The following is a 144,179-nucleotide window of genomic DNA, read 5'->3' on the forward strand; positions in this document are numbered from 1 at the left end:
ACTTTACTATAGCCATATAAGGAAAAATACCGTGCACCTTGGAAGCCATGTTTTTCAAGCAAACATAATTATTTTCGAAATCATCCAAGATATCATTGAGACCAATTTTCTGACCAAATTTCATGAAGATTGGACAATAAATGTGGCCTCTAGAGTGTTAACAAGGTTTTACTATAGCCATATATAGCCATAAAAGGAAAAATGCCCCGCCCTTGGTGGCCATGCTTTTAAAGCAACCAAAACCATTTTCGAACTCATCCAAGATATCATTGGGACAAATCTTCTGACCAAGTTTCCAGATGATCGTAAAATAAATGTGACCTCTAGAGTGTTAACAAGGTTTTACTATAGCCATATAAGGAAAAATGCCCCGCCCCCATGGTTGCCATGTTTTTCAACCAACCGGCATCATTTTTTAAATCATACAAGATATTATTGGGATGAATCTTCTGACCAAGTTTCATGAAGATCAGACTATAAATGTGGCCTCTAGAGTGTTAACAAGATTTTACTATAGCCATATATAGCCATATAAGGAAAAATGCCCCGCCCCTTGGCAGCCATGTTTTTCAAGCAAACGAAACCATTTTCAAACTCATCCAAGATATTATTGAGACCAATCTTCAGACCAAATTTCATGAAGATTGGATAATAAATGTGGCCTCTAGAGAGTTAACAAGGCAAATGTTGACGCCGCACAACGCACAAAAGGCGATCACAAAAACAACAATGGAATACCCTTACGCAAGAAAATGTATGAACGAAATGGAAGACCATGAAGCACGTAAATGTATGAAAGAAATGGAATACCATAAAGCAAGTCAATGTATGACTGAAAAAGAAACTCAAACTAAAACGCTATATTAAGACCAAAGAGAAATAAAAAATTGTGCGTACTTTATGTTCACAAGCAATACATGTAGCTGTAGCAATATCATGAATACAACCCCACTTCCTAAAGGCCATCTTTTTAAAAACTGAGACCATTTTGGACCGTGGAGACAAGAACTCATTAGAACACATCGCCCCATTGGTGCAAACAGATACCACGTACCTTCCAATGTAAATGTCACATGGTACTTTTTTACACCCAGGGGGGGGGGGGGGGGGGGGGGGGGGGCGGGGGGGCGAAATGTTCTCAGCAAGATTTACTAGGATTGGACCAATCATGTACCTTGTACAGTGTTCACGAGGTTTCACCAAAGCAATTTAACCCTTTGAACGCTGGGAAATTTGTCTTCTGCTAAAATGTTGTCTGCTGAATTTCTAAAATTAGCATTTTCTTCGATTTTTTTTCAAAGAATATTATCAGAATAGCGAACAGTTTGGATCCTGATGAGACGCCACGTTCTGTGGCGTCTCATCTGGATCCAAACTGTTTGCAAAGGCCTTCAAAATTCGGTTCCCGCACTGAAAGGGTTAAGGAAAACTGCCACGCATACTGGCAGCTATGTTTTCAATTACACCATATTTAAGATCAGCCTAGATATCATACAACAAATGTTGTGTGCATGTTTCATTTGAATTGAAGAATTTGTGGTGTTTCAAGCTCTTTCTTTTGACCTTATATTGATCCTGTTGAATTAAGAACCAGGCCAAAATATACTTAAGGGCAGTACATGTGGCCTATAGTGATCAAAAGGTAAACTTTTACGAAAGAACAACTACCGAAAGGCAAACACAAAAGCTCATCATATGCATTTTGTAGTAATTCAAGCTAAAATTATGGCTTTAAATTGTTACTTTCAACAAAACCAAACAAGGTAAATCACAAAACTATGGCATCTGATCATTTAGAATTATGAACAGCAAGCCAGAGAGCAAATAAATAAAGTGTTCACGCACTAAACCATTTAAGAAGTTTGTTCAGCAGACATAATTTAATCTGCACACCACCAAAATGTAAACATATATCACTTTGCTGTAGAAAACTATACATATTATAATACATAATTTAAGTTCTATTCTCAAATATATATTTTTAATTCATACATATTTTCACTCATTTATTTGTAAAAAAAATATCAAAACATGACCTGTAAAATCAAATTTATTGAGCAAAAAGCATGCCATACACTTACTAAATAATTAAATAAATAGCAATCCCACACATTAAATGTTTAGTAAGCCCAAACATCAAATGTTTAGCAATCCCACACATTAAATGTTAAGTAATCCCATACATTAAATGTTTAGTAATCCCACACATTAAATGTATATCAATCCCACATATTAAATGTTTAGCAAGCCAACACATTAAATATTTAGCAAGCCCACACATTAAATGTTAAGCAATCTCACACATTAAATGTTCAGCAATGCCACACATTAAATGTTTATCAAGCCCACATATTAAATGTTTATCAAGCCCACATATTAAATGTTTAGCAAGCCCACACATTAAATGCTAAGCAAGCCCGCATATTTGTTTATAGCAATATTTTGATACACACCCCTTATATGTACATTATGATATTTGGGCTCGCTCTGGGAAAATTGAGCATATTGTATGTACTTAACCCTTTGCATGCTGGGAAATTTGTCGTCTGCTAAAATGTAATCTGCTGAATTTCTAAAATTAGCATTTTCTTAGATTTTTTTCGAAGAATACTATCAGAATAGCAAACAGTTTGGATCCTGATGAGACGCCACGTTCTGTGTCGTCTCATCTGGATCCAAACTGTTTGCAAAGGCCTTCAAAATTCGGTTCCCGCACTTAAAGGGTTAAAGTGTATTCCAGATCAGCCTGTGCAGTTTAAAAGGCTGGTCTGGGACGACACTTTCTGCTGTAACAGACTTTTTGCTTCTTTTAAATGATAAATACAATAGACGGTGTCATTCCTGATATACCAATGCAGATTACACAGGCTAATCTGGGACAACACTTTACCGACATGCATTCAGACCCTTTTTCAAGAGCAAGGCTCATTTACATTATTTAATGTGTCGTGTTCTGAGAAAACTGGTCATAATGCGTGTGCGTAAAGTGTCGTCCCAGATTAGCCTGTGCAGTCTGCAGAGGCTTATCAGGGACAACACTTTCCGCTTAAACTAGATTTTCGGTAAAAAGGGACTTCTTTTAAATGGAAAATACCATTTAAGCGGAAAGTGTCGTCCCTGATTAGCCTGTGCGGACTGCACAGGCTAATCTGGGACGACACTTTACGCACATGCATCATGACCAGCTTTCACACACAAGACACATATTTTAATAACACTTGTATTAAGACTTGCGTCTTGGACAGAAATCAGTTTTGTTTTGATTGACAAGATAATGTGTTTTTTTTCTTCTTAATCCCTCAAATACCTTTTGAAGGAGTACCCATGTAATATCATTTATAAATGGCTAACAATATTGTCGCAGCTTACACAAAAGTTAACATTTATAATTACACCATTATCCACATATATCCTATAATTCCATTTGGCAAATGAAAGAAAAGTGGTTTTATTAAGCTCTTTGAATAAAAGAGAACATATTTGAAAGTAAAAAATCGTCCAGAAAGTAGTAAAACAAAAAACCGTCGGAGACGGGTGATGCTCCCCAAAGTGTTTTTTTGTCACAATATTGCACTATATATTCAGATAAAAGGAAACGTCTAGTAGTTGGGGGGACAAGAATTGCACTTTATGTACAGTTAATGGAAAATTTTAAAGGGCCATAACTCGGTGAAAAATCATCAGACCATAACCTGCTGATAATATGCACATCTCCTATTGGTAGTGAAGCTTCCCGTAAAGTTTCATTGAATTCCAGTCATTAGCTGCTGAGAAATAGCCCGGACAAATTGTGCACAGAAGGACAGACACGGACTCACGCATGGACAGACAAAGCGGTGGACTATATACTCCCTTCAAATCTTTTTAGTGGAGCATAATAAAGTAACCAGTTTAAGATAATGATTATTCACCTGCAACTTAATTACATTTTGACTATGTAAATTACACTTATTTTGTGCTCTTTTATTTTAAAAATTTACAGCTTATACGAGAAGCATGGTACAAGAATGTTTTTTAAATAAAACATTCTTAATAATAACTTGCTTACATAATAATAGAATCAGCTGAAAAATGAAATCTGCCTTCTGTTAATATTGATGCAACCTTGCTTTCCCGTTAATAAGACATATCCCTCTATAAAACACACGCATTGTGATAATAAAATATATAATGCTGAGCACTAATAGATATGATATGATAAAAAATTCACTCCTAACAACTAATAGCCATTTTCTTAAAACTTAATAACAAGAGGGCCAAGATGGCCCTAGTTCACTCAACTGAGAGGAGTCGTTCATTCAATCTTTACCAAATGTCAAACTTGACCTAGATATTGTCCAGACAAACATCCTGGTCAAGTTTCATCATTATTTCATCTGAGAGTCATGATCAACATACCTATGAAGTTTCATGATCTTAGGCGTAAGCATTCTTGAGTTATCATCCAGAAACCATTTTTCTAAGTTGAGTCCCCGTGACCTTGACAGCCATTGTGTGAATACGTTATTTGGCACTGTGACCTTGGCATTTGACCTAGTGACCTGATAATCAATAGGGGTCATCTGCGAGTCATGATCAATATACCTATGAAGTTTCATGAACCTAGGCATAAGCGTTCTTGAGTTATCATCCAGAAACCATTTTACTATTTCAGGTCATCATGACCTTGACCTTTGACCTCGTGACCTGAAAATCAATAGGGGTCATCTGCGAGTCATGATAATTGTACCTATGAAGTTTTATGATCCTAGGCATAAGCGTTCTTGAGTTATCATCCAGAAACCATTTTACTATTTCAGGTCACCCCAACCTTGACCTTTGACCTAGTGACCTAAAAATCGATAGGGGTCATCTTCCAGTCATGATCAATGTACCTATGAAGTTTCATGATCCTAGGCATAAGCGCTCTTGAGTTATCATCTGGAAACCATTTTACTATTTCAGGTCACCGTGACCTTGACCTTTGACCTAAAAATCAATAGGGGTCATCTACGAGTCATGATCAATGTACCTATGAAATTTCATGATCTTAGGCCTAAGCGTTCTTCAGTTATCATCTGGAAACCATTTTACTATTTTGGGTCATCGTGACCTTGACCTTTGACCTAGTGACCTGAAAATCAATAGGGGTAATCTACGAGTTATGATCAATGTACCTATGAAGTTTCATGATCCTAGGCCTAAGCGTTCTTGAGTTATCATCCGGAAACCATTTTACTGTTTTCATCGTGACCTTGACCTTTGACCTAGAAACCTGAAAATCAATGGGGGTTATCTGCGAGTCATGATCAATGTAGCTATGAAGTTTCATGATCCTAGGCATAAGCCTTCTTGAGTTATCATCCGGAAACCATTTTACTGCTTTGGGTCACCGTTACCTTGACCTTTGACCTAGTGATCTAAAAATTAATTGGGGTCATCTGCGAGTCATGATCAATGTATCTATGAAGTTTCATGATCCTAGGCATAAGTGTTCTTGAGTTATCATCCGGAAACCATTTTACTATTTCGGGTCATCATGACCTTGACCTTGAACTTTGACCTAGTGACCTAAAAATCAATAGGAGTCATCTGCGAGTCATTATCAATGTACCTATGAAGTTTCATGATCCTTGGCATAAACGCTCTTGAGTTATCATCCGAAAACCATCTGGTGGACGGACGGACCAACATGAGCAAAACAATATACGCCCTCTTCTACGAATGGGGGGGGACATAATGAGAAAACTGCCCCCCTCCCAGCAGCCATGTTATTCAACTGACCGGAACCATATTTGAACTCAACTCTCGTATCAAGGAAACAAATGTTCTGAGCAAATTTCATGAAAATTGGGCCAAAAATGTGACTTCTACTGTGTTCACATGTTTTCACTATATACATATAGAGAAAAATGCCCCGCCCACTGGCAGCCTGTTTTTCACCAATCCCGACCATTTTCAAACTTGTCCAAGATATCAATAAAACCAATGTTTTGACCAACTTTCATGATGATTGGGCAAAAATTGTGACTTCTAGAGTGTTTACAAGGTTTCTCTATAGCCAAATTAGGAAAACTGCCCCGCCCACTGGCGGCCATGTTTTTCAACACACAGGAACCACTTTTGAACTCAATCAAGATATCATTAAGACAAACATTTTGACAAAGTTACATGAAGATTGAACATAAAATGTGACTTCTACAGTGTTTACAATGTTTTTCTTTTTATTTACCTAGTGACCTAGTTTTTGACCCGGCACAACCCAGTTTCGAACTCGGCCGAGATTTGATTGGGGCAAAGCTTTTGACCAAGTTTCATGAAGATGGGACAAGAAATGTGGCTTCTAGAGTGTTTAGGAAGAAATGTTTACAGACGGACAGACATACAACGGACAAAGACCGGTCAGAAAAGCTCACCTGAGCAATCAGGTGAGCTAACAATGTATCATTCTTAATCAACAAAATTAACAATAAATTAAAGTTTTGATAAAAACACCATCATGCATTAATAGACCTGTATTAACCCTTTCCCACTCAGAAGCAAAGTGAAAATGGCTATGTGCAAACAGCAGAAAAACAGAACAGCCTGCGAGTAACTCGCAGTCTGTTTAGGTTTTATGCTGTTTGCTGCTCTTCAGTATCAAAGGATTGGAAATGAAGCCTTAAAAACTTGAATCTTGTAAAACAGGTCTTTCATTAAATTTAACTTTCTAAGAGACAACAAATGCATCAAAATACAAATTTAATTGGTAAATGGTTAAAGGGGCCTTTTCACAAATTTTGGCATGTTTTGAAGGTCATTAAATGCTTCTTGAAAACAAATAAAATAATAACATTAAAGAGGTTGAAATAATATTCCTGCTTGAAACATGAAAATAAATTATTTTCAACACCTTAACCATTGCATAAACAAAATTATCGCATAACCATATAAAAAATGAGCGTTTGTAAAACATAATGCTGCCTACTGCGCTTTGAAGCCATATATTGACCTTTGACCTTGAAGGATGACCTTGACCTTTCACCACTCAAAATGTGCAGCTCCATGGGATACACATCATGCCAAATATCAAGTTGCTATCTTCAATATTGCAAAAGTTATGAGCAAGGTTAAACTTTTGGGACAGACACATACATACATTGACAGACAGACAGACAGACAGGCCAAAAACAATATACCCCCGATCATTTGATCCGGGGGCATAATAAAAAGGTTAAGCATGCATTTGTTGAAGCCTCAAGGCGAGAACGTCACATCACTTTCCAATGACGAATTCGAATGATGCCTGACTTTCCTATGCACCTTAACCGCACCTTTCACATGTTTATCTCCGTCCTGCAAAGCCAGTACGCATGTTTGTGTCTCTTTATTTGCATATGGATAGTCCTCCTTACACTTAACACAGAAATAAGTCCGTAGCTGTCGCTGCCTCATTTCTGGGGGTGCAAGCACCTTTGCTATGAGGCTCACAGGAACCATCAAAGGATCCTGCTCATGGTCCTTAGGGGCTGGATTAGGGACCGAGTAAACCATGGCAGTGGGCGGGAAAGTCTGCATAGGAATGTGGATAAGCTTTGGCGTTTCAGGTTTAGCATTTCGTAGGTTCATGAGTTGCTCACTTGTCATTTGAGTCTTTATGCGCTCTTGGAGATCTATAGGCAACTGCAACATTGATATTTACATGTAAACTAGAGTTACTGCAACATTGATATTTAAATGTAAACTAGAGTCTGCAACATTGATGTGAAAATGTAAACTAAAGTTACTGCAACATTGATGTGAACATGTAAAGCAGAGTAATATTGATGTAACATATAAACTAGAGTTTGCGGAATTGCTATGTGAACTAGAGTCTCCAACATGTATATTATCATGTAAACTAGAGTCTCCAACATTGATGTGAACATGCAAACCAGAGTTACTGCAACACTGATGTAAACATGTAAACCAGAGTAATGTTGATGAAACATTTAAACAAGAGTTTGCAAATTGATATTTAAGCGTATAAACAAACAAGAGCAATATTGATGAAATATGTAAACTAGAGTTACTGCAACATTGATGTTAAAATGTAAACTATAGTCTGCAACATTAATGTTAGCATGGAAACTAGAGCAACATTGATGTTATCATGAAAACTAGATTTACTTCAACAGCAATGTTAACATGTAAACTAGAGTCTCCAACAATGAGGTGAACCAGGGTCTGCAACTCTGATATTATCATGAAAATTTAAGTATGCAATATTGATGTTTACATGTAAACTAGTCCACTGCAGCATTGATGTCAACATGTAAACTAGAATACTGTAACATTGATGTAAGAATTTAAGCTAGCTTCTGCAACGTTAATGTTAGCATGTAAAATTGAGCAACATTCAAGAGAGCAACATTGATGTTTAGATGTAAACAAAATTTACAGAAACATTAATGTTAAGATGTAAACAAGAGTCTGCAACATTGATGTTTACATGTTAACCAGAGTCTGCAACTCTGATGTTGACATATAAACCAAAGCCTTCCAGATTGGTGTTAACATGCTAACAAGAGTCTGTGTATGTGTAAACAAGAGTCAGAAACATTAATGTTAATGTTAATATGTATACTAGAGACTGCAACATTGATGTAATCATATAAACTAGATTTAAGGCAAAATTGGTGTTAACAACTGTAACATTGATGTTTACATTTAAAATATAGTTACCAGTACTTCAACATTGATGATGACATAAAAAAAGACTGAAAAAATGTTGTTAACATGTAAACTAGAGTCTGAAACATTTATGTACATATGAACAACTAGAATCTGCATTCTGCAACATTGATATTACCATGTAACCTAGATTAACTGCAACATTGATTTTAAGAATTAAACTAGTCTACAACATTTATGTCAACAACGTCAACATTGATGTTAACAACTGCAAAATTGATGTTAACCACTCAAACATTGATGTTAACCACTGGAACATTGATGGCAACAACTGCAACATTTATATCAACAAGTGCATCACTTATGTTAACATGTAAACTAGAGTTTGTCAAAGAAGTGCTAAATATACCCATGAAGCAAATATTTTATAATCATAAAATCAAAATCCATGAAATTGAAATTCTTTGTTGAAAAGTGTCATAACTTAATATTTTTTTATTACATAGGATAATTTAACAAATTGCAAATGTCCATCATCATATAGTAAAGAACAATGCATGAAAGTTTAAAAGTCTGATGTTTACTGTTTGGAAGTGTAAAAGTATTTTCTGGAAAACGTTGGTTTACACGGACAAACACACGTCCATAGGTGATTCTTGCATACCTCAATGGTACTTTGTAGCTGGGGTATAATAACCTACTTTATTTTTACCATACCATTAAATTAATTATGTAATGCACTATAACAAACACCACAATAATGCAGTACCAAATGTTATTAGCCAGATATGGGCCTAGCCCAAGAGAAACACATTTAAAAAAAAGTCAATTCATTAATTTAGCCTCACTCTGGGAAAACAGGGTTTAATGAATGTGCGAAGAATGTCGTCCCAGATTAATGAATGTGCGTAAGGTGTTGTCCCAGATTAATGAATGTGCGTAAGGTGTCGTCCCAGATTAATGAATGTGCGTAAAGTGTCGTCCCAGATTAATGAATGTGCATAAAGTGTCGTCCCAGATTAATGAATGTGCGTAAGGTGTCGTCCCAGATTAATGAATGTGCATAAAGTGTCGTCCCAGGTTAATGAATGTGCATAAAGTGTCGTCCCAGATAAATGAATGTGCGTAAAGTGTCGTCCCAGATTAAACAGTGCAGTCAACATAGGCTGGGAAAACAGGGTTTAATGAATGTGCGTAAAGTGTCGTCCCAGATTAAACAGTGCAGTTAACATAGGCTGGGAAAACAGGGTTTAATGAATGTGCGTAAAGTGTCGTCCCAGATTAAACAGTGCAGTCAACATAGGCTGGGAAAACGGGGTTTATTGAATGTGCGTAAAGTGTCGTCCCAGATTAAACAGTGCAGTCAACATAGGCTGGGAAAACAGGGTTTAATGAATGTGCGTAAAGTGTCGTCCCAGATTAAACAGTGCAGTCAACATAGGCTGGAAAAACAGGGTTTAATGAATGTGCGTAAAGTGTCGTCCCAGATTAAACAGTGCAGTCAACATAGGCTGGGAAAACGGGGTTAAATGAATGTGTGTAAAGTGTCGTCCCAGATTAAACAGTGCAGTCAAAATAGGCTGGGAAAACGGGGTTTAATAAATGTGCGTAAAGTGTCGTCCCAGATTAAACAGTGCAGTCAACATAGGCTGGGAAAACTGGGTTTAATGAATGTGCGTAAAGTGTCGTCTCAGATTAAACAGTGCAGTCAACATAGGCTAATCAGAAGCTGCACTTTGTGCTTTTATCAAATTTTTCATTTAATGGAAGAACCTCACCCTGTGTACACAAAAATTCCAGTTTAGGGGAAAAGTATTATATTATGATTAGCCTGTGCAATCTGGAACACACTTTACCCACATGCATTGAGCTCAGTTCACTTTACCCACATGCATTGAGCTCAGTTTTCCCTGAAGGAGACTCAGTTTTAAGGTTGAGTCCGACAATCCTTAAACTATAAAGAGGGCTTTCAAAATTAAGCGAAAAAGAAGTCAAATCAATGTGTAATGCTTACAGAAGGCAATCTCTGCCCTACAAAGTTGCTGGGTTTGCACTGGAGCAGATGTACGGCTAAACTGCAGTCCGATCTGAACCTCTCCTGGAAATGAATATTGAAAACAACATATTTAGCAGTACTTTTGGAAAACGGGGCTTAATGCATGTTTGTAATTTGTTGTTCAAAATAAGCCTGTGGAGTCCACATTATAGCAGAACTGTCAATAACTCTCAAAAGTAAATTAAAGTAATGACACTTAAGCCACATGAGTTTCCCACAGCAAAAGTTCAATTGTGTTCAGTTTGCGGTTTGATAGATCTGGTATATGTCATTCATTCAGCAGGCCTTTAATCCTTACAGTGCGGGAACCGAGTTGTGAAGGCCTTTGCAAACAGTTTGGATCCAGATGAGACGCCACAGAACGTGGCGTCTCATCTGGATCCAAACTGTTTGCTATTCTGATAGTATTCTTTGAAAAAAAATCGAAGAAAATGCTAATTTTAGAAATTAAGCAGACGACATTTTAGCAGACGACAAATTACCCAGCATGCAAAGGGTTAATCTTAACAGAGGAAAATTTGGAAGCATCTTAGATTTAATGGAAAAATTTGTACTCATGAAATTGTGCAGGAAGTTTCTTTACCAAGAAGATGATGCAAACTGCTTGAATGTTCGATGACTTAAGAGATAGCCGGGAGAAGAAATTAATTGTGCAATACACATTAATCGAAATATTACTAAAAGTCATAAAACTCCAAGACACAGTTTTGAAGCAGGACATCCTTGTCGTATACACACCTCCTTTACCTATTGAGATTATGATTCATCACAATAGTCATGCTTTTAACCCTTTGCATGCTGGGAAATTTGTCGTCTGCTAAAATGTCGTCTGCTGAATTTCTAAAATTATCATTTTCTTCGAATTTTTTTTTACAGAAAACTATCAGAATATCAAACAGTTTGGATCCTGATGAGACGCCACGTTCTGTGGCGTCTCATCTGGATCCAAACTGTTTGCAAAGGCCTTCAAAATTCGGTTCCAGCACTGAAAGAGTTAATTGCAGTACAATAATCTGAAAATTAAGTGTCTCAGAAGGACAGACACCTACTATACATGTATATGTCTAATACTGAAAAAGCTATTCAGTGAGCATAATAAAGTAAAAAACTTGTTACAAGCACTGTCATGGTTTATAAGCATAGCATAATGGAAGACAGTTTTTTGATGTTCAATTTGATTAAATATTTAAATAATAAAATGTTGTATCTCTCTATGTACACACAATCACAGTTTTACAAACATATTTTATCTCTTTCAGTGCGGGAACCGAATATTGAAGGCCTTTGCAAACAGTTTGGATCCAGATGAGACGCCACAGAACGTGGCGTCTCATCTGGATCCAAACTGTTTGCTTTTCTGATAGTATTCTTCGAAAAAAAATCGAAGAAAATGCTAATTTTAGAAATTCAGCAGACAACATTTTAGCAGACGACAAATTTCCCAGCATGCAAAGGGTTATATAAGATTTTGATTTGTGTTACATTCTCCTCCTCCAGTTCGCAGATCAATGTTTTTGCTTCCACAAGTTTGGACGTCATTTTGGCTACCTCGTTCTGGAGAGATGTCTTATCAGACTCTGAGCTGTTCACCTGACCAACAGGAATAAATACATAAATGCAAAAACTGAAGCAATAATCAGCTGTGTAATGCAAAAATGGGTCTTAATTCATGTGAGGCAAGCGTAGCTCCTCACCAACCGACTGAGCATGGTCAGGAGCTACTGTGTCTGCTAATAAGGCCAAGAAACCTTGCGTGACTGAGTGGACAGCATAGCTCCTGACCCGATTGTGTGCTTGCCCAGGTTGGTATTGAGCTAGGCTGACAGAATATGGCATAAGACCCATTTTCGCATGATGTGCATAAAATGTCTACATGTATAAATATAATTGATACAAGTTTATCAGTTTTTAGTAACATTGGGAAGTACTGTACAGAATGATTTAACACATTACTCATACTGGTCAATAATGTATTAAATATAGTCAATTATTCTTTCTATATCTCAACTTGATTAGATTAGAAGAAATGTGTCGAACGGACACAGATGCCCAGCTATATTTCACTGGGCACAATAACCAATGCTGTTTGCCACACATAATGTGAAAGTTACCTCAGCGTGTATGTACAATGTATGTACCAATCATTTGTAACTTTGTTGCTACACATAAAGCCTTCTTCACCAATGTGACATTGACCTTTAAGCAAGCGCCCTAGTTGGTTAGTACAACATGTCTTCTTAAAATGACGAAACAAACAAGGACGATGCACAAACTTCACATTTTTACTGCGACCTTGACCTTGAATCAACCAACATGGTGATTTTATGTGACACATCTGACATATATAAGGTTTATTTGAGCTGATCAGTTTTGAAATCCTATGCTGCCTATTATTGGCAACATAAGTATTATGCACATACTTTTAGTAAATACTGATTTTTTTCAAGTTCACTTACAATAAATCTATTTACTTTTTATACAAATCATAATTGATTCTATACACTCACCGTATTCAAAATTTTATTTTCCAAATTATTGTTAATTTTCTGCATTCTTTTGTGACTTTCCATCAACCTATAACAGAATGTTTATAACATGAAATACAGACATGTTCAACCATTTAAAAGAAACTTTTTTTTTCAAACAAGAGGACCCACAGGGCCACAGGACGGTTACCTGATTCAACGATTTGTACAAAAATGACATTTTATTTCGCAGTTAACAAGAGAACAATGTTCTGATAAAATGTCCTCAAAACAAAGGAGGAATGTGACTTCTAGACAGTTCACAAGCTTTACCTTTACTTTGACCTCTAACTCTTGAAAGTCATTATGCATATAGCTATATATTTAATTTGTTGACTTACTTATAATGATCAATTCATTGTTTTCTATTAGCCAATAAACATATATAATTGATGCATGAAAGTCAACCATGACTTCAGTAGAAATGACTTCCGGGGCTAATAAGGAGTGAAAACACCATAAAATATTTTGATTCTAACATGAAGATTTTTTTTTATTGAAAATAAACTACACATGTATACTTCACCATGCTGCATTCACTTTTAAGCCCTTTTTATAAAGTAAACACATCTATATTTATAACCAAAACTTCCGATTCTTAGGCAGGGCTTACTATACCATCAGCCAAATTAGCCAATGCATACACATTTTCCAAATTATGCAAAGAAACATTTTATATTGTTACACATTTTTCTTCATAAAACGCGTATAAAATGCCAAAATTATAACAATTTTGCTATACTAGGCCAATTTTGGCTAAAAGCAATATTGATCCAAGGGAAGTCATGTCAGGAAGTTCAAACTACAAAATTTGTTTATAAATTTACACCTTGCCTTTCATATCTGTCTCTCAGTTTCACGAACTCTTCCCGTAGCTTGAGCAGTTCGTAGTTAGCCTTTTGCAGGCGGTCATCATACTCGGTCTGCATGTTGGCCATGTTAACTTGACTCTGTCGCAGTCGACTCATCAGCTCCTCGATCTGGTGCTGTAGGTCAAGGCTGTGACTGGCAACAGAGACGAGAATTATTTATTGAACCATGTTCTTGGAAAACATAAAGTCCCAGATTAGTCTGTGCATGTCACACAAGCTAATACGGGATAACACTATCCACTTTTATCGAATTTAGTCTCTTTTCTTAACAAAAATCCAAAATTGAACCAAAAATAACAAACAATGCAAGATTCTAGTTTCCAAGCCTTAATTATAAATGTAGGCTTTATTCTAGGATCTACTGATGGAGATGGAGATTTTTTGGGTCACAGCCTACCTTGCATCTCCCACGATTTTCCCATCACAGGAGCATCCACAATTCTGGAAAAACACCAACAAAGTGTTATAACTTACCAGACATGTATGCCTACATTCGCATTAATATATTTGACAATACAATTCCATTATGCATCATTTGTTATCATGAACCCCTGGTCCCATCTTTTTGCCTGAAATTAGCATCAGTGTAATAGGGTCGATGAGAAAGATTACTTTAATTCCATTCAAAACATCACACAGTCAATATGGCAGTGATTCAGTGGTGACCATCTCACACAAAAATACAGCAGGGCAAACCCAGCAAAATGCTGAGATTGAACAATCATCATGGTTTGCTGGTCCTTTTTTAACTTGATTGAGGTGAAGTCTGAGGGGAGAAAAATTCTGTAGACTGATTTTGACTATGCGAATCACGTGCACAACGCATGGATAAACCTTAAAACTCACATACAAATAAATACCATCTTAAACGTATTAACAATATTTATTTTTGAAAACCTTTTTAAATTCACATTCAACATATTATTCAAAGTCCCCAGTATTAATTGTGATCAAAATAAATGGGTGTTCCAATCCTTGTGAACGATGACGGCAATCTTTTCTAGGAGCTCAATGTCTTTAAATTCGAAATAAGGTCAACAATGTTAAAGAGTTCAACTAACGACAATTTACCATGGGATCCGTTGTTCAGAATTTTTTCACATGGACTATGACTTTAGCCTAACCAAGACAGTCGATGTTCTGTACCCATTCCAAAAGTGGTATCGCTTTCTGATTTACAAATGTATACCCGCTATGTTTCTTCCCTTTCCCATTTAAATTTGTTTTTCAATTATTTTTCAATCTCCGAGATTTTGTGAGATTCCTTCTTTCATTCAATAATCTTTATTTTCGCTTCACAAAGGTGCCATTTGCAAACGAATCAGCAAAGACATATGAAACACATTTTAAAAGACTGATTTTAATTGGAAGATTGGGATAAACAGTCAATGACATCGCTCGTTAAAAAAATGCTTACCGTAAGAAGAATCTACCAGTGTAATATGGTCCGCTGATGAAATACGCCTAAGGAATGGGTCGTACCCCCCTCCCCAATTGTTTTACGAATTTACGCAAATTGCGTAAATGACCCCCTGACAACCTGATCCTCGAAAATCCGCAGAAATATCACACCCCTGAATTGCACATAAACAAACATTGACGATGATGTCTTTAAACTGCTCTATACAAGTAAAGTAGTCATTAGCCATATCATCAGAGTGTACATGTCACTGGACATTCAATAGTCTGCTGGCTTCAAACAGAAATGGGATTTTCCCAGGGATTAAGTAAGGAATGAGCTAAAAAAATATTTCTGAAGGTAGCAGATGCCTCACTATTCCACTATTGTTTTAATATTCTGCTTACAGAAAAACTAAAATGGACCAAACAAGGTGTTCAAGAGGATCTGCTGTCAAACATAATTGTTATGTTTCCTAACTCTAGCAGCAATATTTTTCCAGTTAGGAACATAAACAAATCTGACATACAGACAGACAAAAGAAAATCTACATTTTCCACCTTTAAAACAGACAAGAGCTTTGAATATGTTGTATTTAAGGAAAGTTACTTACAGCACAAACTGCCATGGTTCTGGGTCTTGATCCAATATTGTCTGAATACTGTCTTTTGTGCATCGTATTGATACAAGGTCAGCAAGTCAAAATACACCTGGATTACACTTGTTTCTGAAATACAAAGAAAATTGAAGTAAAAGGGGTCTTCAGGAAACAAGAATTTTTGCCAAAGAACAATAATAACCAATGTTAGTTTTACAGATCACCAAAATCGCATTTGGCGATTACAATTCCTTGTTGGCAATCAAATTCAGATTTTCATTAATTTCGCGATTAAAAAAAAATGGCCCCTCTGATTTTCAAATGCACTCTCTAAATTTCTGTTTTCAGGCCGTATAAATTGCAAGAAACTTCGACCTGAATACACAGATAACAAAATTACAACTGCCTTGTTAAGGTAGATAATCCACATGGCTAGTCCCTTAATTGGTCCCGCTTTACACTGTGAACAGACTTTTTATGTGATTTGCATGACAGTGATTTTTTTGCATTTATTTGTTACAGCCTGTGCCATTTGAATTGGAAAAATTAGCGCGATAAACCGTGAAATTGGGAACAATAGCGCCATAAACCATAAAATTTGAAAAAATTAAGCATTATATATATGATTATATGTAACAGAATTAATATTGTTTTTAAGTGCATGTACAGGGGGTTTTCTAGCCATTTTGGGACAAGATGTCTGGTCAAATTGGTCAAATTTGGTGGAGAGCATGGAACTACCCGATTGAAGTGGGATGCAGAGGGTTTCCTGCACCATCGCTGGGAAAGATGTTCCAGGATATGGGAATAGAGGGACAGGCGAGAAAGCTGGCCATTAAGAAGGTATCACAGGCAGCAGAAAGAAGCTCCAGCTGGCTGTGGCTTAGGAGGAACGCCAGTAGCTGAAAGCCATCCACTAATGGGTAGTGTCTGATCAACACTGCCGCCCGCCACTTAGAGCTTGTCCTAGGTTTAAAAGGGCGAAACAAGCAATGACAAGTGGTACCTAGCTGATGACATTAGTGGAAAGCAGTTTATCTGTATTTTACAACATGACTTCTGAGGAATCAGTGACTTCCAGGAAAGACTGGATGACAACCAGGAATAGATTGGTGACAACTGGAGAGACAGTGGACATCCAGGAGAGACTGGAATTGGGCATCAAGGGCTGGCACCCCAAGATGATGACTCCGTAAGGAGTAACCCACAGAACAGCTACAACAAGACATACAAAAAGATACCCCCAGGGTCTTCCGAGAGGGGGGGTGGAAGAGAGATCCAATAGGACGGACACAACGGAATCGACACGGCTAGTTCAACGGACATTGACAGGTGAGGCCTATACAGAGACAGCTCAGTGTGTTTGCGGGAAAATCTGTAAGAATGCCAGGGGTCTCAAGATACACCGGTCTAGGAAGGGTTGTCAGCCTGATCCGGAGCAGAGACAGTGCACAGACTTGTCTGGTGAGACACAGGAGGACCACAGCCAGGAAGAACACCACAGTGCTGAGGATCTCCACGAATCTGAGGTGGAACAGGTGGATAAGCCTACAAGACCAGAACATGATCTTGGTAGCCAGGGCAGTCGTACAGATGACAGACTAGAGCGCATCAAATGGCCAGCTATGAACGAGAAACAGTGTTAGGAGTTTGATGAGGATGTAGATGGCATCGTGGAACAGGTGTTACTTGGAACAGTAGAAAGGAAACTGCGGAGTATGTGTAGACTGATATATGCAGTCGGGAAGGAAAGATTTGGGGTGACACCATCGGAAAGGAAGCAGACTACAGTCGCCAAGAACAGACGGCAGATAGAAATAGAGAAGTTGAGGAAGGACCTTCGCAACTTGGGGAACCAGTACAGACAGGCATCAGAGCTAGAGAAAATTGGTCTACAGGAACTACGAGACCACACCAGACGCAGACTTCAAGACCTGAGGAAAGCGGAAAGGATACGAAAAGCCAGAAGGGAGAAGGCCAGACAAAGATCACGATTTCTTTCCAATCCCTATGGTTTTAGCAAGGAAATCCTTGAAGAGAAGAAAGCGGGACAGCTGAATTGTTCTAAAGAGGAGGTTGAAGAGCATCTGAAGAACACGCACTCTGATCAGGCGAGACATATGCGGATGGAGGGACATGAACGCATAGCCCCAGTACCCATGCCCATTGTTGCATTTACTGAGGGAGAACCAACCCTCAAGGAGGTCCAAGATATAATCAAGAAGGCTAGATCCAAGTCAGCACCAGGCCCAAATGGAATACCTTACAAGGTGTACAAGTCATGCCCAAAACTGCTGAGACGGTTGTGGAAACTATTGAAGGTGGTCTGGCGTAAAGGAGATGTACCTGTGGAGTGGCAGCGAGCAGAAGGCATCTTCGTCCCAAAGGAGGAGGTTTCCAAGGATATTGGACAGTTCCGGACAATATCATTGTTGAATGTGGAGGGCAAGATCTTCATGTCAGTGGTTGCCAGGCGTCTTACAACATTCATGACCAGTAATGGGTACATTGACACATCAGCACAGAAGGGAGGTGTTCCAGGATTCTCTGGCTGCATTGAACACACATGCGCTATTAGCCAGTTAATCAGGGAAGCTAAGATCAACAAGACAGATCTCACAGTTGTATGGCTGGATCTAGCAAATGCGTATGGCACGGTACCCCACCAGGTAATAGAGTTTGCTCTGAAACACCACCATGTACCAGAACATATTCAGAGCATTGTCAGAAGCTACTACAGAAACATCAACATGCGCTTCACAACAAAGAACTTTACAACATCCTGGATACAGCTTCAGAAGGGGATTGTAACCGGCTGCACAGTGTCAGTAGTACTGTTCATCGCCGCTATGAATCTCATCATCAAAGCCGGAGACAGGGAGTCAAGGGGACCGAAGACCCAGACAGATATCAGACTTCCACCACAGAGGGGATTTATGGATGATCTGACTATCACAACAGAGTCCCACATACAAGCTCGATGGATCCTATCAGCCCTTGAAGATGTTGTGTCATGAGCTAGAATGGCCTTCAAACCAAGGAAGTCAAGATTTCTTATCTTGAGAAGAGGTAAAGTCTGGCAGAAGACAACACTCAGGGTACAGGGCGAGGATATCCCATCACTTATTGACAACCCCGTCAAGTGCTTGGGTAAATGGTTTGACACCACACTGGGTGATAGCAGAAATAACACAGAGCGCATCAGGCAGCAACTGAGGAATGGGCTTGCAAAGATAGAGGGAACAGGCCTACCAGGGAAGTTCAAGGCATGGCTTTTCCAGCATGGCCTCCTGCCCCGTCTCCTGTGGCCACTAATGTTGTATGAGATCCCAACATCGACGGTTGATAGCTTGGAAAGCATGATAAACAAGAGCCTGAGACGATGGTTCGGACTTCCATCATGTATGACAAGTATTGGACTCTACAACAGAACCGGAATGTTGCAGCTCCCTCTTTCATCAATTGTAGAGGAGTACAAAGTTAGTAAGGCAAGGCTCGTGTTGACCCTACGAGACTCTAGTGACATGAGCATTAGAAATGCAGGGATAGAGGTCAGAACTGGAAGAAGATGGTCATCATCGAATGCAGTTGAGCAGGCAGAGAGTCGACTGAGACATCAAGACATAGTGGGAACAAGTTGTCAAGGTAGACAGGGACTCGGCTTGAACACTAGACAACCGTGGAGTTCAGCCACAACAGTCCAAAGAAGAGAACTTGTTCAGAGCGAAATCCGAAAGGAAGAAGAAGAGATAAGAAAGGTGAAAGCAGTCCAGATGGGGAGCCAGGGAAGCTGGACAAAGTGGCAGACAACAGGGAGGAAACTGTCATGGACAGATATCTGGAAGTACCAGTTTTTTCAACTGCAGTTCCTGATCCGGGCAGTTTATGATGTCTTGCCAACACCGGCGAATCTCCAGAGATGGGGGCTGATAGAAACAGCAGAATGCACCCTATGTGGAGGAAGAGCTACCCTGGATCACATCTTGTCCTCGTGTAAGGAAGCACTTGCCCAGGGGAGATACCGCTGGAGACATGACCAGGTACTCCGAGAGGTAGCGGATACACTTGAGAGACACAAGAAGAAGGCACGAGTACATGCAGGGGCAAAGCACAGCAACTTTGTACCAGCAGGGACAGTAATGAAGGGTACAAAGGGAGGACATCCGAGTATCCTAGACGGCACAAATGACTGGGAACTACGGGCAGATCTTATGAAACAGCTGCAGTTTCCAGACATTGTCCACACTACCCTACGCCCAGACATTGTGATGGTCTCCGGAAAGACAAAGAAGATCATCCTGGTAGAGCTGACTGTCCCGTGGGAAGAAAGATGTACTCAGGCACATGAGAGAAAGAAGGCCAAGTACGAAGATCTCGTCCAGGAATGTAGAGAGGCCGGGTGGAGAGCATGGAACTACCCGATTGAAGTGGGATGCAGAGGGTTTCCTGCACCATCGCTGGGAAAGATGTTCCAGGATATGGGAATAGAGGGACAGGCGAGAAAGCTGGCCATTAAGAAGGTATCACAGGCAGCAGAAAGAAGCTCCAGCTGGCTGTGGCTTAGGAGGAACGCCAGTAGCTGGAAGCCATCCACTAATGGGTAGTGTCTGATCAACACTGCCGCCCGCCACTTAGAGCTTGTCCTAGGTTTAAAAGGGCGAAACAAGCAATGACAAGTGGTACCTAGCTGATGACATTAGTGGAAAGCAGTTTATCTGTATTTTACAACGGATTTTTTTAATGAATAAAAGTGGCAAATTAAGGAATTATTTATTGTCAAAAAGGACTAAATTAAAGTTATATATTTTGTAGGATGTTTAAAAAATAAAGTTGAGATCTAGAGTAAAGAAATCATAATTTAGTGATAAGAGACTTCAATTTTAGAAAAAAATAAAAAAAAATTTTTTTTTTTTGAAATTGGGCTTTTTGGGGAAATTTTGGTCAGATTTTGGGGAAAAAATGTGGAATTTTGCGATTGGGAAAAAGCCGAAAATCGGCTGTAATTTTGAGCACAAAAAATCACTGCATGATTATTTATTACAATGCTTATGGATATCAATACATTTATGATAATAATAATGTTGTTACAGGTACACTCATACATAGAACTAACAAGAGATGTGTTTGTCTGAAACACAATGCCCCTTACTGCGCCGCTTTGATTTAAATAATTTTGTTCTTGATTATATCCCTTTAAAAATATTACTTCCCTTGTAAAAATGATCTGAACCTGCCAAATGATAAATATAAATTATTTCCCTTTAAAGCTTGTTACTTCCCTTGGATTTGTTTTTTTCAACCTTGACCTTGAAGGATGACCTTGACCTTGACTTTTCACCACTCAAAATGTGCAGCTCCATAAGATACACATGCATGCCAAATATGAAGTTGCTATCTTTAATATTGCAAAAGTTATGGCCAAAGTTAAAGTTTTCGGACGGACGGACAGACTGACTGACAGTTCAACTGCTATATGCCACCCTACCGGGGTCATAAAAAGCTTATCATGTGGTCGTCATTGGCTGCAACGCTGAAATTTGGCTACTACTTTTTTTTCTCAGCACCAACATAGGTAACACTTAACACCCAAAAGCAATATCAAAGTACAAGAGATGTGTTTGTCAGAAACACAATGCCCCCTATTGCGCCGCTTTGAAATAAAATTTCAATATATCATTTGTTAGGTTTAGAAATTATCTCCCTTTTAAAACTTATTACTTCCCTTGGATTTTATTTTTTGACTTTTGACCTTGAAGGATGACCTTGACTTTTCAACACTCAAAATGTGAAGCTTCATGAGAAACACATTCATGCCAAATATAAAGTTGCTATCTTCAATATTGCAAAAGTTATGGCCAATGTTAAGGTTTTCTGACGGACGGACAGACTGATTGACTGACGGACAGTTCAACTGCAATATGCCACCCTACCGGGGGCATAAAAATAAGTTGTCAGGGTAATCTCATATAATGGAACTGATAAGGGAGACAATTTGACCGACTGATAATCGCACATATAATGGTCTGTACAACAATAAAATCAGCATAACATATCAAATCAATCAAATTAAGTTTATAACTTATAAGAGACAAAAATGATGCCAGTTTCTCAAAGTTTAATACAATCCATGTTAATGTTGAGACATTGTATCAGTAATAATCATGCAAACAAACAGACATTTACACATGTTAGTGAATCAGAAGAGGCAAAAAATACAATTCAAGTCAATGCAAAATAAAGAGTGGCCTGTAGTATGTAGAGTACCTGGTTGCATGACCATCACTCAATAATTACAGCAGGAAAAGTCTTTCTCTGAATTGAACTTTGTCTTAGGCAGGCTATAATTCTATATCATCACAACTAAAGGCTTCACTTTAAATGATAGTTAAGATTGATTTGTACAAACAGTGTATTTTGCCTCAATCCATTTCCCATCTATATGTACCAGCAGTTTCATATAGGAGGTTTTGTGTGACGTCACAAGAGGGGTTTTCCGTTACTAAAAATAGATTGGCCGTCAACTTCTTGATCGCGGCCAATTACATTGTATCAGAGTAAAGGTCGTCGGAAGACCTAATACTTACAATTTCACAAAACAAAAACTATAAATACCCGTATTCTTTTTTAAAATAAGAATTTAATTAATGATATTTCAAAAATAATAAAACATATAATGATTTGAATATTATTATAAGTGCTGTGGATGCGATAGTGTTATTTTTCATCCGGGATTGAAATTTAGTGTAAGGGGTGCATTGAATCAGTTATAAAAAAAAGTCCTAAAATAGCTCAATACATTTCAATCTTGAAATGTATTTTAATTTTCTTTTACATTGACTGAATTTTCATTTCGTTAACATTGAATGAAAATATTAATAAATTTAAGTATTCAAATTGAAAAAAACACCTGCATATTTTGCAAATTGAACTGTCTTTGCATGTACACGTATATTGAAAACTCGTCTGTAGTGATAATGAGCGATACAAATCTAGCATTTTATGATACCATTAATCTACACATTTAATTTATTTAACGCAAGTATTTTATTTCCCTATAATGACCAAATGCGATTGCTTGTTTTCATGATGATGTTTCGAACACTGCAGTAACGCACGATCTTTACACATTATAGCAGAATTTACATTTGCAGGTATCCGTTAAATACGTTAATTGTGTAGCAGTTAATGTGTACAATATTTTAAATGTATAGTTATTAAACACTTTATTATTATGTTAAAACTGGCTTATATATATACTTAATAGTTCCTAGCTGTTAATCCATTTCGGACAAATGTCTATTTTTAAATATGTTCAAATAGCAAAGCAACTGTTAATTTTTTTACTTAATATGTCGAGAGATGACATGGAGGTATCATAAATTGTGTTTAATGACCAGACACATGTGGTTTATGCAGAGACCCCATACAGAGTCATACAAGTATAGGTCCCTGGGTTTATGACGCACTGTTTTCTTAGTAATAGTCTGGACAGTATCTGATCATATCGAGATAATTGGTTTGTGATAAAGAAAGGGGCAAATAAACACTGGGTTAAAATGATGAAACAAAAGTGTCAAAGTTGGTGTGAACAATTAAATAAAAAAAAACAACATTTATCAAGAGGATTTAGTTAATCTGTAACAAGGTAAGTTTTACAGACAAATAGGTTCAAATCAGTTTCTATATGTTGATTAAATAAAATCAATCAATTTGTTGTTTGTTTTCGTCCTTATTTGTGTTCGTTCATTGGATTCAATTTAATCTGAAAGACTTTCAATTTCTGATTATTTTTTGTTCTTCAAAAGGGTCGCGAATATGTTTGTAACCTTATCACGATGTGCTTCATCAATGCAAACACTAGCAGAATGGTCGCAGTTTTGACGGCCAAAATTTGAGCATGCGCAAACGTGACGTCATTATCGGAATCCCCAAAACCTCCTATGGAGTCTCCAACTAAGAGTCCGTAACATATTAAGATTGTGTTTGTTTATTCTAAATAAACATATTTACATGTAAACTAATTTTAAATTACTAAAGAAATTTTCTTTTCCATCACAATATAATTGAAATAATTTTTAATTGATTTAAATTGTTAATTAAGAAATAACATATTGACATATGCAGTGTCCGGATTACTATACCTATTCAAGACAAACACTATTGTAATACAAATACGTATGTTTAGATATTAGTCTTAATTTAGTCAATAATTAATATAAACTTACATTTATCCACATTTTGTCAGACACAAACTACTTACTTTCTTAAGCTTTACTCACAAAAAGCGTCTGGCATCTATGTTATGTTTACGTGTTGTTATTTTGCCTGCATTGGGTTAGATACCATTAAAACTCTTAGATCAGGCTGCACTACAGTAAGCACAGTGCATTTTACGGGCATCTTCAAAATCGAGTATCACTGACAAACATCAAACCTCAAAGAGATCACCAGAAGATAAATTATCTTCATCATTCAACCTTAAGCTACTGTGGAATAATAATTATAATGTTATCCCTTCGAAAAAAATCTGTGTTGGTGTACATTAAACATGTGTTGAATTCAAAATCTATCATAATCTTGATTTGCTAGACAGAACAATACATAGATAGGCATACTGAAGCTCCAGGAACTTTATCAGTAGAGCAATTATCGTCATCATCCGCTTGCCCTTGAAGGCAAGTCGCGAATTTACAACATCTTACATGACAGCACATACAAATCGCATTAAACACAACAAGATTTAAGCCTCAGAGGCGCTGTTAGTTTAATTTAGAGACGCTTCGTCCGATCCAATCTGTGGTTTAAGATAAAAAGAAGTATGCATATTAACTGTAGAGATGGCCCAAATTAACTCTGGATTGGATATATGTTTGATTGAAGCATTGTAACCCCCCAAAGCCGGCCCTTTGCTGACAACAGTCTTTTTACAGACGGATGAAGACAGAATATGATACAACAACACTTTAGCCTGATCTGGACGTCTTACAGAAATGGGAACAATACTAGCAGGTGTCATTTAATCCGTCAAAGTGTGAAGTCTTTCACATCTCCAAAAAGCGCAACCCAAAGGGTATGTGATTTATGGACATAGGATTGCAGCTGTAAAGGTAGGAAAGTACATTTGAGTGATAATCTCGGACAAACTGCTAAGGTCCGAATCATAAACACTCTGATTATATCTTATCCCTACCTCCGCCGTGCAATATCATCCACATGAGGCATCAGTATCAGGTACATCATTCCGTACTGCATGACATATACCTCAGAAATCCTTCTTCATGTCGACAACAAGACTGTGGAATCAACCGCCAAACCACCTTGTGACGGTCTAAGCATTGAATCATTTAAGAAAGGGATGGCACCCCAACAATATACATGTACCAATGACGTTGTACATAGCTTTAAAACTTCTTTTACTCGCGCCACACAACGACTCCTAAATTGTTTCTTGTTGTACAGTGTCCTTAAGATAGATCGTGTTCTACACACGAAGAAGAAGAAGAAGAAGAAGATCAAGATGATGATTGAATGGATTACAATATGTAATTTGATGTCAATTAAAATCGAAATTTAGTGCATCGGCAAACATATGCCATGAATATGGATAATATCTATATAGCCTCATAGTGTCACACCGGTCTTACTGACAATACCGTAGTGACGTCACAATCTATGTATAGAATGACATAGCCTGCCTCTTGTATTTAGCAGCCGGGAAACAGACTAATGGCTAATGAACAAGGAGCGTTGTAATATTTACTACTTTCTGACCTAAAATGGCTAGCTTTGTTATATTTCTTGTGTTTATTTTTTGTCTACCAATTGTTTACTTGGATAATGTTGATGATTATTTAAAAGCTGTTTTGCATTCAGTTGACAAGATAGTAAACTTCTATCAGAGCGATTACAAAAACCTTAATGTGGACGGGTTATTTGGTGTTCGCGTCTTGGAAGGTTTGTGACATTCGATTTCGCGATTGTCAACTGCTTCCATGTAGTGCGTTCAGTTGTAGCGAACGTTCACCAATTACAGTTCGTTTTGTACTAAGCCCAATTAATGTCGTTTAAGAGCCATCATGGCCCTCTTTTTTACAACTGACGTTTATTTATGTCCATGACCGTGTTAATATAATTATGCATTAAACCCCATTTTCCCAGAATGTGGCCTATATAAAATGAGAGTGAAATTATTCAAATTGACACGTATTTAGACCTAGGACTTGGCTTTAAAGGTATTACATTCACGTTTTGATGGTATCCTTTTATGGAAATATTGATTAATAAGACGAAACAATCCACAAATTCAAGTAAAATGTTATCCCATGTGTCACATAATCGCTTGAGTTTGTTTCTCTTCATTTAACAGTGTCTAACCCTATCCAGTCATTACACCCCCAGACGTTACACCCCTAGTCATTACACCCTCTACGCCAGGACATTACACCTCTCAAGGTGTAGTCATTACACCACCCAATATATTGATTAGATTAGTAAGGTGTGATCACATCTTCCAATAGATAACTTATGAACCACTGATTGGATTTGTCGTGTAAGATGACACTGATGAGATTAATGGTTGCTCAAATTATTAATTGAGCAGTCATCATCTAAAAGTGTGCCATTTACATTCAAGCCCAACCAGTGAATATAAGGTATTTATTTGCATGTGTGATCATACCCACTAACTTAAGGTCGCCGTGGTGTAATGGATATGGTGTCCGCCTAGCAACCGGGAGGTCACGGGTTCGATCCCCACCGTGGGAGCGTTCTTTAGATCTCCCCCAAAGACACCAAGTACTGGTTCTAGGCCCAGGAAACGGACTCGAGAGCATTTATATAAGCCTTAGGCTTTCGATGCAATCGAGCTAAAATAAATAGGTTTAAACTACCCACTAACTTATTAGTAGTACTATCTTTGCTGCATGTTATAGATAAAATTAATTTAAGTTAAATGTTATGGTAAATAATACTTTATTAATTGATCCAAATAAAATATTCCATTAACAGAGAACTTTAAAAAAAATTCAGTCATGCTAAGATATTAAATCAATGATAATAGCTTAGTTTGATAGAAATAGAAGTTTTTAAAAGTTATCCTTTAATGGAGAATTTATTTCAATCTAATAAATAAAATTACTGTAAAACTCTTAATTTATAATAAGCTATAACATTTAAATTATCAATAAATGAGCATGCAGCAAAGACAGTCATTCCTATAATGAAACTGATCCAATATTTGGTGGGCCATTTTATAGCCTTTTACAGGAAGTGTCAAATACTTGTGAAATTCTTTGAGACTGGAATGCAGCAAGAATGTAACAGACCATCTTTGTTTATCCAAGAACTTCCAATATGTCTGTGACACATACCAGAAATATTTAGAATAAACAAAACACAATCTTAATTTATATACATTTATTTTTATTTCACCATAATGCATAAAAATCAGAACAATAAATAATGCACAAGGAACCCATATCTTTAAAAGAATTATAATTGGATAAATAATTGAAATCACACAGTTTTGTAACCAATCAATCTGTTTTACTTTAGTTATTTACGAACAAAGAGTATGTAAAGAGTATATTGCTTAATCATTAGTTAATGAATGATATTTAACAGATCAATACACCATTTTTTTGTTTTTTAGGCATTTTGACAGAGTAACAATGTATACATAAAGTATGATATTTTCTAAATAAATAAATCAATTATGTTTATATCTTGGGAGGTGTGATGACTACATCTTGAGAGGTGTAATGTCCAGGCTTAGAGGGTGTAATGACTAAGGGTGTAATGTCTGGGGGGTGTAATGACTACTCTTTCTATTACACGTCATGCGCATATTGCCATAATAACTTGATTCGCATTAACTACATTTTGCTACATTGCGAATAGGGCAAGTCCATCCATTTCCATTAATGTCAATTTATCCGTCTAACAATGTGGAATGAAATACTCAACAACAACGTCATATATGAATTCCAGTCCAATTTAATATCTGATAAAATTCATATTTTCAAATATATAAGTACAGTCTGACAACTACATGATTGGATCTTTCTCGATCTGTTCACCTCAAATTCTAAGCGCAGAGTGCCCTTTCTACATAAAACATCTCGTTTTATACTGAAATACACATCAACATAACATTATACTACTCCTTATAAAATATTTGATTGGTCAAAGCGTTTTACTGACTACTCGTTGATTTCTAATTGGCTTGGTCAAAGAGTTCCCTTACTATTTGTTACTTGCCGACTGGCTGACCGCTAAAGTACTGTTCCAAAATGACATTCCCCGAGAATGGAGTAACCAATTTATTCATGTGTTTACCCACTTATCGAATAATCCTTTCAGACATCTGATTTGACTACCTGTGGTGATAAAAAGGTATTATTGTAATTGTCTTCATCGTATAGTTCAATGGATGTGAGAGATAATTTAATAAGATTAGAATTCCGGCTGCAGTACTTTGTATGTCTGGTGATAATTATTAATATTAATAATATTGTCTGTAACTAATTTTCTATCATATTGTTATATTATATAACCTAATATTTATGTTATATATGAATAAACAATATGTTATATTGATAAATAAATAATTTATTTATTTATCTCTACGGGGCTGTTACGTTACACATGTCAAGACATTTACTTTCTTATGCTTTCTTATTGAATATTTGATGAATTCAATAGCACAATGAAACCTCTTATGGCAATATGTGATAACCGGATAGTGTCAAACATCTGTTGCCATCTAAAGCTGATTTGAAAGGATTACAGATATTTGTGTATAACAATAAACAATGGCCAACCCATTACTAACCTTTAACAGTCAGCATGCTGTATATTGTACATTAAAACAGTGATAATGTAACATTGCATGTAACAAAGATTGATTTTTTTTCTAAATTGTACTTAAATTGTAACATTTGTAAGACCTCATGAAAATCTGTTTGAACATTTAAGTACCAGCAATGAATCAATGCTCTAGACTAAGTGTATTACATGATAGCTCTGTTCCAATAATCATTAACCCATTTATGCCTAGTGGACTCTCCGATGCTTCTAAATTGGATCAATTTATTACCAAAATTAGGGATGTCTGGTATATTTATTTCTATATTTAGAATATTTCTTACAGAAATTCCTTTAAGCACACAGCGCAGACTACGCTGTATGCCAAGGCCTTTTTTCTAGACGCTAGGCACAAATGGGTTAAGTTGTTTACATGTAGGCATTTCCAAACTGCTTGTTAGTTAAGATATACAATTAGAATCAGGGCCCTTGTTTGGCCGTTTTTCGGCCCCATTCCCCCCTTAAAATAGTATACTTTTTCCACCTATTTCAGCTAAAAATTCCCTCCTCAAAAAAAAAATTTTTTTTTTTACTTTTATACCTATGTTGCAAGCTTTTATTGTGCTATTAACCTTTGATTAAATGTATATTTTTGTAAATTACATTAAAATATAGCAATTTTAAGTGTTGAATGGTTGGTGAAAAGATCTTCTAAAATTCCCCTTTTCGCCCAAAACGACGCAAAATTCCGCCCTCTAAGGGCCCCGGCCCCAATCCCCAAAGTTTAGCAAGGGCCCTGAATAGGAAACCTATTTTAATTATTTTATGTAGTTAGCCTGCAACATGGTAGTCTCGCGGTACATAAGGAATATTCACTTGTGTCAAAGAAACATCTTTATATATCAGATAAAGGATTTAAAGGACAATCATATTCAACTTAACTTATTGGATTAGTCCTTTTTATGATGAAATTCTTTCAATATTAACTGCAGTAGAAACAAAAACAACACCACTCTTCCCCTTTGTTGTTTATTTTTTTCGCTCGGTAGGTTTGCGGTAAATAAGATTAACAGCACTCAAATTAAACATGATTAAACAAAAATCTGACATACCATTCAAAGTAGCAGTCAATAACATACATACAAATTTAAGACATCAAGTAAAATACATATGACAGTTATTTTCAAGCAGTCTGATTTTTTCGTCAAGACAATTAATGAAACTATAAAAATTCAAATTTTGTTATAGTGTGAGTTTTACAACATTTAATTTCCAAAAATCGATTCATACTGGCAGTGTGAAATGTTTTCGGTCTGATTTGACAAGTAGGTCACGCAGGTTTGTTTTAAAAAAAACATAGGGCGCTTATGAACTACAGTGAGTTTACCCGACCCACAAGTTACTTTGGTTTGAATATACTATGCAATGTTATGAAAATGTCAATTTTAAGTATGCATGCAAAGGCAGGCTTGCCATGGTTACAAAATATCAATTTTAATAAATGATACTATCATTCAAAACATTTAATAAAACATGGTTTTATATGCATAGTCAGTTTATGCTTCATTTAAATTTTGAGTTTTATCTTTCTTAAAAAAGTTGTCTGACTTTGAATTGTGTGAATTTCTGAAAATTCCACATTTTATTTGCTTTGTAGATTATTTGACTGATTCATTGTCGTAATTATTTTTCTGTATGTGAGCTGTTTTTGTTCCTAAATAACTGAAACTTGGGAATGAATGACTAATTATTTACCGACTAATGCAACAATTATGTTCATAACCTCTAACCTTTTGCATCAACACACTGTTTAAGGGACTTAGTTGATATGATTCTCGCTCTGGGACAACCGTACTTAATGCATGTGCTTAAAGTGGGATCCCAGAATGAGATTATCCTGTGCAGTCCATCTGCACATGCTCATCAGGGACAACACTTTCCACCTAAACTGGACTTTTTGTAAGAACATACTTCCTTTAAATGAACAATACAATTAAAGAGGAAAGTGTTTAATCACACAGGTTCATCTGGGACGATACTTTACTTACACGCATTAAGCCCTATTTTCCCAGAGCTATAAAACCTGTTGATTGCAGGACACCTGGCAGCTATAATCAAAGACTATGAGTCTGGCAAGTTACAACACCTGAATCAGTCACAGGTGGACCAGATGCGAAGACTGAAGAAAACTGCCACCACAATTTGTGACCAGGCCTTGGAACATGTCAGAAAGGATGGCGAGAAATACTTCAGGTAAGTACAACAAACACTTCAGGTACATATAGATACAAAAAAAAACTTAGGCATCATATATCAGCATTAGGCAATATCATCAGATACTGTTAGAATACAAAGGATGGCGCAATTACCTTCTAAAGATTATGGGTACAACAATATAGCATAACATGTATCGAAATATATTGCGATACAGTTAACCAGTATTAAATACAATGAATACAAAGTAGTTGCGAAAAAAGCTGGAACGCTGTTTGTTTTCATCTTAAATATGTATGAGTTGTTTGCCTTATCAAATGCATAAAATAGTGAAGAGTTACTTGTGTATAAATGCAAAATGTTTATTTAAATGTCATTCTCATACATTACAGCAATCACTGTTTCCAAAAAGAAGATTCATGATAAAATATAATATGTCATAATAATATCAGTTCTCATATTTTCTAATGGACTTTAAACATGTATTATATCTTTAAACATTGAAATAATAATATTTCATATTCATACTACATGTGAGTTGATAGCACTTTTATAATAAGATGTACAGTGTAGTAGATATTCGTTGGTTAATCTGATGTTTAACAAAGTGACATCCCCAATGTTATACTGGTCTTTGATATTACAGCCTGAAGGAGATGATGTTAGGTACACCATGGGAGAGACACATTCTGGGGAAACTGAGCGTAATGCATTTGCGTAAAGTGTCATTCCAGATAAGCCTGTGTAGTCTGCACAGGCTAATCTGGGACAATACTTTCTGCTCTTATTGACCTTTTTGTTTGAAGTCTCTTGTAAATTAAAATCCAGTTAAGCCGTATAGTGTTGTCCCTGATTAGCCTGTGTAGACTGCACAGGCTAATTTGGGATGACACTTTACACACATACATTAAGCCCTGCATGATTTCCAAGGAAATCTATTATTGTTTTATATTACAGCCTGATGGGGATGGTATTACGGACGCCATGGGACAACTTTGACACCTCCTTCAAAAAGGTCAACTTGACATTAGAGTGGACACAAGCGGAGTATGACAGGGCTAAACGGGAAGGTACTCTTCTTGTATGCCTGGTTCATGTACAGCCATTATTTTTCTCTATCGGGAAATTTACTGGTACTGTACCCATTGGGAAAAATATCACGAATAACACTGAAATTAAAAAAAATTGCACAATGAAATCTTCAGATTTGGAATTATGGGTGTTTTTATGCTCCCGGTAGGGTGGCATATAGCAGTTGAACTGTCCGTCAGTCCATCTGTCAGTCTGTCAGTTTGTCAGTCTGTGTGTCCGTTTGAAAACTTTAACATTGGCCATAACTTTTGCAATATTGAAGATAGCAACTTGATATTTGGCATGCATGTGTATCTCATGAAGCTGCACATTTTGAGTGGTGAAAGGTCAAGGTCATCCTTCAAGGTCAAAAGTCAAAAAATACAATCCAAGGGAGGTAATTAGCTTTAAAAGGGAGATAATTTCTAAACATGCCAAATGATATATTGAAATTTTATTTCAAAGCTGCGCAATAGACCGTTCCATAATTTAGTAATTACCCAATCATCTCCCCTGAATACTCTCTTCGTCCGCCATTACACTACTGCTTAACAACCGGTAAAATATATAAGAGAGCGCCGATTATTCAACAGGTGAATTTCTTTCTTTTTGTAAAACTTTTTTGTTTGTCATGCAAATTGTATGAAATAAAGTTTTTCTGCTAGAGATGTTAAGCTATTGTTATAACAGAAAAATGTTTGAAAAACGTGCATTTTTTTAGGTATTTGTCTAGTAAAATAAACACGTTGACACATTAAAAAAAACCATTTAATTAAATTAAATGCAATATTTATCATTTGATTATATGCATCAATCTTAAAATCGCGTAATCCTTTGCATTTCAGTGTTGAATTGCCCCTTTGTTCTGCATAATCCGATTATCTCGTTTTGATCAGATATTATCCAGACTTAACTAACAACATGGTGTCATCCCGGGGTGTCATAAACCACACTGGGTGGCAGATGACAGTCTGGTCATTAAACACAATTGATGATGCCACCATGTCTTCTCTTTCTGGTAGTATTAAGCAGTCATTTGGTTTAATATTTTACCTACGACATACTTAACAGTTGCGTACATTAGATATGTTACATATTGTACAAATTAAAAGTTATGTCCAATATAGAATATCAGAAATTGTACACCGTAAAGATACTAGCCCGTTTAATCCCTGGTTTAATTTATGAAAAAAAAGTATTTGATAATTATAAAATTTACCTAAAAACAGAACATTTAACGTATTTAGCGGGTATCGGTTAATTAAAACTACGTCATTTCGTATGAAGATTTAATGTTACGGCAATGCACGAACGACATCATAAAAACAAGAAATTACATTTGACACCAACGGGGGTAAATAATGTTTAAAAAAAATATGTATATAGATATATGTGTTTTCAAATGTTAGATATTTGCCACTCATACTCACTAGTAACGAGTTTTCAATATACATGAATACACAGTTCAATTTGCATCATGTAAAGTTGTGTATTTCAGTTGTAAGTTAATATTCCTCAATAGCGTCATTCTCTGTAAAAAAAAACATCAAATTAAAATTACATGTAAATACTGTTATGCACTTCGCTTTTAATAGGGCTTTGTAGTACGTTTATTTTCAATGCACCCCTTACACTTTCTATCACTCACGTGTTTATCACACTAACGTACTCATGCCATTCATAATTATATTTTTATAACTAGATGTCTTACTATTGTAATTTATTGAAGCTTTTCTGCAGAAAATAATACGGCTTATGCATGAGCCCTTTGTTGTGTCAAATTGTCGGCCTTTCAGTCTTCAGATAATCTTTACTTTGATGCTAATGACGCGTTTTTTAAGATGCGAATAAATGTATTAATAAATTCTTTTGGCACTAAATAATATATTTTTGAAATATTATTTAGTTTTTTTTTTCGTTTCGATTAATTGACTAATTAAGCGTTGTTATCCATATGTTTTGCGTTACTGCAAAAACCTTTAAAATACACTTTTAAAGATTTTTAGCTTTATAGCTGTTAAATATTCCAAAGATGAAAATCTACTCAACTAGATATATTCACTTTCTCTTCATCTTCCATATAATCTCCTAAAAGATCGTCAAGATCAATATCACTCTCCCAAAAGTTCGGGGTTTTGTACGAGACATAATTCCAGCTCACAAAATTAAATTTAAATCCAAACAACATTTTGTTTATATCTGATTTCAGTTAGAACAAGAAAATAATATACAAAATTAAATTTAAATCCAAACAATATTTTGTTTATATCTGATTTCAGTTAGAACAAGAAAAATAATGGAAGGCGTATCAAAAATACCATACTTAATACAATATGTTATGATTTTAGAGTATAGAGTTTTACCCATTTCAAACAATTAGCGTTAATTAATTGCGCGAGAATCTTTAATAAGTATAATCTGCTTGATGTTGCGGCTATTAAAATCAACACAGCAATACATGCGTGAATTGTTTGTAACAAGTAATAAGTAAAATGTCTAATCAAAATAATATGAGCGTCTGAACCGGCAAATTTTCGCCGATGATTACCACTTGTTTACACACACACACAAAACAAACACACAAGAGCATTTTAATTTTTTTTATTTGTAACAATCAATCTCAACTTCAAACAATCAATTTAACAACAAAAATGTGATAATCGTCTGAAAATAATTCATTAAGTAATTTATTTATCCGACATCGGCGAAGCGGGTATTCGCTACGTCTTTGGCTTTTGGAATCGCTGTCTAGCAGAAGTTGGCAGTAGTGTAATGGCGGACAGTCACGTGACTGACAATATGGCCGCGGTCAATTTATCGATTCTGGAACGGTCTATAGGGGGCATTGTGTTTCTGACAAACACATCTCTTGTTAATTGCTATGTATACATTGCACAAACTAATTTAAATATTCATTCACATGCTTTTTGGCTTGAATTTATCTTCTCTCATTGATCGGCTGAGAAGTATTTATAAAGTTTTTTTATTATGAAGATTGTTTATGTCAAAATAAAATAACTGTCTGTTCTACATAACAGTGAAAACACTATATGTCTGACTGTCATTTTAGGTAAATTTTGCGTCAGACTAGTATTTATTTACTTTACCCTGATACTGGTTGAGCAATTTCATTTAAACTGTAAGAATCAGAGATTCATCTAGAAATTTTCTTCAATGAGTCACAGGATCTCGCAAATTTGAAGACACTGAGTCCCAGTTAATATCTATGAGCTTCAAACTTAACCCTTTCAATGCTGGAACTGAATTTTGAAGGCCTTTGCAAACAGTTTGGATCCAGATGAGACACGACAGAACGTGGCGTCTCATCAGGATCCAAACTGTTTGCTATTCTGATAGTATTCTTTGAAAAAAAATGGAAGAAAATGATAATTTTTGAAATTCATCATACAACATTTTAGCAGACGACAAATTTCCCAGCATGCAAAGGGTTAATGGATGAGTCCTGAAGTGTTTTCTCCTGGCACTGAAGAAAATAGCACTAAGAAAAAGTGTATATGGGCATATTGTTTCCAATGCAGTTAGAAAAAGTCTAAATTTAAATCAAATGTTTTTTTCCCTGAAATGCACTAGAAATAACAAAACTTAAAGAATAAAAAAATACTTAAAAAAATAAACAAAACTATTTAAGTAAACTATGAGGTCCATGATTTTCGTTCATGTACGTTCACTTACACTCATCACATATCAAATAGTACATACAATAAGCATGATCATCTGTTTTGTCCACAAACCTAAGCCACAAGTAGAAAGAAAGCCGTGAAGTCAAAAACTGGCGTTTTTTTGCTGACTGGGTTCCGGCTGACTCTCCCTCTGTTTCAGGCTAATTAACCAGGTTTTCCGAAGGAAAAAACTGGTTATTAGATTGGCGAATGCGGGCGGGCTGGCTGGCTGGCGGGCTGGCTGGCTGGCTGGCGGGCTGGCGGAATAAGCTTGTCCGGGCCATAACTATGTCGTTCATTGTCAGATTTTAAAATCATTTGGCACATTTGTTCACCATCATTGGACGGTGTGTTGCGCGAAATAATTACGTCGATATCTCCAAGGTCAAGGTCACACTTTGAGTTCAAAGGTCAAAAATGGCCATAAATGAGCTTGTCCGAGCCATAACTATGTCGTTCATCGTCAGATTTTAAAATCATTTGGCACATTTGTTCACCATCATTGGACGGTGTGTCGCGCGAAATAATTACGTCGATATCTCCAAGGTCAAGGTCACACTTTGAGTTCAAAGGTCAAAAATGGCCATAAATGAGCTTGTCCTGGCCATAACTATGTCATTCATTGTGAGATTTTAAAATCATTTGGCACATTTGTTCACCATCATGGGACGGTGTGTCCCACGAAAGAATCACGTCAATATCTCCAATGTCAAGGTCGCCACGACTAAAAATAGATTTAAAAAAAAAAAAAAACTTACAAAGGGGGTTAATTTTTTTTGGTCATTTCAAAAGTTCAGTTTGAGTTTTCTCCCTTTATCAGATTTTTTTTTCACAATGAAAACCTGGTTTTGTGACAATTTTGTCCCTTGTTTCATCTTTTTCTTGGTGGGCAACAATCTTTTTCAAGACATCACATTATTCATCAAGTTCTCCAGTATTGCTGCACAAAGCTGGCCAAGTGTTATAACTTTCTTATGCCATAAGTTATTGTCATATTGGTTTTAACAGAGCAAATGCCAATTTTTATTAGCTCGGTTGTTTTCGGAGAAAACCCGATGTATTGTCATAGCCAGCTCGTCCGGCGTCGTGCTAAAACCTTTTCATTTTGTTAACCATTTGAACATTGGCTCTTACATCAAACTACTTCCACCTACAACTTTGAAACTTCATATGTAGATGCACCTTGATGAATTATACACGCCACACCCATTTTTGGGTCACTAGATCAAAGGTCAAGGTCACTGTGACCTCTAAAAAAAAAAAATTCTGATAAGCTTTCATTAATTCAAAACTGCACTTGCAGCCGAGCGTTGGCACCTGTTATGCGGTGCTCTTGTTATAACTTTCTTATGGGCATAATGTTTTTAACAGAGCAGATGCCAGTTTTTCATTCGGACTCTTCAAAAAAAATCTGTGCAGAGCCATTTTAAAATAAGTACTATCATTGGTTACCTAAAAGCAACTGCAGCTTTTTTAGCCATTTTTAACCTTTTTTGTACAATTCATGAAAGACATGGAATAGTGAAAAATAACCCATTGGGAGAATTACAAATACGTAATATGGACCGACACCACTATACTTTCCTCTATGACGCTCAAACTTTGGTACTATTGTGTTTTTTTCCCAATTTTAATGTGTCAGAGATGCAGGACGCAGACCTAAAATAATCTAAGAAGCATATATATTTGAAAAATGACCCAAAATATCAAAGCAGCAAATCATTTACGATACAGAACTTATTGAAATGAAAGTGTTGGAACATAAACATGAGCCCACATTTTGGTGTGTCTACGAAATTCTTTATGAGCCGTGCTCTGTGAAAAAGGGGTTTAATGTACATGTATGTGCGTAAAGTGTTGTTCTAGATTAGCGTTGGCAGTCCGCACAGGCTAATCAGGGACGAAACTTTCCGCTTTTATGATTTTTTCTGTTTAAAGAAAGTCTCTTCTTAGCAAAAATCCAGTTAAGGAGGAAAGTGTTGTCCCTGATTAGCCTGTGCAGACTGCACAGGCTAATCAGGGACAACACTTTATGCATATGCTTGAAAAATCCCCTTTTCACAGAGCACGGCCCATATCAATTAGGCAGGGTTTCTCACATTAAGCAGCTTCAATGCAAAAAATCCTTTTGAGCCTCAATCTGGGAGAACTGGGCTTAATGCATGCGCATATAGTCCCAGATTAGCCCGTTCAGTCTGCACAGGCTAATAGGGGACATCTCTTTCTCGTTTTTATGAATTTTTATGTCTCCCACTATATTAGTGGGGGACATATTGTTTTTGCCCTGTCTGTTGGTTGGTTGGTCTGTTGGTTTGCGCCAACTTTAACATTTGCAATAACTTTTGCAATATTGAAGATAGCAACTTGATATTTGACATGCATATGTATCTCATAGAGCTTCACATTTTGAGTGGTGAAAGGTCAAGGTCAAGGTCATCCTTCAAGGTCGAAGGTCAAATATATGGGTCAAAATCGCTCATTTAATGTACACTTTTGCAATATTTCAATATTTAAGATAGCAACTTGATATTTGGCATGCATGTGTATCTCATGGAGCTGCACATTTTGAGTGGTGAAAGGTCAAGGTCATCCTTCAAGGTCAGAGGTCAAATAAATGTGGCCAAAAACGCTCATTTTTAGCCGGATTTTTTTCGAAAAAATCTCGGCTTATAGATTGATGTTGTCGGGCGGGCGGGGGGGGGGGGCGGGCGGGCGGGCGGGGTGGCGGCGTGCTCGAAAATGTTAAAGTTCTTATTTCATGGTATAACTTTGGTATGCTTGGACCTAGAGTCTTCAAACTTGACATGAAGGTTGGCCAGGATTAACAGATGACCACTGGTCATTTCAAGGTCATTCATTTGAAGGTCAAGGTCACTGTGACCTTCAATATAAAAAATGTTAAAGTTGTTATAACTTTGGTATGCTTGGACCTAGAGTCTTGAAACTTGACATGAAGGTTGGCCATAACTAGTTAGTAACCACTGGTCATTTCAAGGTCATTCATTTGAAGGTCAAGGTCACTGTGACCTTGAATGTAAAAATGTTAAAGTTCTTATTTCATGGTATAACTTTGGTATGCTTGGACCTAGAGTCTTCAAACTTGACATGAAGGTTGGCCAGGATTAACAGATGACCACTGGTCATTTCAAGGTCATTCATTTGAAGGTGAAGGTCACTGTGACCTTCAATATAAAAATGTTAAAGTTGTTATAACTTTGGTATGCTTGGACCTAGAGTCTTGAAACTTGACATGAAGGTTGGCCAGAACTAGTAAGTAACCACTGGACATTTCAAGGTCATTCATTTGAAGGTCAAGGTCACTGTGACCTTGAATGTAAAAATGTAAAAGTTGTTATAACTTTGGTATGCTTGGACCTAGAGTCTTGAAACTTGACATGAAGGTTGGCCAGAACTAGTAAGTAACCACTGGACATTTCAAGGTCATTCATTTGAAGGTCAAGGTCACTGTGACCTTGAATGTAAAAATGTTAAAGTTCTTATTTCATGTTATAACTTTGGTATGCTTGTACCTAGAGTCTTCAAACTTGAAATAAAGATTGGCCAGTACTAGAAGATGACCACTGGTCATTTCAATGTCATTCATTTGAAGGTCAAGGTCACTGTGACCTTAAATGTTAAAATGTTAAAATTGTTATAACTTTGGTATGCTTGGGCATAGAGTCTTCAAACTTGACATGAAGGTTTGCAAGCACACTTAGATGACCACTGGTCATTTCAAGGTCATTCATTCTAAGGTCAAGGTCACTGTGACCTTGAATGTAAAAATGTTAAAGTTCTTATAACTTTGGTAGGTAAAAATGTTAAAGTTCTTATTCCATGTTATAACTTTGGTATGCTTGTACCTAGAGTCTTCAAACTTGACATAAAGGTTGGCCAGTACTAGAAGATCACCACTGCTCATTTCAATGTCATTCATTTGAAGGTCAAGGTCACTGTGACCTTCAATGTTAAAATGTTAAAATTGTTATAACTTTGGTATGCTTGGACCTAGAATCTCAAACTTGACGTAAAGGTTTGCAAGCACACTTAGATGACCACTGGTCATTTCAAGGTCATTCATTTCAATGTCATTCATTTGAAGGTCAAGGTCACTGTGAACTTAAATGTTTAAATGTTAAAATTGTTGTAACTTTGGTATGCTTGGACCTAGAATCTCAAACTTGACGTAAAGGTTTGCAAGCACACTTAGATGACCACTGGTCATTTCAAGGTCATTCATTTGAAGGTCGAGGTCACTGTGACCTTGGATGTAAATATGTTAAAGTTGTTAATACTTTGGTATGCTTAGACCTAGAGTCTTCAAACTTGATATGAAGGTTGGCCAGAACTAGGTAGGTATGTGAAAGCAAAACAATAAATAGTATTATTTCATCTAAGTTTATTTTCTTACATTTGATAATGAAATTGATGGAAACTTCAAACAATATGTTACTAATTTGCTAATAAAAAAATTGAGATCAAACTTTCCTAATTGTCAATTCAAGTTCATATTTGTGACCTTAAATGTTATTGTTGTTCATGTATATGCATGCATTCAAAACATAACACAAGGTTTGCTCATGCCTTGAAAAGTACTTACATTTCATTTTGACCTTTGAACAATATTTCAGTAATTTAAGTATTGCATTGACAAAAACACGAAAGGTACTTTCCTGTCATTTAAATCAAAAATCCGGCTTCAATGCGGTCATCTCCGACCGCTGAACTCTTGTATGAGTACTTTTGCAATATTGAAGATAGCAACTTGATATTTGGCATGCTTGTGTATCTCATGGAGCTGCACATTTTGAGTGGTGAAAGGTCAAGGTCAAGGTCATCCTTCAAGGTCAAATATATGGGTCAAAATTGCTCATGTAATGTCACTTCTGCAATATTGAAGCTAGCAATTTTATATTTGACATGCATGTGTATCTCATGGAGCTGCACATTTTGAGTGGTGAAGGGTCAAGGTCAAGGTCATCCTTCAAGGTCAAACGTCATATACGGGGACATAGTGTTTCACAAACACATCTTGTTTTATTTAAAAGCAGTCTCTTCTTTAAAAAATCCAGTCAATGCGGAAAGTGTTGTCCTTGATTAGCCTGTGCGCACTACTTTGAGTTGATATGCAAAACACGACTGTTCAGGTTCGATCCTTTATTTCAACTGAGCGTCAACAACACAAATATATATGACGTCAAATAATAATTATAAAAACTACCTAATTAGCGATAAGTGTTAATTAACGTTAGGTATAAAATCTCATATAATATTCACGACATACTTGGGTCCGCAAAATGATAAATCAGAGTTTTCACATTAGTATACAAATACGATAATCATAACAAAATGCTTAAATATTTAAAAACAGTCCATCACAATAACATCATGATTGTCCATCAGTTTCCATTGGCATTTATCACTTCCAGTGAATAAAGTTTGCTATTGGCCTTATGGTATACAGTCTGTTACTGGTTCACACTTTGGAAGCGCGAACATGCCCGTCCCTTCCGGTAACAACTTATCGACCGCAGCAAGTTTTCATCGACATCTAGGGCCATCATCATGGATCTGCACCACGTCCCCGGTGTTGATTGTCTGTGTGTTGGAACCAGACATCCGGTGGTGCTCGCGGACGTCAGGTATTCAGTCTTCCAGCGTCTGTAGAACTGTTGTATGAGCAGCTCACGTCCCCTTGCCATGCGGTTAAATGTAGCATGGTTGGCTGCAGCGACAGTACTCCCGGCATCGACTGTTACGTCATCGTGTGGCAGTGTTTTAATTCTGCGACCGTATAACAGCTGCGGCGGCTTGATGGGCACGGGGTCGTTAAGATCTGTCGATGATTCTTTTTTCACTGGGAGATGAGGGATGTAGTGCACATTTGCAGCTGACTCTTGACCAAGTGGTACCTGCTTGATGAAGCCACGTCTTTCCTGCTCTGCTATGATGTCACCATATGCCCGAAGCACTTCCGGTTCGTTGTGCAACCTCTGAATAGTCCCAACAGTTCTCTTCAAAGTTATGTGGTGATTTGTTGGTAGAGGAGGGTGGTCTTGCTTCCATGGTAGTTTGGCATGGAACCTTCCGTTGTAGTACTCAATAGATGTCTCTTGGTAATGCTTTAGGTACTCGACAGACTTCCTGTCAGGTTCACAAGGTGAGATACCCATGCTCTCAAGACTCCAGAAACGTTCTAATATGCTGTCTTCTGGGGCGCGCGATGCAAATATGTTCAAGATGTGCTTATCAGCTTGCACATAAGACGTGGAGAGCATCAGACCGGACAGTAAATAACCTATCTTAGACTTAACGGCGGTCGGCCCGTTCCATCGAACAACACGATCTTCGACAATATCCCAATAGTGGTCAGCTTCAACGAGTAATAAAATGTGAAAAAACGTGTCACCTGTAACAGAATGAGCCAACTTCAATCCCCGCAGATACGGAAGTTCCGCAGTCGATCTGAGATATCAGCAGCTGATGGGAGCCGCAATAGTGGGGACGATGAGCACACTGACAGGTATCTTCTTTTTCTTCAATACTATGTACACTGTCGTGCGTTCTAGTTGCTGTAGGCTTCTGTTATTACTTCCTCAGAATCCCGTCAGGCTAAGTGGCTCTATTCCATCACTCTCTAGTTGAAGATTGTCGGCAAGCTTTCTGGTGATAAAAGACCGCTGCGCACCCTCGTTGAATAATATGGCGGCATCCGTTGTAGTGTGAGACGACGAGGGGCAATGGCGGTCTTTAATACAATGTCTGCGTTCGACCTCTTTGTAGACGAGAAGAATACAGCGGCTTCTGATTGCGGCGACTCAACTTCCGGTTTTCTTTGTATCTCCTTACAGATAGAAGTATGATCCCTCAGATGGCAGTTTTGACAGCATCCGTTTGACTTGAATTCTGTGACTCGGTGTTTACCCAAGCAGTTAAAACAGAGCTGTTTCTATTTCACAACATTAATTCGGGCAGCAGTGTCAGGAAAGTTTTTACATTCACTACTAAAATGTTCTTGTTCACAAAATGCACATGTTCTAGAAGAATTTACGTCTTCCTTTTGCCGAACTTGTTACTAGGAGTGTATGAGGTCTTCTTACCATTCGTACTTGCATGAAACAATGCTGTTGAGTTGTAGTCTTCCGGTGCCGATCTCGAGAATATTGATTTCCTTGTTAATCGCTCGTCATAGATCTTGCAAAAACCAGTCATTATTCTCTCTACGTGGGCAAAATTTTTACGTATATCCATCTGCAATTTTTCCAATACAACTGGCACCAATAGGCTACCGTACATATCTTGATGTTGTCCTAGCAACTCGAGACCCCGGATATACGTTTCCATGCGGTCATAAAACCCTCTCAAACTCGTGACTGTGGAAGTTGGTGATGGCAATTTCAATAACGCTTGCATGGTTGCATGAACAATTTTGCAATGTTAACCTTACCTTTCACGTAACAATTCGACTGTGCCCGTTTAATTCGCATTCGTGAGTGCAAATCCTTCAATAGTCATGGCGGCTGAACCCTCCAACTGTGCTTTTAAATAACTGAATTTCCGCACATCAGTCAAGTTGAAGTTGCAATGGATTGACGATTCGAAGGAATCCCAAAACGATTGCCGTTGTAATATATCACCGTCAAATCGTTGAAGTGTTCATTTTGGCAATTTATGAATACTAGATGTTCTTATCTCGGGCTCTGACTGGCGGCTGTTGTTGGACGAATTGATGTTGACCCTGAATTGATTGTTCTGTGGTTGTGGACCGTATGCCTGCTGACTAACGGAACTGGATGCATGTGATGATAAATCGGCGGCGTCTGTGATGCCAATGCTGGGCAGCTGTAGACGCTGCTTGTATCTTCGTAGTTTGACCTCTACGTCGAAGGTCTACTCCTCTGCCTCGACCATCTTCTCTGGCGCTGCGTTGGCGTCGGTGACAGGAGAATTTTTTCATTGTAGACTCGCAGACATGCTGCTTTTTCTTCTGATTTCTTGATAAGCGCTTGTAAGTGAATGTCATCGTCTTCATCGCTCGCTTCTTCTATTTTACTTACAAAACAGTCGATAATATTCTTCAAACCTAGCCGCTGGCCTAGTAACTTCTCTATTGTTGTTGGCATTTTACTGTTTGGTCACCAATTTCACAAAGGTATAATGGTGTACTTTGAGTTGGTATGCAAAACACGACTGTTCAGGTTCAATCCTTTAATTCAACTGAGTGTCAACAACAACACAAATATATATGACGTCAAATAATAATAATAATAATAACGTGCTAATTCGCGGCAATTGTAAATTAACCTTACATATAAAATCTCATATAATATTCACGACATGCATTAATCCCTGTTTTCTCATAGTAAGGCTCATATTGTTTTATCCATTTACCCCAGTTCACATGGATGAGAGCGTCAGTGACCGGTGCATGAGTGAGTTGATGGGCTCCCACAAGCCGCGGGGCCAGCCCTGTGACATCAGCCAGCAGTGTGCCCTTGACATGACTGCCCCAGGGTTGCTAGGATACGGCATCACTCACCAGCTGCTCTGGACCATGCTCGCGGAGAAGGTAGCCAGGATTTGAGCCTTGATCTGGTAAAAAGAGGTTTAATCCATGTTTGTAAACTGTCATCCCAGATTGGCCTGTGCTGTTTGCACAGTAAACTGTCATCCCAGATTGGCCTGTGCTCTTTGCACAGTAAACTGTCATCCCAGATTGGCCTGTGCTGTTTGCACAGTAAACTGTCATCCCAGATTGGCCTGTGCTGTTTGCAAAGTAAACTGTCATCCCAGATTGGCCTGTCCTGTTTGCACAGTAAACTGTCATCCCAGATTGGCCTGTACTGTTTGCACAGTAAACTGTCATCCCAGATTGGCCTGTGCTGTTTCCACAGGCAAGTCAGCAACAACACGTTTTGCTTTATTAACCAGGTTTTCCGAAGGAAAAAAATGGTTATTAGATTGGCGAATGCGGGCGGGCTGGCTGGCTGGCTGGCGGGCGGGCGGAACAAGCTTGTCCGGGCCATAACTATGTCGTTCATTGTCAGATTTTAAAATCATTTGGCACATTTGTTCACCATCATTGGACGGTGTGTCGCGCGAAATAATTACGTCGATATCTCCAAGGTCAAGGTCACACTTTGAGTTCAAAGGTCAAAAATGGCCATAAATGAGCTTGTCCGAGCCATAACTATGTCGTTCATTTTCAGATTTTAAAATCATTTGGCACATTTGTTCACCATCATTGGAAGGTGTGTCGCGCGAAATAATTACGTCGATATCTCCAAGGTCAAGGTCACACTTTGAGTTCAAAGGTCAAAAATGGCCATAAATGTCCCTTGAGATATAACCTTCATATTTGGTATGCATGTGTATATGGACAAGGCCTTTCCATACGCACAACAATTTTGACCCCTGTGACCTTGACCTTGAAGTAGGGGTCTGCGTTTAGGTTTCAAAATCTGCGTTTAGGTTTCGAAAAATGCTCTTAACTTCTATGTCCCTTGAGATATAACCTTCATATTTGGTATGCATGTGTATATGGACAACGCCTTTCCATACGCACACAAATTTTGACCGTCCGTCCGTCCGTGTGTCCGTCCGAAAACTTTAACGTTGCTCATAACTTTTGCAATATTGAAGATAGCAACTTGATATTTGCCATGCATGTGTATCTTATGAAGCTGCACATTTTTAGTGGTGAAAGGTCAAGGTCATCCTTCATGGTCAAAGGTCAAAAAAAAAATTCATGTGCATATCTCCAATGTCAAGGTCGCCACGACTAAAAATAGATTTATTTTAAAACAAACTTACAAAGGGGGTTAATTTTCTTTGTTCATTTCAAAAGTTCAGTTTGAGTTGCCTCCCTTTATCAGATTTTTTTTCACAATGAAAACCTGGTTTTGTGACAATTTTGTCCCTTGTTGGATTGTTATACCCCCACAAACGAAGTTTAGGGGGGTTAATAGGAGTGAGCTTGATTGTTGGTCGGTTGGTCTGTCGGTTGGTCTGTCGGTCGGTCCGTATTAAGTGTCTGCTCTCTAATTATAGTGTTTTCATCCGATCTTCACCAAACTTGGTCAGATGTTGTATCTAGATGATGTCTAGGTCAAGTTCGAATATAGGTCAAGCCGGGTCAAAAACTAGGTCATGGGGTCACTTAGTGCGTTTTAAACATTCAGCATGGTGTCCGCTCTCTAATTCAACCGAGCATCACCACACTTGGTCAGAAGTTGTATCTAGATGATGTGTAGGTAAAGTTTGAACATGGAACATGCCCGGTCTAAAACAAGGTCAAATTTTAGGGTAGGGGTGTCCCGCCGAGACTTCCGAAATGTGACCCATTTTAATACCAAAACTCTGAAAAAGAAGACCCATTTTGATACAAGATTTTTGAAAAAGCAGACCCATTTGTATACGATACCATTGAGAAAGTGGACCCATTTCAATACAAGAATTTTGAATGTAACCATTTCGTCACTTAATATATGACGTATGTTAATATATGACGTCACAGTATCATCTTGGTCGATCAAGAAACAGATAAAAACTGTCAAGTTACTGCCTGGAGTTACTGCATCTTTCTCGCTACTGAAATTTACTTTTTTGATACCCATTTATATACAAGAATGACAATTATCCTTCCCATTTTGATACTGATACTTTCAAATCTATATGCATTTATATACAAGCAAATTTATGATTTCAATCCCCCCCCCCCCCCCCCCCCCCCCCCCCCCGGGATGTGCATACTGCACAGGCTAACCTGGGACAAGTTTAAACACATGCATTAAGCCCAATTTTCCAATAAAGGAGTCTCATTTCTATGGGCTTATGTAGCTAGTGACTTACCATGTTAGGCCTCAGTTGCTTGACTGACTTATCTTGTGAAAGAATTAGTTTTATGAACACTTTATTAGACAAACTTAAACCTAAGTAGTCTACAGTTATTATTCAAACAGTGTAATGTAAGTAGAATGACATACAAATTAAAGTTTTACATTTTATTATGCCCCCCTTCGAAGAAGAGGGGGTATATTGCTTTGCACATGTCGGTCTGTCTGTCGGTCCGTCCACCAGGTGGTTTCCGGATGATAACTCAAGAAGGCTTGGGCCTAGGATCATGAAACTTCATAGGTACATTTATCATGACTCGCAGATGACCCCTATTGATTATGAGGTCGCTAGGTCAAAGGTCAAGGTCACGGTTACCAGAAATAGTAAAATGGTTTCCGGATTATAACTGAAGAACGCTTAGGCCTAGGATCATTAAACTTTATAGGTAGATTGATCATGACTCGCAGATGACCCCTATTGATTTTCAGGTCACTAGGTCAAAGGTCAAGGTCACGGTGACCCGTAATAGTAAAATGGTTTCCGGATGATAACTAAAGAACGCTTAGGCCTAGGATCATGAAACTTTAAATGTAGATTGATCATGACTGGCAGATGACCCCTATTGATTTTCAGGTCACTAGGTCAAAAGTCAAGGTCACGGTGACCCGAAATAGTAAAATGGTTTCAGGATGATAACTGAAGAACGCTTATGCCTAGGATCATGAAACTTGATAGGTAGATTGATCATGACTTGCAGATGAGCCCTATTGATTTTCAGGTCACTAGGTCAAAGGTCAAGGTCACGGTGACCCGAAATAGTAAAATGGTTTCCTGATGATAACTCAAGAACGCTTATGCTTAGGATCATGAAACTTCATAGGTTCATTGATCATGACTCGCAGATGACCCCTATTGATTTTCAGGTCACTAGGTCAAAGGTCAAGGTCACGTTGACCGGAAATAGTAAAATGGTTTCCGGATGATAATTCAAGAACGCTTATGGCTAGGATCATGAAACTTCATAGGTACATTTATCATGACTCGCAGATAACCCCTAGTTATTTTCAGATCACTAGGTCAAAGGTCAAGGTCATGGTGACCCGAAATAGTAAAATGGTTTCCGGATGATAACTGAAGAACGCTTATGCCTATGATCATGAAACTTCATAGGTGCATTGATCATGACTGGCAGATAACCCCTATTGATTTTCAGGTCACTAGGTCAAAGGTCAAGGTCACGGTGACCAGAAATAGTAAAATGGTTTCCCGATGATTTCTCAAGAACGCTTATGGCTAGGATCATGAAACTTTATAGGTACATTGATCATGACTCGAAGATGACCCCTATTGATTTTCAGGTCACTAGGTCAAAGGTCAAGGTCACAGTGACAAAAAACATATGCACACAATGGCTGTCACTACAACTGAGAGCCCGTATGGGGGGCATGCATGTTTTACAAACAGCCCTTGTTCTGATAGCAATCATTTTAAATGATATATATTCCAGACAATAAACATCAAAATAGCTACAGAAATTACTTTTAATATTATCATCTCATAGACAATGATTACCTTTGGTGACAATTATTTATAAAGGTATTAAATGAATTTTCAATATTGTCCAATGCTATCCAATGATATCACATGTTTAGCTGTAAAGCCATTGAATACAAAAAAAGCAGTTGGGTTTTGTTTGAGATAAATGACCACAAGCTGCTGTTTGTTGTTTTGGATTTATCAAAATGAGCCTAGCTTTGGTAAAAACGGGTTTAGAACATGTGTGTAAAGTGTCCTTCCAGATTAGCCTGTGCAGTCTGCATAGGAGTTTTTATGCTCCCCCAAAATTTATTTTGGGGGGAGCATATAGTTGCTGCTTCGTCTGTCCGTGTGTGCACAATTTTTGTCCGTGCTATTTCTCAGCAACTAATGACTGGAATTCAATGAAACTTTATGGGAAGCTTCACTAACAAAAGGAGATGTGCATATTATCAGCCAGTTCTGGTCGGATGATTTTTCACAGAGTTATGGCCCTTTGAAATTTTCCATTGACTGTTCATATAGTGCAATTCTTGTCCGGGCTATTTCTCAGCAACTAATGACTGGAATTCAATGAAACTTTATGGGAAGCTTCACTACCAAGAGGAGATGTGCATATTATCAGCCGGTTCTCATCGGATGATTTTTCACAGAGTTATGGCCCTTTGAAATTTTCCATTGTACATTTAGTGCAATTCTTGTCCGGGCTATTTCTCAGCAACTAATGACTGGAATTCAATGAAACTTTATGGGAAGCTTCACTACCAAGAGGAGATGTGCATATTATCAGCAGGTTCTCGTCGGATGATTTTTCTCAGAGTTATGGCCCTTTGAAATTGTCCATTGTACATATAGTGCAATTCTTGTCCGAGCTACTAGTATTTCTCAGCAACTTATTACGGGAATTCAATAAAACTTTATGGGAAGCTTCACTACCAACAGGAGATGTGCATATTATCAGCTGGTTATGGTCGGATGATTTTTCACAGAGTTATGGCCCTTTGAAATTTTCCATTGTACATATAGTGCAATTCTTCTCGGGGCTATTTCTCAGCAACTAATGACCGGAATTCAATGAAACTTTATGGGAAGCTTCACTACCAAGAGGAGATGTGCATATTATCAGCCGGTTCTCGTCGGATGATTTTTTACAGAGTTATGGCCCTTTGAAATTTTCCATTGTACATATAGTGCAATTCTTGTCCGGGCTATTTCTCAGCAACTAATGACTGGAATTCAATGAAACTTTATGAGAAGCTTTACTACCAAGAGGAGATGTGCATATTATCAGCCAGTTCTCATCAGATGATTTTTCACAGAGTTATGGCCCTTTGAAATTTTCCATTGTACATATAGTGCAATTCTTGTCCGAGCTATTTCTCAGCAACTTATTACGGGAATTCAATGAAACTTTATGGGAAGCTTCACTACCAACAGGAGATGTACATATTATCAGCCGGTTATGGTCGGATGATTTTTCACAGAGTAATGGCCCTTTGAAATTTTCTATAAACTGTACATATAGTGCAATTCTTGTCCGGGCTATTTCTCCCCAACTACTGACTGGAATTCAATGAAGCTTTATGGGAAGCTTAACTACCTTGAGGAGATGCGCATGTTATTTGTGGGTTCTGGTTAGATGATTTATTATGCTCTCCCAAAAAATTTTGGGGGGAGCATATAGTCGCCGCTTCGTCTGTCTGTCCATCCGTGCGTCCGTGTGTGCGTCTGTGCACAATTTTTGTCCGGGCTATTTCTCAGCAACTAATGACCGGAATTCAATGAAACTTTATGGGAAGCTTCACTACCAAGAGGAGATGTGCATGTTATCAGCGGGTTCTGGTCGGATGATTTTTTACAGAGTTATGGCCCTTTGAAATTTTCCATTAACTGTACATAAAGTGCAATTCTTGTCCGAGCTATTTCTCAGCAACTAATGACCGGAATTCAATGAAACTTTATGGGAAGCTTCACTACCAACAGGAGATGTGCATATTATCAGCGGGTTCTGGTCGGATGATTTTTCACAGAGTTATGGCCCTTTGAAAATTTCCATTTACTGTACATATAGTGCAATTCTTGTCCGGGCTAATTCTCAGCAACTAATGACCGGAATTCAATGAAACTTTATGGGAAGCTTCACTAACAAGAGGAGATGTGCATATTATCAGCGGGTTCTGGTCTGATGATTTTTCACAGAGTTATGGCCATTTGAAATTTTCCATTAACTGTACATATAGTGCAATTCTTGTCTGGGCTATTTCTCAGCAACTAATGACCGGAATTTCATGAAACTTTATGGGAAGCTTCACTACCAAGAGGAGATGTGCATATTATCAGCGGGTTCTGGTCGGATGATTTTTCACAGAGTTATGGCCCTTTGAAATTTTATATAAAAAAATTCTTGTCCCCCCAACTACTGTGCCCTCAAGATATTTCCTTTTATCTGAATATATAGTGCAATATTGTGACAAAAAAATCCTGTGGGGAGCATCACCCGTCTCCGATGGTTTCTTGTTTAGAGAGTTATGGCCGTTTGAAATTTTTAAGTTGCTAAACCATCCATCGTATTATTTTGTCCAAAGTTATGCCCCTCAAGACGTTTCCTTTTATCTAAATATATAGTGCAATATTGTGACAAAAAAAACTTTGGAGAGCATCACCCGTCTGCGACGGTTTCTTGTTTGTTTAGAGAAGCCCCATCTTAAAGAAAATCCAGTTTAGATAGAAAATGTCGTCCCTGATTAGCCTGTGCATGCATTAAGTCCGGTTTGGCGAGAACGTGTCTTAAATTAATTGTTTTACAATTTCTGGGGGAGAAGATTAAACTTTTGGCTGAAATCTTAGATCCATTTCTATGTCCTGAAGGTGGGCTGTTCAAAGAAGCTGTCAGAGGGGCTGATGATGCTGCGTCAGCGAAGCCTTGTAAGCCTGCGCCAGGAGATGTGCACCAACAACTTCCTGCAGATGCAGAACATGCGTGCCAAGTTCCCTGGTGGAGTTCTCCCCCCTGCCTTCCAGGACCTCTTACTCGAACAATGTAGGCTTCTAGGTTGTTTGTTTGCATTGTTTGCTATTGAGTCTGGTTATGGTTAAATTGGGCTTAATGCATGTACGTAAAGTGTTGTCCCAGAGACTGTCTGCTTTTATGAAATTTTTCATATAAAGGAAGTTTTTGTCTTAAAGAAAATACAGTATATTTATAGGTGGAAAGTGTCGTCCCAGATAGCCTGTGCAGACTGCACAGGCTAATCTGGGACAACACTTTACGCACATGCATTAACCCCAGTTTTCCCAGCACAAGGATCAATTGATAATAGGATTTGGATCATATCACTGCACTCATTGAATCTTCTCTAGTGTTTTTATGTCCCCCAGTCTATACTGGGGGACATATTGATTTTGCCCTGTCTGTTTGTTGGTTTGTTTGTTTGCGTCAAACTTTAACATTGGCCATAACTTTTGCAATAATGAAGATAGCAACTTGATATTTGGCATGTATGTGTATCTCATGGAGCTGCACATTTTGAGTGGTGAAAGGTCAAGGTCATCCTTCAAGGTCAAAGATTTATTTTCCTAATGGGACCTACAAATTCCCAATTGAAGCCCCCCCCCCCCCCTCACCAAATTTTTATCTTAACATTTAGTTGATCTCCCATGCAGCTCTATAAGTTGAACTTATGTAAGTGTATTATTAGAAACTCTTTTATTCTCAATTTTGAAGGATTTTTAGCAAAACATCGTTAATCTCCAAATATTAGTCAAAAAGCCGCGATTTCCCCAATCCAAAGAGCTTGAATAAAAGGTATGGGAATGATGGCAGTAAATTTCTTGATACAAACCTTGTTTCTTCTTTATAAGTGTTATTGAATTGATTTATTAAAGGTCATTAAATAAGTGAAATTTCTTGATACCAGTTGAAAACTTTAAGTGTTTTTCTATACCCATAATAAAAGTTCCAATACTATTTTTCAATTCCAGCCGTATAAACAAGTGGGATGTGTTTTAATGGCCCCTACTAGATAAACAATTATAGATATATGTTGTTTGATATATCACACAATACACCATACAAAATGTGATGATGAATACAATTAAAAAACAAAACAAACTACCAAATGAAACCCTTCAAACTGAATCGCATGTGCTTAAAGTGTTGTCCTACATTAGCCTGTGCAGTCCACACAGGCTAATAAAGGACATCACTTTCCCCCTAAACTGGATTTTCACTAATAAAAGACTTACAAGAAAAACTACCATAAAAGCTGAATGTGTCGGCCCTGATTAGCCTGTGCTGACTTCACAGCCTAATCTTTGACAACACTTTAGGCACATGCATTAAACCTGGTTTTCCCAGAGGGAGGCTCATTTCTGTTGTTTCTAATTCACAGTGTTCGTATGCCCCAGCCTCGGTTACCATGAGTTTCTGCAGCTGGAGTTCCTGCCTCAGGTGCTGTCATGGCAACACAGTAATGGCTGCTACGGGAAAATGCCACGCATGAAGTATAAATCAGAAATAGACGAAAAAATGAGAGAGATGATGGGAGACATTGATGAAGATTACATTGATTCACAGGAGAAGGTCCTTCCACCAGAATATTTGAGGAAGAAAAATCCCTTGGTGAAGAATATGAATATACCTCAGCAGGGGCATGACTATTTGAATATGCCTTTGCCAGGGCATAATGAAGCAGCTAAGGTAGGGGTTGGTCTGAAAATGGATCATCATCGCCAAGGAAGAAAATTGCTGGTGGAGAAAACTATGACAGGTACATAAACAGCTATTTAATGAGTTTTTATTATATTTTTTCTTAAATAACAACTTATTAAAATGACATAAAAATAAATTTTAACAAAGTATTTAATTTGTATTTGATGATACCATATTATCAACAATAGTTCCCCCCACCTAAAACAAAGTTTCAAGACAGTTACTGGAGTCTCCAGATTTTGATCTATTAACAGTTCTTGTCTGTCAAACTTCTTATTCTTTTTTATGCTCCCGAAGGAGGGCATATAGTGATCGCACTGTCCGTCCGTCCGTCTGTCTGTCTGTCCGTCACAATATTTGCATTAAGGTTTCGAAAAATGCTCACAACTTCTATGTCGCTTCAGATGTAACCTTCATATTTGGTATGCATGTGTATATGGACAAGGCCTTTCCATACGCACACAAATTTTGACCCCTTTGAACTTGAACTTGAACTTAGGGTCTTCGTTTAGGTTTCGAAATCTGCGTTTTGGTTTCGAAAAATGCTCATAACTTCTATCAAAGCGTTTTTCCGGGGCATATGTCATCCTATGGAGACAGCTCTTGTTTTTCGATTCCTGTTCTCACCCTTCACATTCTGAAGTGCATGACTCTTTTTCTCAGATATTGAAAATAGACCACTCGCAGCCATCTTGATAGAAGTTTTTGTTTTTCAAATTCTCCAGCTATTTTTTTATTGAATTTATGTGAAACTCTATGCAGTTCGAAATCTAAAAAGACGAATAAAAATGGTTTTACTAAATCAGACTAAAGAAGGCCTACTGGCAGCTATCTTATATTTGATATATTTTGTGATTTTGCACATTTTCATAAAACTTAATTGACCTGTTGCATTCAATGGAGTGCACATTTCTTTGAAACGTCAATGAACATAATGAATTATATACTTGAACTTGTGGCCATCCTGGCTTAAGACTTTCGTGTATCATTCTGCAGTTAATCTCCATGATAAACAGAAACTTGTGTTTTTTTGTTAAATAAAATTTTAAAAAGGCGATTTGAGATGAATGATTGTTGTTATCATTTATTTGCAATTTGACATGAATTGAAGAAGTGACTAAAGGACTTTCATTTGATGATATGTCTGATGCTAGAACACATTAAAACTTTTATACTTGACATTGGAGATCAATATGTAGTTCTAGTTCTGATCTTGATTTTCTAGAAAGCTTGAATAAGTAGAAAATATTTTAAAAGCAAAATCTTATTTAACATTAAAATAGAATTTTTTTAAGTATATTGAATGTTACACTACTTGCTTTGTTTCTCTTTTTGTCAGTTTTAGAAGCCTTACCAGTGTAATCATAGTTTTACACTTTTTTCAGGCAACTGTCTTGCACACAAAACAGCAGTAGCCAGTGGAGCATTAGTGTTGTATTTACGTTACCTGACATTGGAGCATTCACCTTTGACCTTGACCCTCAGAAGGTCACAAAGGTCAGCATCTTTACTTAGCAACAAGGTGGTGGCGCTTAGCACATCATATAGCTTAATTGCTTCTACTAGTACATTTCTACCACTAACCAGGGCTGTGAATATATCAAATAAAGTGCAATTCAGAGGGTCAATGGAAGGGAAAAAAGGGGGCAAAGGAGGTATTCTAGACTATACGAAGGTCGGAGGGGATATTGCTGGAAAGCAGGGGGTCAAAGGAGATAATGCAAAGGTCAAAGGGGAGCTTGTGGGGAAACAGGAGGGTGGTATTGATCCTATAGATATTAAGGCAGGGCTCAGTGAACTGAACAATAAACGCTGGGATGATAATTATTTACCTCATGGTGGTGTTGGTGATGATGGTGTTGGAAATGATGACAGTTTTCATAATGTTATAAAAGCACCACAGAATTTAGTTGTTCAGGGTTATAGTAAAGACAGGGTAAACAAAGTAAACAATACATTGGGTAGAAATATTGATAGCAATGTTGATGATGCAATACATCGAAACATGAGGAACAAAGTGGGTTCTGATTTAGGGAATAAGGAAGATGAGAATTATGCTGATGATGGGGATGTTAATGAGGATGATGATTATGATGACGACAAGGAAGAGGAAAAGGATGATAATAAAATGGATGATGCTTATTATGCTAGGGTCAAAGAAGGCCATGCAGTGAAAAGGGATGACGAAGGTGCGAAAATTGAAGATCACGCTAGGAATAATGATAATGATAACGACGAGGAATACAACGCCGAGTATGACGATCATGATAAAGAGAATGTGCATGGACACATCAATGGGAGGAACCTGGGGAAAAATGGTGGTGCTGATCATGACAAAGATCTTGATGAAAAGAGTGATGCAGCCGGTTTGCATCCAGTGAAGGATTACAATGATGAAGAAGAGGATGATTATGAGTATGATGATGATAACAAGGAAATGGAGAGAAGGAGAGAAGAAGAGATTCGTCATGAGTTCATTCTTGGGAAAAGTGGGCAGGACAAAAATGCAGAGTTAAATCAACGACTGCCTAGTGATATTGTGAAATCTCAACACGATACCATCTCCATGTCAACAATGGCTGGCATATCTGTCGTATGTATTGTGATTCTGTATATTTTTTATCGAATTCTGTCACGCAGAAGATTACGGTTTAAGCCGTCACATAAGTTTTTCCATGCTTGAAAAGCTTCTATGTTTCTATACTTTAATAGATCTGAATATTTATGTATGTCTGTGATTTGGCTATCTTTTGTTTAAGTGTATGTTATTTGTTTTGTTGGGCATTGTTTGGAGAACATAAGGAAATAATAAATGCAAACTTTTTCCTGCAGACTCATTCTTCCTATTGCAAATTATGGTTTGATGATGTAATTGTTAGCTCGACTATTATATATGAAATATATATAGTGGAGCTATCCTACTCACCCCGGTGTCGGCGTTGGCGTTTGCGTGCAAATGTTAAAGTTTGAGTACTACCCCAAATATTTTCAATGTCCCTTGACATATTGCTTTCATATTTTGCATACTTCTTTACCAACATGACCCCAACCTATAAACAAGAGCAGACAACTCTAATTATGGCCCCTTTGCCACTTAGAATATGCAGCAAATGTTAAAGTTTGCGTACTACCCCAAATATTTTCAATGTCCCTTGACATATTGCTTTCATATTTTGCATACTTCTTTACCAACATGGCCCCAACCTATACACAAGAGCAGACAACTCTAACAAGCATTTTGTAATAATTATGGCCCCTTTTCCACTTAGATTATGCATATTATTGATAAATCTATGTTAAAGTTTGCGTACCACATCAAATATTTTCAATGTCCCTTGACATATTGCTTTCATATTTTGCAAACTTCTTTACCAACATGACCCCAATCTATAAACAAGAGCAGACAACTGTATCAAGCATTTTGTAAGAATTATGGCCCTTTTTCCATTATAATATGCATATTACTTTACTTACATTGCCTTAACTTCTTTATTTATTATCAGATTTTTTTAATACTTTGACAAAACAACACTTACCTGAATACCACAATGGATTTCACCCAAACAATACCCCACGCCCCAACCCAGAATCCCTGCCCCCCCCCCCTCCCCCACAACAATTTTTTTTTTATGTCCTTTTTTTTATTTTTGAAAGATCATCTAATAAATGACCACACCCCACATTATAACCCCCTCTCAACCCCCCCTACACCCCCCCCCCCCTCCAAAAAAATAAATAAATAAAAAATTTCCCTTTTTTTAATTTTGAAAGATCGTCTATTCAATTATTGAATATGAACAATTTCTCCATGATGGCTTACGTTATACTGTCAAGCACTGAAATAGTCGAGCGCACTGTGCTCTGACAGCTCATGTTTATCTATTCAACTGGCTTCAAAATGGCTACTTGTTATGGCTTCTTGTTGAAAATGGCTAAAATGGTTGTGAAAGTGAAATGTTAACATGGTAGGGGACTGTTGTTTTGTCCTTGACAGGGCTCTTGTTTCTTTGTAGTTTGAATCAATGAGATTTTTTTATTATTTTAGTTGGTATATAAGTGCTCAGTTTATCATTTTGGGGCAGTTAGCTCAGTTGGTAGAGTGCTGGACTATGGATGAGCTCTGCTCTGTGCAAAGGTGTTTTAATGCTTGTACGTAAAGTTTTGTCCCAGACTAGCCTGTGCAGACTGCACAAGCTAATCAGAGATGGCACTTTCCGCTTTTATGATATTTTTTGTCTCTTCCTGGCAAAAATCCAGTTTAGGCCAAAAGTGTCGTCCCTGATTAGCCTGTGGAATTGCACATTCTAATATGGGACTACACTTAACTCACATGCATTAATCTCCCTTTTTGGCAGAGCACAGCTCAAAGCCATTATTAGGGGTTTTATCCCAGGCTTGTTCTAATAACTGTAAGGATTTGTAATATAATTCTTTCTATTGCTATTCTCTCTGTATCTTTGATGCAGGGTAGTTGTCAGTAACTGGCATAAGTATAAGCATTTAGTACTGGTATTATCCAGCTAATCCTGGAAAAGTGTGAGTTTATGAATTGACTGCGGTGGTATGACTGAAATACTGTTGAAAATGCAAAGTCACGCAGAAGATTACGGTTTAAGCCGTCACATAAGTTTTTTCCATGCTTGAAAAGCTTGTATGTTTCTATACTTTAATAGATCTGAATATTTATGTATGTCTGTGATTTGGCTGTTTGTTGTTTAAGTTAAGTGTATGTTATTTGTTTTGTTGGGCATTGTTTGGAGAATATAGGTTACCTAAGGAAATAATAAATGCAAACTTTTTCCTGCAGACTCATTCTTCCTATTGCAAATTATGGTTTGATGATGTAATTTTTAAACTATTCAACTGGCTTCAAAATGGCTTCTTGTTATGGCTTCTTGTTGAAAATGGCTAAAATGGTTGTGAACGTGAAATGTTTACATGGTAGAGGACTAATGTTTTGTCCTTGACAAGGCTCTTGTTTCTTTGTAGTTTGAATCAATGATAATCAAGTAAGTTTGTTTTACTGAAAAAATTATGTTTTAAGTATGTTTTTTTTTATATTGTAAACCAACTATTTAGAAAGTCATCAGTCATTTGAATTTGATTGTTTATTAATTAGAATGGTTATACAAGTGTCTTGTTTACTTCTGTGTTCATGAGATTTCTTTATTATTTTAGTTGGTATATGAGTGCTCAGTTTAGCATTTTGGGGCAGTTAGCTCAGTTGGTAGAGTGCTGTACTATGAATGAGCTCTGCTCTGTGTAAAGGTGTTTTGATGCTTGTGCGTAAAGTTTTGTCCCAGATTAGCTTGTGCAGTCGGCACAAGCTAATCAGAGATGGCACTTTCCGCTTTTATGATATTTTTTGTCTTTTCTTAGCAAAAATCCAGTTTAGGGGTTTTATCCCAGGCTTGTTCTAATAACTGTAAGGATTGGTAATGAAATTCTTTCTATTGCTATTCTCTCTGTATCTTTGATGCAGGGTAGTTGTCAGTAACTGGCATAAGTATAGGCATTTAGTACTGGTAATCCAGCTATTAACCCTAGAAAAGTGTGAGTTTATGAACTTACTGCTGTGGTATGACTGAAATACTGTTGAAAATGCAAAAAACAAAACAAACACATTTTTACATGTTTTTGTTTCTTTATGTTGGCATAATAGTGCTTAGTTAAGTTTGTTTGTTAGGTATAATTTTGTAAATATGAACATTACTACACTTCTGTAAAGCTTGTATAATCATTAAATTTTGATATGATTGTTGCTTTGTCAGTGAGATTCATACATGAAATGTCAACCCATTGTCTTGAAAGCCATTATACATTTTGTATGGTATTGAAGGGTTATCATTTCACACACTTGTGATGGTTATAATTTAGCTGCATTATTATTAATGTGCATGTTGTTGTTTGTTAACATACAAAAACTATAATAATATTAATGTATTTTTGTCTATATTATCTTAAAGTATTACTAATGTTTGTGTATGTTCCTTTTTACAAAACCAATATATATCTGTTATACATTTGTTAAACTGTCAATACCAATATACATTTCTATAAATCTTGCCTTAACATACCCCATATTTTTTAGCTTCGTCATGTACAGTTAGACATGCATCTCGATAGAGATATGTGTTCATCAGTTACTGATGTAGTGCCTAAATTTGAATAAAACAACACATTTCTAAGGTGTTTTAATTGTGTTTTTTAAGCAGCTAACTGATTGACACAAAAATTGCTGATTTAGGGCATTTGCAGAATTAGGCACTATGCCAGTAAGGAATTCAATATAGTGTGAGCTTTTTTTTCTTTCTGTATAACTATTACTGCATTTTATCTGTCAACTTTCCAAGATTAAGGTTTAGCAGAAATTAATTGTTTTGTAAAAGTAAACTTGTAGGTAATAGTTCTGTGGATCACCAAATAATTTCGTATTAAATCTGTTTTGCTGTTATTGTTTGTAATTGCTTCGGTGCTTAGGTAGGGGTTGGGTAAGATTGTTCATTTGAAAGACTCAAGTATGCTTGACAGTTGACTTATTGAACGCTTAATTATGAGTGTTATGATATATGTACTGATATACAAAGAATTTTTATTTATGTTACTAAGGATATACACTGAATATATGTATAGAATCTTACGTAAAATAATATGTTTGTCTCCAGTACTGTGACTGAGTCACCAAAAATGCTACCAAAATTTTTTTTAGACCACATTTAATTAAAACAATAATTTAAAGGAACTTTTATTGAAAAAAACATGTATTGTAATTCAGAAAAATTATATTTTACATTTGATTGCATATAAAGATGAAACCATAATATCCAGAGTCCGTGTGATATATCGAAAGCTTGTTGTTTATCCTGAACAAAATACATTTACCATGCAAACATATGTCAATAATAACTAAAAAATGTTTCATGTACATGAAATATTAAAATATTTGTTTTTGTCTTACCTTCAGACCCAGTATCAATAACAGATAACAGTATTGCGAGTCTCCTTCTGGGAAAGCTGGGCTAAATGCATGTCAATTAACTCTTTCAGTGCTGGAACCGAATTTTGAAGGCCTTTGCAAACAGTTTGGATCCAGATGAGACGCCACAGAACTGTTTGCTATTCTGATAGTATTCTTTGAAAAAAATCAAAGAAAATGTTAATTTTAGACATTCAGCAGACAACATTTTAGCAGACAACAAATTTCCCAGCATGCAAAGGGTTAAGTGTCATCCCAGATAAGCCTTCAAAATACAGACAGGCTTCACAGACTTGCTTTAAACGGAAAATACCACGAAACTGCAAAGTTTTGTCCATGATTGTGCAGGCTGCACAGGCTAATCTGGGATGACATGCATTAAGCCCAGTTTTCCCAGAAAGAGGCTCTTGTATATTCAGACTAGAGAAATTATGGAAACAACTTTCAAGTGTGATGTGTTGTAAATGAATCTTTACAGAGATAGCATTATCAATGGATTAATATACTAGTTTTAATTAATTCAACTTATGCCAGGATTGACTTTCAAATGGATAAATTTATGGACTGATGCATTTATATTTGAAAATAATGCCGGCAATTTATGAATAAACTTAACTGGTGGGTTAACTTCTAATTGTAAAACATTATGAATTTTACTATTAAATTAGTTCATTTTATATTATTCATTTTCATTTATTCAGTAAATATATTTCAGAAACTAGAGTTTACATGAATTTGAAAGGTGAGTGATATTAACCATTGTACCTTCTTGCAACGAAATCATAGATTTTACATTGTGTGTGCAATTCTTGTCAAAGAAATCATGATTTTGTTTTTGTATAAACACAATGCTGGGTTTGATGTTTGTCATTACAAGTGCAACATCTGAACATGTAATATACTTTATATGTGCCATAGTTTATTGTTGTGCCTACAATATTTAATCTTATTAACAAATAGTGCAATTATTTGTAAAACTACTCATAAACAGGCAGAAACAATGCACAATTGTAAAATATGGTTCTCATTTCCATTTGCAAATATTAATAAAATCAGAGTCAAAATAATAAGCCAGTCTCTGGGAAAATAGGGCTTTATGCATGAGCAAATTTGCAAATAGACACATTGTCAATCTTATTTCTTTTTTTTCTTTTTTTTGCCGTTTGTATTCTCACTTAATTTTTGCAATATGATGGAAATTTCATATGCAGACTTTTTAACGGATTGGAAGAATTATTTTATCTGTTATAAGTTTTATGGTTTGCTTTTGAGCTCACCTGAGCACAACTTGCTCTTAGTGAGATATTGTGATAACCTTTTATCTTATTTGTTGTCCGTCATGCATCGTCCATCATCAATATTTGCCTTGTGAACTCTATAGAGGCAACATTAATATCCCAATCTTTCGGTCACAACATTTGTCCAAATAATACCTCAGTCGAGTTCAAATCTCTTCATATGGGGCTTATAACAAGGTCACTATGTTAAATTGACAAACATTGATACCATTCTAGATACCACATTTATAGTCTAATCTTTATTAAACTTGGTCTGAATTCTTGTTCCAAAGATATCTCAGCTGAGTTTAAAACAGGGTCATCTGGTGTAACAAAATTAGGTCACACAGTCAAATGAAATAAAAAGCTTGTGGACATAATAGGACACATTTATTGTCAAATCACTATGAAACATGACGTGATAATTTATCCCAATCATATCTCAAATGGTTTCGAAACTGGATCACATGGGATCAAAATTCTGCTAACAGGGTCAAATTATAGTAAAAGCTTGTGAACACTCTTCAATTTAAGTCACGTTTGTTTATGCCATCTTTACGAAGCTCAACATTGGTTTTAATGATATCTCCTACTTTTGAGATAATGTTCTTATTCATTGAAAAACCATGGTTGCCGTGATATGGGGCAGTTTTCCTAATCTGGCTGTAGTAAATTAACACGATTTAAATGCTAGAGAAATTAAAGACTTGTTATGAAACTTGCACAGAAAATTTGTGTGTATTTGAGTTCAAAAATGACTTATCATAAATTTATCAAAAATATGTCGCCAGGTGTTGAAGCAGTTTTCCTTTTTAAGTTAATTGTGAAACCTTCTGAGCACTTTTTGCTCCGAACAATTAAGTTCCATGGGGTCTCAAGTGAGCAGCTTGGGGCCTTTGACCCTTTTAAGCAAAATCATGATTGTGTGTTTGCCTGTACACATTTGATGTGTTGTATTAAAAGTTTTCACTATACTTTCCTGTGCACGTTTTGTATATGTGTTCTTCACATTTTTTTTGATTTGTGTTACATTGCTTTAAACTAGTTTTTAATTTTTAAATGTTTGCTGACCTTATCTGAAAGTTTTGAATTTTAAAAGTTGAAAGTTTTGTTTTAAAACTGTATCCCCCCGATTGACAGTTGTCATTAGTTTTGCAATATTCTTTGTAAATGACAATATAATTGTGTCATAGTCTACAAAAATCAGTACAAACGAGGAAAATTCACATTTTCGTTTTTTGTCATTTTTTAAAAGATGAATGCAAGCATAAGTCAAATCCAAAGTTTTAGGTTTCTAACTATAATAGTTTTTGAAATATTGAGTTTTGAACACATGCACCCTTTATACGATCTTATAGCTAAATAACGGTTTTCTATATCAATTGACATTGACAACAAACTCTTTTGTAAATACAGTATACATGCATTTACTGTATAGCATTCACACATAGATTCAATGCATTAGTAGAACTGGCCATGTTTTTCACATTTTATGTTCAAACAAAAACAAACATTTGAACACAGTGGTTGCTATGGTAACGAATTTACATAAAAAAGATTATTTTCATTAAAATTGTCTAAATATCAGGAAAAAAACTTAATATTTACGTTTTTGTCAATTATATGATTAAACTGCTTACATTCAATGATCTTTGTTTCAACATGACATTTATTTAATACATAGTAACAAAAAGAATCTAAGAAAATAGGTTGAGTTATAGTGCAACATGTCCTTTTTTTTAGAAAAGATCCACATATTTTACAGTGTATTTATTTCAATCCATTAAAGACTTCGCCCAACGTAAACATCATACATGGTATTTAAAAGTGCCATACATATATGCTGGTAAAAAAAGTTAATGTACAGACATTTTGCTGATGGTAATCATGGTTACCAAGGCAACAAAAAGATAAAATATCGATTTTTACTGTTTTGAACAGCAAAAACACCTTATTTTATTAGTAAATCCTTTCGCATACATATCAAACATGAAAAAGAACAAGATTATTTGACCAAATAATTTAACTACAATTTGTTTACGAAACCCACATAGTAAAACCGCCATAAATAAACACAAATAATAACAACATGTACTTCTAATTCAGAACAATTAAAGATGAACATGTATTATTTGTAAGGCATTAAAAGGTACCTTTTATAAATCAGTTAAAATAAACATAATAACATTTTCATATAAATCGAATTAATTAGATCAACAAAGAAGTTAATGCCAAAATAATGTTTCCATAGCAACCAACAATCTTATATTACATGTAAATGTGTTTCGCAATCATGTGTATGATGAGCTACATCAACAAAAGTTATATATTACCCCCTGTCATAATAAATGAAGACACATGATTAGTGGTTTATTTATATTGCTAAATGTTTTGACAAACTTTATAAAACATGTTTCAAGACATGAAAAGTTCACCAATGAACAGTTTATATGGTAAACAATACCATATAATTTGGTAATCAAAACAAATAATCTAAGACTTTTTGACAAACAGGATCATACAATTTTCAACCTTAACAGGGTTCGCACAGACCTTTAAAAGTGCTTGAAAATAAAGATTTACCTTGAAAAGAACTTTAAAAAATATGGAGTGCTTAAAAAATGCTTATTTTTGACCATAGCCTTAAAACATGCTTAGAATGTGCTTGAATTCGGCTCCAGACTGCTTGACAATTGAAATCTTTAATTCCTATGTCATTTGAAAGATCGATATAAATCATTTTAGTTTCTTTAAAGGGGGCATGAGGCGAATATTGGTTTAAACATAACAGGCTGTAAATGAAAATTGACGAATCCAGTTTTAACCAGTCTCGCCTGTTACGGAACCACCCTATTGTTCATCGTAGACGTTTGTTATCGCCCGGCAGCGAATCATATTTTGCACTGTATGTACAACTATAGCTGGAAATATCCTGATCGATTATATTGGTTTGTGGGAAATCTGCGCGAAAAACAAAATAAATTGATCAGAAAACAAAAGGCAACACTTTTTATACGAAACAATAGCAACGCACATTGTTTTTTTTCTTCGATGAGCGACATGATTCACTTTAGTTTTTCTTTTTCTTTAGAGCATTGTATTACATATATCTCGGAACAAATACTTCAATCTTAAGAATGAATGCATAACCCCTTCCTCTGCATGTTCTCTGCAAAAGACGAAATCTTAAGAAAAATACAGCATAGTTATACCATTGCACATCGATGTACTGCAACTTCATGAAAATGTTTGCTTTTGTTAAACAATGTTTGCTTCATGGGGATTCATGATGAAATTTATCTTTCAGGTGTTTCCAAATACGAGTCCATGAGATATTATCAACTTAGCTTTCTTGTTCAAGTGACCATGTTGTGTTTGCTTTTTAATTTTGTATCTGTGTTCAATAACTATTTGTGTCAAGCTTGGGCATGAAACAACAATTCAGCAAATAATTTGATTGACACGCAGTCGCTTTAGTAATCTTACGCTGATACTGGTTATCTTTTTCTGCAGGTAGACTTCTCTTGAGACCAGTTATGACGCAGATAAAACATGGTCTATTGTCCAAAGATCATTATGTCGTTACCGTGGGCAAAGAACATGTTTTTCTTTCCATGATGAACATTTTACGAGATAACGATGATAAGTGTCACATGGGAAGGTGACAACTCAACCTGTTTGACTGTTGATTGTGTGAAGCCCGAGTTTTTAAATGTGATAAAGCCTCGTTTGAATGACTCATATTAGCCTGGGTATATTTTAGTTACCTGATTCCTGTGTTCGTAATTACCCTTTTTTATGTGCTCTAATATGAACATTCTTTGTCAACATGATGACCTTCCTAATTACAGTATATTTTACATGGTCAGTTATCAAACATAAATAAAAGTAATTGATTTTTGCTTATCAAAATAACCAATTGGTATACTTGAATTTCATGTAATTTTGCTATTAATTTTTTACACATTTTCACCAGTCAGTAAACATATTGTAATGCTAATATCTAGTCATTTTAACCACTAGTTCATTAAATCATTGTCTTTAATTTCAAAATATAATGATAAAGAAACCATATAATCACAGTTTGGGCATCATGTGTGCTCATGTAGTGCCTTAGTCATTTGTTGATTGGGGCTTTGAGATTCATTTGAATTTATGATAAATCATTGACATCATGAAAACGGGATAAAATGCGTGTGTCGTTAGGAAAAGGTTTTAAAAGCTTACAAGTTTTATTGCACTTGTATTTGTTCAATAAACAAAGTTTAAAATGGATGGATGGGTGGACGGGGGATGGTATAGGATGGTTTGATGGTTGGATTGATGGATAGATTTGGGTGGGTTTCGGATGAATGGGTGATTGGAAAGAGGGAGGGACAAACGAATTGACTTACAGACAGACTGACATCTACTTGATAAGCTTTTATAATGGTTCACTTAAAAATTTGTCTAAAGTCATACAAAAAACAACAATTTAACTATATATGAACACTAACAGTTATTTAAAATTATTAATACTCCGTTAAATTATTGGCTTTATGATTTTTACTAATATATAAAAATTTTTTTTGTATAAACACAGCCACTTGTTTTTAGCTCATGAAAGCACAATATGTACATGCTGAGCATCTAATTTGCCTTTTGTCCGTCGCTCGTTGTGCGTCATCTATCGTCAATTTATCCTGTTAACACTCTAGAGGCCACATTTATTTCCAATATTCATGAAACTTGGTCAGACGATTTGTCTCAATGATGTCTCGGCCGAATTCAACGACGGGTCATGTGAGGTAAAAAAATAGGTCAATGGGTCAAATTAAAGAAAAAGCTTGTTTACACTCTAGAAGCCAATTTTTTTTTCCAATGTTAATGAAAATTTGTATAAACATTTGTTCTTATAGTATCTCTATTGAGTTTAAAATGGTTCTGGCCCAAAAACATGGAAACCAAGGGGCGGGCAGTTTGCCAAATAAGGCTATATTGAAACATTGTTAGCACTCTAGAAGTCACATTTTTGATCCCATCATGATAAAATTTACTCAGAGCATGTATTATTATCATATGTCGGCCGAGTTCGAAAATGGTTCCGTCAGTGGAAAAACATGGCTACTAGTGGGTGTGGCAGTTTTTCTGATAAGGCTGTAGTGAAAACTTGTTTAATCTCTAGGAGTCACATTTTAGTTTAATCTACATGACGCTTTCAACGGCAACTTTTATGAATAAAGCTGTGTTTCATTGTACGGGAACTTTGTGACCTTTCTCAAAACAGATTATATCAATGGGAAAAGTGTCTTTATCAAATTTGAAGGGGTTGGGTTTCTCTTATAGGTCACATAACCCCTAAATCGGAAATCCTGTTTGCAGGGTTACATGCAGTCAACTTGATACTAAGCACACATTGTTCAGCGCATGCTACCTAGGATTTGTAAAAAACATTGCAAATGGCGTGTTTGGGTGTAAAATTGAAGGTATATATGTAAGCAATAAGAAAAAAAGTCATGTTTGTGCTCTACTTTTTCTGTTGATGGTCCGGCTTTGAAAGTAGGTCATACAAATTTGAGCCCAAAATGGCCGCCTCCACAGGTGTCAAAACCGGTGTGCAGAAAAGGTAAATATTTTGAGTTACGACGTATAGAATTTTATGATATGCATTTGTTCAAAAGATTATGCATTTATCATTCCAATGATGTATTATGATAAAGTGACGTATCGCTTGATCATGGTAAAAGATGATATCGAACTTCAACTATTTTATATGTAATATAGAAGGAAATTAATTGCGTATGAGTAAATTTTTAGAAGAGGTCGCTCAACAAAGCAACGGTTACTTCCAACCAATTAAAAAATTATAAGTGTACATTGTCGATCAGAGCTCGGGGGCATTTCATTCTTCGAAAACATGCATATATCTCAAGTTTCAATATTTTTTCATAATATAATTATAATTGTATTTCCATTTTTATAACGCCACACTTCAATCACGCGTAGCTCAAAATAACGTCGACCGCGTTTGTACGGATTTCTGCTGACGTCGTCACATATATTGTAAATTGAAATAAAAGAAAAAAAAGTGTTGCAATTTCTTGCTAACAAGTCCCCAATAAGTTATGTTGTCTTGAGACTGAACTGGAATTTTCTACTTCAAATACAAATTCACATCAACCAATCCTAAAACCTATCTTTATGTCCCCCACTATAGTAGTGGGGGACATGTTGTTTTTGCCCTGTCTGTTTGCAATAACTTTTGCAATATTGAAGATAGCAACTTGATATTTGGCATGCATATGTATCTCATGGAGCTGCACATTTTGATTGGTGAAAGGTCAAGGTCATCCTTCAAGGTCAAAGGTCAAATATATTGGTCAAAATTCCTAATTTAATGTACACTTTTGCAGTATTTCAATATTCAAGATAGCAACTTGATATTTGGCATGCATGTGTATCTCATGGAGCTGCACATTTTGAGTGGTGGAAGGTCAAGGTCATCCTTCAAGGTCAGAGGTCAAATATATGTGGCCAAAATCGCTCATTTTATGAGTACTTTTGCAATATTGAAGATAGCAACTTGATATTTGGCATGCATGTGTATCTCATGGAGCTGCACATTTTGAGTGGTGAAAGGTCAAGGTCATTCTTCAAGGTCAGAGGTCAAATATATGTGGCCCAAATCGCTTATTTTATGAATACTTTTGCAATATTGAAGATAGCAACTTGATATTTGGCATGCATGTGTATCTCATGGAGCTGCACATTTTGAGTGGTAAAAGGTCAAGGTCATCCTTCAAGGTCAAATATATGGGTCAAAATTGCTCATGTAATGTCACTTCTGCAATATTGAAGTTAGCAAGTTTATATTTGAAATGCATGTGTATCTCATGGAGCTGCACATTTTGAGTGGTGAAGTGGTCAAGGTCAAGGTCATCCTACAAGGTCAAACGTCATATAGGGGGACATTGTGTTTCACAAACGCATCTTGTTTTTTATATAAAAATACGATCTGGTACATTAAAACATATTTGTTTTAATGAATACTCAAGTTCCTTTTTTGCCAATTGAATTAGGAAAAAGGACTAGTTCTTCCTGAATGCTCTGAGCTTTTATGAGTATATACGTTGAGCTCAAGGGGGTCTATGATTGGGAGTTGGATTATTGCAACTACCTTCAAGACAAATAAGGAACTAGCATTTTCATACTTATAAGACTTGTTTAAATGAACCAAAATACAGCGCTTATAAAAACAAGTAAGTCTCTACCAAGGTTGGTTTTGAAAAGTTTTCATTGCAATTCATTTTTTCTAAGTTTTACTTTATGATAGCTCAGTTCCTTTTCACTGCGGAAAAAGAAACCAAGTCCGTATTCAAATATGAACTGGAGTTTTCTTACTTAAAAAACATTATTTAACCAAAGTATACCATATTTAAATGAACATCACTGTCTATATATATATATACATAGGATGGATATTAGAAATATGTATTGTAATTAATTATTTAACCCGGTTCGCCTGGGAGAGATGCGCGTGTACCAATTACTGCGTTACAAATACCCGTTTGATTGTTAGGACTGCAACAATTAATCAACACTGTTTAAGCATCCGATTTGGTCACATAAAAGCAACTACGTGTATTTGTACTTATAATTATTAAATGTTAGTAGAAAAAAACAATAACCAGGAACGATTTTAAGGAAAAGTTAAACTTTAAAAAAAAAAAAACATATTTCATGAAATAAATATATTCTGTATGTTCTGCTCTGTTCTTAAATAACTCATTACTTTACTTAGTTGAAAACCTTTATTCATTAATAGTCTTTCGAATAGCGAATTAACTGCAAAATGTATACATACAACCAGAGACTCTGATACAAACAAATGCCGTTCAAGTATAAACATGCAATACAAGAAAACAATGTTAAATTTGAATCATCATGTTTGTCACAAAGAGTTAAACATTTGCGTAGTTTGTAATCGGAAGAAATGTGAAGCTAAAGTGACACGTGTGTGATGAGCATTGTCTTGTGCAAAATCGCTTTGTCCAATGGCAAGATCAATATTGAAGATCAATCTTAACATTTCCAATAGCCTGAGGCCTATATATTATTTGTGATGGCCTAGATATCCTTAAGTCATGTCCTGGATATCCTTAAGTGATGTCCTAAATATCCTTAAGTGATGTCCAAGATAACCTAAGTGATGTCCTAGATATTCTTAAGTCATGTCCTAGATATCCTTAAGTCATGTCCTAGATAGTCTAAGTGATGTCCTAAATATCCTTAAGTGATGGCCTATATATTCTTAAGTCATGTCCTAGATATCCTTAAGTCATGTCCTAGTTAGCTTAAGTGATGCTCTAAATATCCTTAAGTGATGTCCTAGATATTCTTATGTCATGTCCTAAATATCCTTAAGTGATGTCCTAGATAGCCTAAGTGATGTCCTAGATATCCTTAAGTCATGCCCGGGGCATAATATTATCCTGCACGGAAGGGGTGTTCGATAACAGAGCACAATCGTTAAGTATAGTAAACCGTTGTGTCGCCTATCAGAACCTGACATTATAGTGACGTATGGTCATCATCGGCAGAGTCTGCATCCTGCAAAACATTTATGCAGCTTGTTATCAAATGCATATTTAATTTGTTATAAATTTCAGTTTAATACCTTTTATGAAATTATCGCGTTTATCAGTATGTCGAGAACGAATAAGGCATAATAAAAACAATTCTTGGTATCCACTGACCTTTATGTTTTAATATGCATGCAGATTTTTTAAAATATACATGCATCATTATATACTTTTTTCACAGATATGAAGAGACACTTACTTAAAGAACATGTTTGAAGAGTCGCAGGTAGTTTTTTGAAAAATGCTATTATAAATATTAATCTCCTTTCAGGAATAGTTTTTCCCCTGATGACCTGGATGGCAATATACATGTACCTGGGTATAATAGTCCAGTGCTGTCACTGCCACAGTTCCAGTATTTGCATACCCTTTTGTTACTTTAACTGTGGGATGCAAAAATTGCCTTTGCAGCACTAGTACTACTGACATACGTTACGGTTGAAGGTGCTGATATTGTGTACTCCTGTCACTTGTGTTGACATTCAAAACATCTGCTGCCTGCCTTCAAAGAGCAGCTGATCTTTGCTGTTGGCTCAAATCTGCAAATGCATTAATGTACATTTCTTTTTATTTACAAAAACAAGTCACTATTATGTGGTATAATTATAGATTCGAGAGATAATTACTGTTACATAGTCAGATATAACACTTGCTGATCTAAGTTTCTATACTTTTTTTCACAGAAAGATGATCTTATCTGGTTTGATGATCTAAGTACCAGCTTCATGGAAAATCTTCACACACACCCATTATTCTATTTCTATTATCATCTTGATTTGTTTGTTTGTATGGTGTTTATGCCCGTGTATTTAACGTATATAAAGGCAACGATTCACCTAATTATGCTTTCTCGGTTTCACCAGTACTAGGCTAGAGCTTAGCAGTCTTGCCAGAGGAAGCTCCCATGAAATAAATCAGTGCCGCATGTGATGATCGAACCCAGGACCCCTGCGTTACAAACCGTAAACATTCACTGGGTCAATGAGCTACATATTATAGATTCAAAGACAAACAAGATCGATCTATCGATTAAGTTTGTAAAAGAAATATCTTCATAAAAATGTGTCTTTTTGAAGACGCTATCTATACTGGCTTGAATAATAGGTAACTGTTCAACCCGTACTGTGGTCAACTCAAACCCATTTTGGTAAACTTATACCTATCCAAAGTCATCTCGTACCCAATATACAGAAATAGGTGTATATACAGAAATAGGTGTAAGATGGTCAACATATATTGATAATAGTTTAAAACAGTATCAGAAATATACACATTTGAAATTACAAAGAGAAACCATCAAATTTCGGAATACATAATTATTTGTGTTTGTAATTGAGGTAACTGAGCATACATTTTTAACATTGCTTTCCATTTTTGTTATTTATGAAATTATTTTCCGTATTGATGATAAACTAGTAAAAAACATTAAAACGAATTATTTGAATACGATACGGTTTTACCAACATAGGTATGATTTGATTAGGTAAAAGACAGTGTAACGAAGGTATGCGATTAAAACAGTATTAAATTAATAGTTAAATTTAAACAAGCCAACAGTAAGACGTTGTGATCATCGTAACTCACCTTCGTCACAGTGATACTATGGGACGTTTTGACAGTGGTACGTTTGAAATGTAAATGAAAACAAGATTACGTCCATTAACTTCAAATAGACCTCAATCACAATCCAAATGACAAACAAACGCTCGAAATGCGGATTACAATCGTATTCAATTTACCTAATAAACAACTACACATTACCTGAATAAAAACAGTGGAAAATACCCTTGAAACAACACGGTAGAGTATTTTTTTCTGATAGATATATAATACAACACCGTTCTTATATTCACCTTTTACGAAAACTACAAAAAAACTCTGGTTCTCCGTCTATGAATTCAGTATTACAAATGCATTCGTCTTAATGCATTCCGCATTCGGCTTTTTTCAAGGGAGCTGCTGCCTTATGCTGATTCATTTCGCTTTGTAGAACTTACAGAGCTTACAATCAATATGCCTTTTCTAGCATTACGAAGTATTGAATTGATTGTAGTTCAGCTACAAGAAGATAGCCACATGAACATTTTAACGGGACTAATTTATTTGTCATTTACTCGCAAGAATACATGATTAACATGCATCGAGTAAACATTAAAACGAAGTATGCAAGCAATATTACACGAACTGATAGAAACAAGCATAAAGACGCAAGGAAGTCGAATTTGTAACAAGTAAAACAAAGCAAAATGCACTTGTCATTTAGCAATATGTAATTGTCATTTGGCAACATGAATGGACTTGCGGACATTCCCTTCAATAATAAGATACATATTTTTTCCAAATACAAATGTAATTAAATAGTTAAATATTGCAAATAAGTAGCAAACTGTGTACGTGTAGGATACCTGTGATTAGTTTGATTATGAATTATTACAGGTGCAATGCACATGGTGATGTAAAGAATTATGAATTTCGTAATTGTGGTAAAGACCTTGCAAATTATTTTTGCAAGGCGAACACAACTTGGAACATCAAAAGGACTGTCCTCGGCACAAAGGTCAATATCGGTCGTGTGATGTAAAACCTTTTGCGCTTAACCATAAACGTGTAGTGTTTTTGCATTTTTTAAAATAGTATGTTTTCAATAGTGTGTATGTGTCAAAATTAAACCGTACTCTATCTAGTTTTCAGTAACATTTCATTGAAACATAAAACTGTTAAAATAGTAACTTATCTTTAAAATACTTATTGCGAATTTGGAGCTCAAAAGGTAGTGTAGTATATCGTCTTAAGTGACTGTAAACTATATAATTATAAAAGGCATTATTTCGACCGCACAAATATGTTCCATACGAATGCATACTTGTTATTTGTTAAAAAAAACAATATTCTAGTTAATATAAATATTAAATTACCGATCCTTTACCCCTCATGGACGAAGAGTCTTATTTATGGTAACATGATGTCTGAATTTCGATTCAGTAGTCATTTATAAGTGCAGATTGCATGTTTTTGTTCTGTTTAAACATCTCAACGACGTTACTTGTTTACATTCTACATGGCTGAACGCACACATGACAGGGCACAGAATCTCACAAAGACAGTAAAAAGACTCGAACTATACAAGAGACACACACATCTAAATTAATTGAAGAATATTGTTTGACAACATAGAATTCCCAATTCTACACTGATAACAACTGGTCGTTCTAGCCGAATTTCGAATTGTCGTACTTGCCTTGTATTCGTTGCTTGTCATGTTAGCCAAATTTTTGGTGTAAATTGGAAATCTTAATAGATGGTGTTTTATAATATTTGTTTGGACAAAACACATTGTATATGGAATTTTTTACGTCCGCACATCTTAGTGCACTGCAAAAAGGCATAAAAACGGATATTTGGGATATTTAAAATGTGCTTTCCGTGCTTGCATGAATTGTAACGCAAAAACTAGTAATTTGCCTCGATTGATATGCTTAACTACTTATCTGGTGTCAAATATTTATATAACCGGAAATAGTGCTCAACGTTACCCATAGCGTGGGCTTTATTTCGTCAAAATCGCGTAAATAATAAGATTCTTACGTGGATTTGAAGTTTCTTAGCGGAGGCAATATTTACAATTTTTGTCTTTGCGGGTTAGCCAATATGACGTTACGACCACGTGGTATGGTCCAATTGAAAGTGTACTTTGTATTCAAAGAAGAGAAATAACCCCATAGCGCAGGACTAGGTCTGCAGTCCCGTTTGCAAAATTGGGTTGAGAGATTTTCTCTCTTTATGTGAGTTAATTAGTCCTTATACATGATAAATCACCGAGGTGCTTGTCCGTCACACTGCCAGGAACCTCAAAATACCAAAATCCAATACGGCCGCCGACGGCCATGTTGAAAAAGAAAAAAAATGCCGTTTGGAGTAAAATCAAATGTTTTACCTCTAAATTATGTATTTTTTTGGTAAGAACTCAGTTATGAGATGTCTTGTTAAATATTAAGGGTAATTGATCCGGAAAGGTCAAGTACAAGGTCATATGATACATCAACAACCTTGAGTTGACATTGAACAGTAACAGCCAGTGTATACACTTTAATGTGACAAATTTTGACGTAATTAATTCGATTACAATATTGTTGTGCACGTTTTACGTAATATTGGCACATTTATATAATTAACGAATGTAGTACTCACAGACAATTGACTAGTAAATTGAAAATTGTCATATTCGGTATATAAATACTACAGTGAGCGGGACTCAAACCCAAATGCAGATGGTATGAAAATGTGATAATCGACCAAACCCCTTACCAAGCAAACCCGTGATATTTGTTCAACGTTGGCTCAAAGTCACACCGACGTAAAATCGATTTGATGTCTGGAAGACTTTGAACCAATGTCATGTGTTGGTTGGGTAATCACTGAGTCACCCCCAGTCCTAACAGGCTAACGGGCTTACACCTTTTTCCATATGGCATTTTAGCATACACGCACACAACTCATCAACATGAAATCATTCTCATTTGAATAGGATTTAAAATACTTTTTTCACAAAGATTAAATACAGTTCCAAAGTTAGTCATTTCAAGTCAGGTTTCCACAAGGTGCATCCCAGCCACCATGTGTAACTGGTGCCAGCCGTTTCTCGGGATCATCAATATTTATAAGCAGTTTACATGCCTTATGTATTAGAAAGGCTCCTCTACGAATATTTCCTTTGATTACAGAAGGTAGGTAATCAAGTCCAGCACTAACACTTTATAGTTCTCTAGTCGGAGATGGTCAAATGTTTCCGCAGTTATTGTCGATCTGGTCCTGCCCAGACGCGTACTAGATAATTTTCTGCTAGTGCTTCATCTTGCTCTGACAAGGTATCTTTCTCTCAAAAATTCATTAAAAACTGTACCGGGTCAGAGGTCACAGCTGCATGCTTGGGTCCCACTTTACTCATGCAGTCATCGCCTGTCAATATGTGAGCATTTATCATAGTATTTGCCAGCGGTGTCCCAAGCCGAGAAATTGCCTGATGCAACGAAAGCATTCGACGCTTCTCACCAGTACCATACTGCTGCCAAATTTCTTTCATGCCGAGTGTCTGAAAATATGGAGTGAAGTTAAGCAATAATGCAAAGCTGTCGGCGTCGTTTGACATCACAACAACTCTTTGGCACTGTTTGATACGAGCAGCCCATTCAAAATGAGCCACTACCCTGGCATCGGCCTCCTCAATCCAGTTTAACAGTTCAGGAATGGCTTCATTACCAAACTTAATTGCTGGAAGAGCTTCATTGTCAGAGACAACTGACTTTGCAATGATAGGGTTGGCACAGACGTCATTACACACTATATCCCTTACCAATAGTTGAAAATTACGCTTATTTTCCTCGGATGCCCAGAATAATTAAGTTGTTGTGGGATTGGTGTGTCTCTGCTCATGTCAATAATTGCAATACCTGTTGCTTCGTCTCCGCGCTGCAGCCGTTCACCTTCCTTTAAAGACATTTAAACGTATGAATCTAGTACAAGATGAATATACGCTGGCCTCTCACATATGCTTGACGCTAAGTTGATGACAGCATTGATTGCACCACCTAGAGTGGAACATTGTGCAAGTGGCATCTGTCACATCTAAGACATGAAGTTAACCATGACATGAGTGGGAAGAAGAGATTCCCGACTCCATTTACTGATGTCCAGTCTAGATTCAATCTCCCCAATAAGATTTGATTTATTAACATTGGCTGGGAGGTCACCATCAAATAATGGAGATGAAGAAATCAAATCATGAGATAATATCTGCTTGAGGGACAGCCTCGTTCTTTTCCAATGACCATGCTCCTATGTGCATCTGCCATATCTTTGAATGACGGGGCTTTCCGTTCCTTAAAGGCTCTATAAAGGTGAAGATCTGTAATTATTTACCGATTTTCAAATATTATTTTCATATTTTATTTATAAAGGTTATAAAAAAATATATATATGCTATTGGACATTACAATAAAATATGAACAATACAACTTGTTTTGAGCTCAAAATAAAGTGTCCTCCAAGTCAATTGTGTTTACAAACAATCCGTTTATTTACATCGCTGTTTACTCGTGAAAGAGAAAGTGAAAGTGACTCAGGTCACCAAAAATATATCGATGATTTTTAACGTTTTCCGGTATTACTCACAAAGTAGGTCTCTTCTAAATGGTTAAAACGTTTGTAGTGAACTAATAAGTTACTTTCTGCTGGTAAAAAGTTGTTGTCCAACAACATTTCTACATTGTGGTTGAACGAGTGACGACGAGTGGCGCTCAGCGAATGCTGAAGATGTCATTCTGTGTGATCCATCGGCTTGTTGGTGGTTAGAAGATTGAGGAGGCTGGTTATGGACTATAAATGTCATGGAACAAAAGCTCAGATTCTGCTACTGCACCAGCAATGAGTGTCTCTCCTACAACATAGTGACCTCCTGGACCCTTTAATACTCTCTGAATAGTCTGCTCAACCTTCATATCACCTGCAACACTGCAAAACCAGCCTGGGTGGTCCTGAACAACCCATTGACCAATGGAAAAGCGCCGATAAAGCTCAGGATGGGTGAACTCTATTAACTTTATATGTTGAAGGTACCATGAACCGTATTAAACGAAAGTAGTTAATGCAGTCATATTCAGCAAATATTTGCATAGAATCTTCAATAAAAGCTATATGCAGATTCCAGTTTCCTTCTCCTTAGATACTACCGCATTTTTGACGATGGATACTAACTGCAACCAAACATAAAAGAATGGGAAAAGCTCAGACTTAGCCTCACATTCTTTCTGAAACTCAAGAAAGTCTTGATGCAATTGTTCCATCTGCCCGTTAATAACCTCAAACTGCTCTGGACAGCGTTCATTGTCAACAAGCACGTCTTGCAGTTCCTTCATCTGCTCCAGGACTGGGTATGTAGCCTTGTCCTTATGTGTCCAAAAAGCTTGCCACTCCAGTTTATGAATTAAGTCCTCCACCATCAGCATACCAGTGAGGGCCCGTACATAAAGGCTGCCGTTCAACACTGTCTCTATCACACCTGGTCCAAACACCCCACATTCGATCAATGTGTCATCTAGGCCAGAGCCTCGAAGAAGTTTGCCCTGACATCTAAGCATAACACAGTTCCAATGGAAAGGGTCCATACAAAGAAAGAGGTCTATGAACTGGTTTGTCTCGTGAAGGTAAATGTCTGCTGCAAGAGCAAAAATACCCTCATCACACCATATTGCCAGCGATTCATGATTTAACTGTCTTCGCACACTTTGAAAATCAGTGAGGCAATGTCTGACTGTAGCTCGCTCAGTGATGGGTCTTGGTATAAAACTGATACTGCATTGACATTTTCTCTGGTAAACAGAGATCATAGAAATGTAAACATTTAACACTAGAATCAAAGCAACAAAGCCAATTAATCAAACATGGGAACAAACTAAATTAACCAAAGTTTATCAAAATAGCAGCCAGCAAGCTGTGGTTAACAGACTCGCATTTCGCAATACCATGACTTTCCCGCTTTTGTTAATAAATTGATCGGATCAATTTTTGCATTCAAAATGCACTAATAAGCATAAAATTAAATGATTATCTATAAAGAATAATGGTTCTATTGCATATATTTTATAGATTTAATGCAAATACCATATGCAAATAAACATTTGTTAATTTAAAACTGCATAAATAAGCGTTACATTTTAGTAAAATTGAAGAGCTCTGTCAATTCAGCAAATAAACGAATCAAAGGGCTGAGCGGTATTAATTACAAAATTACCTTGTACATGCCGTTTAAAGGTCATTCTGACTTTGAAAAGATACATTGATAACATATAGAGAATACTAGGTTAGCGTTGAATACAGAGAAGTTTATGTTGCGAGGCTTAGAACGCCGGAAGCGCGAGCCTTGGCGAGCGCTTTCGGTGTTCGAGCCGAGCAACATAAACTTCTCTGTATTCAACGCTAATCCTAGTATTCTATTTATCCCATTTGATTTTTTCAACGTGACATTTAACATAAATAGATCTAATAACCTTAACAATAATTTTAATTTAGTCATAAAAGCGCTTAAAATCTAACAAATGTAACCATGCGTAGTGATATACATGTATTTGTTCTGGTACGCAAAATAGTCTTTAAAAAATTCACACACAAACTACAAAAACAAGTAAAAATATCACCATATGCCTACATTCAATTTTACGCAGTATGCGAATTTTAACATATTACGACCGCGAAAAGAAGATTTTACTTTACTATAATTTAGTTTATTTTCGAAAGAAAATGATCAAAATCCAATATGGCGGTGATTGCTCCTGACAAAATGCTGTCGATGTCAACATACATGTACACCATCGACGACCTAGTTCTGGCTACCATAACTCTAAATGTCGCTTTTTATGATTTTTGACTGGCGCGACTTTGTACAGGTCTGTCAATACTAAATAAACTGTACGCTGAAGTTTCTTTAGCTATCGAAGACCTTTACAATGTTGTCGAGTAAACAGACAATTGCAGCGACTGACACTTTATTTGACAAAATATACTGTACAGGGCAATACGTTTTCCGACTTCGGACGACGAATTTAAGGACGCGCAGAACGTATTTTTTATATAATGTTATGGGTATGCCGTGTGTGATCCGATGCATCAATGGCGCCGATGTTAAAATCATTTCCCCGAGAACAGGGAACGACAAAAGTACAAACAAAAATCAAAACACGTAAGAACTAGTATCTTACCTTTAATTATCCTTTAAAATCCATCTAATAATCCATTTAACTCAATAATTGACGATTTTGCATCTAGGGTCTTTAATAATTATTTAAGCATAGTTAAATAAAGACCCTTATGCCATTCTATCACTTTTTTCAATTAGTTTATGAACGCGATAAACTTTCTTCTTCGTCACACGCTACGTCATGTACTCTAAATTACTGCTGTTCAAATGAACCGGAGCAGTTTATCTAATAATAGCCGTTGGTAAACTCGGTTGCATTTGCAGATTTCTGCATACAAACATAATAATGTTTAAACTTGCACAATGTTTTATTTATCTATGGTAAATGCCCTTATTGTACGACAAAATAATTTAATATATAAATACACAAAGAATGGAAAACATTCCAGTACACAACAGATAAATGAGTTGAAAATACCCGTGTACAAAATGGGACGTTCCCAATTCCAGTGTGGTGCTATTTTTACCATCTTATACTTTACACAGCTCTATGCCTAACGTGAATTAAATAGGAAAGCAAACATAGCAGATTATTCATGAACTGTGCGATATGTGTATGGCTTGTTGTACATTCTTAATATTTAAGTTAAATGTCAAAAGTATATGCTTTGGTTATTTACAATGCACATTACACGAAATAAGGAAAATGTGACCAATTGACAATTCAGATATGTCGACATACAGTACATGTAGAAAAAATGTGAAATAAGTCGCGTTTATAATAAATCGTCAAAAAAAATGGGGAAAATGACGCAATAAGTATGTCATTTTATGACGCCATCAATCAGCTGATTCATTATACGGATGGCGAAAAATTATGTTATATGACTAGATTTAAAGGTTGAAGGTCGTATAATTTTGAAGCTTAAGTTTTGTCGACTTTGTTTCTTATGAAAAATCATTCAGTGGTAAAGTAAATATAAATAAAAAAATAACAAAACAAAAATCGTGTAATTTTATATTTTACTCAACATTTCTTTTGGTGAATATGTCATATATATATTTTTCTGCAAAATATGCACATTTTCTTCTAATGGGTGACCTTAAAATTCGATCAATGAACCAAACAATATCGACCTAATTTTAGCGCATATCGCATGACGTCATTTAAAAAGTAGTCCGTGCACGCGACAGGTATATTCCACAGTGTTGAATACAAGCAAGTATATTCCACAACGTGTTATACCGTCAATGTCGCGGTGAAAATGGGATAAAAATTTATCCTACACACTATATTTAGTCAGTATATATATTTATTATAAATGTATATTGTTGTTACGGTAAATAAAAGTAAAAGTTGTATTATGTCAATGGCGGCCATCTTTAAATCGATAATAGCAAAAACGTTGCATGATGCCAGACAAGCACCTCATTTTTTTATTGCATGTCTATAAACCCATTAACTCAATTCCACTGAGAAACGCCCTCAACTACATTTTGCAAACGGGTCACACACACTAATACACTTAAAAAAATAGTTTATTGATAATTATCAATCGACAATGGTCGATTGAGGGTAATTGATCCGGAAAGGTCAAGTACAAGGTCATATGATACATCAACAACCTTGAGTTGACATTGATCAGTAACAGCCAGTGTATAAACTTTAATGTGACAAATTTTGACGTAATTAATTCAATTACAATATTGTTGTGCACGTTTTACGTAATATTGGCACATTTAGATAATTAACGCATGTAGTACTCACAGATAATTGACTAGTAAATTGAAAATTTTCACATTCGGTGGAAAAATACTACAGTGAGCGGGACTCAAACCCAAATGCAGAGGGTATGAAAATGTGATAATCGACCAAACCCCTTACCAAGCAAACCCGTGATATTTGTTCAACGTTGGCTCAAAGTCACACCGACGTAAAATCGATTTGATGTCTGGAAGACTTTGAACCAATGTCATGTGTTGGTTGGATAATAACATAATAGGACACATTTATTGTCAAATCACTATGAAACATGACGTGATAATTTATCCCAATCATATCTCAAATGGTTTCGAAACTGGATCACATGGGATCAAAATTCTGCTAACAGGGTCAAATTATAGTAAAAGCTTGTAAACACTCTTCAATTTAAGCCACATTTGTTTATGCCATCTTTACGAAGCTCAACATTGGTTTTAATGATATCTCCTACTTTTTTAGCTCACCTGAGCACAACGTGCTCATGGTGAGCTTTTGTGATCGCCTTTTGTCCGTTGTGCGTTGTGCGACGTCAACATTTGCCTTGTTCACTCTCTAGAGGCCACATTTATTGTCCAATCTTCATGAATTTGGTCAGAAGATTGGTCTCAATGATATCTTGGATGAGTTCGAAAATGGTAACGTTTGCTTGAAAAACATGGCTGCCAAGGGGCGGGGCATTTTTCCTTATATGGCTATATATGGCTATAGTAAAATCTTGTTCACTCTCTAGAGGCCACATTTATTGTCCAATCTTCATGAACTTTGGTCAGAAGATTGGTCTCAATGATATCTTGGATGAGTTTGAAAATGGTAACGTTTGCTAGAAAAACATGGCTGCCAAGGGGCGGGGCATTTTTCCTTATGTGGCTATATATGGCTATAGTAAAATCTTGTTAACTCTCTCGAGGCCACATTTATTGTCCGATCTTCAAGAAACTTGGTCAGAAGATTTATCCCAATAATATATTGGACGAGTATCAAAGTGATGCCGGTTGGTTGAAAAACATGGCCGCCAGGGGGCGGGGCATTTTTCCTTTTATGGCTATAGTAAAATCTTGTTAACACTTTAGAGGCCAAATTTATTTTCCGATCTTCATGAAATTTGGTCAGAAGATTGGTCTCAATGATATCGTGGATGAGTTACAAAATGGTAACGATCTACATGAAACTTGGTCAGAAGATTCATCCCAATAATATCTTGGAAGAGTTCGAAAATGATGCCGGTTGGTTGAAAAACATGGCTGCCAGAGGGCGGGGCATTTTTCCTTATATGGCTATAGTAAAACCTTGTTTACACTCTAGAGGACACATTTATTGTCCAATCTTCATAAAATTTGGTCAGAAGATTGGTCTAAATGATATCTTGGATGAGTTCGAATATGGTAACGTTTGCTTGAAAAACATGGCTGCCAAGGGGCGGAGCATTTTTCCTAATATGGCTATATATGGCTATTGTAAAATCTTGTTCATACTCTAGAGGCCACATTTATTGTCCGATCTTCATGAAACTTGGTCAGAAGATTCATCCCAATAATATCTTGGACGAGTTCGAAAATGATGCCGGTTGGTTGAAAAACATGGCCGCCAGGGGGCGAGGCATTTTTCCTTATATGGCTATAGTAAAACCTTGTTAACACTCTAGAGGCCACATTTATTTTCCGATCTTCATGAAACTTGGTCAGGAGATTTGTCCCAATAATATCTTGTAATCTCAGGTGAGCGACTTTGGGCCTTTCAGGCCCTCTTGTAGATAAGATTCTTATTCATTGAAAAACCATGGTTGCCGTGATGTGGGGAAGTTTTTCTAATCTGGCTATAGTAAAACCATTTGAATGTTAGAGAAATTATAGACTCGTTATGAAACTTGCTCAGAAAATTTGTGTGTATTTGAGTTCAAAAATGACTTATCATAATTTTTTTATCAAAAATATGGCTTCCACTTGTTGAGGCAGTTTTCCTTTTTAAGTTTATTGTGAAACCTTCTGAGCACTTTTTGCTCCGAACAATTAAGTTTCATGGGGTCTCAGGTGAGCAACTTGGGGCCTTTGACCTTCTTGTTTTTATAGAACATTTTAAGCAAAATCATGTTTGTGTATTTGCCTGTACACATTTGATGTGTTGTATTAAAAATTTTCACTATACTTTCCTGTGCACGTTTTGTATATGTGTTCTTCACATTTTGTTCGATTTGTGTTACATTGCTTTAAACTAGTTTTTAATTTTTAAATGTTTGCTGACATTATCTGAAAGTTTTGAATTTTAAAAGTTGAAACATTTGTTTTAAAACTGTATCATCCCGATTGACAGTTGTCATCAGTTTTGCAATATTCTTTGTAAATGACAATAGATATTGTAAATTGAAATAAAAGAAAAAAGTGTTGCAATTTCTTGCCAACAAGTCCCAATTAGTTATGTTGTCTTGAGACTGAACTGGAATTTTCTACTTCAAATACTAACTTCACATCAACCAAACCGAAAACCTATCTTTTTTAGCTCTGCTGTTTTCGTGGAAAACCCGAGGTATTGTCATAGCCTCCTCGTCGTCTGCCGTCCGGGCGTCGTGCTAAAACCTTTACATTGGCTCTAAAATTAAAGTGCTTCCACCTACAACTTTGAAACTTCATATGTACATGCAGCTTGATGACTTCTACACGCCACACCCATTTTTAAGTCACTAGGTAAAAGGTCAAGGTCACTGTGACCTCTAATATAAAACTTTAACTTTGCCTCTTACATCACAGTGCTTCCACCTACAACTTTGAAACTTCATATGTAGATGCACCTTAATGAGTTCTACACGCCACACCCATTTTGGGTCACTAGGTGTAAGGTCAAGTTCTCTGTGACTTCTTAAAAAAATAAAAATAAAAATTTCTGACAAGCTTTTGCAGCCGAGCGTGGCACCCGTTATGCGGTGCTCTTGTTTTCATATTAAAATACTATCTGGTACATTTAAACATATTTGTTTTAATGTTTACTCAAGTTTCTTTTTTGCCAACTGAATAAGGAAAAAGGAGCTTGTTCCTCACTCCTTCAAGACTAGTTCTTTTTGAATGCTTTGAGCTTTTATGAGTGCATACGTTCAGCTCAGGAAGGTCAATGGCTGGGAGTTGGATTATTGCAACTACCTTCAAGACAAATAAGGAACTAGCATTTTCTTACTTATAAGACTTGTTTAAAGCCACACACTTTTCCTCTGACCTTGAAATGAAATACATGTTAATCAATACATATAGATGCAATTTGAAAGTGTGCGAAATTGTCATTAAATCTATAGCCTAGTTAACAAGTAATTTATTATTTTTCAAACGGTACCGCTTTTAAAACCGAAAGTAGGATTTCTATACGTATACATCCATTTCGACAAACGCGATTATTGTTAAGTTTTAAAACGCAAAAGAGACAGTTTCTACGTTGTAACGACCAGATATATTCTAATTGGCATAAATAAAATTAAATCTATAGCCTAGTTAGCAAGTAATTTAGTATTTTTTTCAAACGGTACCGCTTTTAAAACCAAAAGTAGGATTTCTATACGTATACGTCCATTTTGACAAACGCAATTATTTTTAAGTTTTAAAGCGCAAAAAAGACGGATTTCTCTCCTTGTACCCACCAAAAATATTCTAATTGGCATAGATAAAATTAAACCTATAGTCTAGTTAGCAAGTAATTTATTATTTTTCAAACGGTACCGCTTTTAAAACCGAATGTCGGATTTCTAGACGTAAACGTCCATTTCGACAAACGCGATTATTTATAAGTTTTAAAGCGCAAAAAAGACAGATTTCTTCCTTGTTACCACCAGCTATATTCTAATTGGCATAGATAAAATATGTTTCTTATTTATACTTAAATTAACTATGCAAAATACATGTTAGTTGTGTGGCTTTTAATGAACCAACGTACATCGCTTATAAAAACAAGTAAGTCTCCAAGGTTGGTTTTAAAAAGTATTCATTGCAATTAATTTTTTCTAAGTTTTATTTTATGATAGCTCAGTTGCTTTTCACCATGGAAAAAGGAACAAGGAACCAAGTCCGTATTCAAAAAAGGAACTGGAGTTTTCTGACTTAAAAAAATAATTAACCAAGTATACCATATTTAAATGAACAGCATTGTATATATTATAAAGAGGTTGGATATTAGAAATATGTATTGTAATTATTGAACCCGGTTCGCCGGGTGAGACGCGCATGTACCAATCACTGCGTTAACTGAACAGCCAAACTGTTGAAGCATCCGATTTGGTCGCAGAAACACAACTATTTGTACTTGTAATTATATTATGTTAGTAGAATTATTTTTTTAACCAGGAACGATTTTAAGGAAAGATTAAACATATTTTCTGAAACTTAAATTTTTTAAAAACAAATCGTATATCATGAAATAAATATCTTCTGTATGTTTTCGTTCGTTTTTAAATAAGTCATTACTTTACTTAGTTGAATTTAATTATTCATGAATAGTTTCTCGAACAGCGAAATAACTTTTAAATGTTTCATAACAAACAAATGCCGTTCAAATATTGCCATCAAATAAAAGAAAACATTGTCAAATTTTAATCATTACGCTTGTCATATAGAGTTTATACATGTGTGCATGTTTGTACTCGGAAGAAATGTAAAGCATAGTGAAACGTGTGTGATGAACATTTGTTGTGTGCAAAATCGCTGTGTCCAATGTCGAGATCAATATTCAAGATTGAACGTTAAATGTCAGATAGCGTTAAGTGATGTCCTATAGATACTTAAGTCATTTTCTTCACGGAAGGGATGTTCAATAACATAGCACAATTGTTAAGCAAATTTCAATTTTAAAAATGTTAACTAGGTCACTGTTAAATTGTCGAAAAAACATTCTGACCACATTTATAGTCCGTTCTTTATTAAACTTGGTCTTATTCTCTTTCAAAATATATCTCACCTGAGTTTAAAACTGGGTCGTATGGGGTAACACAATTAGGTCACACGGTCAAATGAAATAAAATGCTTGTGAACACTAGAGGCCACATTTATTGTTCAGTCTTCAGGAAACATGATATGATAATTTATCCCAATCATATCTCAAAAAAATTATCCCAATCATATCTCAAATCGTTTCGAAACTGGATCACATGGATGGAATCAAAATTTTTGTCACAGGGTCAAATTGTATATAAAGCTTGTGAACACTCTTAAAGTAACTTTTGTTTACACAATCTTCGTGAGGCTTGCGCAACATTTGTTTAATAATAATTCCTTCTACTTGTGAGATAAGGTTCTTATTAATTAAAAAAAAACATGGTACAATGATGTGGGGAAGTTTTCATAATCTGGCTTTAGTAAAACCATTTAAATGCTAGAGATATTATATTATGATAAACTTATTATGAAACTTTCTCAGAAACTTTGTGTGTATTTGAGTTCAAAAATAACTTATCAAATAAAATTGTTTATCAAAAATATGGCTGCCAGGTGTTGAGGTAGTTTTTCTTTTTAAGTTTATTCTGAAAACATTCTGAACACTTTTAGCTCCAAACAATTAAGTTCCATGGGGTCTCAGGTGAGCACATTGGGGCCTTTTGCCATCTTGTTTATATAAAACCTGTTAAGCAAAATCATGTTTGTGTATTTGCCTGTACACATTTGATATGTTGTATTTAAAGATTTCACTATATTTTCCCGTGCATGTTGTGTATGTTTTCTTCACATTTTGTTGGATTTGTGTTACATTTCCTGAAACTAGTTTTTCATTTTTAAATATTTGCTGACCTTATCTGAAAGTGTTGAATTTTAAAACTGTATCACCCCGATTGACAGTTGTCATCAGTTTTGCAATAATGTTTGTTAATGACAATATTGTAAATTTAAATCAAAGAAAAGTGTTGCAATTTCTTGCCAACAAGTCCCCAATAAGTTATGTTGTCTTGAGACTTAACTGGCATTTTCTACTTCAAATACTTACCTCACATCAAACTAACTTAAAGCCTATCTTTTTTGTATTTGATATAAAAAAAAATCTAGTAAATTTCAACATATTGTTTGAATTTTTACTTAAGTTCCCTTTTTTTGCCTTCTGAATAAGGAAAAAAAGGAACTTTTTCAATACTCCTTCAAGACAAATAAGGAACTAGAATTTTCTTACTTATAAGACTTGTTTAAATGAATCAAAGTACAGCGTTTATTAATACAAGTAATATCTACCAAGGTTGGTTTTGAAAAGTATTAATTGCAATACATTTTGTCTAAGTTTTACAATATGATAGCTCTGTTCCTTTTTCTTCGCTGAATGAGGAAAAAAGAACCAAGTCCTTATTCAAGCCAAAGAAGGAACTGGAGTTTTCTAACTTAAACAAGAGGGCCAAGATGGTCCTAGTTCGCTCAACTGAGAGGAGTTGGTTCATTCAATCTTTGTCAAAAATATGACCTAGTGATGAAGATGAGTCAGATACGATTATTACTTTGATGTTTTCACTATATACACATAGAGAAAATTGCCCCGCCCCCTAGTGACCATGTTTTTTCACCGATCTGGACCATTTTCGAACTAGTCCCAGATATCAATAAATCCAATGTTTTGACAAAGTTTCATGATGATTGGGCACAAACTGTGACTTCTAGAGTGTTCACAAGGTTTATCTATAGCCAACTAAGGAAAACTGCCCCGCTCACTGGCGGCCATGTTTTTCAAATGACCGGAACCACTTTTGAACTCAACCAATATATCATTAAGACAAACACTTTGACAAAGTTACATGAAGATTGGGCATGAATATGACTTCTACAGTGTTTATAAGTTGTTGTTTTTGTTTGACCTAGGTTGGATATTAAAAATATGTATTGTAATTATTGAACCCGGTTCACCTGGGTGAGACGCTCCTGTATCAACCTCTGCGTTAACTGAACAGCCAACTGTTCGTGCCCGTGCATGGGACTCTAGGTACCAACTAATGTTATTAAGTAAAAACAAATTGATTATACCCATTTGATTGTAAAGACTGCAACAATTACGATCAGCGCTGTTTAAGCATCCGATTCGGTCAAATTAACGCATTGTTATGTCCCCCAGTCTATACTGGGAGACATATTGTTTTTGCTCTGTCTGTTGGTTTGTTTGTTGGTTTGCTGGTTTTCGTCAAACTTTAACCTTGACCATAACTTTTGCAATATTGAAGATAGCAACTTGATATTTGGCATGCATGTGTATCTCATGGAGCTGCACATTTTGAGTGTTGAAAGGTCAAGGTTATCCTTCAAGGTCAAGGTCAAAGGTAAAATTTTGCTATATTGAAGATAGCAACTTGATATTTGGCATGTATCTCATGTAGCTGCACAGTATGAGTGGTGAAATGTCAAAGTCGTCCTTCAAGGTCAAGGTAAAAGGTCAAATATATGGGGGGACATAGTGTTTCACAAACACATCTTGTTTGTATTTGCAATTAAAAAAATGTTAGTAGAAAAAACATAAACCATGAACGATTTTAAGGAAAGATTAACAATATTTTCTGAAACTTCAATTTGTGAAAAACAAATCGAATTTCATGAAATAAATATTCTCTAAATGTTCTGGTTCGTTTTTAAATAACCCATTACTTTACCTAGTTGAATTCAAGCATTCATGAATAGTTTTTCAATCAGCGAAATAACTTTTACATGTTTTATTGCTAACAAATGCCGTTCAAATATTATTTATGCCCCCCTTCGAAGAAGAGGGGGTATATTGCTTTGCACATGTCGGTAGGTCGGTCGATCGGTCGGTCGGTCGGTTCGTCCACCAGGTGGTTTCCGGATGATAACTCAAGAACGCTTAGGCCTAGGATCATGAAACTTCATAGGTACATTGATCATGACTAGCAGATGACCCCTATTGATTTTGAGATCACTAGGTCAAAGGTCAAGGTGACTGTGACCCGAAATAGTAAAATGGTTTCCGGATGATAATTCAAGAACGCTTATGCCTAGGATCATGAAACTTGATAGGTAGATTGATCATGACTCGCAGATGACCCCTATAGATTTTGAGGTCACTAGGTCAAAGGTCAAGGTCACGGTGACCCGAAATAGTAAAATGGTTTCCGGATGATAACTCAAGAAAGCTTATGCCTAGGATCATGAAACTTGATAGGTAGATTGATCATGACTCGCAGATGACCCCTATTGATTTTCAGGTCACTAGGTCAAAGGTCAAGGTCACGGTGACCCGAAATAGTAAAATGGTTTCCGGATGATAACTCAACAACGCTTATGCCTAGGATCATGAAACTTAATAGGTAGCTTGATCATAAATCGCAGATGACCCCTATTGATTTTGAGATCACTAGGTCAAAGGTCAAGGCCACGGTGACCCGAAATAGTAAAATGGTTTCCGGATGATAACTCAAGAACGCTTATGTCTAGGATCATGAAACTTAATAGGTACATTGATCATGACTGGCAGATGACCCCTATTGATTTTCAGGTCACTAGGTTAAAGGTCAAGGTCACAGTGACCCGAAATAGTAAAATGGTTTCCCGATAATAACTCAAGAAAGCTTACGGCTAGGATCATGAATCTTCATAGGTACATTGATCATGACTCGCAGATGACCCCTATTGATTTTCAGGTCACTAGGTCAAAGGTCAAGGTCACAGTGACAAAAAACATATTTACAAAATGGCTGTCACTACAACTGAGAGCCTGTATGGGGGGCATGCATGTTTTACAAACAGCCCTTGTTGCCATCAAATATATGGAAGGGAATATCCGCCAGACTATGCATGATGTTAAATGACATTCTCATTTTATACTACTGTCATATGCTTTCTGATACATGGTCTTTGCATTTTGCCTAGTTACATTTGCTATGCAAACATTTCATCTTAATGTCGCATGTTGATAGTTTATAATTACTTCATATATATCTTTACTTCGTGAGTGTTATTGACAACTGCAGTTGAACTTTTGGAATTTGTATTAATGCTTATTCTAAGGGCGTTCTTTGTTTAACTATGTGCATTTGGCTATGTTGCTACTAAATTTGACAAGCTGTTAATATCTTTGTGGATCTATATTACTTCTTAAGTCGATTGCTAGTGCGTCTTTGATTAAGAATTAGTATCGGTTTTGCATACACCGCCATAATAAATAGTTCGCAAACCGAAAGGGGAACCAGTATTAAAAAACCTAATTCCAGCGCAAATTGCAGCGTACCGGTAAATTACTATTGCCGGGAGATCACTCTTAACATCAAAATCAAAATCTCCGGTATCAACCGTGATAAATCGACTATTTCTGGAATCCTTCGCAAAAAGCGGTGATAGAGTAAACATGAAATATCTTTAAAAATGATATACGGCGTTGATTGTGGTTGTGGTTGATGAAAGATACAGAGTTATATACATGCGACAAAAATGCCTTTATCTGCGCAGTTCTTAGCAGCGTCACATGCAAATCAATAACGTTGGGCCAGATTGCGTGGCTTATTTCGCATTATTAGATTTTATTTACCATATATCTATAACTATAGAACAGATATACACAAGAAAACTGGAAATTAAATGAAAATATATGAGTCAATGACCACACACAAATCAACCGTGCATCTAATTAATTCATTTAATTATATCACTCAAGTGCAGTTCAACACTCCACTACCACATATCATGCTGGGTACTCATGTGGATAATTGCTGGAAAGTTGATTGTCAATTTCTTTTTTTAATTACTGATTAGTAACATATTTATGTATATTATGTGAACACTTGTTATGTGATTTACAATGATGAAGTTGGTATTTGGTGTAAAAATTCATGTTTTTTCCATGAAATTTCCTAGCTAGAAAGGTTGGGGTTACAATCATGACAGTACTTAATAAAAATACATGTACATTTGTATATAGCAGCTTATTATTCTATTATTATAAATCATCAATAACTCTATAAAGTTTATGTGGCATACTATCTATGCTATCTCAACTTGTTTATATGGACATTAGCAGATGTACATTGAAAAAGTAAGGGATATTCAATTTGTTACTTCTGAATAATTTGATATGTGTAATGGAAAATAAATTATCTTCATCATAACTTTATATAACATAATTATAAATATGCTCAGAGATCGTTACATACTTTCGCATATATATCATTACATACTCTTTAAATCAATCATCAAATACAAGCACGATGCTCCTTATAAAAATGTGCTTTCGTTAATAACATATTAAAATGTATTTTTCTACAATCAAATCATATGACCGGCGTTTCAGGTCATGTTCACCGGGTTAACGCGATAGAGTTTATGTAATGAGTCTTGTACTGCCCGAGACCTGAACTTTACACCTTGCGAGATGGTAAAAGAGGGGTATATCATGATAGGGAACAACAATATTTATATGATCAGCAAGAAATATCTTTTAACAAGAAATATCTTTAAAAAGATATACGGCGTTGATTGTGGTTGGAGTTTATGGAAGGTAAAGATTTAAATGAATGAGATCAAGGATAGCTAATATCTTTTTCTGTGCAGTTTTTAGCTGCATCAAACGCAGTACGGGATGTTACGCGGAGTTTTCGCGGCTTATTTTACATTATTACATATTGCTGGTCATAAACCTATAGATACAAAACAGAAAACCAAAGTCAACCGGCCACACGCGAAGTCTCCGTACATATTTTAAATATGTATACGCGCGTTCTTCGAACAAACCTGTTTGAGTGGTTTATTGGGCATTGCTACGTGTATTTGATTCGATTATTAACAGTATCGAGAATCATCGCGCTCATACTTAATACATTAGTCAATATGCTGCAATACTACATTAGTAAATATGATGGAATAATTCTTGTTAATTAATTAAAAATAATATTCATCATGGTATTGTTGAAAACACATTAAAAATCTATTATTGACATGCCATAAAATAATATCGCTGGATAACTTCATTTTACATCTTTCTGGTGGTAAAGAAAATTCCAGTTCAACTATTTCACGCTATAGCGTCTTTATTATATAACTATTATGTTACTGACCGCGAACTCCGAACAGCACATAAGGTCTGACCTGTATATAAACTCTGAAATTCAAACACACTAACCGCGAACTAACCCCTTATACCTCGCGGGTTGAAATGCAATGCATTAAAGTGAGGCATCGCTTCCACTGCTCTTTACATATAACATGTTGACAGGAATATGGAAGTCAGTACTAAATATGAGAATATGGCCTTTAAGTACACAACGTTCTCGCGCTGAAAATCCTCTGAAAATAAAAGGTGCACGCACAAACTGTATTGATGTCGAGATTGAGTGTAAAACTGTTCTATCTATAAAGCCTTTTTATTAGAGATAAAACTGTTTCATGCTGAACACGCAGTAAAACAGTGTTACAAAGACGCGGACATGTTTCCAATGTTCTAGTGGTATTATCAAATCAGCCAATGCAGTCAATGAAGTGTATTCATCTGTACTTGGCCGCGGGAAGTTTTATTTGATTTGAATTCTATTGGACGCTAACAAAGGTCAGGCTAAGGTGAAAAGCTGGCGTATACAGCTAACGCCAAAAAAAAGATATACGGCGTTGATTGTAGTTGGAGTTTGTGAAAGGTAAATGAGATCAAGGATAGCGAATATCTTTTCTGTGCAGTTCTTAGCTGCATCACACGCAGTACGGGATGTTACGCGGAGTTTTCGCGGCTTATTTTACATTATTACGTATTGCTGGTCATAAACCTATAGATACGAAACAGAAAACCAAAAGAAGAATGTAAGTGAAATTTAAACATATGAGTCAACCGGCCACACGCTAAGTATCAGTTCATATTTTAAATATTTATACGCGCGTTCTTCGAATAAACCTGATTTAGTGGTTTGTCGGGCATTGCTATTTGATTCGATTATTAACAGTATCGAGAATCATCGCGCTCATGCTTAATTCATTAGTCAATATGATGGAATAATTCTTGTTAAATTAATTAAAAAATAATAATTATCATGGTATTGTTGAAAACACATTAAGAATCTATAATTGACATACCATATTATATCGCTGGATATCTTCATTTAACATCTGTCTGGTCTAAAGAAAATTCCAGTTCACCTAGTTCACGCTATAGCGTCTTTATTATGTAACGATTATTTTCCTGGCCGCAAACTCCGATCAACACATAGGGTAGAGACGCAGCGATGACCTGTATGTAAAACTCTGGCATTCACACACAGTGGCCGCAAATTGACCCGATATACCTCGCGGGTTGAAATGCAATGCATTAAAGTGAGTCTTCGCTTCCACTGCTCTCTATACTTCATGTTGACAGGAATATGGAAGTTAGTACTAAATATAAGAACATAGCCTTTAAGTGCAAACGTTCTCGCGCTGAAAATCTTCTGAAAATAAAAGGTGGACGCACAAACTGTATTGATGTCGAGATTGAGTGTAAAATTGTTCTATTAAGCCTTTTCAGATATAAAATTGTTTCATACTGAACACGCAGTAAAACAGTGTTACAAAGACGCGGACATGTTTCCAATGTTATGGTCGTATTCTCAAATCAGCCAATGCAGTCTATGAAGTGTATTATCTGTACTTGGCCGCGGGAAGTTTTTGAATTCTATTGGACGATAACAAAGGTCACGTAAGGTGAAAAGCTGGCGTAGTCAGCTCCGCCAAATAAAAATGTTTCATGCTGAACACGCAGTAAATGAAGTCTATTCATTCTGAACTAGCCGCGGGAAGTTTTATATGAATTTTATTGGACAGTTACAAAGGTCAGGTAAAGTGAAAAGCTGGCGTATACAGCTTCGCCGAAAAACTTGCCCGTCGACATAATGCCTATTGTTTTGCTTGGATTCCCACTATCGACACCTTATTGCTGTTGTAAACGCTTTGAGAATCAAAGCGCTGAAGGCACTGAAGATGTTCGCTATTGCATAATTTAACACGCAATTCATTTTTCAAAATCAATCGCAAGTTTGAAATGAACACACGTCATTCAACTTTATAAAGTGTGTGTCATAGCGCAGGGGTCGAGTTTTGTGTGCACTTTTTATCATCCTTATTATTTCATAGAAAAAACTAAGACAAAATAAAAACAGCATGCTTTTTGGAAGTTCTGAAAGCATAGAAAGTATGATGAAAATGGTAATGAGAACCTTATATAAAGAAAATTTGCAGTCACCATCATATTAAAGGAATATTTTTTCTAATAGCAAATGACTATCTCACCAAGAATATAAATTCATAATGAAAGTTCCGTGTACAAAACTTTTGATTTGTGACACCATATACAAATTCAAAATATACATAGAGAATATTATGTGAGTTTTGGATAAAGATCAAGTTTATCATGCGAGGCTTAGAACCGATGTAGCGCGAGGCTTGCCGAGCGCTAACATGGTTCGGGCCGAGCATGATAAACTTGATCTTTATCCAAAACTCACATAATATTCTATTTATCCTATTATTTTGTGGTCGTTTATCGTTCAAAAAGAGTAAAAATACTTTAAAATTCAAAGAAACGGCGCTGGTTTTCCAAGTTGACTCCGAAGTGTTTGTTTACTTCAACGTCATCGTTTGCTATGACGTCACATTGAAACATATAGTGTTCTTAAGATAGAGATCGGAAAACCATGGTCTAAAAATAGCGATAGTATAAAGGTAAAGTTTATACGATCGTTGTTATACTATCGATTTTCATCTGGTAATAGGATAAAATAATCTTCGTGTCTTGTATATGGAGGAATAAAAGTATATAAACATTGCTGTTTATGCTTCACTTGTTACCCGAGCAGTTTACACGGAGTCAACAACGCTTACATATACATAGGTATAGAGCACTAATGCGCTTTTAGGCGAAGCTGTTTCAGTTTTCATCTTAGTGACTTTTACATAACGCCAACAGACACGCATGAATATTTTCGAATATTTAATAAGCTGATTCGAGATACAACCTCTGAATTTTGCTACATCACTGCGTATGTGCTCAATTCAAAGGATGTAGCACTGTTCAGTGTAAGAAATTCCGGACTACTCTCTGTATGCTCAAACGACACAAATTGTGGCCCTGTTACAATTACGCGTTACAATCCATCTCGCAGAATTTCACTTTCGCCTCCAAGATGAGAAAACAATCATTAGCGAAATAGTATTGTGTCACGATAAGAGAAAATCGTTTAATTATCATACTACAATGTTTGCCGTACTTGGTCAGCACGTCTGGAAATCATTCCTATATGTGTGGATAGGCTGCCATTATTAACAAGTTTGCTATTTTGAATTCAATTTTGTATCAAAAAGCATTGTTCTTAAATGTGGCATTTTCAATTCGCAATGAGATTTGTAATGACCCTCGTCATGCAAAAATGGGTCTTATTCCATATGCGCCCATCATATAAATAGCCCACTCAGCTATCCCTCCTTCTGGTAAGGAGAAACATAACATATTGAGTGATTTTAAAGCGAACAGCATCGCCTATGGCCTGACTGCGCAAGAGCACATGTTGGGTTTAACAAACGCTTGCCGAAACGCATAAGACCCATTTTCGCATAACGGCGCTATTGACGTGTGATTTAAATGTGTCGAAAGAAAACTGCGTTTAAATCAAATATAAACATACGATATATTTCGATAGTGAAGAAAGATACTCATAACAAGGCATATGAGAACACATATGAAGTGCTCTACCGTAGTATATTTTTTATTTACTCACACTAATGTGTGGTTTGACAATGCTAACACACATTTCATGCGGTTAATATGCAGCTTACAAGTGAAAAACACAACACAATAGTTTAACTTTTGTTTAATTGTATTTAATTATTTAGAAAAGTAAATTGCTAACTTTATTTCAAAGTCAGCGTATACGCCGACTACATTTTAAAAGACATTTATTGTTATAAATATATTTAATATAATATATTTAGTTGTTTTAGTTAAAGCGATTATAAAGCATTTTCGAGGTTGCCTATAGTATGCCTGTAGTAATTGATGAACTCATATCCAACTGTCTATGTATTGAGAACTGTGAATATAAACAAGCTAAACCTTCTACTAACCATCTTCTATTGCGTTGCTAGCACCCGTAAATACAAAAGATCGCCGCTATCTGTTGAGGAACGTTTTCTAGAAATACCCGCTGTAGTAGCATGAACGAGGTTATGAAACAGGTCATTCGCATTATTATTATAAATTGTTTGTTATATTCGGGTTAAGCGATTATGAAACATTTTTTTGTTTATGTATATCGTATCGCTGAAGTTATTGTTGAACTTATGTTCAACGTTTTATAAATTGAGATTATAAATAAGCGTCAACTTTTTCCCCAAATCTCTCAATTTACGACCTGTACTACGTCATTGAGTTGTATGTGAGAGCGTAACCAATTGCGTTGTTATCGCCCGTAAACTTTCCTTTGTTTATCGACAGGCGCATCTATTAATAGCCTCATATTATGAATGCCAAAACACCCGCAAAAAAGAACCACGTGACCAAATAGGACGCTAAACGCAAATACCATGCGACTACGACTTTTATTATGTAAGAACGCTCCGCAATTCCTTTGAAGCCGGGGCCTTGTGATTGCTATTACGTAAAGAATTGACCTCTAACTGAAGTAAGGAAAGGAAACGCAGCACCTAATTGACCCATTCCTTCTATGTGCGAAGGCAGATTGAATTTTACTTATGTATGGTTTGCCTATTATAACACACATTATAATGCGGTAAATATGCGACTAAAAAGTAAAAAACACTATTATTAAACTTTTGTTTTGAATTAAGTTATTTAGAAACCAAAATTCCAAACCTTATTTCAAAACAGCAAGACTACATTTTTTAGAGAATATTCTTGTTATATTTAAATGTTTTTAAACAGTTTCAGCGATAATGAAACATTTTTTATGTTGTCTATCGTATCCCTGTAATAATTGTTGAACTCGTGGTCAACGTATTATTAATTGAGACCTGTGAATATAAACAAGCGTAACCTTATACTAGTGAGTTATTCTCACCCGGACTCCCCTTTGTTTATCGCCAGCCTCAGATTTATGAATGAGATGAGCGAAAATACTACGTCACGCAGACGCAGCAGAAAGTGGACTATTTTAATCATTCATAAATAATCTCCTCCGCGACACGTACAATACGATCATTGTTTTTTTATTCTTTTCTATAAAACACCATTCGAAACTATTGCATTTAAAACGATATTAATATAATGTTTCCATTTGTGAATAAACATAGTTGGAGAACTCAAACCTCTTGCATAAATTAAACAACTCTTTCTTCGCGCGTAGTAAACGGGAATTGGGCTAATCATACCTAGGCCGTACCGACCTGAATTTTACACTAAGCACTTTAGACGGTCGCTAAAGCGACCATCTAAAAATGATGCAACGCTTTGAGAAAGATGATGCCCAGGTATATTCTACTTTTTGTGATTTATTTACGCTATAACAGGAACTTAAAAGCTTAACGTGTCTCTGTTGTAACTAGCTAAAGAAACTTCAGCGTACAGTTTATTTAGTATTGACAGACCTGACAGACAGACAGGCCAAAAACAATATACCCCCGATCATTCGATCCTTGGGCATAAAAATGAGGTACTATGCCACATGTTTAAATTTGAACAAGTGCATAAAGGGAATAAATCAGTCAAGTATTGTTTCTTTGTCCCTTTAACATGAATGAAAGACATTGAAGAGATGAGTAAATTATATATTTATAGTCATGTTCTTGCGTAAGTGTAAATGCCATCAAAAATCCATATGTCTGCTGTGTTATTGCAGGTCCGGCTGTGTCCAATGTTGCTTGCCAAGGTTCTAAACATGCGTTCAGTGCGATGCTGATCTTCAAAAATGTTTAACCAAGGCCCTGGTGTCGTTTAGGGGGCTCCATCCAGCAATCACTCCAATGGTGGATTCAGGACACCCTTTATGACCAAGGTGATTGCATATCTTGTATGTGTGTTTGTTTTTAAAGTTTATGAGGTTTTGTCATGACAATGCGGCATTGAGTGAGGATCACCTAAGTAAGCATTCAATATACCACTGCAATCTCAGATCATCCGCATCCAGCTATTCTTGTGAAAACAATAATGTTAAAATGCATCTATAGACTAGCCCTTAATCAGTTTACGAACGATTCCTCTACTATTAGTGCATCTGATTTTAAATTTTCTTGTAGTTTTTTGGTTTATTTTCCCTTTAATAGTATATTCTACCACATTTCAAACAAGTAATAAACAATATATACCAGCTTGTTATCTTTGAGATTTTGATCACAAAAAATGTCTAAAGGAGAAATTTACTTCAGAAGGAGTCGAAGAGGTACTGTAATTTTCTATCTTGATTACTAAAAAACGTGCATTTTAAGAAACAGCTTTATACGACAGTGCCTCTTCAAAAGTCAACATTTTGTTTCCATGATAGGTTGTATTTTGAAATAGCATTTAAAATACTTGTTCCTTTTAAAAGATGCAAATGGGAATGTTGTTTATGGTAGTTGTTGTTGAAATCAAAATGAATTGCTATGAATAGAATAGTGAGAACTGTATGTGATTCTTTGGTATGGTATTATTTATAATAAATACCAGTTTAATTTATCATATAGTGTGAATAGCCTTTAAAAGTTTACAAGAAATGTCAATTGTGTTGTTGTTTTGGAAAGATGATTGCATCTTGTTGTAAATAATGAATAAATCTTTTTTATTTGAACAATTATGAGATTTTGAATAAATTGCAAACCATTATTGCTGCTCTTCATTGGATATATTTTTTAATAGTGCATTGCTTGAACATTTGAGTCTGGCTCTGGGACAATTGGACTAAATGCATGTGCTCAAAATGTTTTCTCATATTAGCCTGTACCGTCAGCACAGGCTTATCAGGGACAACACCTTTCTGCCAGAGACTTTTTTTATCGAACAAATCCATTTAGGTAAAATGTCATCGCTGATTTGCCCTTATTAACACTTGACACACATGCATTAAGACCCATTTTCCCAGACCTTGGCTCAATAATGTTGTTGCTGTGTGTCTTGTAATGACTGTGGATGAAGCCATCCATGATGAAATAGCGTGTCAACATAATCTAAATACTGAATAACCTTTTTTACAATTTTATTAGGAAATATATGTATTACATGGCATACTGGTTAAATGAATATTAGGATGAAACACACATTAATTAAACATCATCTGAAAACAAAATGATCACTCTGGTCCTGTTGCTAGTGTATCCCACACATACTGCTTATGTCTAGACATATGCAACTTTAACATGATCATACAATTGTTTTCAAAACAATCTATACACTGGTGCAATATAAGTTAAAAACCAACATATACATGTGAGATTGCACTACTGTCTGGTTATATGTATAAGCCTGGATGAAAATAAATGAACTGATTTATATTTGTTAATTACATATTCTTCATCATGGTTTTATAATTTGTGTAAAATAAATGCATAAAATCACAAAGAAATTAATACCCGTCATTTTGTTTGCCAAACTTTGTATTATATTGATATAATAATAACACCAAGATGTGCAACACGACGGTCATAAGGACAGTAACTTTCAGCATAAATGTGAATTTTCCCGAAATTATTGTTTGTAAAGATAACAATACAGCTGTGATCGGTTGCTAACTTTTATGCCAGTTAAGCTAATTTTTTAATAATTGTATTCATGTGATTTACTTGTTAACCCTTTAATATATATTTGTTAAATCCCTTCACCACTACTTTCTCGATATTGAAAACAACTACATACAACAACACATAGGCCGTTAATATGACCGACTAACTGATACCGTGTATTACATCTTATGTTCGTACGCATTGTACATGCATTTTACATACTTTTCGGATATCCATTTAACATACAAGCATACAATACATTTTATACAAGTCGATGAGTTCTAATAGTGCAGCCATCACAATAGTCATCAAACATACATAAAAGCATGATTACAAACAAAGCCTTTGTCATCGTTCCAAGCATCATGCAACGTAGTCTACTACATCACCATGCATACTGTATGAATATACGATTTCCGCTCGTAAGTAAATATAAAGGCAACAACGACTAAATAGTATGGTACGAGTAGATATAGAAAGCATTTAATGCAAAACATGTTGTAGAATCGATAAAGGCTAGTATGTGTATCGTCTCTTCAGGAGACCGGATCCCACAATTGGATAAGAGAGAGAGAGAGGGAGGGAGGGAGGGAGGGAAGGAGGGAGGGAGGGAGGGAGGGAGGGAGGGAGGGAGGGAGGGAGGGAGGGAGGGAGGGAGGGAGGGAGGGAGGGAGGGAGGGAGAGAGGGAGGGAGGGGGGGGAGGGACAGACAGACAGATAGACATACAGGCAGACAGATACAGACAGACAGAGAATGTATTTAATGCATACTCTATGTGAGTTAAAACAGGAACGGTTGTACAAAAAAACATTATTGAATTGCAAGTATTTGATCGTATCAGGACAATAAACAAGTAGATTATACATTTAAACAACAACAAGAATGATGATACTCTTACTAATTTTCAAAACAAATTAAAAGTAACGTGTGTATCGGTAAGTCAATCCCAACGCTAAATGACTGAACAGATGAACTCGTGCACAAGGAAAATGCTCTTTTACAGTTCAGCCTATCGGATCTAGATTGAATTGAAAATAATTTTCGTCACATTTGCTGTGTTCAAACGACGAAAAATATTTTTGTAATTAAAATTGCTCGAATGATTTGCATATGTTTGATAATGCCTTTAAAATTAATTTCATTTTATCTGAAGGTAACAGACTTGTTCCTTAAATGGCCTTTACAGTTTTAAGTTAACTGTGTAAGTCTGGATATGTTGAAACGGACAGTACCAGTGATTTCTTGCACAATAATTGATTACGTTACCGTTTTTTACATTCTATACAAAAAAGTTTCAACTCATAGTCTCTGTACAAAACACACTTGTAAAGAACATATAGATATAAATGTATAGAAGAATTTTAGAATATACAAATTACATGACAATTGAGCGTCGCGAGGTTTGACACCAGTAGCATGATTTGAAGAGGACCTCTTGACAGTATAACACACCAAATATTCAACCCGAAAACCGCGTGGTTTCAAACAAGATTTTGGGATGTTTCCCTCTAAAATATGGTGTGTTTTTAATGAAACACTATCCCTGTTGGTTGAGCCCTATTAATTCATATGTAAGAAGCTTTTCGTGTAATTTCGATTTGTCATATATCATACTGAGATTAAACGGGCATACTAATTAAAAAAACATTCTAAACACGGGATAATTTGTCATTATCATTTAATGAAAATAATTTAAAAGAAGCTGCTCTTCACTTCCAGTAGTTGCATCTTTTACCTTTACTCTCAGCTCTGTTTCTCCAAACATGAAGGTTATCTCGTGTTCCTGATCTTCCAGCGGAATGTCATCGCGGTTCTTAAAGGTTAATACGCCCAACAACTCGCAGCCCTTATCAGTGGTGTATTTTGGTTCGTTTGTAAGTGATCTGTATATCGGAATACCTGACGTGCTATAAAGAGGACACGTTTTATGTGTCACCTTATGATCTACAGGTATCTCATCGTTGGCTTTGACAAATACTCTGAAAACACCGCCTGCTTTCCATTCTCCGTTGACAAGAACTTTCTTTTTCTTTGCGTGTACGCGACTGTTGAAGTTTTGGTAAACTGATATACCGTATGTATATGCCACGACTCGAGATGCTACCAATTTAGGATTGTGTCCAAATATCACAGCTCCTTTGAGAACTGCTAGACCGGCTTCCTCCGGAACAACTAAACGCATTCCGGGTATGTCTGTTTTTATTCTTTTTTGGATATATTTGCATTCGGCAAATCCGCCGACCAATAAAATTGTTTTTACGTTACAAATGTTCGGTTGCTCCAAAAGGCCTTTAATATGGGATATCAGCTTGGTTGTTGGAACGTCAAACCAGGATTGCAAATCAGAGGCTGGTATAATAATTTTGTCTGTTTGTTCTTTCTTTTTTAGAAAAGAGAATTTAGACCTTGAGGCGTCTAAGAGTGCTTGAGGTCTTTGAAAAATTATGGGCGCATTCATTTCTAATCTTTTCTTCACTTCAAAATTCTGCATGAGACCGAAGAATTCTAACAGGTGTGTCTGCCTAAATTTGGAAAATATTTCTTTTCCAAACGTGTTTTCTAAGAAATCAATGAAGTTTGCGTCCACAATTGTTCCACCCCATGGACCACCCGTCGCTTTGTAAAACACACGGATGGTTTTATTTGGTAATATTTCTTGGACCGAAATATCCGCAGTGCCGCCTGTAAAAACAATAATAATGTAAATTTAAATGTATAATTTATTTTGCATGTAATACAACACTATTGCATTTCATATGTATGATTAAAAATGGTATGTTAAACATGGAATACTCATTTAAACATCGGTTTATGTATGTTTTTGTACAAAATAACAGTGATCAATATATTTATCTTATAACTACGAAAACTACTATAACACACCTCCTAAGTCAACTACCATGTATTTACTCCCAAGCTGTTCTATTCGTGCGCTGCTTTCTTGACTGGCTGACATGTACCATATGGGAGCTACTTCTGGTTCTAATACAAGCTTCAATCTATTACCGTTTATCCCGGCCTATCATTCACAATGGTAGATTTAAGTTTAAGTTAATATGTGTTAACATTCACAAAAGAAATGCAATAAAGCTTATACGTAATAAAATTAAAAATGAAAGGAACACATGAAGTTTATATGATACGAAATAAACTACGGAGGAAATACAAAGTATATGTGAAAAAATCTACTTTTTAGGTGATCAAAAAAGTAAAACTGACTCCGAATATGAAACTACAATTAATGATAAAAAACTGTCATTGTTAACACCTCTATTGCAGCCTCCCGCATAAACTGTTTTGCATTGTTATCCCAAATAGCAGGAACAGTTATCACATATTGAACACCAAGTCCTGAAATTCCCTTCAATTCCATCTGCTCTAAAAGATGTTCGTTTAGATATCGTATCGACATGCTAAAAATTGGCATTGCTAAATACTCATCTCCGCGAATGTCAGTGATCTTTGTTTCTCGTGTCAGCGTCTGCAAAATTCAATTAGATTTATCAAGTGTTCAATAACTCTTCCAACACATAAACATAAAACAACTTTCATGGTATACATGATAACCATAGCAAGTTTCCGCATAGTATTAAATTCATCATTACATAAGACTCTATCACATTTCAAACTTGAATTAGATATATATTGAGAAGGATAAATGTTAACTCTAAGATCCTTATAAAGAGCACATATCATGACCAAATGGTATTGTTCCTATAAAACATATATAAAAAATACATTTATTTATATTTATATTTATTTCATTAATACCGCAATTTACCAAAAAATTTGCATGAAAAAATGCAAATTTGTCCATATCAAATACTTATATGTGTTGATATTAACACTGATATCTTAAAACAGTTATTGTTTGTTTTATCGACCGCATCGGTGCGCATTCGTTATAAAGGCTCTTACACGAAAGTAATAAATTGCAAAATATCACATTTAAAGGATAGCCGCCGAGCACTCCGATCGAGCACAATGTTTCATTTACTTCATGTCTTTTTTTTTTCAAATGATTTCGTGAGATTCGCGGTCGTTTTGCATTTGTCTGTTACACAAGTATGAAATGCATTAGATCGGCTAGATAAGTGATAAGTAACTGCAGTTAGCGCTCTACTGTAATAAGGTCTGACATTACATCATTGATCTTCCGAAGGAGAGATCAACTATTGTTTGCTCTGTGTTCTGTAGGTATTCGCCAAGTCGTGTGCTAAGAAGTCAAACTTTCTCGAAAATCAATGACAGCAATGTCGGCGAGACATATGAGGCATAAAGTGTAGTGAATTTTCTAGTTATCTTCTCCCGCACTGTTTTGCATTTATTCCACGTGATGAGCGGATAGTGTGGTTTTTCAAGCACAAACATGACTAGAAGTTCATCAATGCGAGGCTGCCTGGATGGATCTTTGCGACCTTCCAAACGATGGCCGGTTCCAGGTTGTTGTGATTTTTTAAAGATGGGTTAGGTCACTTTCACTTTTTCAGTTTCTCTAGTATAAATACGGTTCCACAATGAACACCCATACAACGTCTTTGAAAGGAAGATACGTTTGTAAATCTTCCTCGCAGAGTTTGGGTTTAAGCCAGATCTCCACTAGTCTTTATAAATTGAACCACTTATCAATTCCTTTCCTAATGCAGGCTGGGCGTCGAGGTAATTGTTGCGGGTGCCGCATCCACGTTCGCGACAGTAAATGCGGACAGATCGTGTCGCGACAGTAAATGCGGACAGATCGTGTTTTTACGAATCGTAGTTTGTTATGTTTTTATTGCATCTGCGTGTCCTCTGTGCGTTGCATTATAAGCTTTTCAAACTGTTTATATATAACGGGTATAAATAGATGTGGCTCTATAACTGTGTATGTCCTTGATTCGCTTCCCTATTATTTTACGCAGAGTAACTGTCAGGCATGCTTTAAACAAGCATGTATTATTTCTTGGTCCAATTTCTTCTTTAAACAGTCTCACAATTCGCAATGACGGATAGCATGTTTATGATGTTCGTAAGTCGTATTTTCGCTTAAAGCACTGTTATCATTTTGGTTATGCTTTCACCATTCTTAAGTGCTCGTTTTCTACCCAAATTATTGTTTCCCCATCAATTGTGACTGCTTTTTTGCAGATAATCTATAACCGATTGTTTGTGAAAACAGTCAAAATCGTCTTATGGAGAAAATGAATAGAGCCCTTTGAACTGCGAGTTCCACCAGTTCAACACTCCGTATTTGGTTCAATTCCTTTTTCATTAATATATATATTGCACAGTCTTGCTTATTTCTTATACATGTTGCACACAAGTCACTCCATGTCTGAATGATAAACGCATCTTGCTTCAGTTCACGAATGCTAAATAAGCTGATAATTCGGCGGGGTTTGACCAACGCTTTGTCACTCGCGGTTATTGATGAAGCGTGAATACTAAACTAATACAGATGGAACATTGCCGATATACTTTCAATGTAGCTTCTGGCATGAATGATACAGTTTATTATTGTTTGCGATATGCTTCCGTCGAGTAGTATATGGTCTAAGCGTGTAGGGCTTACCACCCGATATGACTCTGGTTATATTGTTCAATAAGCTTTAGGTTAACTGAGTTACGCTGTTGGGTACAGAGGTATTACAATTATACCATTGGGTATGGGGTGAGCTTCTTTCATGTTTAATCTGGCGGCTGAATATGAGGGTGGTCGATCGAATCCGACATTTATTTCCGATCTATCGAAATGCTTCTCGGAGAAACGGGTGGTATTTTTTTGTAATTCCATTTTTTTTTATTTCCCTCGTATACATGATATATTTTGCATTAAACAGATTATTTTTTTAAATACACAAACAGAAAATATCCGTTTAAACTATTTTTCCGATTCTCGTTATGGTACACAGCATCTAAAAAGAATATGGTTGATGTAGGTAAAATATGTTTAAAACAGTCTCACAAAAAAACAAAAACAAATGTTGCTTTTAGCATGTTTACATATGTTACAAAGTATATTTAAAACAGCAGTTGTTGTTGTTTTTTTGGAGGGAGGGGGGGATTGGTATACTAATTGGGCATAAAAGGCGCCCAGCAAGTATTAAATATATGTAGTTTATGTTGTGTGGTTGCGATTAATTCTTCAAATTTAATTCTATTAGTAAAAAATCATCTATTTGTTGTTGTTTTTTTCTTGTCTGCATTTAAAGATAAAATATTTAGCCAATAATACTACAGAGTTTATAATGTATGCATTGTTGGAATCAGTTATGGTCAAATTGCAGAATGATACAATTGCAAAATTTAGTTCGATGTTTTCCAACCTTTCCAACTCGTTGTAAATAAAGTTGTTTATATCCATCTAAAACTTTTGAATGAAATGACAATCTCAAAATACGTGGGTATTGATTTCTGAGTGCATATAACAAAAATCACATAATGTTGACGGAACAAGATTGCATTTATGGAGGTATGTATAGTTTGGTAAAATGTGCATGAGATATTTATATTGGAATTTGGGTGTCAATAGTTAAGGTAATATACTGTCCTGTACAACAGACATATGGTAATATACTGCCCTGTTCAACAGCCAAATGGTAATATACTGCCCTGTACAACAGACACATGGTAGTATACTGCCCTTTACAACAGACACATGGTAATATACTGCCCAGTACAACAGCCATTAGGCGTTTTCTTTATTTTAATCGTCATTTAATAAAGCCAGTTCTTGTATTACGTTATATTAGTTAGAATGTGCTCTTACATTTGATGCTTTAACAAATGTTATTTGTTATACATGTTTATTTTTGTTAAGCGCCTTTGAACGCACAATACTGTATGAAAAGGACGCTATATAAATGAGGTATTATTATTCTTATTATAGTTAATTTGATTGGTTTGCTGAAGATGTTTGTTTTATTAATATCTTGATAATTAAGCGTGTCTATCGAATAATCAAATTGTTTGAACTCTTCAGGTTTATGTTTTAGTATAAGTGATTTATAAACTAGATTACAGACTTTTGCATGTTCTGTTATTTTGTTAAGCATGTATTGCGGTGTGTTATAAATTATATCGTTCTCTATAAGATTATTTTCCCATTCAACGGGTATGCTTTTTACAATGTAATGGTATTTTATAAAGTCTGCTTTATTTATTTCATAAAGATTTATTATATCTTGAAAACTGTAAAATTCTCTCTTCCTAAAATCATATATATGTTCAATATATTGAATACCCTTTTCGAACCATGTTTTGATGAAGAAAGTTTAACTTTTGATTTTAATAAATGAATTATTCCAGAGAATTTGATTCTGTATTGGCATTTCGTCATTTTTCAAGGTGGCACTGAGTCATCCAAACAGAACGTTTTTTAAGAATTTTCGGATTTTATGTTTGGGCCTTTTACTTCTTTTTCATAATAAGTTGATTTTAAAATCAATATTCCGCAATACTTATTTAGCAAATTGATATATATTCTAATCAGTTTTGAGTCTGGTTGAAATCGTTTTACCCAACTGGATTTGAAAGATTTTAAGAATATGTCAATATCTAACATTTTTAAACCACCATCGGCGTAATCTTTTATGATTCGCTTTCTTGCAATTTTGTCTGGTTTTTCGTCCCATAGAAATTTAAAACATAGCCATTTTATCTTTGAAATGATGTCTTTAGATAGTTTTGGTAAAACTGTAAATGAATATACAAGTTTGGGTATTGCGAAAAATTAAAAACTGTAATTTTTCCGATTAACTATAGTTTCCAACGTTTCCATTTATTAAAAAAAGTTTCAAAAGCATGCATTTTTTCAGACATTTAAAGACATTATTTCTACCGGTTCGTTGCCTATTCTATCCCTAAAGTTGAGGCATGGTTAGAGTTCCATATGAATTGTTTGTGTTTACAATACTCAATTGGGCTATTTTTAAGTGCCCCTAGTTTAAGGATTTTACATTTATGCCTATTTAAACTAAGTCCGGATATAACTGCAAATTCTTCTATGATTTTAATTAATGTTTCAAACGATATGTTCGCGAACCGTCTATTTTAAAAGAAGCGTAATCAGCAAAAAGTGCCTGTGTTAGTTCTACATTATTAATTAGTATTCCTTCAATTTGTGTGTTAAGCTCTATCGACATCAATTCAATCCAGATAATAACAGGTAATGTGATAAAGGACATCCTTGACTGAACCCTTTTTGTATACACAAAAATCCTAAAAATGCACATTGTTTGTAACGCATGAGAATGCATCTTTATAAAATAACATAACCCACAGTAAAGTGTATTCACTGAAACCGAAATGGCGGAGGAATTTAAACAAAAGTTTCGGATAAGTGGTAACGTTGAGAAACATATCCGTCCCACGTGCCATATGGCTTCATCAGGCATCAACATTTCAAATACTGCTCTCGAAATTGCCCTAACCCCATTCGTCTCCTCAATCCCTTCACTGCGCGACACCTTGGCAGAAGTGTCAACTTAAAAATAAAACTTGTTTCACTTTTGTTAATATAATTAAATGTAGATAGACATCATGTCAGATTCTTTCTGGAAAAAACAAACGCTTTATCAAAATGTTCATTTTGTATATAAATATATATATTCACACATATGGCCAGTAATGGGGTCTCTGATTTAGAAATAGGTTATAGGGTTCCCACAGTAAGTACATGTATCTCCATACCCTTTTTTATCCGATTTAAACACGAATTAAGGTATATAGGGGCACCTAATATATAATAATAATTATAAATGACGTATATATATATATATATATATATATATATATATATACGTCATTTATTTAACGTCTTATACAAGGAAATATATAGCGAAATTAATTGCGGGGTATATACAATTTCAATTTAAGACCTGATTGTGATTTTCGATATAAGACCTTATTGTGCAATTTGATTGCACTACCTCCCCTATCCCCACCCCCCCCACACACACATAGTAATTAAAGGTGTCTAAAACGCGATGTTGTATACAGACCCCGTTTTTTTATATTGAACCCGTAAGTATAGTCTGAAAACTACCAAAACCGCGTAACTGGCACTTTGTTTAAGTATACATATATATATGTGTATATATATATATATATATATATATATATATATATATATATATATATATATATATATATATATATATATATATATATATCTGAAACTATGTACGGGGTCTTCATTTAGAAAGTCATATAGTTCGATATTTAATGGTGTTGTTCCACAGAGAATGGATTTAGTACGTGAATTCTTAAATACACGTGAATATATGCTAAACGGATAACTTAAATAATATTATCAAGATTAATTTTGAAGGCTAACATTTTTTTAAATAAAATATAAGATTTACAATTGAAGGACAGCATATCAGTGTTAAATTAATTATTTAAATCCATTTTATGAAACCAGTATCCTGTCTGCATTTTCCTTCCTTGCTCATATGGTCTGCGTTTTCTCGCATATAATATGTTAAAAGAAGACAAACGCAGACGCAAAGAAATCAGAGAAACTAAGCAAAAAAACTAACATTAATTTTCGCAAATAATTTATAAATTTGTGTGCTTTTAATCGCTTAAGTTTTTGAGTGTTTGAACTAAATCTGCATCTCTTTGTGATGATGAATATTACACGAAAAATGTATGATTTGTAAATACCACCGATTCTCCGAGAAGCGTTTTGATAGCTCGGTTATAAATATCTGATTCGCTCGCCCACCGTCATTTACAGCCGCTAGGGTATCTTTAACAGAGGCTAACCCCATACCATGGTGTCATGATAATACCACCGAACTGTCCGAACCGCGTTACTCCGTTAACCTAAGGCCTTTTGAAAAATATAACCCAAGTCGTTTCGGTTGGGCTGACGGTGTTGCAGAACGTGAATGGAATCCCCATGGTTCTCGGCCCTTCGTTTGCAACCAAAAGTTAAAACGTTTGTGTAAATGAAGTAGCGTACGCATCGCGTTTTTAGGCCCGCTGAGACGACCTTTCTTTGTAATCTTGCATTGAAGTCACTCATAACCAGGATATAGGTTTTTCCTGAGTAAACTGCAATGTCAGGAAGTTGGTAGACTGTGTTTTTGCGGTTGTGGACTTTCTGATTCGCAATCGGGATTTAGACTTGCATAATTTAATGGACGTGGATCCGATATAGCGGCGTATTTATGCTATCATTTCCGTGCAAATATCTTCTACTTCTATCCAGTCACAGTTATCTTTATGCTACATGAATACCACGCCTCTTTGCCAACGATACGGATATGCGAAAAAACATTTGCGTGCTCGGTAGTGTGTTTTTTTCGCTACATTTGCAACAACAATGTCGTCTACGCCTTATTTGTCCCTATCTAGACCGATCCCTTAAATGACGTAAACGTTAAAATGCTTAGTAGTGGTTATGCTGAAGCATCCGAAACGCAAAAGTTGTTCCAACAAACCACCTAAGTCTATGGCTTCATCGGATGCGTAATGTAAGTGGTGTCGTTTGGGCTGTTGGTTTGAAACACGTTTTCACAGTGAGCAGCGGGCGGAGCATATCGCGTCTGCTATGGAGATTTTGTATCTTGGCGCACTTGTTCTGACGTAGAAGAAGTATCGCATGTGTCGTTCTGTGATGTATGTGCACCAAGGTAGTCCGTGAGTAATAACCCGCAACTTAATAACAATTGAGTAATGTCCTGTCTAAGAAAGACATCTCTGTATATAGTACAGAAAGTTTTACGGTTTATGTACTTACATGTCAATCCCATTATGCTAACAGCAATCCGATAAATCGACAATAAGGTCTTCTTATACCAAGTCATTTCACTTCGCACTCAATTTTATTCTTCTTTATCAATTCATGCAATTTAATTAGATAATATTAAAAACAATAATGGAGTCATGCGCAAAGACACGTTTGAGGACGGACGAAATCACTAAAGAAACGAACGCGCAATGGGATTATGTGTTTCGCATAGTTCCATTCCAGGGAATACACAACAATCCGTTTAGCAATAATGAATGTAATAGCTACTTCAAAACATTGGACACATTGACAGAATACGCTATGATAAATGCTAGTAAAATTATTACCTAATTGTTTCGGTGTAGTTTTAATGATATTTGTTGATATTAACATGTAAAAAAAACAGAGAAAAAGTAATGGCTTATACCTTTTTGTCATGAAGAGCCATTTTGAAACGTGTAAACAGTCGCCATCCTTCAGTGGATGTTTTGGTCAAAAAATTTCTTTCCGCTTCGAAACCAAACGAATCCAATTTTCCGTCGGGTGCAAGCAGAACACATGTTGAGGTCTTCAGAGAAATTAATGACTCATTCAGAAAACTTGTGTACCAGTTGTGTGTATGCACCTTACAAGGTTCATGCCAAAAAGAATATGCATATCCACTGTATGTCGTTCCGAAGTCAAACGCCGCTACGATTAAATTGTTCGTTGGCTGTAAAAAAAAAACATGATGCGTATAAAAATGCAGTTCAAGAATGCAATTCTTACAAAAACACAAAAAAATATATGTGATATACAAATACAAAAAAACAACAACAGAAAGACAAACAAGTCAGCAGGAATTCAGTTTTACATTATTACACACCTCAGATACGTCGTTATTAGGCGTCGATTTTTCACTCATCAATGCACCGTTTAGAACATCGAAACCCGACATGCTAGGTATAATTAATTTTGAGTTTTGATACTTTCTACAGAGTATAGTTTTAACATACTGGTATTTGAGCAATGCACCTGTAAGTAAAATTATGTGTGATTCTTTGAAATGTTGCATATTTTCTTCGATACAATCTGAAATGCTCTCCAGAGGCTCTTGAAACCAGCTAGCTATTATAGATGCGTCAATTATTATCTTGTCCGCCACTATACGAATGCTTGGTGAGTTCCGGAAGCCTTCAAGAAGATCTATTGATGGACGCAATTGTATTCCAGTAGTACCGTTAAATACCTTTATTTTAGTCTGGAAATTTTGTATGAGGGCATTGTAATCTGACTGATTCGTCTCTAAAATCTGTTCGAAGACGTTTTCGTTGATCTGAAGTTTTAAAAACTCCTCGCACTGTTGTCCGATGCAATTTTTTGTAAAGAAGTTAGAACATTTGGCATTCCGTGTTTTCAGTTGGCCAGTTTTCGAAGCCTCAATAACGCGAATATCAGCATGTTCTCCTGTAAATTAATTTATATGAGTAGAGGCGGATCAATGTACAATATAACGTCAATCAAATACCTATCGACGAAAACCACTTCTAAAAATCGTATTACTAAAGATCATTTTAAATATTAAATATTGTTCGGAGAAAGGAAACATGAAGTCTTTACCTTCCGTGTCAATGATAATAACAGTATTTTCTTGATTCTCCATCACCTTTTTTAACTGTTCATCGACTGTCCAATACCACTGGAATACAATTTCTTGTTCCATTGCTATAGTTAATCTCTCAGTTTCCATTCCAGCCTTCAAAGGATACGTAAAAATAGGTATACTCTTAAAATTGTTATGAAACGAAATGCACACATCCAATGGAACAACTGCACGCAATTCAAACGTTTTAAAATAAAGTTTGTACAAATACAATCAGAACATGTATTCTAATAGAACTTAAAAAAACATACAGAAGAAAACGTGTAAGTAATACACTGCAATAAATATTATTGCCCTTTAATAAACCACTAATATTTTAGGCTTAAGTGTATACCTGTGTTGCAGCCTCAGTGAAAACTATTTTGGCAGTGTCTGTGTGTACTCCAGGAATGGTTATTACGTAATGAATATCTTTTTCAGGCGCATTTATCAGCTTTTGAAGTTTTTCTTTTATATACTTTATGAGAAGTGATATGTGTGTAATGGCGGGATACTCGCCGCCATTTTCGTCAGACACAGTCATGTCTTGTGCTAATTCCTAAATAAAAAACACAAACCGAAACCGTACAATGCTTAAGACACACCTGCTAAATAAAGAAGCCATAAAGACCATTCCAAAAATTAAATTTGTATAATCATCTTCCTTGACTTTTTGAGCCATTCCTTTAAGCATGTGCCTATTACTCGCGTTAAACACAAATCATTTAACTTGTTATAATATAACTTCTTACTAAAATGTTAATATTATTTTATTAATGCTACATAATGATATTTACTAACATAACCGTTTAAGGACAAATATTTCAACCATATCAAGTCGTAGCAGTCATTGTAAACAAGACTTTGAAAAAATACAAAAGAAGCTAGCTGAGTCTAGAGTGATAGCTGTATTAGTATTTGAAAATATCTGTCTTAAATAATGGTAATAAAGTCAACACGCGTTTAAAACAATACCGCTTAACTTGCCTTAACTTGCAAATGCGTAATGCAGATTACGAAAAAGATCTGCACGTGATGCATGTGTACGATACAATGCAAAATTGATTTAAATGAAAGAAAAGAAAAGAAAAAAAAACAGCCGTTTTATTTTAAAGGAAAAGATTTAATAAGCCGAATTTCGGAGCAATTAAACGCCAGTGTACGTGATGATTCTATGCAATCGTAGTTTTCAAACAGATGTTCAAGAACATGAGTACTTTTCAGCGGGCGTCAAATTAGAAAGAAGAATTTTGTATTTTGCTGTCATGGGAAAAACGTGTTTTATTGCAAGTATACAAATTAATAATGAACTTTAAAATTAATTTTACTGTATTGCCTTCTTCAATACATTTGCGTATCTGACAATAAAGCGTTATTTACTTCATTATGTAGCATGTGGCGTTATGAAATGCACGTTTTGTTTTATCACATTAAAATATTTATAGATACAAAATATATTGATGATGTGCGAAAAGCTGTCTCTGCCTATGTGCTTTTAATGGAAAAATCTAGTTTTCCATCCGTATAAAACATTCGAGTTAAAGCTTAGCCTGTAAACTGCACACACAATTATTATATTATTATTAATAATTATTATTATATAACGTCTAACTATAAAAGTCACAAAAATGGAACAGTTGATATCACTCATAATAACGCTAAGGTAGTAACCTAATTTTGAAAAAGGTCTATTGCATGAATATATTGAAAAAAAAGTATTGTATAAGTATAAAAAAATGATGGTGTTAGTAATACTCTAAATTGTATTATGAACAAATCCCATTTTAATAATAATTAAAAACTTGAAATAAAAGATAAATTATTGTCATAACAACATGTAATGATTCCGTCAGAAACTAGTTTGTAAGCTGTATATTTGCTTCTTGAGTACTGGAAACAATATTATTGGCTTATTAAATCCAAGAACTTGAACATGTATATAGTGGGATTTCTTTTTTGAAAACATGCAAAGCCGTTACGCACTTTACAAACAAATCTTTGACTTGTTCCCAACTCATTAATAAATAAACTCTTGATAAATCCTGAAAAAGTATTTCATTACAACAAAAAGTATCAGCAGCACAGACGTTTTCGACATAATAAGAGATTTTGAATCAGCAGCATAAACAATCGTGATGGTATAATTAGTCTTGTTATGTTTGTGTATATTTGTGTTACCTACTTGCTATCATTTAAAGCGATTTTCCTTGTGTGTCTCTAATATTACTGAATATTTTAATGGTGAAGTATTGAAATCATCTATTTTTTTGAAGACATAAAGTAAAAGACAAAAAATCTTACATGATACTTTCAGAATACTTAAATAAAGGTTGATAAAAACATAAAAAATAAGCAAATTGAAAACAAAAGAAAAAATACCGTGCGTGAGCGCAGAAACTTGGTCCACGATTTTAGTAATGTCCAACCGTTGTTCTGCTTTTTCGTTTTCAACTTTACATAGTTTTCTTCTGCAGCTTGCCCGAAACTATGGCAATTTCCAATTGGGTCAAGAAGAACACTTGCGGGCTCCTTATAGGCTGAATATTTGTTTTTTAATATATCCATGTCATGAACAGCCAGTGCCCACATGAATGAACGCTGTACCCACGCATAGCCTATCTCGCAAGTACCAATCTCTAAAGCTGCTACAAACGGCGATTCACCAGCCATTTCAAACAAACCTTAAATACACAAAATAGCGTTTATGTATTTAATACAATTTTAATAATGCCCTCGTTGAAATAAGAACAAGTGATGCTTAAGATTATTTGAAAGGACTTCTAATACTAGAGACATGACCTTGCTCCAGACAAATACAAATCCTTTTAAATGAAACATCAAGTCCATGAAAGATTGTATAATTCTGTTTAGACGCTCGTCTAATATCATTATCATCCGAAGGTATGGAATCTAGTTTACAAAGTCTCCAACTTACATTAAAGATTAATATAGGTGTATATTATTTAGGTTCCATATTGGGAATGATGAATGATAAATTGATTGCTGTCTTTCGAGCGGATATTTGTTCATTGATTTGTAGCGTATGGACGTTATCATGTGCCAAATTATAAGAAACATTTTATCTACAAATGTTTTATAAACATTATAAAAAGTTTGAATGAAAGCCATTTAATTAAAGAACATTTTGAAAATTTCCAAACAGTTTGCAAATTGATAAAATCTGGAATGGTATTTTAAAGGTACCGTCAACCACGACGACGAAAAAAGAAAATACCGAATTTTTTTAAACAAGTATTAGTTTATATTGATTCAAATATCACAACTGGTATATTACATTACTGGGTACGGTATCAGGTAACTACCAGTTAACGCCAGGAGATTGATCATCATCATTACGTGGTAAACCCAAGAATGCAAATTGTGCATGCGTAGGGAATTGTTTATATTATATATATATATATATATATATATATATATATATATATATATATATATATATATATATATATATATATATATAATGATCAATCTACTTGCGTTATTTATAGTGTGCATATCGTAATGTCACCTATTTTCGCGATGTACTTTCGATTTCACATCTCGAAATTGTATTACCGAATATACTGAAAATATGAACTTTTATCAAGTAATGTAATATACCAGTCGTGATATTTCATCAATATAAACTTATAATTGTAAAAAATACGGTATTTTACAACTTTTCTTTTCTTCGTCGTCGTGCTTGACGGTACTTTAAACAAAAACGGTCCGTTCTTTCGCTTAAAGATAACCGATAAAATATTGGTGTGTGAGTAAACTTAAAATGTTGAACTTCCTAAATCAAGATTAAAATAAATAATCGAAAATCGTATGGGAAGAGAACAATTATACGTTTAATAACACATGTTATTTGTTAGCATTAATCCATAAATAAATCTAGATTGGCTCGAAAGACAAGTTAAGCGCTTTCAAAATGCAAACAAAATTCCTGGAAAATGCCAGTGATCAAGTTCGAATTTCAGTTTACACATCTTGTTTTATCGAACAAGATTCACATTGTGTACATGACCACGTATGGAACATGTCCATTAGAATAAGAGAGAGGCCTACTTAACACTCGTGAATCGTCAGACATTTCCGGGTTTAACAGGATACCATGCTACAAACTCGAAGACAGTATAAACAATTTGCGTGGTGGTTGCCTTTTGCGTTGTTTCAAGAAAATAAAATCATAAATAACATAACCACATGAACTGAAGGGAAAATCCGAAAAAAAGTTTCACACGTGGGATGGTATTAGACTTGTCATTTATCTGTGTAGGTTGTACAAATATTAACATCGTTCTGTTGATGTACGTAACTGTAACTGTAACCTAACCTTTTATGATCGGCTATCGTTCAAAAATGATATTAATTATGACTTAATGCAAAATCGCCTTCTATTATGATTAATATATTCATATTAATCCATTAAGAATATTGTAATTTATTTTTATTTGAAAAGTAAGCTTTATAATCAGATTTAATGTGCTATGGACAAAGCACTGCCTATGAATATGCGATTGTGTTTATTTCGAAATTTATATGTTCAAACCGCGCTTTTTTAAATAACGACAAAGTGACAAACAATATTGTTAAGCCCATCTATATACCCGTATATATTTGGCGATAAACAATATATGGACAATTTTTACCCGCAGGAAAAAGACATACAATGTTTTTATTAACTATTTGTCATCATGGAAAATACATTTAAATTAGGCTGAATGCAGCGGTAATAATTAGTAAAATAGCCTTTGTTTAGAATACAATTGAGTAAAAACATTTCTGCTTTGACTTTAAATAATGACACCATATACATCATTATCTAACAACACTTTTCTAAACATCGCAGGGGATACTTAATAGTTACAGATTTTTTAAGTACACTAACTGCATTTATCCGAAACATTTCAACACAAGCCATTCCGCGATACACCAAGGACATTTCACGCTAATTTGTAGTATTTTTATTTAAGCTTCTCGCATAACATAATAAAATAAAGTTTGAAACCATTGATTGATGTCAGAAGAAAACGACAGTATTTAAAATAACATTATTTAACACACATGTAAACAAAAAAAAACAGTAAAAATGTATTTGTCGTTTATTTGAAAATACAGCAATTTCATATATTTTCTTTTTATTTTACTTGTATGAAATCAATCGAATCTACAAACAGGCAATGCAATTTAAATGCTTTTCATGATAATATAAAATGTGTCAAGATAATGTCAATAATAATGTTTTTGTAACATTTTTGTTTCTGACAAAAGGAACATAATGTAGTTCAGAACATTAACTAGGATTTCCGGAGACTACTAAGGGACAGACGTTTGTTAAGATAGGCATTATTTTGTTTTAATACGATATTGTTAACTCACCTTGTGTCACCAAAACAGACAACTAAGTGTGTCCTATCGAAGCTTTATCTTATGTACCCTAGTATAAACGTAGGTAAACAACGGTTAAGGTGTTTTATTGAATGTCTCAAAAACACGTCATTAATTAAATAATATTTAAAATATATCTTATAATGCATTCCTAAAACCCCAATAAAATTAACCGCTATCGATGTAATGCTTTACAACTGAACAATATTCTCAGGACGCGAAACAAAGTACAAAGTCTTCCTACAGTTTGTGAATACCCACAACACATCCTTGCTATACTCTGTACTCCTGCTTTGCTACAAAATAACTCAAGAACTGTTCATGATGTATCCAAATGGGCTACATAATAAAACATATTTGCATATAACTTCATTTTACCAAATGGTGATTTCAAAATTTGCCTTTGAATAAGTGCGTAACGTTTACCTAAAAAACAACAGTTTATCGACACTGATTACATACGTAATTGAGTCAGAGAATCCGCACTAACTGCTCCAATCAACGTATAAATGAAAGGTAAACTTTTATGGAAGTAAACAAATGAAAGGCTTTATTATATGATTGTTTTGCATTTATAAGAAATCGGGGAAACATCACTATGAAACGAATGCCAAGTGAACTTGCTATTATTTGTACAGTTAAATTGCGCAATAATCTGTACACCAACGTTGCATAACAATCGCTAACACTTTCGGACCACAGCTAATTAAATGGATACATGGATATAACTAGTATCATTATAAACAATGGCAATCTTTCTAGAAGTTTTAAAATAGAAAGGAGTTCGGCAATATTGTCCACTATCGTCGTCCTTATTTATTGTATGTTTAAAAATTCTATCGAATTATATAAATGCTAAACAATAATTGAAGGAATATTAATCGGTGAACAAGAAATTAAGCAAACATTTTTGCGGACGATGCAACTTTTGTCAATGATGGATCAGGAACGTCCTTTGAAAAACTAGTGGAAACCATCCATAAATTTAGAAAAAATATCAGGCCAAAACCTCAAGGCAACAAAATATATTGTAATGAGGATTGGATCTCTAAAAAAACTCATGTTTTGAATATTGTACCAAACAAAATTATTTGGACATCGGATGGAGATAAATTTCTAGGAATTAATTCTAACAATTAGCTTAAACTTAATATACAAAAAAAACTTAATGCTGAAAATTAAAGAATGTGAAACTTAAAACAGTTGCAACATAGAAAACTTAACCTTAATAGGAAATGTTACTGTTATAAAAACGTTTGCATTACCAAAGTTAATATATCCATTTTCAGTTCTTCCAAATCAAACAAAGCAAGTAATAACTGGATTGATAACAACTATGATTACATTTATTTGGGATGACAAACTTAACAAAATTAAAAGAAAACGAATAGACCAACCTTATGAAAATGGAGGCCTAACACTTACAGACATTAATTATTTTTTGAACGCCATTTAATCGGGGTGGGTTAAACGATCATGGCAGATGGTTAGTCTTACTATACGAAAGTAATTTAGATGGAGCTATAATTCACGACGTAAATAAAGAAAAATTATTTTTGAAAGATTCGCTAACCGCATGGCAAAATATTAAGAACCAATATAACTGTTCAAAAGGGGGCATTTCTTTATGTAAACATGTCATATGGAATAACAAAGATATTAAAATAAATAACAAATTAATCTTTCGGGTAGGCTGGTTTTAAAGTGGTATAAAAACAATAGGACATTTATATAATTAAAACAAATACATATACGTTTAGTGAAATGCGACGCTTATATAAAATATAAATCCCCAGGAATTTTGAAATTATTGTTTACTATTGTCAGCGATTCCCAATGGATATAAAATATTATTGCATACACAAGGGGTTATCACATTAACAATGTCGGATGAAACTTTTGGTAATGTGATAGAGAATACCAAACAAATAAACAAAACACATTATAACATACAACAAAAATCACAAACTATATTTGTTTACTGTACTGAAATGAAATCGGAAAAAAACAAAATTGAACCTTAAAGAAAATAGAATCCCATTTAAGTCTTTAATTTATACAAATCTGCGCAATTTTCAATATAAGTGTTTGTCCAGAATAGTACAAACAAATAATTTTTTAACAAAATGCGGACTGAACGCGTTTAGTTTGTGTGAGTTTTGCCAATTACATATTGAAACAATTGATCATTTATTTTGGGAATGCACTCACATTCAAGAATTATGGACAAAACTGCAAAGACGTGGACATTGAACATGACGGTGACGTCCGTGTCGTAACAGTTATTTTTTATGTTTTTTTAAACCTTTTATTACTTTTGATTTTTGTTAAATGACGCTCACTTTCCAGCAATATCAGCACAAAGGTGATCAGATTTTATTTCGTATTAAAATTCGGTTTATATCTCGACTTATCTCCCTGCGAATTTCTTAGTGGGTTGTAATTAGGTCATCCCGTTAAGAAATTTTGCAGCGAACAAAGTCGAGATAAAGAGCGAATATTTATACAAAAGAAACGCTGGAAAGTTATCGGCATTTAAAAAAAAAATACAAGTTACAAAGAGTATCAAACGGCGAAAGTCACCTGCCTCGGCATGGACGTCTCCTTCTTGACTATCACGTGATTACCCCCTTGGGTAGCGACACTGCCTATAACTGCAGCTTACGCTTGTAATTTTCAACTCACAATCATAGAAATGTTGAAGATGTCTTTTCTACTAAATTCATTTGTAAATGTATGGGTGTATTTTGTACAAAAACGAATTGAAGATTCACATACTCGGAAAAATCGCTGATATCCATGCATTAAATTTTAAAAGGCTCAATTTCGCTCAACCAAGTTCAGCGTATAATACTGAATTAAGTTTTGGAAAATAAAAAGCGGCATATTAATGTTTGTAGTTCAATGTTTACCTCATATGACAACCTTTGCTCACTTGCTCTCATAGCTAATGTATATGCTACGTTTCATCTATTAGCCGTCTTGACCTATTTTTAACAGAGTTTTGCAAATATACAACATATGATTGTGACTTAGCTTCGTAAAAAGTATTTGTCGAAAACTGTGTTGATTCGACGTTTTCACAAGCTTTCATAAATTAATTTACCATCTAAAAACATAACCGTTGAAGGCTTGTGCATGTTTTGTAATCAACTCTAGTCTTAGACTAGGCTATGAACCAATTAAAACATCCTTTTCAAAGCGTTGACCCAGGCATATGGTATTTTGTATTGTCTTGTGTCGTTTATTACTCTATTATAGAAAACAGAATGTCTCTCTTGAGAATGAAGTTTAATTATTCCTATAGTCTTCTCTAGATCATGATAAGAATACAAGTTTAAGCACGTTTCAAGAGGGGAAACTGGACCCATCCAAAGTGTACAAAGCCTTTTCTTAAACAATGTAAGCAAAATAGACCTTCTACAACTCAGGACCAATTTAGAACATGGGTATCAGTACCACTGGTTTAGCAATATTTAACAATGTACATGCTGATTATACAAATATGAGACGTCTAGGCTATTAACACTGTTTATATCCATATTAGGAAAACGGTCCCGATCACTAGCGGCCATGGGTTTCAAGAACAGAACCATTTTTTCTCAGCCGATATATATCGTTACTTGTGTTTGGAGAAATTTTCACTTATTATTACTCAAATGTCAGCTCAGAGTATTCGCAAGCTGTTTCTTTAATTTCACCGATTTGCCTATTTGTGACATGCATTTTTAACATTCGAGATAGCATTGAGACAGATGTTCCGAGATAGTTTCATCAAAATCGGGAAATAATGAGTGCTACAAGAGTTCTCAAGTCACATGTATTGATTATACACCACGGGTATCCGAAAAAATAAGTTTACAACTGGCATTTTATGGCATGATTATCAAATTCTTTACAATCTGTTTGAATCTGCTTTAGTATTTACCTTTTTCGTTTGTTTGGTTAAAATTTTGTATTAAATATCACATTTTGCATCAGAAATTATATTGTATAACATTACTTAATAGAAATAATAAAATAATTGCGTTGTTGACACGCATTTGCTAAATCCGGGCCGACATTGAATGTATGCTTATCTCGATTTGCTATCTCCTGTTGTGTCGAATATAGATCTAATATAGAACATGATATACGATCGTTTTCACGTCCCGCCGATAATAGCGGTTAACAGAATAAGTTACGTATTAGCAGCTTTTTACGTGGTATAAGACGGTCATGTATTATATAATTAAAGGAGTTATGCATTATATAATGGAAGGAACAAAACACTAAGGTGTTTATGACATAGTTCTTGCTTTGAAAGTAAGTAGTAGTCAGCGCTTATACCATTTAAAGGCGCCATAACCGCGTATCGCCTTGTATTAATAAACGAGTTCAGTTTTTGTATAAGTTGGCGATTACTTGATTAGCCTAATAACGTATAATTTACCTACTTGGACAATTAACTACAATTCCCTTACATCCCTCCTTGGCCTATATAGCAAACAAACAAAAACTCTGTTTTGGTCCTTGCCGCTAAGACTCGCTTACCGGCTGGTATTAGCCGCTGGGAGTCGCATACCGGCTGACCGTTTATGATTATACCATAACAATCATCATTAAACCGTCAAAAATACATCACGTACATGTACTACAATCTTTCTTCAGTCATCATACAGTGACATTCTATGTAAATTTAGTTCAATACATATATCAATAATTCAATTCCATATATAATTTCCATAATATGAAATATTAAAAAAATGCTATAAAAATAACATGTATACCGTGCGCGTTCTCAAGGCTGAATGACAAAAAATGACCACTGTTCAACCATGCACGTATATCCTCGTGTTTCTAAAGCGCCCCAAGCGGCATATTCAAACTGAAGCGAAAGAAATTTTCGACTTATTCAATAAATTTCAAACGTCGAAAACTATATTATTCTTTGAATGGAACAACGTGTCAGATATATTTTGCGAAATGCTTTTAAACGAATAAAAAACCACATTTTAACAAAACCTATCGATAAATCCTAAACGCCTTTTCCTTGCAAAAGCTTATTTCATATTTGCAACGTCATGTCATCGTAATTCGATTGATATGTAAAAGAATTTTAAGATAATGCAGTTAAAAAGCTATCTTAAATATGATTGTTTGTGTACGATAAAACATATAATTAGTGATAAGCTTACATGGAAAACTACTTTCTCTATCATATAATTGATATTGTAACAGGAATCCATTTTAAAGACTAATACATTGTATTGATACGCTAAGCGATAGTGTGACTACAAAGATTACATAATATTTAAATTTCGTATTGTATTTTCTATAAACTTAATATAGTCATTTTCACTGCAATATATTTATGAAAATAATTATTTAATGTCTACGTATTTATAGTCAAGGCAAAATAAAACCGAGTACTTACAATTGAGCCCTTGAGTATAATCAGCTTTGAAGAGGACAAATTAGATGTACATTTCAAACCCTGGTAGGACGAAAATAATCTTGATACGTTCGGTCATATGATGTCCTTGCGGTAACGTTATCTCTCACACTCGTGCAACCCAGGTGAAATTATTACACGGCATTGTGGTTTGCTATCGCACATCCACCTTGTTATAAATGAGTAAACATGCTATCTTTGATGTACAATTAACACGATTACATGTAATCTTTAGCTAACATAGACAATTTTAAACTTGCCCAATGTTCTTAGAGAAAGTGTCACTTATTAGCAGTTTTGTCCATAATTCTTGAATGTGATTGCATTCCAAAATTAAATGATCAATTGTTTCAATATTTAATTGGCAAAACTCACACAAACTGAACGCGTTCAGTCCGCATTTTGTTAAACAATTATTTTTTGTACTATTCTGGACAAACACTTATATTGAAAATTGCGCAGATTGGTATCACTTAATGACTTAAATGGGATTCTATTTTCTTTAAGATTCAATTTTGTTTTTGTTTTCCCATTTCATTTCAGTACAGTAAACAAATGTAGTTTGTGATTTTTAGCTCCACTGCGTCGTACGTGCGTGCGTGCGTCCGTGCGTGCGTTAACTTTTTCTTTAAACATCTTCTTCTCCTTAACTCCAAGTCCAATTCTGATAAAACTTCTCACAAATGTTCCTGGGGTGAACCTCTTTCAAATTTGTTCAAATTATGCCCCTGGGGTCAAATTTGACCCTGCCCCGGGGGTCACAAAATTGAACATTTGCTTATATAAGGCCTATTTTGTGAAAACTTTACAAATCTTCTTGTCCATAACCATTGGGCCTAGGGCTATCAAATTTGGTATATAGAGACATCTAATAGTCCTCTACCAAATTTGTTCAAATTATGCCCCTGGGGTCAAATTTGACCCTTCCCCGGGGGTCACAAAATTGAACATATGCTTATATAGGGTCTATTTTGTGAACACTTTACAAATCTTCTCGTCCATAACCATTGGGCCTAGGGCTTCCAAATTTGGTATGTATTGGCATCTCCCAAGTTTGTTCAAATTATGCCCCTGGGGTCAAGTTTGACCCTGCCCCGAGGGTCACAAAATTGAACATAGGCTTATATAAGGCCTTTTTGTGAAAATCTTCTTGTCCATAACCATATGGAATAGGGCTACCAAATTTGGTATGAAGTGACATCTAATAGTCCTCTACCGAGTTTGTTCAAATTAAGCCCCTGGGATCAAATTTGACCGTTTCCCAGGGGTCACAAAATTGAACATAATCTACCGAAGGTGTGTTGTAACCGTTTTTTTCTTTTTGTTAGTTTCTTTAGGTTCGTTATTAGTATGGAAAGTATACGTACTTGAAGCGGCGGCATTTTTCCCGCAATTACGTAAAATAGTCTTAACCCTTATTCTCCTCACGGTGTAAGTAATTTTTAACATTCGTCTTGTTGAACAAATTTGGTAGAGGACTATTAGATGTCTCTATATACCAAATTTGATAGCCCTAGGGACAACTGGGTTGTGTGGGGTGGAAACGCTAAAAGATGGACATCGTTAGCGATAGCTGCGTCTATGAGACCAAGTGTCTCGTGGGATGAGTGAGAGTCCAGAATTATAAGCTGGGGCCTTGCTGGACCACAGTGTTTAAGAAAATGGCCCCGAAACCAGATCTCGCCCAACGTATCCTCCATCCAAGCTCGTTCCTGGAATGTGTAAACGCTGCCGGGAACTCCGGCCTCAGTATTGTAAGATAGCAAACTTTTGTAAGTTTTGCCCTTAACAATAACCAGAGGGGGGATCTCGCCACCAGCAGCGTTTACACAGGCCAGGACAGAGACATTTTCCCGGTTATTCCCAACCCTTCCGGGAATATTTTTCGCACCGGACGGCCCAAGCACCCTAGCCGGCTTGTGCAGCAGTGGAACGCTGGTTTCATCTATGTTCCAGATGCGAACAGGCTTGTCCTGTAAACAAAGAGACTCGAGCAGCCTAGCAAGATCGTTAAAATAATTGTTTGTGACAGTTTCATTTAACATCCTTGCTCTGCACGTCGATAAAGCCCGTGGTGTCCTTAGGCTTACGTCTGGGTGCCTCTTCAAAAATCCCGCAATCCAATCCTTGCCAGGCACGCCATTTCTAAATGGGGACTTAATTCCGAGCTTGCGGACGATTCTACCAATCTTCACTAGCAACATTCGTCTGGTTATTCCAAATCTCTGCAACAATAATAATATATGATGTATATGATGAATATCACCGCATTATATCAATAAATCGATCGTTTAATTTGTTAATACATGTGGGTGCTTTTTGCTACTGTAATAGGCACAGTGCTTTAATGTCCGCTTCTTGGAATCGAGACCACATTTTGCGTTGCGTATGTTTGGTTTTAACAACGGCCAATAAGCGCAACAGGACGTTGGAAATGTTAATTTTCAAAATCTTCATTGATTATTATTTAAACTTACCAACATTTTAAAAACATAATGTGTATTGAACATGACGCATGAATGACAAAAAATGTTTCAACAGGTTAGTGTACATAGAAACAGCTACACACCATGTTCGCTGCCCGTTTAGTTTTTTCAACTAGCTCCACCTCAACTTCGGCTGGTATGACTGTTGGTCGCCCAGCTTGTGCCAATTCGTCGACCTTGCCGCTGATCCGGTTTTGGATGGTCATGACTGGGACACCGAATTTGCTAGAAGCTTTCCGGTACGACATCTCCTGTCTTACCGCACCCACAGCATCGAGGATATCCTTTTGAGAATACCTTTTGGGCATTGTGGACTGTAAATGACAAAAACAAACAAAACTCATACTTGGAAATTTGTTGATTATTTTACAGAAAATACGGAAGCTCTATTAAAGAGTGTTGGCTCTAATCTCGTCCACTTGGTCAAGCAAGTCACAGTCCTGCAAAACATTTTAAACACCTTTTTTCATTCCAAAAATTTTAATAGATATATCGACCTTTTTATCAATATTGTTTTCGTATAAAGGCGTACGAAATTACCCGCACATAACTTTTACTGGTAAAAATTAATGCGGGTAATCTCGTACACTTTTATTTTACATATTACTAAAACAATAATACGATTTTAACATATATATTGAGCTTAAAAAGAAAGAAAAAATATTTCATAAAATTATTTTTAACACACAACCTCGCACACAATTCATAACAACAAAGATAATCTTATTATCGTTGGAGTTGTCGTTTCTGAGCGCTTGCTGATGATGCGGGAGAAAGCGTGAATTTTAAAATTTCGCGCCAAATACGTATGCAACCAATCGGATTTAGACAGTTACGTCATCGGCAATCGATTTCACGAAGCGCACATTTAAACAAGCGATAATAGGACTATTATCGATATGGCGTAATTCAGTGTTGTGTAACCAAACTAAGAAGATATAAACAATACATTAATAGTGTACGAAATTAGACGCCCGTACGGAATTAGCCGCATCGACAATATTTTAATTTGAACACTAAAGAATTCACTGTAAAATGAGTAGAATAAGATGCGTTTAAGGGAAAATACAGTGATTAAGAACAGTAACTGTTCATAGTCTTCTCTTTTAATTACCTTCCTTTTTTCATTTCCATATATTTTACTCTCTACAGCATAACTCAAACACTATATAACTAATTGATCCTTGAATTATAAATAGATGACAGGTGCCATGTTTTACAAATATTATTCTACTCTCTAAAACAAATGTTGTCATACAAGCAAACACATATCGTGAGATGGTACTACTGTGACAAGCTCTTGTTCATAATTATAGAGCCTAGGGCTACTAAATTTGGTATGTACGGGGTAGTGATATCTAAAAGGCCTCTACCAAATGTGTTCAAATTATTCCCCTGGGCTCAAATTTGACCCTGCCCTGGGGGTCACAAAGCTGAACTTATGCTTATATAAAGCCACTTTTGTGCGAACTTCTTCCTGTCCATAACCATTGGGCCTAGGGCTACCAAATTTGCTATGTAGTGACATCTTATAGTTCTCTACCAAGTTTGTTCAAATTATGCCCCTGTTGCCAAATTTATCCCTTGAAGGCTCCCATTAAAAAGTTGTTCAAGATAATTTTATTCGTTAAAGAACATGGCCACAGGAAGTCGTTGAACTTTGCATGTTTATGCGTTTTTGCTATTATTCATAATGTGATGAATAAACTATTTTCTTCTCAAACTAAAAGTTTATCAAAAGACACTTGGAATAACTTTTAAATTATAAGAGATAAATGCATACATGTTAAGCGTTAAAGGTAGACCAACATGTTAACTATCCATAAATGTTAACCCTTAACCCTTAATAATATTGTAAAGGACTATTTATAAATTGGCTGGGTGGGGTAGAAATCATTGTGATTAAAGGAGAAATTGCTCATCATGAGCAATTTCTCCTTTTTGAAACCGGAAGTCCTGTTTTTAAAACGAAAACAAACTCTTCAGAAGGAGTTACGGTCTATTGGAAGGTCGAGAATGGCATTTGGTATCATCCCATATCTACAAAGAAATTAAATTTATAAGCTTTTTTTGCCGTGAATATGATAACCCATCAGTTCAAAAGCACGATCGAACACATTTCTGCATATGCGCGGACCAGTCTAAGACGTTGTTTACATAATTAGTTCCAAGGTCACAACAACAACAACAAACCTACATGCATGCATGGGAATCACAGCGATTTTTTTTTGTCCAATTGGGAAAAGTACCCGTACCGGTTCAATTGGGAAAAATTGAGTCTTGAAAACCTGAAAATTGGGAAAAATCGAGTCGTGAAACCCTCAAATTGGGAAATTGTTGTATATGATTTTATGCTCTCAAATACTTTAAAATTGATTCTAAGTGTTTTCAAGCTGTCAATATTATATTTACCTAGGTTCAAACCATAGAGCTGCACAGGGAAACTAACAAAATGTTGCATTTTCCAAAAAAAAAATCAAAAAAATTTGGGAATTCTTTGGCCAGCAATTGGGAAATTCGTAGTTTTTTCGTAATTGGGAAAGTGCCGTTTACCGGTACTTTATAAAGAAGGTAAAAAATCGCTGAATCAAGTCTTTTTGCTTCGGTTTGTAGACATTATCTTTTCTTTTTGAAGCATGGGAGATGTTTATCAATAAAAAATCTATCAATACATTTAAGCAGATGCGCAACTATTTATTTTATTTTTTGGAAATCAATGTTTATACAGACCATCAGAAATTGGGTCACGAAGCTGTGGGAAAAAATGTCGATTTTGTTGTTTTCTTCTGATTTTCTTGTAAACATGAGATAATACCCTGTCAATTGGTGCCATTTTAGATCAGATGGTGACTGCTTACAAAGGAATTGAAGTAAGAACATGTGTTATGCATGTTTAACCAGGTTTTCCGAAGGCCATAACTAAGTTGTTTATTGTCACAATGAACAACTTAGTTATGGCCTTCGGAAAACCTGGTTACAATGATTGTGAGATTTTAAAACCATTTGGCACATTTGTTCACCAATATTGGACGGTGTGTTGCGCGAAAGAATTACGTCGATATATCCAAGGTAAAGGTCACACTTTAAGATCAAAGGTCAAAAATGGCCATAAATGAGCTTGTCCAGCCATTACTTTGTCGTTCATTGTGAGATTTTAAAATCATTTGGCACATTTGTTCACCATCATTGGACGGTGTGTCGCGCAAATGAATTACATCGATATCTCCAAGGTCAAGGTCACGATTTGAGTTCAAAGGTCAAAAATGGCCATAAATAAGCCTGTCCGGACGATTACTATGTCATTCATTGTGTGATTTTAAAACCATTTGGCACATTTGTTCACCATCATTGGACAGTGTGTGTTGCGCGAAAGAATTATGTCAATATCTCCAAGGTCAAGGTCATACTTTGAGTTCAAAAATCAAAATGGCCATAAATGATAATTGCATAATAATTCTTAAAAATCGCCGCAAATTAGCTCCTCTTGTTTTGTGACGACAGCATGCAAAATTTTCTGTGTAAATGCAGCATGTGGGGGTATACGTCAAGTCTGTGACAAAGCTCTAGTAATAAATATTTTTTATTGAAAACCTGGTTTTGTGAGTCTGACAATTTTGTCCCTTGTTTTCTTATATACTGAAAAAAGTCGGGTTTTATTTAAATGTCGAAAGTGACCATATATCCGGATAAAAATATTTCGGATGTCATGTTAATTTCATGTATTTTTTGTAGTGTTTAAACCAGTTTAAGAATATTGATTTTAAAAACACAACTTCCATGAACATAATTATTTCAAGAAAAGTCATTTGAATATATGATACTGCATGGTTAACTCAAACTTGTCCCAAAACTTTAACCTCGGTTATAGTTTGATAACTTTTGCAACATTGAACATAGCAACTTGATATTTACCATGCATGTGTATCTCATGGAGCTGCTCATTGAAAGTTGTGAAAAGTCAAGTTCAAGGTTATCCTTTAAGGTCAAAGATCTTTGTATTTTTCTTTCCTAAAACTTTAACCTTTGTTAAAGTTTTATCATAAATTTGTTTGCCCCCCTTCGAAGAAGAGGGGGTATATTGTTATGCACATGTTGGTCGGTCCGTCCGTCGGTCGGTCTGTCCACCAGATGGTTTCTGGATGATAACTCAAGAACGCTTATGCCTAGGATCATAAAACTTCATAGGTACATTGATCATGACTGGCAGATGACCCCTTGTTTTTTTTAGGTCAAAGGTCAAGGTCACAGTGACTCAAAATAGTAAAATGATTTCCGGATGAAAACTCTAAAATGCTTACACCTAGGATCATGAAACTTCATAGGTACATTGATCATGACGGGCAGATGCGTTTTATTGATTTTCAAGTCACTAGGTCAAAGGTCAAGGTTACAGTGACTCGAAACAGTAAAATGGTTTCCAGATTATAACTCAATAATGCTTACGCCTAGGATCATGAAACTTCATAGGGTCATTGATCATGACTGGCAGATGATTCCTATTGATTTTCAGGTCACTAGGTGAAAGGTCAAGGTCACAGTGCATGCGGTTTTATGGGTCGTGGGGGATTGGGCCTTTCGCCCTTATTTGGGGGAAATTTTACGCGCGATTTTCCACTTTGGGGGATTTGTCTACTTACTCTCTCATTATTACATTTGTACATGTTTGCACTCTATATTCATTGCTTTTTTCATAATTAATTACGTTTGACAAGATTAAATTGAAATAGAATTGGGATATTATAATCATGAGACACATCTTTCTATTAAAAACAAAAATTAAAAAAATTATGCTCAGGAAAGGGGAGAAACCCCGTCTAGTTCGGTGGGGGAAGACGCCGATATTCGGCGTCTGTTATATAAGGTAAAAAAACCTGCAGTGACTCGAAGCAGTAAAATGGTTTCAGGATTATTACTCAAGAATGCTTACGCCTAGGATCATGAAACTTCATAGGTACATTGATATTGACTCGCAGATGACCCCTACTGATTTCCAGGTCACTAGGTCAAAGGTCAAGGTCACCGTGACAGGAAAAAGTAAATTGGTTTTCGGATGATAACTCAAGAATTCTTACGCCTAGGATCATAAAACTTCATATGTACATTGATCATGACTCACAGATGACCCCTATTGATTTTTAGGTCACCAGGTCAAAGGTCAAGGTCACAGTGAAAAAAACGTATTCACTCAATGGCTGCCACTACAACTGACAGCCCAAATGGGGGGCATGCATGTTTTAACAACAGCCCTTGTTTTAAATTAATTTGTTGTTGCGGATTCTGTCGTTGTATGCATAAACTCATTTGTACCTGCAAGAATTCTGCAGCAGAAGACATTGAAACAATAATATCAAACTGCAGTTAACATGTTTTATATGTTGTTTTACAGATCATTTAACCTGGAAAACATTATGACAATGGGGAAAATTAGACATAGGCAATTTCTCATACTGTCACAAGGTTTTCAGACATTTTCTGCAGCAAGACAATGTATAAATGTGTCTTCAGGTACCTAAGAGTTAAGTTTTGCATTTTGCATTCATGCATGTTTTCTTTTTTATTACAGGTGAGAAACATAAGGAAGATCTATTAACCCTTATTGACATTTGAAAAGTTATATTTGTGTTCTGTGTGTTGATTGGATTGTGACTATTTTGTGTGATTTGTGACAACAAATTTAACCAGCTCCATTGAAAGAGATTTTGGGCACATTAAAGAGATATTGTGACTCTTTGCTGGATATTTTTTTAACTGATAACACATTCTTTTGGAGTGGTCTTGGCGGTGAATATAAGTCTAGTTTGAGGGTGTTAACACCATTCATGTGAATACAAGAAACGAAGGTAAGTTTTAACCACTTTAACAAACAACATATTTTAGACTTCATGTATCGAAAGCATAATTATATGCATACTGATTCTCATGACTTGCAGTTCTCTGATGCATGTACATTGTAGATAAAAAAAAAACATGTGAAAAGAGAATGGCTTATTCTGAGGTTTTTTTTCCTTTTCCAACAAAATGTTTTCAAATATATGTTGTTGAGAAATATAAAAGCATGGTTTCATTTTTTACTGGGTTAACCATTTTTCTTATACAGAAATGGGTCTAACAGGCCATTAGTATGTACATAATGAAATCATTTGAATAAAAGTGTTCAAAACAAAGATAAATGCCAGTCTACTTTCTTGACAGGGTTGACAACATTGAAACTAAAGCGAAAATTGCTTGTTATCAGGGAAAGATTTATGACAAACTTAATACACTGAAGTGAATTATCCCCTGCCAAAGGCAAAGGGATGTAGTTTTGACATCAGTCAGTCTGTCAAAACTTTTCAGGGCTATATCTCTTATAGTCTTTGAGATTTCTACTTGAAACTTTTTTGTGTGTAGATCTTAAGGAGAATTGCAATGCACAAAAACCACAACTCTTCTCTTCCTTAGTTTAAACATTGGAGTCACTGCCCTTTGTTTTTTTGTATGTTGTAAGTTTTCAGGGCTATATCTTAGAAACTATACAAAAATGTCAACATCAATCTTCATGGCTGTATAGATATCAATCAGAAGTATATTTCACAAGATCCACAACCGTGCACTTTCTTAGTTTAGAGTTATTTCCCTTGTTTTTGTTTTTTGCAACTTTTTAGGGCCATATCTTAGAATCTATATTTCAAACTTATATCTTAATGAGGTGGATTGAAATATGCAAGAACCTCCTCTTTCTTAATTTTGAGTTATTGCCCTTTGGATTTTTTTCTGTCCGTCTGTCTGTCACAAATCTCTGGGCTATATCTCAAAAACTTTATTAGATTGCATTATGAAACTTCATGAGTTTATAGAACTCAATAAGGAGAAGTGCAGTGTGAAAGAATCACAACCCCTTTCCTTAGTGTACAATGTATGCTCCTTTGTTGTTTTTTTCGTTGTAACTTTTTAGGGCTATATCTCAAAAACTGTATAAGATATCTTTATGAACCTTCATTAGTGTATAGATCTCAATGAGGAGAAGTGCAATGCGCAAGAACCATAACCATCTCCTTCTTTAGTTAATAAGAGTTATTGCCCTTTGTTATTATTGTACCTTTTAAATTTTCGGGGCTATATCTCAGAAAGTATACAATATTTCTATATATGATAATTCTCATAACAAGCAATTTCTTCTTTTTGTCACAATGTTTTTAATGTTAATTGATTCATAAAAAAGCTGTTATTAGCATGTTATTGTCTGCTGCAAACTCATCACAGGTACAAATGAGTTAAAAGCATAATTGAGAAAAAACCACAATCCTTTGCATACACCTTTTCCTTTAGTTCTGCACTCATTGATGTGTTTTTATGCCCCTTTTCGAAGAAAAGGGGATATATAGTTTTCGCACTGTCAGGCGGTCAGTCTGTCACACTTTTCATGTCCGCTCTCTAATTCAAAAAGTTTTCATCTGATCTTCACAGAACTTGGTCAGAAGTTGTTTCTAGACAATATTAAGGTCAAGTTCGAATATTGGTCATGCCGGGTCAAAAAATAGGTCACGGGGTCACTTAGTGCATTTCAAGGATTTAGCTTGGTCTGCTCTCTAATTGAAGTAGTTTTCATGTGATCTTCACCAAATTAGGTCAAAAGTTGTGTTTAAATGATATTTAGGACAAGTTTAAATATGGGTCATGCTGGGTCAAAAACAAGGTCACGTGGTCACTTAGTGCATGTCAAGGATTTAGTATGGTGTGTCTGTCACACTTTTCCTCTGCTCTCTAATTATGCCCCCCTTCGAAGAAGAGGGGGCATATTGTTTTGCACATGTCGGTCGGTCGGTCCGTCCATCGGTCAGTCCACCAGATGGTTTCTGGATGATGACTCAAGAAAGCTTAGGCCTAGGATCATGAAACTTAATAGATACATTGATCATGACTTGCAGATGACCCTTTTTAGGTCACTAGGTCAAAGGTCAAGGTCATGGTGACCCGAAATAGTAAAATGGTTTTCGGATGATAACTCAAGAACGCTTATGCCTAGGATCATGATACTTCATAGGTACATTGATCATGACTCGCAGATGACCCCTGTTGATTTTGATGTCTCTAGGTCAAAGGTCAAGGTCACTGTGACCCGAAATAGTAAAATGGTTTCCGGATGATAACTTAAGAACGCTTATGCCTAGGATCATGAAACTTCATAGGTACATTGATAATGACTCGCAGATGACCCCTATTGATTTTCAGGTCTATAGGTCAAAGGTCAAGATCACGGTGACTCAACTTAGAAAAATGGTTTCCGGATGATAACTCAAGAACGCTTACGCCTAGGATCATGAAACTTCATAGGTACATTGATCATGACTCGCAGATGACCCCTATAGACTTTCAGGTCACTAGGTCAAAGGTCACGGTGACTTGACACAGTTAAATGGTTTTTGGATGATAACTCAAGAAAGCTTACGCCTAGGATCATTAAACTTAATAGGTACATTAATGGCTGCCACTACAACTGACAGTTCATATGGGAGGCATGCATGTTTTACAAACAGCCCTTGTTGAAATAGTTTTCATCTGATCTTCACCAAACTTGGTCAGAAGTTGTATCTAGACAATATCTAGGCCAAGTTCAATTTTGGGTCATGTTGGGTCATAAACTAGGTCACAGGGTCACTTGGTGCATTTCAAGGATTTGGCATGGTGTCCGCTCTCTTATTTAAGTAATTTTCATTCGATCTTCACCAAATTTAGTCAGATGTTTTGTCTCAATGATATCTAGGTCAAGTTAAAATATGGGTCGTGGCGGGTCAAAAAGTAGGTCACGGGGTCATTTAGTGCATTTCAATGATTTAGCATGGTTTCCGCTCTCTAATTCAAATAGTTCTCCTCCGATCTTCATCAAACCTGGTCAGATGTTGTATCTAGAGAATATCTAGGCCAAGTTTGAATATCGGTCATGCCTGGTCAAAACTAGTTCACAGGGTCACTTAGTTCATTTTAAACATTCAGCATGGTGTCCGCTCTCTATTTTAATTAGTTTTCATCTGATCTTCACCAAACTTGGCTACAAGTTTTATCGAGATGATCTCCAGGCCAAGTTCGAACATGGGCCATTCCGTACTTAAAACTAGGTCACAAAAAGATTTACACAGTTATGCTTTTATGAAGTGACAAAGTTACAGTTGGGGACATCTACATGTTGTGCGGACACATTTCTTGTTTAAATATTAATTTCATGTTTTCAACATAATGATGACCATCAATTTGATGTCATATCCTTCAATTTTGAATAAATAAAGTATGTGTTCAGTCTACACTGGACACTTTGCCATTTGACAACTGTCAAAGCTAGGTAGTTTCAATGAATTTTTCACCAGGCCTTATAAAAGCATTTGTGGAAACTTTTACCTTGATCTTGGTACTGTATTAATAGTACAGTTTGAGTTCATTCTTTGGCAGTCTTTACAAAAATTAATGGCAAATTTAGTGACAGTTTGGCAGCTTACTTAAGTGCATTTCTCAGATTGGGATTTTAATATCTCTTTACTTCAATCTAACAATAATTTGTTAGACTTTTCCAAATTGAATTGAATTGAATTTGTAAAGCTGCTTGCAATAAATCACAAATTCTCCCTATTCTAGTAATGGTTTGCAACCCAGGGTTCATGGATATATTTGAATTGACGCCATGATATAACTAAAAGATAGTTGAAAGCAATGTCAAACATAAACAAACAAAAGCAATATATTGCAGTTTTCTGGAAGAAAGGTATTTTTGGAAAAGGAGGAATTGCTCTTTTTATTTTCATCTTTTCCAAAAGTGTTTGCTAAAATGCTGAAGGAGAAATACATTTTAAATAATTCCAAATTATTTAGGAAATGTGCTTTCTTTTACAGTTTCCTTGATGCCTCGCAAGAAGAGCTGGAAAGTTTCGCAAGCAAGTGAGGATGTACTCCAGAGGCAGGCTCACGTCGACCATTCGGACTCTCAGTTGATAGTGGCTGATTCAGAGGGCGTATCTCATAGATCAGATGGCGGTCTTGCCCACCCACACAAACCATCTGATGCTCAGGGCGTATCTTTGAAATCAGACAGCGGGCTTGCCCGGCCCCATAAGCCGTCTGATGCTTTTGATGTTTTGAGCGTTTCTGAGATGTGTCTGAACTCTTCGATTGATTTAAAAATGAATTTGTCTGATCAACGCAACAAAGAAATCAAAACAGGTTTCATTACAGAAGAGGAAAATGAGAATTGCATCCCAGAGGTACCACATCCATCTATCAATACAGTCACGCAAACAGGTGTTGAGTTTTTAACTGGATTAGATTGTTCTGAAAGTTATTTAATAAATGGAGATATGGACTCATATGGAGCAAGAAAAAAGAACTACATGCACAATAGAAATGTTTTAGAAACATTTAAGAAACAAACAGTCATCTTTGGATCATTTCATCAGGCCGATCACAATTTTAGTGTTGAGTCTCGAGGAAATCAGTGTACTGCCAATGCCCTTTGTTCCTTGATTTATGCAAATATTGCACAACTCTCCTCAAAACAAAATTTGGATGACGTTCTTATTGATGGTGATTGTTTGTATAGGACTGAAAGAGAAGGGTGAGTTCAAAAGTGCCCTCTTGAATTTTGATGAGATACCAACTGTTGTGAAAATGTTAAACTAAAGTGTTCAAATTGAAAAATGTGAAGTATTATCTGGAGTTTGTATTCAACAAGCTACTTCAGAATTGCCATCATTGCATCAGTCTCTTCAATCAGGATTTCAGAAATCACCATACTTACTTGTGAGTATTGGTTCAGTATGTTCTGCTGTATTTAAAAGTGAAAATCTATATTTATTTGACTAACATTCACATAGTCCATCTGGATTGTCAGATATTGATGGAAAGTCAGTGTTAATTTCTTTTAGTTCCTTTACTGATCTGATAACATTCATGTATGCCTTATACAAAAGTATGCTTATTGACTTAAATGGACAATTTGATTTATTGCCTGTTACATTTTCTTGTAAACAAATGAATCAATGTACTAGTATTTCATGTCCTGAGGTTGCCGACACATCAACATGGCAAGATTTTTCATTTGTACGATTACTAAGTTATTTCCATGATCAGTTTTCAAAACAAAGAAGGAAACGGGACTTCTGCAATCACCAAAAGATGGAATCTATGGGAACAGTTGCATGCAAAAAACGAAAAAGAAATGATTATATGAAAACCTATATGCAGTCAAGACGATTAAGTCATCAGCAGCAGTTGATAGATAGATTGATGACAAAAAAGTGTATGACAAAATTAAGGCAGGAGCCTGTAAGACAAGCGAAAGAGCGCTCTTTGACCAAAGAATCAATGAGAAAAGCAAGGCACAAACCTGAAAGACCAGAGAAAGAGCGGCTTAGGACCAAAGAATCAAAGAGAAAAGCAAGGCAGAAGCCTGAAAGACCAGAGAAAGAGTGGCTTATGACCAAAGAATCAATGAGAAAAGCAAGGCAGAAGCCTGAAAGACCAGAGAAAGAGAACACTATGACAAAAAATTCAATGAGGAAAGCAAGGCAGAAGCCTGAAAGACCAGAGAAAGAGCGGCTTATGACCAAAGAATCAAAGAGGAAAGCAAGGCAGGTGCCTGGAAGACCAGAGAAAGAGCGCACTATGACCAAAGAATCAATGAGGAAAGCAAGGCAGGTGCCTGGAAGACCAGAGAAAGAGCGCACTATGACCAAAGAATCAATGGGGAAAGCAAGGCAGGTGCCTGAAAGACCAGAGAAAGAGCGCACTATGACCAAAGAATCAATGAGGAAATGTAGGCTTATTCCCAAATATAGAGATAAAGATAAACAAAAAACTCTGTTATCCATGTAGAATTGTCGAAAAAGTGAATTGTAACATGTTGGAGAAAGACTGAAAAAACAGTCCAGACGTGTAGATTTAGCTTATAAATCTCAAGAAAAGCTTCATAATAAAAATTCTCGGAGAAGCAAAAGAGCGTTTTTAAATGTTCACTTGAAAGAGAAATATAACAGAAAAGCTGTAACACTTAGGAATAACATAAGCAGTTGTATAAACAAATTTAAAAGCATTATTGCTGAAGGTCCTGTTTTTGTCTGCACATGCTGTCATCAAACTTGGTTTAAGCATTCTGTAATGAAAACAAACACACTCAATATCTGCATCGGTAATGAAAGAATTCTTTACAAGTCATTTATCATTTGACAATTGTGAATGGGTCTGCAATACTTGTATTAAATATGTAAAAAAGAACAAAGTTCCATGTATGTCTGTCAAGAATAAGAATGCATTCCCGTTAAAACCAAAAGAACTTCAACTGCACCAGCTTGAAGAAAGATTAGTTTCTTTAAGGATTCCATTCATGCAGATCAGAGAGTTGCCAAGAGGAGGCCAATTGTCTATTAAAGGAAATGTTGTAAATGTACCAGTGGATATCCAACCTGTGATACAAAGCTTACCAAGAACTTTTGACAATGATTTAACAATTCCTGTGAAGCTGAAGAAAAAAATATGTTACAACAAATGTGATTTCACTGAAAACGTAAGACCCTTACATGTTATCAGTGCGCTGCATTGGTTGATTAGACATAGTGATATGTATACAAATTCTGGTGTTGCAATTGATGACGGTTTGGCAAACACGTTAACGTCAGATTGCAGTGAGATTGTCAGGGAGTTCCTTGGAACAGAGTTCAATGAAGGAATCGCATCAGGAACTCAAGAAAATGAAAGCTTGAATTATGATTCAGATCATTTTAGTGAAATTGATAAAATTGAAAATATTGTTGGTAATAGTGATACATTGCTTGATTCTGCAGATCCCTCAACTGATAATGTATATACATTTGCACCTGGAGAAGGTCAGACACCTTTGAGCTTGTATCAAGATAAGGATGCCGAGTATATGTCATTTCCTACAATATTTTGTGGACAGTCAAGAGCAGCAAATAAAGAAAGAGACGTTCCCATACATTACAGTGACAATTGCAAACTTGAACTAAGACATATTGATCGAAGAGTATCATCAAATAAGCCCAATATATTTTTCAAGTTGAAAAAGGTTCAGCTAAAACAGGTTTCTGATAAGGTTCACCTTGCTCTGAGGAGATATAAAACCAAGGGAAAGCAATTAACAGCTTCAGAAATGCTTGATAGTAATTGTACTAACAAAATGGTAATATTGGATGAGGGTTACTATATTTTCCGAAGCTTAAGGAACTCCCCAGCATATTTTGATGCTAAAAAAAGATGTGTTTGCAATGATAAGGCAACTGGGATTACCAACATGGTTCATGTCTCTTTCTTCAGCAGATACCCGGTGGCATGATTTACTGAATATACTGTCAAAACTTAACAACGGGAAAACATTATCTCATGATGATATTGAGGCTATGTCTTGGACAGACAAAACTAAACTTGTACAAAAAGACCCAGTTACTCGTGTACGATATTTTGATAATCGTGTTCAACAATTTATCAACAGAGTTCTAAAAAGCCATCATGAACCTCTTGGAAAAATTGCTGACTTCTTTTATCGGGTTGAATTCCAACAGAGAGGATCACCTCATATACATATGCTGTTATGGATTGAGCATGCTCCTCAATACAATATAAAGAAGTGAAACTCCAGCTGCTGGAGCAGTATTGAATTTTCATTAAAAACAATTAGTAGGTCCTTTATTTAAGGCAAGTGACCGATTGCCCAAACAGTACAAAACAGCACAATACAGCACAATACAAACCAACATAAACACAAAATATGAATAAAGCTGGGGTCACCGCCTTGGAACAGTCAATGCAAAGCATTGGGGGTTTAAACCTGGTTATGGAGCGCTCAACCTCACACTTGGCCCAGCAATATTCATAATACATTTAAGTGTAAATAAAATTTAACGTCATAGCATTGTAACTCAAATTAAACAATAATAAAAGGGAATTAAAACGCATTCAATTTAATTACTATTTAATTACTCAATTGCATTGAAGATACAAGAGTTACAGAATTACAACTTTTTGACGAACGATCAAATAAAACTATTAACAATTGTCAACTACATTCCTTCTTTATAGAAAAGATTTGAGAATATAGAATCATAGAGTTAATATCTCAGATAATCATCGCGCAAATACAGGAAGAAGCAGCAATAATGGGTGTAAAAAATCCATATTACATAGCATGGTTGTTTATGTGACTGCTAAACAAATTAAAAATAATTAAATCAAACAAGAAACGCCTATCAGAGAGAAAATATAAATAAAATGGAACGTTATAAACCCAATGACCTATGCATGTAGATTACAACTGGGAAAGTCGGTCGTATGACGTCACAAAAATCCATAATGACATAATGACGTGAACAAATTCCAAGGGAAGTACTAAATAAAAATATTAATGTGGCTGTACTACTAATAAAACAAGTTTAGGTGATTTAATATTAAGAAGCAAATGAATACACATGGTAATTCCATTAAAGCGACATTATTGGAATCAAACAGTATATAGGTGTTTTGACAACTGAAGACAGAAATGATTTGATGTACGATTTGAGTCCAAATGTAGTTTACATGCAGATTTGTTCATACGACACAATGACACAATTTTATTCAACAGTAAAAAATGCCTATAATGTAGTATCCATGCAGATTTGTTCATACGACACAATGACACAATTTTATTCAACAGTGAAAAATGCCTATAATATCACTAATGATTCCAAATTTTAAGGGAAGAAAGATATAGTGAATCGAAAACCATCAAACACGTGTTTTTAAGTACATAAGCATCGTATCCTTTTGATAAAAACAAGTTAATTAAATTGAAAAGTTTAATATGAACATTTGGTTTAACATATTTTAATTTGCGGACACGCTTCAAAACATCTCCGTAAAATGATGGATGGGAGATTCCATTATTTAAATGCCATTTTAAAGAAACATTATATTTTGAAATTAAATCACCATACTTAAAGTAAAATCTAGCAAATTTATTTCTTAGGTTATGATACAAAAAGCCTTGTTTTAGCAATTTTTTAGTTAATATTAGATTACGATCATTAAAATCTTTAATACACGAACATGCTCTGGCATAACGTAACAACTGCGAAATGTAAATACCATAGGAAGGTCCTTTAGGAATGTTGCCATCTAGAAACGGAAAATTCACAATTTCAAAGTTAAAATCGTCCCGTTTGTCGTATAAACTAGTTTTGATCAAATTATTATTAATAGTTAAATGAAAGTCTAAATACGCAGCGTCTGTATTGGATATACACGATCTATTTAAGACTAGTTCTTTTGGGTAGAGTTTGTGAATATTTTGTTCAAATAATGGATTATCTAAATTAAGTATGTCATCAATGTACCTACTAGTAAGGTTAAAACAATTAATCAAATCTACTTGCTTAGTTTTAGATAATTCTAACATAAATTCGCTTTCATAACAATATAAAAAAGGTCAGCTATAAGTGGCGCACAATTAGTACCCATAGGAACGCCAATAATTTGTTTAATTATTTTACCATTAAATTCAACAAACAAGTTATCCAAAAGAAAAGTAAGTGCTGCACAAAAGTCAAGACCAGTCCAAATGATGTAATTATCTAAGATCTGATAAGTAAAAAAGCTGTTTTAGTGTTTAAAGCTAGATACAAACATTTCTCTCTAGCAAAAGTTTTTTCAATCAAAGAAACAAGTTTGGATTTTATTAAAGCGTGAGGAAGCGTTGTATATAGTGTCGAAAAATCATAAGTACTTACCTGTGACACCTTATATTTTTTATTTTCAATTTTATCAATAACTTCTAAGGTGTTTTGTATTGACCAAAATAGGTTAATATTACTATTTTCATAAACTTTATTACAAAATTTAGCTATATGATATCTAATAGAACTCAATGCAGATGTAAGATACACTGATAATTGTTTGGTGGTACAAGACACTGAATTAGCGATAAAACGACTTTTATATGGCGTCTTATGTAATTTAGGTAATGTGCCAAGACACATTCAGTCGAAGAAGTGACAACATTTATTGATACATATGTATCTTGTCAAAAAGATGACGATGAAGAACTTGTGAACTTACAGATCCACACACATTCTAAATCATGTAGGAAACAACAAAAAGCTATTTGCAGATTTGGTTTCCCTATTGCACCCATAAAACAAACTTCTATTCTCGAGCCTTTGGATGAGTCATCTGACATGAAACAACTGAATGACATATTTGGTAAAATTCAGAAAGAATTAGATGAAGTGAAAGACAATGTTACCTTTGAAGAGTTCGTATCTCTTGTTGGAGTGGATGAACAAAAATACCTTCAAGCAGTACGAAGTTCTTTGAAATCTCCCAAGGTTTTTCTTAAGAGGAGTGAACAAGAAGCCAGAGTAAATACATACATGCAACCTATTTTAAATGCATGGGGAGCAAATCATGACTTGCAATTTGTCTTGGATCCTTATGCATGTGCAGTTAACATTGTTTCTTATATAAGCAAAGCTCAAAGAGGTATGAGCATACTGATGAATGAAGCGCGTAAAGAAGCAAGGCGGGGAAATATGGAACTCAGACAGCAAGTAAGACACATTGGAAACAAATTCCTTAACAGTGTTTAAGTCAGTGCACAGGAAGCTTGTTATTTGCTTTTACAATTGCCTCTTGCTAAAGCAACAAGGGAAGTCGCATTTATAAATACATCACCACCTACCGATAGGACATTTTTTTGAAATCAAAGGAAGCTTTAGAAAACCTACCGGGTAGTTCTACAGACATTGAGGCAGACAATATCATTAAAAGATATTCCAAAAGACCAAAGTCTCTTGAAAATTGGTGTCTAGCAGATTATGTTTTCCAACTTGAAATTAAACACACATATATTAAAAGTACTTGTACGGAATATGATGCTGAAAAATATCATGAGACAGGATTTGATCTAAATGAATATGATAATACACATTTGCAAGACGTAAATAAAGTCAGTACAGATACTAATGGCCAGAATTTCCTTAGTAACTCACTTCCAGGAGGAAGAATTGAACTTAAAGGTGGTTTTACCATAAGTCAAAGAAAACGAAAGAAGGTCATTAGGTATGTGCGCTTTTCAAAAAAAGTTGACAGTGAAAATTTCTACAGGGAACGACTTATGTTGTTTACACCATGGAGAAAAGAAGAATCAGATTTGATTTGTGGCTTTGACTCATTTCAAGCAAAATATATGTCTCTTAAACATTTCATAGAGATGAAGGAAAGAGAATATGAAAAAAAATGCTGAAGCACTAGATGAAGCTTTTGAAATGGCCCAAAATGATGAAAATAATTTCGATAACTTAGCACCTGGAACGGAGCAGATTAATCAAGATAATGTAGAAGCTGGTAATAAAGACAGTAAATTCTTCATATATTTTAACCCAGATAGGCCAGAAACTCAAAGGCAATCTGATATTGCACCATATCTTGGGCTTTCAGTTGCCTCTGTAGACATTAGTACTCGCAAAAAAACTTTGCCTGTTTAAAGTACAGAGCACTTATAAAATCTTTAAATGTCAAACAAAGAGAGTTCTTTACACATGTTCTTCAGACTGTTAAAATCAATAAGGACAAGCTGCAGGTGTTTTGTCCGGTGGTGCAGGAGTGGGGAAATCTGTACTAGTAACTGCATTGTTTGAAGCATTACAGCGGTGTTTGACTTCAGACCCTGGTGATGATCCAGAAAAATGTAAAGTTCTCCTTTGTGCTCCAACTGGAAAAGCTGCTTTTCACATATGTGGAGTAACTCTTCATTCTGCATTCAGAATTCCAGCAGGTCAAGGATATAATTGTACCCCATTGAGTAGTGACATTTGAAACACTCTGAGAACTAAATATAGGCATCTTGCAATTGTCATAATAGATGAGGTTGTAATGGTAGGAAACAATATGCTCAAACTGGTTAATGAAAGACTGAAGCAAATTAAAGGTAGTAATTTACCATTTGGTGGAGTACACATGATTTACATTGGTGACCTTTTCCAGTTGAAACCTGTCATGGATGGTTGGATTTTTGAGAATTTAAAAACAAACTGTGGGCCATTAGCAACAAATCTATGGAAGGATGCTGTTGAAATGCATGAACTTGAAGAGATTATGCGACAGAAAAATGATAAACAATTTGCAGAACTACTTAATAGACTTCGAGAGGGAAAACATACACAAGGTGACACGGATGTGCTTAAAGCAGACTGAAAAAAACCTCAAATTCTGAATATACAGAGAAAGCTGTGCATTTGTTTAACACAAATGAACGTGTAAATGCTTTTAATGCAAACCTTTACCAGGGTACAAACAGTTCAAAGGTTTCTATCTCTGCCTTTGATGATTCTCCAGCAGTTAAAGAGCAACTTGTTTCCAGAATACCTAATGATTCAACACACACAGCTGGTTTGTGCAAAACAGTGGGGATATATGAAGGCATGACTAATGACCTGTGTCTTAATCTAGATGTAGACGATGGTTTAGTCAATGGATCGTCATGTGAAGTAACAAAGATTGATTACAGACAACAAAATACTACAAGACCAAGTATAATATGGGTTGTGTTCCACAATAATGAGATTGGTTCAATGTGGCGTGCCAAGTATCATCATTTATATGATAGATCTGTAGATCCATCTTGGACTACTATATTTGACTGCAAAAGAAGCTTTCTGTACCTTAGAAAGACATTTATGAGGGTACAAATTTCATTAAGACAGTCAACAGCGAAGACTGTTCACAAGTCGCAAGGAGACACACTAAGTGAAGTTGTCATTGACATGACTGGAAATCGAGTGTTCCCTCATGCACATTATGTTGCTATAAGTAGAGCGAAAACTCTAAAAGGGCTGCATATTTTAGAACTTAATGAAACTAAAATTTCAGTTTCAGAAAAAGTTAAAAAAGAAATGACTCATTTGCGTGAAAACAAAAAAATGCAGCTGTGCTACACACCTGTTTACTGCTTGAATCAAACACATTTAACTTGTTTGTTCCAAAACATCCGGTCTCTTAGAAGTCATAAGGATGAGTTCTTCGCTGATCCAAATGTTCAAGCATCATCTATACTATGCTTAGTAGAAACATGGCTTACACATACTGATTCAGAAGACAATTATCAGCAAACAGGCTATCAGATGTTCAGAGCAGATGGTTTACAAGTTGGTAATACTCGTCCTCACAGAGGTGTTCTTGTGTATGTGAAAGATGACATTTTAGTCACAAACTCTTATTCTGTTACCACAAAAGACATAGAAATAATCGCCACAACTGTTCTGTTTATCAAACAAAGTACCAATGTTGTTGCCCTATATAACTCACCAACTTCTTCAGTAAAACACCTCAAAACATTTCTTTATACGAATCTTGCACACAAGCAGGAAGAATGTCTCATAATACAAGGTGATCTGAATATAAACTTGTACACAAATGAAGATATGTCAAACTATATGCTAAACACATTTGGCTGCAAACAGCTTGTGCAAAAACCTACACATTCATCTGGATCATTGATAGATCACGTTTATACAAACATGAAACTTGGTTGTTCTGATGTTATAGATAGTGTTTGTTCAGACCATTGTTTGGTGTATGCTGCATTTTCTTTAACAGAATAAAACCACCACTATTGTCTTAACAAAAAAATTGTATATGTTAAACTAGTCAAACTGAAACT

At 35.6% G+C, this 144,179-nt stretch overlaps 6 protein-coding genes across 7 annotated transcripts; 3 read left to right on the forward strand and 3 right to left on the reverse strand.

Annotated features, from left to right (window-relative positions):
* Positions 1-1,098: 1,098 nt before the first annotated feature.
* LOC127871387 (tight junction-associated protein 1-like) lies at positions 1,099-24,443 on the reverse strand. Its single transcript, XM_052414256.1, has 8 exons — positions 24,342-24,443; positions 16,097-16,210; positions 14,482-14,525; positions 14,047-14,217; positions 13,195-13,261; positions 12,170-12,277; positions 10,646-10,729; positions 1,099-7,641 (listed from the first exon to the last, which is right to left on the reverse strand). Exons 2-8 carry the CDS (start codon positions 16,157-16,159, stop codon positions 7,216-7,218), a joined length of 963 nt encoding a protein of 320 aa, XP_052270216.1. The 5' UTR covers positions 16,160-16,210; positions 24,342-24,443; the 3' UTR covers positions 1,099-7,215.
* LOC127872576 (uncharacterized) lies at positions 17,800-19,098 on the forward strand. The gene has a single exon (XM_052415903.1). The coding sequence runs from the start codon at positions 17,800-17,802 to the stop codon at positions 19,096-19,098; it is 1,299 nt and encodes a 432-aa protein (XP_052271863.1).
* LOC127872577 (uncharacterized) lies at positions 19,105-20,685 on the forward strand. The gene has a single exon (XM_052415904.1). The coding sequence runs from the start codon at positions 19,105-19,107 to the stop codon at positions 20,683-20,685; it is 1,581 nt and encodes a 526-aa protein (XP_052271864.1).
* Positions 24,444-25,812: 1,369 nt separating the features above from the next.
* On the forward strand, positions 25,813-63,183 carry LOC127871388 (UPF0764 protein C16orf89 homolog). 2 transcript variants are annotated; one of them, XM_052414257.1, is made up of 8 exons: positions 25,813-26,035; positions 30,982-31,138; positions 32,057-32,169; positions 44,247-44,419; positions 51,091-51,262; positions 52,614-52,991; positions 54,319-54,430; positions 55,085-56,528. In XM_052414257.1, the coding sequence occupies exons 1-8, from the start codon at positions 25,858-25,860 to the stop codon at positions 55,614-55,616; spliced, it is 1,815 nt and encodes a 604-aa protein (XP_052270217.1). In that variant the 5' UTR covers positions 25,813-25,857; the 3' UTR covers positions 55,617-56,528. The 2 variants fall into 2 exon arrangements, with proteins under 2 accessions (XP_052270217.1, XP_052270218.1); XM_052414258.1 differs by lacking the exon at positions 55,085-56,528 and adding an exon at positions 59,981-63,183 and having other exon boundaries at positions 25,814-26,035.
* Positions 63,184-99,558: 36,375 nt separating this feature from the next.
* Positions 99,559-122,150, reverse strand: LOC127873796 (heat shock 70 kDa protein 12A-like). Its single transcript, XM_052417792.1, has 10 exons — positions 122,007-122,150; positions 121,360-121,457; positions 113,576-113,877; positions 111,552-111,755; positions 111,175-111,310; positions 110,441-111,021; positions 110,003-110,287; positions 102,124-102,336; positions 101,739-101,874; positions 99,559-101,537 (listed from the first exon to the last, which is right to left on the reverse strand). Exons 3-10 carry the CDS (start codon positions 113,864-113,866, stop codon positions 100,534-100,536), a joined length of 2,850 nt encoding a protein of 949 aa, XP_052273752.1. The 5' UTR covers positions 113,867-113,877; positions 121,360-121,457; positions 122,007-122,150; the 3' UTR covers positions 99,559-100,533.
* On the reverse strand, positions 121,019-127,343 carry LOC127872578 (tigger transposable element-derived protein 2-like). Its single transcript, XM_052415905.1, has 4 exons — positions 127,326-127,343; positions 124,594-124,824; positions 123,524-124,249; positions 121,019-121,066 (listed from the first exon to the last, which is right to left on the reverse strand). The coding sequence occupies exons 1-4, from the start codon at positions 127,341-127,343 to the stop codon at positions 121,019-121,021; spliced, it is 1,023 nt and encodes a 340-aa protein (XP_052271865.1).
* Positions 127,344-144,179: the final 16,836 nt, after the last annotated feature.

This window comes from Dreissena polymorpha, chromosome 3, assembly GCF_020536995.1.
Source record: "Dreissena polymorpha isolate Duluth1 chromosome 3, UMN_Dpol_1.0, whole genome shotgun sequence".
Lineage (NCBI taxonomy): Eukaryota > Metazoa > Mollusca > Bivalvia > Myida > Dreissenidae > Dreissena > Dreissena polymorpha.

What these genes read in the sequence shown, in the direction of transcription:
- LOC127871387 (XM_052414256.1), bottom strand. Translation starts at nt 16,159, where the DNA reads ATGCACAAAAGACAGTATTCAGACAATATTGGATCAAGACCCAGAACC. An exon ending in AAAATCGTGGGAGATGCAAG is followed by an intron (nt 14,218 to 14,481) that starts GTAGGCTGTGAC and finishes CTCTGTTGCCAG; the next exon opens with TCACAGCCTTGACCTACAGC. An exon ending in AAAATAAAATTTTGAATACG is followed by an intron (nt 12,278 to 13,194) that starts GTGAGTGTATAG and finishes CCTGTTGGTCAG; the next exon opens with GTGAACAGCTCAGAGTCTGA.
- LOC127873796 (XM_052417792.1), bottom strand. Translation starts at nt 113,866, where the DNA reads ATGGCTGGTGAATCGCCGTTTGTAGCAGCTTTAGAGATTGGTACTTGC. An exon ending in AGTTTCTGCGCTCACGCACG is followed by an intron (nt 111,756 to 113,575) that starts GTATTTTTTCTT and finishes TTTTTTATTTAG; the next exon opens with GAATTAGCACAAGACATGAC. An exon ending in TGCGGGAGGCTGCAATAGAG is followed by an intron (nt 101,875 to 102,123) that starts GTGTTAACAATG and finishes TGTGAATGATAG; the next exon opens with GCCGGGATAAACGGTAATAG.
- LOC127872576 (XM_052415903.1), top strand. Translation starts at nt 17,800, where the DNA reads ATGTGTAGACTGATATATGCAGTCGGGAAGGAAAGATTTGGGGTGACA.
- LOC127872577 (XM_052415904.1), top strand. Translation starts at nt 19,105, where the DNA reads ATGGCCTTCAAACCAAGGAAGTCAAGATTTCTTATCTTGAGAAGAGGT.
- LOC127871388 (XM_052414257.1), top strand. Translation starts at nt 25,858, where the DNA reads ATGGCTAGCTTTGTTATATTTCTTGTGTTTATTTTTTGTCTACCAATT. An exon ending in TGGTGTTCGCGTCTTGGAAG is followed by an intron (nt 26,036 to 30,981) that starts GTTTGTGACATT and finishes TGTTGATTGCAG; the next exon opens with GACACCTGGCAGCTATAATC. An exon ending in GGACCTCTTACTCGAACAAT is followed by an intron (nt 51,263 to 52,613) that starts GTAGGCTTCTAG and finishes TCTAATTCACAG; the next exon opens with TGTTCGTATGCCCCAGCCTC.
- LOC127872578 (XM_052415905.1), bottom strand. An exon ending in CTAAACGGGCAGCGAACATG is followed by an intron (nt 124,250 to 124,593) that starts GTGTGTAGCTGT and finishes TTATTGTTGCAG; the next exon opens with AGATTTGGAATAACCAGACG. An exon ending in CCCTAGGGCTATCAAATTTG is followed by an intron (nt 121,067 to 123,523) that starts GTATATAGAGAC and finishes TTTGCTATATAG; the next exon opens with GCCAAGGAGGGATGTAAGGG.